Source organism: Humulus lupulus, chromosome 2, assembly GCF_963169125.1.
Source record: "Humulus lupulus chromosome 2, drHumLupu1.1, whole genome shotgun sequence".
NCBI lineage: Eukaryota > Viridiplantae > Streptophyta > Magnoliopsida > Rosales > Cannabaceae > Humulus > Humulus lupulus.
The window spans coordinates 289312991-289457169 of record NC_084794.1 but is presented as its reverse complement, the minus strand read 5'-3'; the positions used below and the strand labels follow the sequence as shown (position 1 = coordinate 289457169).

The 144179-nt window shown below is 35.4% G+C and overlaps 10 protein-coding genes across 22 annotated transcripts; 3 read left to right on the top strand and 7 right to left on the bottom strand.

The window, feature by feature from the left end:
• The first annotated feature begins 36194 nt into the window (after positions 1-36194).
• LOC133819740 (S-protein homolog 5-like) lies at positions 36195-36980 on the top strand. Its single transcript, XM_062253064.1, has one exon. The coding sequence runs from the start codon at positions 36245-36247 to the stop codon at positions 36590-36592; it is 348 nt and encodes a 115-aa protein (XP_062109048.1). The 5' UTR covers positions 36195-36244; the 3' UTR covers positions 36593-36980.
• A 1155-nt stretch (positions 36981-38135) lies between these two features.
• Positions 38136-43614, bottom strand: LOC133819739 (probable leucine-rich repeat receptor-like protein kinase At2g33170). Of its 2 annotated transcripts, XM_062253063.1 has the most exons (4): positions 43227-43614; positions 42821-43089; positions 39387-42378; positions 38136-38832 (listed from the first exon to the last, which is right to left on the bottom strand). In XM_062253063.1, the coding sequence occupies exons 3-4, from the start codon at positions 42325-42327 to the stop codon at positions 38435-38437; spliced, it is 3339 nt and encodes a 1112-aa protein (XP_062109047.1). In that variant the 5' UTR covers positions 42328-42378; positions 42821-43089; positions 43227-43614; the 3' UTR covers positions 38136-38434. The 2 variants fall into 2 exon arrangements, with proteins under 2 accessions (XP_062109047.1, XP_062109046.1); XM_062253062.1 differs by having other exon boundaries at positions 42821-43614.
• A 17502-nt stretch (positions 43615-61116) lies between these two features.
• LOC133819738 (GATA transcription factor 1) lies at positions 61117-62878 on the bottom strand. 2 transcript variants are annotated; one of them, XM_062253060.1, is made up of 2 exons: positions 62589-62878; positions 61117-61993 (listed from the first exon to the last, which is right to left on the bottom strand). In XM_062253060.1, exons 1-2 carry the CDS (start codon positions 62730-62732, stop codon positions 61274-61276), a joined length of 864 nt encoding a protein of 287 aa, XP_062109044.1. In that variant the 5' UTR covers positions 62733-62878; the 3' UTR covers positions 61117-61273. The 2 variants fall into 2 exon arrangements, with proteins under 2 accessions (XP_062109044.1, XP_062109045.1); XM_062253061.1 differs by having other exon boundaries at positions 62609-62873.
• Positions 62879-71911: 9033 nt separating this feature from the next.
• On the top strand, positions 71912-74912 carry LOC133819735 (beta-glucuronosyltransferase GlcAT14A). Its single transcript, XM_062253058.1, has 4 exons — positions 71912-72694; positions 72817-72892; positions 72991-73106; positions 74091-74912. The coding sequence occupies exons 1-4, from the start codon at positions 72091-72093 to the stop codon at positions 74603-74605; spliced, it is 1311 nt and encodes a 436-aa protein (XP_062109042.1). The 5' UTR covers positions 71912-72090; the 3' UTR covers positions 74606-74912.
• A 675-nt stretch (positions 74913-75587) lies between these two features.
• Positions 75588-79668, bottom strand: LOC133819736 (protein PAM71-homolog, chloroplastic). Its single transcript, XM_062253059.1, has 10 exons — positions 79325-79668; positions 78557-78710; positions 78073-78256; positions 77916-77963; positions 77415-77511; positions 76752-76915; positions 76601-76666; positions 76258-76308; positions 76017-76121; positions 75588-75928 (listed from the first exon to the last, which is right to left on the bottom strand). The coding sequence occupies exons 1-10, from the start codon at positions 79440-79442 to the stop codon at positions 75863-75865; spliced, it is 1053 nt and encodes a 350-aa protein (XP_062109043.1). The 5' UTR covers positions 79443-79668; the 3' UTR covers positions 75588-75862.
• Positions 79669-85390: 5722 nt separating this feature from the next.
• Positions 85391-86647, top strand: LOC133819733 (hydroxyethylthiazole kinase). The gene is made up of 2 exons (XM_062253056.1): positions 85391-85946; positions 86058-86647. The coding sequence occupies exons 1-2, from the start codon at positions 85458-85460 to the stop codon at positions 86451-86453; spliced, it is 885 nt and encodes a 294-aa protein (XP_062109040.1). The 5' UTR covers positions 85391-85457; the 3' UTR covers positions 86454-86647.
• Positions 86648-87437: 790 nt separating this feature from the next.
• Positions 87438-88308, bottom strand: LOC133819734 (dirigent protein 16-like). Its single transcript, XM_062253057.1, has one exon. The coding sequence runs from the start codon at positions 88231-88233 to the stop codon at positions 87484-87486; it is 750 nt and encodes a 249-aa protein (XP_062109041.1). The 5' UTR covers positions 88234-88308; the 3' UTR covers positions 87438-87483.
• A 13636-nt stretch (positions 88309-101944) lies between these two features.
• Positions 101945-102665, bottom strand: LOC133816778 (dirigent protein 16-like). Its single transcript, XM_062249097.1, has one exon. The coding sequence runs from the start codon at positions 102663-102665 to the stop codon at positions 101985-101987; it is 681 nt and encodes a 226-aa protein (XP_062105081.1). The 3' UTR covers positions 101945-101984.
• A 905-nt stretch (positions 102666-103570) lies between these two features.
• On the bottom strand, positions 103571-109304 carry LOC133819731 (uncharacterized). Of its 10 annotated transcripts, none has more exons than XM_062253054.1 (15): positions 109052-109304; positions 108549-108611; positions 108201-108255; positions 107985-108061; positions 107653-107849; positions 107073-107438; positions 106759-106973; positions 106356-106664; positions 106039-106213; positions 105626-105718; positions 105421-105512; positions 104746-104863; positions 104519-104604; positions 104299-104350; positions 103571-104193 (listed from the first exon to the last, which is right to left on the bottom strand). In XM_062253054.1, exons 5-15 carry the CDS (start codon positions 107659-107661, stop codon positions 103681-103683), a joined length of 2028 nt encoding a protein of 675 aa, XP_062109038.1. In that variant the 5' UTR covers positions 107662-107849; positions 107985-108061; positions 108201-108255; positions 108549-108611; positions 109052-109304; the 3' UTR covers positions 103571-103680. The 10 variants fall into 10 exon arrangements, with proteins under 10 accessions (XP_062109038.1, XP_062109035.1, XP_062109030.1 ...); XM_062253051.1 differs by having other exon boundaries at positions 107653-107844; XM_062253046.1 differs by having other exon boundaries at positions 107989-108061.
• A 21863-nt stretch (positions 109305-131167) lies between these two features.
• On the bottom strand, positions 131168-135985 carry LOC133816777 (uncharacterized). 2 transcript variants are annotated; one of them, XM_062249095.1, is made up of 12 exons: positions 135627-135985; positions 135454-135530; positions 135163-135322; positions 135001-135025; positions 134713-134802; positions 134382-134553; positions 133148-133221; positions 132937-133006; positions 132754-132825; positions 132530-132663; positions 132183-132256; positions 131168-131492 (listed from the first exon to the last, which is right to left on the bottom strand). In XM_062249095.1, exons 1-12 carry the CDS (start codon positions 135868-135870, stop codon positions 131392-131394), a joined length of 1293 nt encoding a protein of 430 aa, XP_062105079.1. In that variant the 5' UTR covers positions 135871-135985; the 3' UTR covers positions 131168-131391. The 2 variants fall into 2 exon arrangements, with proteins under 2 accessions (XP_062105079.1, XP_062105080.1); XM_062249096.1 differs by having other exon boundaries at positions 132620-132663.
• Between the last annotated feature and the right edge of the window lie 8194 nt (positions 135986-144179).

Below are 144179 nucleotides of genomic sequence, written 5' to 3'. Positions count from 1 at the left end.
TTGTAAGAAAAAGTAAAAAAAAAATAGTTATTTGTTGATAATTAAAATTTTATTTATTAAGGATTTAATTATTATTTTTAAGAATTTTTTTTTTTTTTTATAAAAATGGTATAATTTGGTAGAGGCCAAAGTTCGTGGGGCAAAATTGATAATTGTTCAACACATGGCATGCCACATCAACAAACAAAATGCTACGTCATTAATCCGTTAGCCACATCGGACGAAATCTAACAGAAGTTCCATATTTTAGTAACGTGCATAGTTCGGGAGGAATTTTTAACATTGTGAATCATTCAGGGGGCACAATCATACAGTGGTCATAGTTCGGGGGGGGGGGGGGGGGGGGGGGGGGCAAAAATGTTATCTATTCTAATGAAAATATAATATTGAGTGTTAATTTTTTAGTTTGAGATAATTAATTTGAGTGTTAATTATTTAGTTTGGGATAATTAATTTGAGTGTTACATTAGTATAGAGATTGGGTTAATAAATTTAGATTAATAGATTGAGTTGATAAAGTTATATTATTAGATTGGTTTTTTTTATTTTGTTAAAATTGGTATTTGTTTTTGTTAATTTTTTTTTAGTCTTAGTGTTGATGAATATTGATACTTTGTTTTTGTTTTTGGTGTTGTTGTTTTTTAGTGAAATTACGATATTTTGTCATAATTAATAAAATTAAGACTAATAGTTGTATGTGTATGTTCTCGGTCTAGATATTTTTTATTTGTTATTTGCAGGATTTTAAATTTTGGGATAGATGAAAATATAGTCGTTATGCTGCCGAATTTTTTATAGAATTTTAAAATTTAGAGATATTGTGTATATTAGTAGAAGTACTCAATAAAATTTCTAATTTAATAAATAGTGAATTGATAAGTAAAATAATATATTTTTTAATTATGATTAAATAAAATTAACAATAAACCAGATTTTAATAAAAATAAACATTAATCTTGAATATTAATTAAATAATGTAAGTAATAAATCCTAAATTAATTAAATAATTTTTAACCTAATCTTAGAAATTTTGTGTAAATTAATAAAACTATTCAATAAAGCATAAGTAAAATATATAATTTAATAAATAGTGAATTAATATGTAAAATAATATATTTGTTAGTTCTCATTAAATAAAATTAACAAATATATTATTAGAAAACCAATTTTAAACATAATCTTAATAATTATGAAAACTAATTTAATTGTAAAATATTAACCATTAATTGTAATTAAAATTAAAATTAATATTTGAAGTTAGAAAAAAAAATATGTCAAATTTAAATAATTTTAATAATATTTACACTCAAATATATTACAGTTAGATATCATAAAACAACATAATTAACTTCAAAGAGCATAAGACATTATAAAAACAATATTTAATAAAATTTGTTTTCTTTGGTAATAGGAAATTATTACCAAAAATATGATAGTGTGTTATTATCACCTAGTGATAGTTTTTTATTTTATTAGTGTTCATCATAAGAAGTCTTAGGCCTGTTCGGAGGGGGTGAGTCATTAAAGACTCTTAAATTTCTCTCTCTCTGAATTAGGACATACACACAAATTGATTGTAAGTTTGATGATAAGTGTTCCGTGCAGGGTTACACTCATACAGTGTCGATCGACAAGAGCTGGATTAATTTGACAAATTGATTATCTGATGAGTAAGCTGGTGTGATGGGTTTTCTTCAGAGAGCTAGGCAGTGCGTTGACTCAAGGGGATTGGTGAAATACCCGTGTAGGAGGTGTGTCAACGTTGAATTTCAGACGATTGATGTATTAGAAAAATCATCTCTTTGTAAATGGTTTTCTTCGGAAATATACCAATTGGCATTGGCATAGAGAGGATGAAATAATACCAATGAGAAAAGTGATAGATCAAAATGATGAAGATGAAATATGGATGTTCTCAATGATGTTATGCAAAATGACAATGATGAATATGAAGAGATGATAACTCTACAAAATAGAGTTATTTTACCACTTTTTATATGCTAATTGTTGCTTAGTTCTTGAGTTTTTAATTAACTTATTAAGATTTTATGTAATTTTTAATTTATTAATCTTATTGTAGTTTTATAGATTTTTATATGTTTTTATAGATATTTTATTATAATATGTGTAATTTAATTATATGAAATTTGTATTGTTAAGTTAGAAGTTAAAAGTGTAATTCTTTTGAACTTAAATGCTATATTAAATTAAATTATAATCAATATTTTCAATTAATTAATATGATTTATTTATAATTGAAGAGATTTGATTATTATTTAATTTAATTTAATTTTTTTTTATGGTGTAGGAATTGTTGTATCTTTGTTGTGTTTTGAAAATAAAGAAATAAATAATGGCATTTTCAAGGAAAGGAAGGAGCAAAATGGCATAGAAGCCCAGTCGGCCCAGCCATTCGGCCCAATTCCTCCTGCCCAGGCCCAGCCCGCCTGTCCCTGGCCCAGTCCGCCTGCCATCTTCAGCTCTCCACATTGCCTTCAGCTTCTCCACACAGTTGCCTTCACGCCTGCCAACCGTACGGCCCAGAAGTTTTCCTTCAAGGCCCAGCTGCTTCATTGAAGCTCTTGCCTCCAACGCCTGGCAAGCCTCCCACGGTCAGCCTTGCGCCAGCTGTCCATTGCATCCAAGCCTCTGCCCTCTTCAGCCAAAGCAACCCCACGCCCAACTAGCCTCCCTGCAGCAGCCACTTGCCAGCCCAAACCTATGCCACCAACATTTTGAGCCCATAAAAATGTCAATTTGTACTCTTGTCCCCTATATTCAAAAATGCCACTTTTTTACCCATTTTCTATACACTTTTTACCCCAAAATCATCATCACTCCTACAATTTACCCCTATTTACCACATTATTATTAATTTAATCAATTTACTTAATTTAAATTGATTATTTTAATAATCTCATTTTGGCTATAAATAAGGGTTTTGAAGACCATTTTGGGTGCTTAATTTTTGTTACCATCTTTTTCTCTCATTTTCTCTCTACCATTCTATCTTCCATTTGGGTTTTTCAAGAGCATTTTGCAAGTATGTATGTCTTTTATTTTGTAATTTCTACTCTAGTTATGTGCTTCTAATCTTTTTCATAAGATTATTAAGATCATGATGAAGCAACTTGTAACTAGGTAATATTTATGTTGTATGTTGATTTCCCTTGTAATACAACAAAGTTTATGGATTTTTCTTCTACATATATTTCTTTCATCTTAAATATCTTGTATTTTAGATTGTTAGAACATATTTACACTTTGTTCTTCATTAGTGCATAAACATAATATTCTTTGTGTAAGATGTGTCATTAAATTGTACACATCCATGCTTAGAACAAAAATATTATGTTTTGCCTTATAAATAATGTTCATTGATTTATTTGTTATTTCATTAGATTGATTTACACTAAATGCTTTGAAATTATAATTTTGAAAAGTGAAGAAAAATCCTAACTTTTTATAAGAAATTTGTGTTTAAAATTATAAATATTTTGGAAAAGGATAGTTTAAATTATTTTAACTATCACTAAAACTTGGGAATCAATATACTAATAAATATTATTAAACTTACATTTTGTGGATTCTAGTATCTTAATAATCTTTTCTTTTAACACTTATTTTCAACTCATTATTGGTTTATTTTCATTATCTTAAATAGCTTTATTTTTCAATCTTTTATTTTATGTTCATAATATTAAAACTTATCAATCTTTGGAACTAGGTTAGAATTTATTACTTTTGATTTAAAATAGTTTCATTTTCGATTTTAGACAACTCCTTTGGGTTCGACATCCTTGCTTACGATCACTATTCTATATGGACGATTCGTGCGCTTGCGATATATAAATTTTTAAACATACCCGTTTTGGGTCCATCAAGAGAATAAGCATAATCAAGAGATACCTACAACAGACTACAGGGGTGGGCAACATTATAACGATTTGTTTCCTGAGATCAAGGCTCCATTATTCCCTGGGTGTCAAAATTATACATCAATGAATTTCCTAGTGAAATCGATGCATTTCAAAGTGTTGGGCAAAATTCCCAACAAAATATTTGATGGAATGCTGGAGTTGTTACGTGATGCATTTCCAGCCCCAAATAAGCTTCCAAAATCGCATGTACTTGAAAGGAGTTGAAACAAAGTTTAATCATCTAGATCGAAATGTAGATGTTGGTCCATCACTTAAAAATATGTCGGTCTTTCGATCTCAAGGTCATCAAATTGGTAAGAAATCCTTGACAACTTTGGATGATGAAGTGAAGAAAACAACGGAATGGTATATTCTAAATAACTGCAATGAGATCTTTCCATATCTTCAGTAAGTAATTAAAGTAGTTCATCCTTCCATTGCATGTTTATTATAATACTTATTAATAACTCTTAAATTGATTGTTTGTGTTCGTTGTAGAGAGCATATGGAAATTCTTCAGACTCGAAGTGTTGAAAACCTAGACCAATTACATAGAAAGGAATTTTCTAATTGATTTTATAATAAGATTTATCATCTTTGGCAAACGGGTTCCTCAGAAGTACATGAAGAATTAATCTCTTAAGCAAACAGTTCTTCAACTCGCGTTGCTTCATACCTGGGTGTGTTGTAAATAGAGTTAGATTTTTGTGTCATGGCAGGGACAAGAATCGCAAAACTCAAAATAGTGGATGTAATGCCCTAAATTTCCTAATAAGGTTTAGGACCTTGATTAGGAGGCCGGGAGGGCCATAATTGATTTAATATGCTATTAAACGATAATATGCATGTGAACCCATTTCTGATTGATTGGGTGATTTTCATATTCTGGCCATTTCAGGCATATTTGGCATATATGTGATATGTGTATGGTGCTTGATTAATGTTTGGTTATGCTAGGGTTACCCAGCACGAGACAATCCTAGGAGGTAAGCTAGTGGGAAAGTCACAACAGGAATTATTCTTGACTCGGAGTGAGTCAAGGGGTATTTAGCACATTACCGGGTTATTGGGTAATGAGAATCAATATTTGGTGATAAATTGGGAGTTAGTAAGATTAGGAAGAAATTCTGGAGGTTTTGACTATTTTATCCCCAGGGTGTTTTCGGGACTCCGAGTACTAGGATTTTTTTGAGGCTACTTAAGCTTGAAGAAACCTTTTAAGAAATAAAAAGAACGTTCAGTAAGTTCTCTCTCTCTCTAAGTTCCATTTTCGTCTCCCAATCACATTTTCGAAGGAAACTTGAGTTCTAGGACTCGAATTCAAGGAAAGATCGAGGCATAGCAATCCTAGGGAAGATTAGAAGCTTATTATCTGGAGGATTTAGTTGGAGCAACTCAATTGAAGGTAATTCAAGTTTTAAGTTCTAAGTTTTTAAAGTTTTTAAGCTTGAATCACTACAACAGAAATGAGTATTAGAGGCGAAGGCTTCCGCCGGTAATAATAGGTCATTCTGTCGGTAATACATATTACCGGCGGGGGTCCGCCGGTAATAATCCGCCGATAATACTCGGTCGGTGATTAGGGGTATTACTGGCGGACTGACACCCCACTGGTATTCTATTAATACCGGCAGATTAATAGGGGCGGGACTCTGCCGGTATAAAAGATTTGACTTATTTAATACCAGCAGTCCTGCCCCTAGTTATCTGCCGCTAATAAATAAACATAATTTAAGGAACAAAAAAATAAAATAATAACACCATTAAAATAGGAAACAACTTATAAAAACACAAACAAAATTGAAAAAAATATGAAATCCAAAACAAATCCCATTAAAATAATTTATTAAACAACACAATAAACTTAAGAACATCATAAATCTGAAATATGTGAAATCTGAAACATATACAATAAAAAAATATCATAAAACAACATAATAAACTTAAGAACATCAAAAATCTGAAAACTGTCATGAAATCCATGTCGTGTTTGTAACGCCCCAAACTCCAAGGACCGTTACGGTGTGCCTTGTAAACAGTGCTAAACTCGCTAATCGAGTCATTTGGCCAAAATCGTGAACTAAGTATGATTAGCGGTTTAGGGATTAAAACTTTGGTTAGGATATAACGTTTATTATACACATTGGGATCTCTAAAATAAAGTTTCAGAGTCTATGACAGAAAATATTTACAACAGGCCGTTCTAAGCGGCAAAACAGGGTTCAACCCTAGTTCCACTTTAAACCTCGGCCGTGGTGGACGAGCAGTTGCATATGTATACATCATCACCTAAGCTCTTCAACTCAAGGATGGTCCGACTTCCTCTTGCCTTTACCTGCACCACGTAGCACCCGTGAGCCAAAGCCCAGCAAGAAAACACAACAAAACATGATATAATATCAACAACGATCATAATAACCGTTCAGGACTATCAGTCCAAGCAAATAGGTGACAATAGCCAAAAGTCATAGTAATGAGCATAGCTCCCCTCTAGCCATGTGACGATAGGGTCACCAGGGCTTAACTGATAGGTGATTCTTTCATAGGTTTGATCAGGACAGGTGCATGGTGAATGGTCACCAACATAACCTTCCTCCCGACTCTAGAGTCGTGCTATGGACAGCGTCCCCTAGCCATGTGACAAACAGTCACCGGGGTCATATACCTTGGCTATAAACATCTGGTCATAGACCAGGCAAGCGCTTATAAGTTCTTCGACCTTAGGGTCGGTCTCGCACTAATGCCATGGAGCTATTCAATGCGTGATCATCGACCTTAGGGTCGGTCTGGCATTAGTGCCTTAGAGCCACTCAATGCACGATTCTCGACTTTAGAGTCGGTCCAGAATTAATGCCATGGAGCTATTCAATGTGTGATCATCGACCTTAGGGTCGGTCTGGCATTAGTGCCTTAGAGCCACTCAATGCACGATTCTCGACTTTAGAGTCGGTCCAGCATTAATGCCATGGAGCCATTCAATGCATGATTCATCGACCTTAGGGTCGGTCTAGCATTAATGCCATAGAGCCATTCAATGCATGATTCTCAACTTTAGAGTCGGTCCCTGACTAATCAGTGTCATACACAAGTAAGTCATTCCGCCAATCATATATCACATGTTCCATATCCATAGACAAGGTATTCAGCATGCTTACTAACAGGTATTAGTACAATTAGGACCATGCACAACCACAGAGGCACAAGCTCTGAATAATATCATACTCAATATACGAAGCATGTCCTAATCACAAGTTTCTCATGCATCATATGCAATATATCCAGCAATCCAACATGCACCAATAACATCCATGCATGTCACGTTTAATCGTCAACCAACATGCATCAAGAATAGCCATGCATGTCATACATAATAATCAACCGGCATGCATCAATAATAACCATGCATGTCATACTCAATAATCAACCAACATGCCTCGATAATAACCATGCATGTCACATATACACAGGGTGCAGTTTTCTTACCTCAGATTCGAGCTAGAACCAATATAAGAACGACCCTTGAGAACGATCAACCTTTAAGCCCTTAGCGGTCACCTAATCATAACCAAATATGGAACACCATCAATAACATGATAATCAAAGGTTTCCACACCAATATCTAGCCTCCAAGAGACCAATCCAAACTAATCCAAGTAGTAGGGACACTCCCAAGGCCCATAGCTAAGTTCCCGGGGTCAAAACGAGCAAACGGGGTGAAAATAGGGCAAGGGCTGCGGCCCTAGCACCTTGGGCCGCGGCCCCCAGGGTTCTCTGAGGCAAGGGCCGCGGCGCCCTCCATCAAGGGCCGCGGCGCCCAGCAAGGCCAATTTCCTGACACCTGCTTCATCGAACTAGGGCCGCGACGCTCAAGAACAAGGTCGCGGCCCCCAACCCTGGGCCATTCCCAAACGTGTTTTAAGCACTCCAAATCCTCCAAAAACATACCCAAACATTCCCCAATCATCAAATCAAAGTTCCTAAGCTTCCCAATACTCCAAAACCCTCAAAACCCAAGGCTCAAACCGACCAAAAACTCAACAATTAACAAAGTCCAATTCTAAGCTTAGAAACTTTAAAAACTTAAAACTTCAAACTTAGATTACCTCTGATTGGGTTGTTTTCCGTCAAATCCTTCGGTTAAGAAGCTCCTAATCTTTCCTAGGATCGCTATGCCTCGACCCTCGCTTGATTCCGACTCCTAGAACTCAAGATTTCCTCAAAAATGCTCAAACAGTATAACGGACCGTCAGAGAAAAAAACGAAAGGTTTTCTAACGTACATTCTTATCTGACAAGCTACTTCAAGCTTAAGTAACCTCAAATAAAACCTAGTGCTCGGGGTCCCGAAAACACCCCCGGGGACACTATAGTCAAAACTTCTAGAATTTCACCTTGATCTCAAATATTCCCAATCCATCACCAAATAAACATTTCTATTACCCCAAAATTGACCCCGTTATGACCGTCTCATGCCGAATAGCTTGAATATATCTCCATAATAATGAAATCTCATTCACAAATTACAGTATGCACCCAATTTACAAATATGCCCTCGACAGGCCAAATTACCAAAATGCCCTTATAAGTATAAATACACCCATATGCATGCATTCACCATCATATAATAATATAATTCACGTAAACATGCATATAATCATTAAATATCATAATAAATCAATTATGGCCCTCCCGACCTCCTAATCAAGGTTCTAAACCTTATAAGGAAATTTGGGGCATTACAACTATCCCCTCCTAACAGGAATTTCGTCCTCGAAATTTACTGAACAGCTCGGAACAAGAATTCCACACGATTGACACAAATTCCTTAGGTCACTTCCTTGACCTCACTATTTCTATAGCCTTACCTTAATCCAAGGTACATTCTGTTCAATAGAACCTCATTACTTATGTCACAATCTGAACTGGCTATTCCTTACCGGAATACTTAACCTAACCTTCAAATTCTCATAATTCAATTTTATAAGTTCTTTAACCCATGTCCACTGCATGGAAGTACACAACTCACTGTACACAACTACCAGTGCCAAAAGTAAAGCTGATCCAGAGTCACCCTATTCAGACCCAGTCAGGATCCAACTGTTGAAACAAACTAGGGCTTAACTTGTCTTAATTTCTCACCCCTTTCCCCATAGTGATACTTTAGAGAAAATACATTCTCCTACCTGGAATTCCACATTCCTACCGTCCAATTCAATAATACTTCCCATTTATTCCAAGAAGTAATCATCCAAGATTCAAGCTCCAGCAGTCTCATAACTCCCCTGAACCGCCTCAGGATTCAGACATATACATATGTTTCCTCACTCATCTTATAAGATGCTCCTCCAATAATAATTGGATAACCCTCTCTCTCTCTGATTTACCACCAGTCTGAGAGTGATAATCTGTATTGAGTTCCATCCGTCTAATCATCACCTTCTAACCCTTCTGAAACATGGAAGTCACAATAAAGTCTTTATCTAATAAGATAGACCTTGAGTTCACGAAGGCTCTCTATCCTTCTCACAAGGAGACTCAATATAGATCAGCTGTACTATTCACCTATCCTTACTGATATAATAAACTCACTTGGACTACCAGTCCACAATGACTTAATACCCATTTCATACCGATCCATAAATCTGGGAATCCCACCGCGAAACTCATCGCGATGCTCTCTTATTCCCACTGTGAAATACCGAAAGGCTGTAATGGCCTTGCTGTTTCCTGATATTCCGTCTTGACCTGCTAACAGGTTAAGAACTTTATACATGCCTCAACATATGCCTCTTCATCTCAGGCCATCACTATAAAATTTCCATATCATGTTACCCTTTCATGATGCCTGAATGAAACAAATAAAAAAAATAGCATGAGATTCATCCAGAATCTCTCTGTTAATCACAATGTCCATCAGATCCCAAGTCCGGTCTCTATATTACCACAAATTCATGTCTGTCACTATACAACCTTTAGCTAATCCAGCTAAAGCTTTCCATTCAATCTTGCCCGTCTGTGGCTCACTTAACCATCTTTCCTTTTATCTTTCTTGAGATATAATCTCAAGCAATAAACTGGCCACCTGGCCCACCAGAAACTCTACTCCAATCTTGGACAAATCCTTCAATCAACATATAGCTTAAGCAATTACCTTTCTCTGTCACTGAGATGTCATAACAACCCACTAACTGGTTCTGATCTATACAAAATCCATAACACTTTCCCAAGGCACCTGAAATATCTTTGCCATCCATGGACACTCCTGTCCCCAAGGCACTCCTCACCCTTGGCAATTCTCCGCAGAGAAAACACCACTATACCATCGTCCAAGACGACCATAAATCTCATTCAAATAAACCTTTGAATGCTCTATTCATCTGATACACAAACACTTGGCGTTAAACCAATTCTGAAGATATATTCAGCACTCACAGTGCTCTAATCTGATACCAACACAATCCTTTACATAATTTTCTCTCTCTGATCTCTAACTGGTCTTAACCAGATCCAAGATCAACCTTAAAGAATTCCGTCTTACTCAACAACTAAACCCTTTAATTCTTATAACTCCATTGAGTCACAGTGTTACATCCAATTCCATCTCTGTTACTAAGCCAATCACCATTCTAATTTCCTGTTATAACAAGAAGTCCTGGCAAACCACCTGGGAACACATTCAGAACCCACAGACTAATCCAGTCTGTCCTGATCTCACTGACACAACCTAAGTGGTATCCACCATGCTAGCGAAGAGTTCCATGCATCTCCCTGCACAAAACTCTAGCTCTCACTACAGGTATTATAAGTGTATAAAACCATGCACCATGCCAACTATCACAAGGCTTCCCACTCTCAAACCCAAGAGTTACTATATTTTTCCTTATCATTCAAGATTGTTCTTTAATTACTTAACCAATCCATATCTGGATCAAACCAAAGCTAGTCAGTCATAACTAACTCATGAAAACCACTGATAAGTCCTTTCCATAATCCAACTCGTCCCTTGGATTACCAATACTGTATTACATTTCTCATCACATCATAACCATGTGATCTGCTTAGCAACTCTATGCCTCTCTATATACAACAAACAAGGGAAAAGCATGGCACCAAAACCAACCAGCATAGCTTAGAAATCAGAACCAGAATGCTAACCTGCCATCCCTGAGGAACTAGTCTCAGTCTCAGACTCTGACTGTCCTAGAATAAACACTCGAGTTGGAATCGAGCTGTCTATCCCCTTTTGCTCAAGTTCTCTTAGCCTTGGGCAATCCTTCTTGAAATGCCCAACCATGCCACAAGCAAAACATGACCTTGCTCGGCATTCCCCCAAATGTCGCCTCTTGCACCGCGTGCATACTGGACGAGTCTGCCAGCTTTTCTTCGTACTTGCTCCAATAAGTGGAGGTACCACTATCTGGGCTCCATGCTCTTCAGCACTCTGCCGCCCAACTACTATACTCTCAACAGCAAGAGCCTTCTCTACCACCTGAGCATAGGTAGAGACTTCATGCACTGGGGCAACTTTAATGCCCTGAGCTATTCTAGGATTCAACCCCTGAATACCCTTTCGTTTCCCGGGCATTGTATTAGCAGCAGACTACCCGCCGCTAATAAAAAAAATACTTTTTTTTATTAATTTCCACATTATTAGCGGCGGACCCAGTAGTCCGCCGCTAATAACCCGTATATTACCGGCGGACTAAGTCCGCCTCTAATTGTTCCGCCTCTAATTTTAGACTTTCTTGTAGTGAATTGGACTTTGTGTTTTGATGAGTTTTTTATTGATTTGAGACTTGGGTTTTGTTGGTTTTGGATCATGGGGATGTTTGGGAACTTTGATTTTTGAGTTTGGAGATGTTTGGATAGGTTTTTGGGGGATTTTAAAAGGTTAAAATTGGGGGAAAATGGCTGGTTCGAGGTTGGGCTGCGGCCCTGTTCTTGGGCGCCGCAGCCCAGGCTCAAAGAAGCAGGTGGAGTGTTTTCAAGGGGTTGGGGGCCGCGGCGCTTGGTGCTGTTTTTGACCAAATTGATGTTTTGGTTAGGGGAACTCAAACCTTAGGCCTCAGGATCGTTCCTACTACCCAGTTTAGTGGAATTAGATGTCTCGGAGGCTAGGTTTTGGTTCCGGGTTTGGTTTTAGAACCTGAACTCATTGGATCACCATTTGTGGTTGTGACTAGGTTATCACTAAAGGCTTCGATTAAGGATCGTGTGTGTGGCTCGTTTATTGGTAACCTATGCTTGGACCAAAGGTAAGAAAAATGCACCTCATATGTGACATGCATGGTTATTCTTGATGCATGTTGGATGACTAAATGTGAATATTGATAGCATATTGAATGCTAGCAATCATGCTCTCTTGTATATGGTTATTATTGAGGCATGTTGGATGTTTAAATGTGATGCATGTGATGCACGAGAAACATGTGATTAAGGCATGCCATGAATATTGAATATGAGACTGTTCGGAGCTTGAGTCTCTGTGTTTATGCATGATTCCAATTATACTAGCAATTGTTAAGTAAGCGTGTTGAATGCCCTGTATTTGGATATTTGACATATGATATATGTTTGATAGCATTTCTTAGTTGTGTATGGCACTGAATGAATAGTCAGAATTAGCAAAGGTATCAGTATCAACTGTGAAGTTGTGACTCATTAGTCAAGTTTGGCAGTGGTACTAGGCACTGGTCACACAGTGCTGACTCATAAGTCAGGAACGGCCTTAGTGTGTTCAACGCAAGCCAACAAAGATTAGATCTAATCGAAATCTGCATTAAATGACTCAGAAAAGCGTTAATGCCGGACCGACCTCAAGTTCGATGAATACTATAAGCGCTTGTCTAGCCAAAGGCTAGTCATTTAGAGCCAGGGTCAGCAAGCCCAGTGACTGTTTAGTCATATGGCTATGGGTGTTGAGCCCCATAGTGACAGAACTGTCACACAGCTATGGGTGTTGAGCCCCATAGTGACTTGTTTGTCAGTCACTCATTATGGTTTAATAGAACCTCAAAGTGATATTCACTCATTTGTTCAGGGCTATAAGCTTTGTATGATCATTCTGATCATCATTTGCATGGCTTTGGGTGCTGAGCCCCGTGGTGACTTGCTTGTCAGTCACTCCAAATGGTTTACCAGAACCTCAAGTGTTAAATCACTCATCTTATTAGGATTGACTTGATAGTCATCCAATCAGGAGGGCAAGATTTCTTATCCTAGATTCCCCAGCATTGTCTGAATTTATTTGCATGCTTGAATAGAGCTATGTTTGCTAGGCATGCCAGATATGATTTGATGTCATGAGATGACTGTTCATGAGCATATTGAGTTTTCTTGCTGGCTTCGGCTCATGGGTGCTATGTGGTGCAAGTAAAGGCAAAATAAAGTTGGACCATCCTTGAGTTGGAGAGCTTAGGTGACGATGTGTACATATGCGGCTACTCGACCACCACAGCCGAGGGTTGAAAGAGGAACTAAGGTTAAACCTTGTTTTGTCGCGTGGATCGGCTGGTTGTAAATATCTTCTTGTAATAGACCTATAAATTATATTTTTGGGATCCCAATGTATACAGTAAACATTCTAGTGAAACGTTATATCTTAACCATAATTTTTAATCCCTAAACTACTAATCATACTTAGTTACACAATTTTGGCCAAATGACTCGATTAGCGAGTTTAGTACTGTTTATAAGGCACACCGTAACGGTCCCTGGAGTTTAGGGCGTTACAGTGGAGTCTCTATAGCGGGAGTTGAAACTAATACTTATTACGGCCAGTTGGAAGAAGTTTTACTGTTGTCATATCTTTCTGGTTGTTTTGTTGTATTATTTAAGTGCAAATGTTTTGACACTAATCGATCTTCAGGATTAAAGCATGAGCAAAACATAACGAGTATTAAAACTAGTTTGGAGGCATTCAAAGATGATAAATTTATCTTAGCAACTCAGGCTAACCAAGTTTTCTACATTGATGACCTTAAAAATAAATCTCATTGGAAATTCATCCAAGTAGTGCATCACAGAAATGTGTGGGACATCTAACTAGTTGAAGAACAACTGGAGGATGTAGAAGTAGATGTTATGCACGACACTAGTTCCTCTGATTTCCAATTATTCGTTGATCTTGGTCCGTTGCCACAAATCAGCTTTGGACATACGAGGCTACATTATAATTTTTTGAGATAGTTAATGTTGCAATTAAGGAGGAAATGGAGGAGGAAGAGGAGGAGGAGGAGGAAGGGGGAGAGGAAGCTGGATTCATAGAAGAAGATGAACACATAGAAACCGATGGTGATAGTGAAGATTATTATAGTGATGATTGAGTGGTAATTTTATAATATGTTGAAGTGATTATGTTTACAATAATTTATTATTATAGTTATTATGTTTAGTATAAATATAATTTTAATATCGATTAAGTTGACAGATATTGCTAATGTTATTGCTCAATCTCACGGGAGTGATGATGGAGGATGTGATCCTCCACGTGGACCGTCAAATATCCCAGCTGGTAATGAACGAGGTAATACATTACACATTGATACACTATTTAAATTTTAACAGTTAATACATATTAATTTTAAAATACTAAATTTGCATACAATAGCGCCTCCAAACAAGCATGGACGCCACAAAGGATTGAACACGCGAGAAATAAGGGAAGAGTTTGATGTGCGAGGGAGAACATATAAAGAGATCGGAGATTACAGCTCAAATTTCTCAAGAGAGCTGGGATTACTTGTTCGACAGTACACAGATCCAAACTGTCCTTAATGGTCAAAAGTACCAAATGCCCTGAAACAAAGAATACTTGCACATCTAGAGGTAAGTAATTTCTATATTTATGTTAATTCTATTTAATTATATATAATATTTACTAATAAATGTTTGTAATTTAGGATGATTTGTTTGATATCGGGCGTACCAGATATGGACAATGGCACATACCTGGGTGTTGACGCGGTTCTTCGCCAACAGGTAATTAAGAAGATAAGAGAAAGGGATTAGTGCTTATGTTGAACCGAAATAGATGAATGATCTTTTAAGAATGGGCTGGTGACACAAATACGTTTTTAGGTGGTTCAAAGGTTAAAATCATTCTACTCCACCAATCAATATTATTGCTATCTACTTGGTATTCTTTTACAGGGTATTTCTTACATAATCGAATCCAACCCTTTGTAACTCCCAGGGTCTCCGTATTTATAGGAGAGGGCACCTGGTAGTTGGTAAGAAGTTCATCCCGTGACCTTCTTACCTATCATGTCAACTCTGTGATATTCATGATTAATTCCTAAAACCTGACACATAAGTGTGATCTAATCAATAGGTAAGGGGATAATGGGCCGCACGGCCCAACCCAGTCGTGGGTGTCTGAATACGCACGTTCATGCTGCGTGTCCGAGAAGTCAGGGATATATCAGACACGTGATGTCTGATATATGCATGTTTACCTTGCATGGTTGCCTTTATAAAGGGTCATAGCCTCCAACTCTAGCTCGTACCACGAGCTGGATGCTTCCCTCGACTTGTGGCCTTCAGAGTCCAAACTCAGTCTATTCTTGGCGAACCCTTAGGTTACCCTCGAGCTGAGGAGGTAGGACCTTTCTATGGCAGCTCCGGTCTTGGGGATGTCCACGTGGTAGACATGATTAGGCTGAATCTCATGATTAGGCCGTGTCTCAGCTTGCTAACAGCCCGTGGGAAAACCAGGGCGTACACTTGCCCCCCAAGTCCCTGCTCGTGGTACACGAAGTCGCATAGGGCCACAGCAGGGGTTTTTTAGGCTTCCCCATGAACTCTTCATATTCCACATTCTACGTAGGCGCCGAATACGTGGAACATCGTGGTTGGTGACGGTACGTCTTCCGAGAACCGCATTTAATGGCCTAGCCTATACTCAGCCGTCATTTTGTCTTTCGAGTGGAGGGCCTTGGATCCCACATCAGGGCAATCCAACGGTCCTCCTCACGTAGCCCTTCATGTATATAAAAGGGGTGGCCACCTTACGCATGGACCACCCGTTCATTTGAAATTTTCCAGAATTTTATCTTCTTCTTGCTCTCAAAAATCCCCCTTTTTTTCCTTCCGGTTACCATCTTCGGCGTCCCAGAAATTCAAGTGTAAGGGCTCATTCGAGGCTTTGGAATCAACTACCCCGACGAAGCCCCAACCCAGGCGATCCCTTCATCCTCTTCTCAATCAGAACATTCAGTAAGTCTCCTGACCGTGCATGTTTTGAAATTATTTTTCACTGTAGCTTAGGTAAATATTTACAGTAGCCACATGCAGGGTTTTGTTGGTTTTTGTGGGCATGAAGGGGAGAAGCCTCTTAGGTTAGGGTATCGTTTGTGGTAGGAAACCTTTTAGAAGCATGGTTTATAAGGTGCGTTTTCTGGGGAAATTTTCTGGGTAGGATTTTTGGTAGGCTTGTTCAAAATATCCAGTATTTTGGGTGCAAAACTGAGTAACTTAGGGGACACGCTTCACAGGCGGTTTTGCCTCTTTCGCCTACTGGAAATTTCCCTCCAAGGAAAAATTCTATCCTGACCCTCCTGACACACGAATTCTGAGTAATCAGGGATTTGTTGGGAGCATAGGCGCGTGTTCATAGAACCGCGTGGTCTCACTCTCCACGGGCTTGGCTTATCCCAGCTCGTGTCAAGGAAACACACTCAGATTTTCCTCCACTTTAGGTCGCCTTTTTCTGAAATTTCTTCTTTTTGTTCGCTAGGCGACCAGATGGGACCCAAGAAGAATGCTCCCAAGAAGCCTGTAGGCAGCTCGTCCTCCAGCCAACTTCGGGCCAGCAGTGGAACAGGAGCTCGAGGTGGCTCCCGACGCGTTCTTTGAGGCGGAGAGGATCGTTTCAAAGATTACTGACCAGGCAAGGGTAAACAGAATATTCCTCTCCCACAACATCGAGCTGGGGAGAGGATCCGTGATTGCCTGACCTCCCGCAGAAGGCAAGCGAAGCTGCGCACCGCTTGATGAGGCGTTCTCGGCCTGGAGCGACGAACATTTCAAGGCGAGGGCCTTCCTCCCGTTGGACCAGTACTTCGTTGATTTCCTCAATTACGTGAGGTTGGCCCCATTCCAGCTCCCCCCCAACTCTTATTGTTTGTTGGCGGGGTTAAGATACTTGTTCTTGAAACAGGAGTGGGAGGTCCCCACTCTTGCAGACATTCTGTATTTCTTCTGCCTCAAGGCCAGCCCGGAGCAGCGGGGGCGAGGTGACGGGTTTTACTACTTAACCCGGTTCCCCAACACGGCTGCGGTCATCGAGCTGCCCATCCACCCCAATGACTTCAAAGATCAATTCTTTATGTCGACGGGGTTCCGAAACTGCGAGCTACACTACTTCAACCGTCCTCGTAAGTGCCTTTCAACCTTAGATCGTAAGTTAAGTACCAGTTAGCTCCTCCTATATCCATTTCTGACTTAGATTAATTATGCAGCTATCTTTGCGAAGACAAAGAAGTCTGTGATCCTCGGGAGCCAGTACGAGACACTGGCGGGCTTGCCCCCCAGTGAAAAGGACTATCGCCAGCTCGTGACAAACGAGAAGATGTTGGCCTGTAAGCTGATCTCCCCAGGCCAGACTCTGAACCTGAGGAGATCCCGAGTGCTTCCCCCAGCCTGCGATACGAGGCCTATCATCGTGGAGGAGGCCGCGGGTGATGAAGATGAAGAGGACAAGGAGGACGAGGTGCCTCTCGTGAGGACAAAGAAGCGGGCGTTGGAGGTCGCCCAAAGAACGGACGAGAAGAGGATCCGGTCCGGAGCAGCTGCAGGTCCCTCCGGCCAAGGTAACCCTTATACGTTTAGGAACTTAGATAGGGCCACTGCAGACCCCCGGCTAGCTAGGTTCAATCTCAGACAGATCGTCCAACGCCATCGAAGTGACCCAGACTTAGATGAAACCCTGCTCCACTGCATCGACCAGCTCGTGCTGGACTACGAAAGTAACCGCCCTAGGGGGACCATAGTTGTAGACAACACCCTAGCCTTTAGGTCGGTCCTATTCGAGGAGTATGGGACTAACCTTCGGTCATGACCATCACTCCGAGAGGGTACCGTAGCTCCAGGACTTAGGCAATACGTCTAGTTCTGAGCCGGCCTCGGATCCAGAACCCGCGCCAACTCGAGAAGTGATTGTCTTAGATTCCCCCAAAGAAGCTCCGGGGCTGATGGTCGTAACCGTAGACTCTTCTTCTAGCTCGGGGGGTAGGATTCCCTTTAGTACATATATATACTTGAATTTCACATTTTTTTTCCCTTTGTTTTTGCTTTTGCATGACTGCTAATTTGTGTACTAACCATATATTTGTTTTGCCAGAGGAGATGTCTCAGTCCGGGGGAAAGAATCTGTTGGCTGTGTTCACCAGGGGGAACTCCCCAGCTGGGGCCTCTGGGCCCAAGATGAAGAAGCTCTGGATGGCGAAGAAAGCTGTCGGGACCCCAACCAAGTCTCCTGCAAAGGAGAAAGAGCAGCCCCCAGCCACCCAGGTCGAGAAAATCGTACCTCCTGCTGCATGAGGGAGCATGCCCCCACCCCCTCCGCGAGCTCCGACCTTCGTCCGGAGCACAGGGGCGGAGCCCGGGACTTCGGCGATTGTGCCTTCCAAGGTATGCATCCCAGTGGACCCCCAGGATCTGGAGAAGATCCCAGATGTCTTTAGGGGGACGGTGTACGAGACGGCAAACTATGCCGTCAGCCACTTCTACCACTTCAAAGAGACGGAGCTACGGACCATCGAAACGATGAGCCCGGTGGGCGTGCTGGAATCCTCATTGGGCATGGCCTTTACGGTAAGCTGACCTTATCCTTTTGTGATCTTTGATTTGCATGCCTTGCCCTGTTTTTTCCTTTCTCCCTTCTCTATTTCTTAAGGCAGTTGCTTCTCCGTTTGTGCAGAGCGCCTTGGCCCTTCACAGGAGCATAGCCCGGACCAAGGCCCAACTCGAGGATATGAGGGCCGAGCACTAGGCGGTTGTGGCCACCCACCAGACTTCTTTGCGTGAGGCTAAGGATGCCCTGGCGGCCGTGCAGGTCAAGCTGGCAGAAGCTCGTCCCAAGCTTCAAGAGGTCGAGGCAACCAAAGCCGCCCTTGCCGCTGCTCGGGCAGAGCTAGACACTGTGAAGGCCAGGGCCAAGGAGGCCAAGGCCGCCCTGGAAGCCGAGAAGGCAGCCTCCAGCACCGCCATGGAGGACATGCTCTACCACAGCTGGGTCTACAACCCGGACGGTGACTTCTCCTTCTTGGGAGCGGATGTCTGGGAACCCTTGCTGGAGGGGTTTAAAGCTCGCCTCAAGAAAGAAGCACCTTCAGAGACCGGGGAAGTCTCCGGCGTAGCTGAGCAGGAGGGCGAGACGGCGACCTCCACGGGGTAGCCTAGCAGAGCTTAGGGCCTTCCTCTTTTGCACTCTTTCCTTTAATATTCTCAATTTTTTTTGTTGTAACTTTTGCATGAGGTGTTTCCATCTCGAGACAATCTAACTTATCAATTTTATCTTTAATTGATTTATCTCCTTGTCTTTACGCATTTTAGTTACTATTTGGAAAAACTTAGTTCGCGTTAATTTTTATCAATATCTCGTGCTCTTTAAGAATAAACAACGATCAATCAATTTAAATTAACTTCTAAGTTTTATGACTTGGTTATATCCAGGAACTTAATTTGAAAACTTAGTTCGTGTTAACTTTTATCAATATCTCGTGCTCTTTAAGAAAAACAACGATCAATCGATTTAAGTTAACTTCTAAGTTTTATGACCCGGTTATTTCCAGGAACTTAATTTGAAAACTTAGTTCGTGTTAACTTTTATCAATATCTCGTGCTCTTTAAGAAAAACAACGATCAATCGATTTAAGTTAACTTCTAAGTTTTATGACCTGGTTATTTCCAGGAACTTAATTTGAAAACTTAGTTCGTGTTAACTTTTATCAATATCTCGTGCTCTTTAAGAAAAACAACGATCAATCGATTTAAGTTAACTTCTAAGTTTTATGACCTGGTTATTTCCAGGAACTTAATTTGAAAACTTAGTTCGTGTTAACTTTTATCAATATCTCGTTCCCTTTCAGAAAAACAATGATCAATCGATTTAAATTAACTTCTAAGTTTTATGGCCTGATTATATCCAGGGTACAGCTTAGTTCGTGTTAATTTTTATCAATATCTCGTGCTCTTTAAGAAGAACAACGATCAATCGATTTGAATTAACTTCTAAGCCTTTTAAGGCGACCTGGTTATATCCAGGTACCATATGCCCCCCAAGTAACTGGGAAAGGGTCTTTCGTGGTTACTTTAGATTACACTTGTAAACATGTACAATCGTAAATGAAAAATTAATTCCCATTGCTTAATACATAATAAATGGCCTTTTAGGCCTTACAAGGGAATCATTGATAATATCTCTTCAAATGGGTGGCGTTCCAAGTTCGTGAGACTGCCCCTCCATCAAGCCGAGCTAGTGTATAAGTTCCCTCTTTAATGACCTCGACGACCTGATATGGTCCTTCCCAATTCGGTCCCAATACTCCATCTTTGGGATCTTTACCGGCTAAGAAAACTCTTCTAAGGACCAGGTCGCCAACGCTGAAGGCGCACTTTTTTACTTTGGAGTTGAAATAACGAGTGATTTTTTGCTGATAATGTGCGAGCTGGAGCTGTGAATCTTCTCGTCTTTCATCAACCAAGTCTAGGGAAGTGCAAAGTAGCTCGTGGTTGCGATCCTGGTCGTATGCCTGGACCCTATGCGAAAGTACCTTAATCTCCACGGGGAGGACCGCCTCACTCCCAAAAGTCAGAGAGAAAGGAGTATGACCCCTAGGAGTCCGGTGCGAGGTCAGGTATGCCCAGAGAACCTGGGGGAGCTGTTCTAGCCAGACTCCCTTTTCTTCTTCTAGTCTCTTCTTGAGGCTCGCCTTTAACGTCTTGTTGACGGCCTCGACCTGGCCATTCACCTGAGGATAGGCCACGGAGGAGAAACTTTTCACAATTCCGTACTTTTCACAAAATTCGGTGAAGAGGTCGTTGTCGAACTGAGTCCCATTGTCGGAAACGATTTTCTTGGGCAGTCCGAATCGGCAGATAATGCTCTTAACCACGAAGTCGAGGAATTTTTTGGAAGTTATCGTTGCCAAAGGTTCTGCCTCAGCCCACTTTGTAAAGTAGTCGATGGCTACAACGACGTAGCGGACCCCGCCTTTTCCAGTGGGGAGGGCGCCAACTAAGTCGATCCCCCAAACTGCAAATGGCCATGGGGAAGAGATCATCTTCAGCTCGACTGGGGGAGCTCAGGCAACTGAGGCGAACCGCTAGCACTTGTCGCATTTTTTGACATACGAGATCGAATCCTTGGACAGAGTGGGCCAGTAATATCCTTGCCTTAAGACCTTTAGGGCCAAGCTTTGCCTCCCAGTGTGATCTCCGCAAAAACCCTCATGTACTTCCTGCAGGATGGCCTTTGCTTCACCTGGAAGAACACATCGTAGGAGAGGTAGGGAGTGCCCACATCGGTATAGCACCCCGTCCACCATCGTGTACCTGGGAGCTTGATACAGTACTCGCCGCGCATCATTACGCCCTTCAGGTAGCTTCCCCTTGGTGAGATACTCAAGGATGAGGGTCATCCAGGTCGGCCTAGTGTCGATCATCTCGACCTCCGCCTTGGCTTCTTCTATACTTGGTTTTTCCAAGAACTCTACCGAAACTAACCCCAGAGCTTCCATCTCTCCGGAAGTGGCGAGCTTGGCAAGAGCGTATGCGTTAACATTCTGCTCCCGAGGTATCTGCTCGATTGAGCCTCGCCCAAATGCGGACAGTTCAACTTTTACCTTCGCTAGGTAGGCAGCCATCTTGGGTCCTCGTGCCTGATATTCACCCAAAACCTGGTTTACCACGAGCTGGGAGTCACTGAAGCACTGGACGGAGCACACCTTCAGCTCCTGGGCTATTCTCAGCCCGGCCAGCAAAGCTTCGTATTCAGCCTCGTTGTTGGAGGCCTTGAATCCGAATCTCAACGCTGAATGGAATCTATGTCCCTCGGGGGATATTAAAATGATTCCAGCCCCGGAGCCGTTCTCATTGGATGAACCATCCACGAAGATCTCCCATGGCGCCTGGGTCGAGGTGACCTGGGGTGAGTCTTCTGTAGGATCCTCCCGGAATCCTGCGCACTCTGCTACAAAATCGGCCAGGGCCTGGCTTTTTATGGCAGTTCGTGGGGTGTACAAAATCTCGAACTGACTGAGTTTGATAGCCCACTTTAACAGACGTCCCGATGCTTTAGGTTTTTGCAAAACCTACCTTAAAGGTTGATCAGTCATGACGTGTATTGAATGGGACTGGAAGTACGGCCTGAGCTTTCGAGAGGTCGTGATAAGGCAGAACGCCAATTTCTCCATCAACGGGTACCGGGATTCAGCTCTGAGAAGTCTTTTGCTGATGTAATAGATAGGTCTCTGAACTCGGTCTTCTTCTCGGACCAATACGACACTAGCTGCATCCTTTGTGACAGCTAGGTAGAGAAAAAAAGGCTCTCCTGCTTTTGGTTTGGATAATAGGGGTGGCTCAGTCAGATGTGCCTTCAGGTCGAGGAAAGCGCTTTCGCACTCTTCTGTCCATTCGAACTTCTTATTTACTCGAAACAGGTTGTAGAATGGCAAGCACTTATCGGTGGATTTTGAAATAAACCGATTGAGGGCTGCCACCCTTCCTGTCAGGCCTTGGACATCTTTGCGCGACCTGGGTGAGGGAAGCTCGAGCAATGATCTGATCTTGTCGGGGTTTGCCTCGATTGCTCGGGTATTGACGATGAAACCCAGGAATTTTCCCGACGCGACTCCAAAAGTGCACTTCTGCGGATTAAGCCTCATGCCATACTCCCGTAGTATCTTGAAGCATTCTCCCAGGTCGGAAACATGGTTATCGGCAGTCTTTGACTTGACTAGCATGTCATCAACGTACACTTCCATGTTCTTCCCGATCTAGTTTGCGAACATTCTATTTACTAACCTTTGGTACGTAGCACTGGCGTTCTTCAACCCGAATGGCATGACCTTGTAACAATAAACGTTAGTCGGGGTCATGAAGCTAGTGTGCTCCTGGTCCGCCAGATTCATAGCGATCTGATTGTAGCCTGAGTACGCGTCCATAAAGGACATGAGCTCGTGCCCCGTCGTGGCATCCACCAATTGGTCAATCCTCGGTAATGGAAAACAATCTTTGGGGCAGGCTTTATTCAGGTCGGAGAAGTTGATGCAGGTCTGCCACTTCCCGTTGGGCTTCGGGACCAGCACAGGGTTGGCGACCCAAATCGGAAACTTGGCTTCATGGATAAAGCCGCACTTCTTGAGCCGGGCTACTTCTTCCTCTAAGGATTCAGCCCGAGTTGTTCCAAGGCGCCTTTGCTTCTGGGACTTTGCAGGAACGCTTTTATCCAGATGAAGGGTGTGCATAATGACACTCGGGCTAATTCCCACCATGTCCTCATGTGACCACGCAAACACATCCAGGTTGTCCTGCAGAAATTTAGTCAGCTCCGCCTTCCTCTTGCTACAAAGGTTTTTCCCGAACTTGACCATCCGTGAAGGGTTCTGCGAATCGATGTTTATTTCCTCGAGCTCCTCAATATCCTGGAGCTCGGACCTGTCCTCGCCTATTCAGGGGTCAATATCCTCACTTAAGACGATATTTTCCCCTTTGGCGCTCTAAGGTTTTTCAATCTCAGGATCAGCTAAGGGTTCCTGAGATTCCTCTCCACCACCTTGGATGGCCATTGCTAGCTGCCCGGGTTTCGATTTTCCCTTCATGGAAATGATGTAGCATTCCCTGGCAGCGAGCTAATCACCATGGATAGTGCATATTCCCGTGGAAGTAGGGAATTTCATCGCGAGGTGGCGAATGGAAGTGACGGCCTCAAAGGCTATGAGCGTGGGTCGTCCCAGAATTGCGTTGTATGCAGCGGAGCAGTCGATGACCATGAACTCAAGGAGTTTGGAGACTGTCCAAGGTCCTTCTCCTAGGGTGATCACCAGCTCGATTGTCCCTATAGCCGCTAATCCTTCTCCCGAAAAACCATACAGCATCATGGAGGTCGCCTTCAGCTCGGCGACAATCAAACCCATCTTCTCCAGCGTGGACCAGAATAGAAGGTTGACCGAGCTCCCATTGTCGATCAGCACCCTCCGGTTAGCGAGCTGAACTGCTACGACCAGAGGGTCATTATGAGGGAACTGGACATGGCCCGTATCTTCTTCTGTAAAAATGATCGGTTGCCTCTCCAATCGTTGCTGCTTTGGCAGGCGCTACTCCGAGACGAACTCTATTCCATTATCTGCCTTGAGTTCGTTTACGTACCTCTTCTGGGCACCCCTGCTCGTGCCAGCCATATGCAGACCTCCAGATATCGTGGATATCTCTCCTCCTATCACGGGGGGAGGGACGTCTTGATCTACCCGAGACTCGGGCTGACTGATTGGGACTTCTGGAGCAGGTCGACTTGCTGGAACCCTATTCCGCGCGTACTGGGCCAAGGGGCCGGCTTGGATGAGAGTCTCGATCTCATCTTTCAAGTGCCTACAATCATCGGTACTGTGGCCAACATCGTTGTGAAAACGGCAAACTTGGAGGTGTCTCTCTTTCCCTTCTAGTGCTTCAACAGCTCCGGCCTCTTCCAGGGGAGACGAGTAGAATTAGCTAGGAAGATGTTCTCCCTAGAGTGGGTGAGTTCCGCATAAGTCGCGTAGACGGGCTTAAACTTGTCTACAGGTTTATTCTTCTTTGGGCCGTGCTGGTTGCCCTCGCCGTTCCCCTTTCTTTTGCCTCCACCAAGCTGGTTGTTCTGTGTTTCATTTTGGGTCGCTGTCGCGACCTCCGTCCCCACTCCAGCGGGCTGCTCAGGGACCTGGTTGGTTCCTGCAGCTGAGGCTTCGGCCTCCTCCAAGTTGATCCATTCCTGGGCCCTATTAAGGAATTCGTTCACTGAGCTAACTCCTTTCCTTTGTATATCTTTCTAGAGTTCCCCTCCGACGAGGATTCCAGTTCTCAAGGCCATGAACTTGGAGATGTCATCCGCGTCTCTGGCCCGAGCAGCGACGTTCGTGAACCTGCTCAGGTAAGCCTTTAAAGTTTCGTCGGGCTGCTGCCGTACGTTAGCCAGAGAATCGGCCTTGACGCGGGCAGCCTGGGAGGCTCGGAATGCCCTTTTGAAGTCAGCTGAGAAAGCCTTCCAGGAGCTGATTGATTATCTTTTGCTTTGCTTGAATCACTGCCTGGCTGGTCCAGTCAGTGTGGAGGGAAATATCAGACACCTCAGCTCGGGGCCGATGTTGTGGGCCATCATCAGGGTGTTGAACATCCCCAGATGATCCGACGGATCTCCGTCTCCATTGAACTTAGACAAGTGCGACATACGGAAACTAGGTGGGTAAGTCGTTGCCACTATGCTAGGGGCGAAGAGCTCCATCTCATCCCCTTAATCATATTCATCTTTTTCTTTCTCCAACAGGAGCTTCCTCATCAGCTCCTCCATCTGAGCCAGGCACTGGAGGGTTTTATCATGATTTCCTTGGTTATTCCGGGACTGTTCAACAGCTCCGGATCCATTGTACATATTTGGTGGGTTATTGCCCCTCCTATCTTGAGATAGGTTATTTGGGGCATTCCCACCGTTACGTACTTCGGACAGGTCTCCCCCTGAGCGAGCATGGCTACCACCTCCTACTGGCTCTCCTCTATGAGAGTTTAGGCGATCTCGCAGGTCGCCTCCCTGGGTGGCTTGAGGACTTTGTGCCGAGCTTAAATGCTGGCACAGGTCTCCGCCAGAAAGGTTGCTCCGACGACTGCCGGTCCAGTAGCTCCCGTTAGAAAAGCTCGGAGTTCGCCTTTGGTGGTGAGGATCTGTGCTTTCTCTCGGCGCCCTACTACGTCGGGAAGGCCCTGCGGATGGCGGGTTTCTCCTGCTACTTCCGTAGGCTGGAATATCTCGGATGGGCCAAGGAGGAGATGGATATCTTATTGGTGAGGGAGGATGCCTGACTGGAGAAGCGATCCTGGTTCCATCAGGGCGGATCAAGTTAGGTGGGGGCCTCGCATCCCTGCCAACCTGCGGGTCCTGCGCCTGGCGATCTGGACGAGGCGCAGGACGGCTGGTGGGGACGGGCTGATGTTGTGAGCCCTCCCCGGATCTCCTTCTGGAACTTCCTCGAGCTCTCCTGGGCGAGCTCGAGGCTGGTTGGGAGCTGGGAGTTGAAGTTCAGACCGAATGGCTGTACTACTGTCGTTCGGCTCTAGGCATTTCTTCGAAGTTTGCCTCTCGACAGTGTGATGAAGGAATGGAGTTGGCTGTCGGAGGCCTGTCCGAGTGGCTATGCCTGGACCGATTACCCCGGCGAGACTTACGAGTCTCGCCTTGCCTCTTTCCGACGTTAGCGTCGGTTGTAAAAGGGGGTAGTCGGGCCAACACATCCTTGATCTGCTGATTAACTGTTGCTAGCTGGCTCCTCAGCTGAGCACTCTCCATCTCCACCGCCGTGTAATAACCTGGGTTTGGATTAGGTGGCCGGGGCGCCGAACTTCCAGTGTCATCTTGGCCCACCGGCTGCTTGCCCGGCCGCTGTTGGACCTCAGGAATTTGTTCGTCGAGGATGGCAATATGATGAGCCTCCTGCCCATCATGTTGTTTCGTCTCGTTACCGTGTCTGGATCGAGTGGTCACCATAGTGGATGTTTGCGACAGCACCAATCTAACTTGCTCTCAATGAAAGCACTAAACTGTTGACGCGGTTCTTCGCCAACAGGTAATTAAGAAGATAAGAGAAAGGGATTAGTGCTTATGTTGAACTAAAATGGATGAATGATCTTTTAAGAATGGGCTGGTGACACAAATACGTTTTTAGGTGGTTCAAAGGTTAAAATCCTTCTACTCCACCAGTCAATATTATTGCTATCTGCTTGGTATTCTTTTACAGGGTATTTCTTACATAATCGAATCCAACCCTTTGTAACTCTCAGTGTAATGCCCCAAATTTCCTAATAAGGTTTAGGACCGTGACTAGGAGGTCGGGAGGGCCATAATTGATTTATTATAGTGTTTCATGAATATATGCATATTTACGTGGATTATATTATTATATGACAGTGAGTGCATGCGTATGGGAGAATTTATTATTGTGAGGGTATTTTGGTAATTTGGCCACTGTGGGCGTAATTGTATATTTTGGGTGCATGATTGTGATTAATTAATATAGCCACATTATAAGGTGGATTGGTTCGAGCTATCGACATGAGACGATCATGAGATGTAAGTGTTCGGTCTAGTCATAACGGGTTTAAGTCAGGGGCTCGGGGTGAGTCTCGGGGTGAATTTAATGGTTAGAGCATTACCGGGAAGTAAAGGGTAATGGGATATGGCTTATTGGTGTTTGAGAATATTGGGAATAGCGGGAATTGGAGGGTGTTAATTGTGATTAATGAAATAGGTGTGAAAGGACGGTTTTGCCCTTGGTGGCTGCTAAGGTTTCATTTTAGACCTAAGGGTATTTAGGTCTTTTTACCCCAAGAGATATATATCAGCCATTAAGGCTGTAAAAGAGTAATAAAAACAGAGTCTTTCCTCCTTCTCTCCCGATAGATTTTCTTCCTCTTTTCTCTTTGGATTTTCGAGCTCAGTTTGAGGAATCGAGCTAAGGAACCAAGCTTAGCCAAGCTAGGGTTATGCTCCACCATTGAAGAGGGTGTGTTGCCAAGATTAAGGTGAGTTTCTAGCTGTTAGAGAATATTATTTTATTGCTCAATGGAAAAGTGGAAAAACCAAAATTACAACTCTATGCAAAAAATACAATGGACAAGATAATATTGATTAAATAACCATTACAACTCAATTGCTCAAAATACAAGTAAATAGAAATATGTAGAAGAAGAAGATTACAAACTCAATACTATAACAATACAAGTAAATAAGAAGAACACAAGAATGAAAAACACAAACAAACTCTCACACAACCAAAGTGTAGAGTAGTGGGGATCACCAACTTGAACAAGGTTCAAGACCTTTGTCCAAAAGCTTATTTCCCCCTATTCTCTAAGCACTAAGGGATCTCTCTAGGAAATAGCTCTCTGGAATTATCAAGCCTTTTGGTGTATTTTTCAGCCAAGTGCTTTGTGGATGAAAAAATGGTGTGTCTTACAAGTGAGCATTAGGCTCCTATTTATAGAGTTTAGAGACACCCTTTGAATTTCAAATTCCACCAACCCCATGGCTGTTACCAATGATTAATTGGGTGTTTTATGGAATTAAAATAGAGATTTGGGAGTTACTTGGCTGTTGGAATCGTTCAAAATTGGATAAAAACCGAAATTATATGAAGCTGTCAGCCATTAGGGCCGCGGCTCTTGTTCTAGGCGCCGCGGCGCTCAGTCAAGTTCAGCCACTAGGGCCGCGGCGCTTGTTCCAGGTGCCGCGGCGCTCAGTTAATTTCAGCAACAAATTTTTTCAGTTTTTTCCAAAACGTTCCAATTTATTCCCACTTGATTTTGTAACTTCCATACACAATATGGGAGTTAAAATCATATCTCTATCAGCCATTTCTCATATGGCTTTATGAAATCCAATCTCAAATGTGTAACATATAATATACACATTATTGGGTAATATTTGGGAGTTACAAATTTGTAACTGATTTTGTAACTCCAAAATATGTCACATTTGGACACACACATGTGTCCAATTTTGTGACTCTCAATAATATGTTACAAGGTGTGACAAATCACATTTGTGTGACAAATCACATTTTGTCACATTATTTAATCTAATATTATATTATATGAAATAATATAACACTAGCCACTAGAACTCTTGGTTTTTGCTCTGTTTTCTTAGTTAAGTTTCTGCTGGTTTTTTAGTTGGAAACTTGGGAATTGGTTGGAGTTTTGGCTAGGGTTCTTGGGTTTGTAGTCCCTAGGACATGTGGGGATGGTTTTTGGGTTCATTTGGCACCAAAAATGGGATTTGGAAGCATTGGAATCGAGTTAGAATTGAGGAAGTCGGAGAAGGAAGTTTCAGGGGTGGTGCTGTCTGGGGGTAGCGCTACAGCGCCCATCAAAGGGCGCTATAGCGCTACACAGGGCTCAGTTGGGCAGTTTATGATTCTGTCTTGAGCGCTGGGGCGCTAGAAGGGCAGCGCTGTAGCGCTACCCTGCTCCTTCAGAACCCTGTTTTGGGTGTTTTTAAGGGCTTTTAGCTTGGGGTTTCAATCCTTAAGGGCCGGGGTCGAATCTACTCACTATGTGGGCATGTTTCGAGGTCCCGAGAGTGGGGTTTGGGTTAAGACCCTGTCTTTGGTAATTTTCATTAATTGGAGATCGTTTTGGTTATGGCTAGGTGACCGTCAAAGGATTAAGGATCGATCGTTCTCAAAGGTCGTTCTTGTTTTAACTTCTACTCGAACCGAAGGTAAGAAAACTGCACCCTGTGTGTATGTGACATGCATGGCTATTATGATGCATGTTGGTTGATTACTGAGTATGACATGCGTGGTTATTATTGATGCATGTCGGTTGATTATTATGTATGACATGCATGGCTATTCTTGATGCATGTTGGTTGACTATTAAATGTGACATGCATGGTTGTTATTGGTGCATGTTGGATTGCTGGATATACTGCATATGATGCACGAGAAACATGTGATTAGGACATGCTTTATATACTGAGTATGATATTGTTCAGAGCTTGAGCCTCTGTGGTTGCGCATGGTCCTAATTGTACTAATATCTGTTAAGTAAGCATGCTGAATACCTTGTTTATGGATCTTGGACATGTGATATATGTTTGGTGGCATGGCTTACCTGTGTATGGCGCTGACTTATTAGTCAGAATCGACAATGGTGTCAGATCCGTCTGTGAAGCTGTGACTTATTAGTTAAGTTCACCACGGGCTAAGCACTGGTCGTGTTTTACCGACCCAAGGGTCAGAGGTGGCAGTGCGTTGTGAACGCCGGGCCAAGTAAAGATTAGATCTAATCGAGTTCGGCATCGAATGACTCATATGGGGTATTAATGCTGGACCGACCGGAAGGTCAATAAGAACTATAAGCGCTTGCCTGGTCTATGACCAGATGTTTATGGCCAAGGTGTATGACCCCGGTGATTGTTTGTCACATGGCCAAGGGACGCTGTCCATAGCACGACTCTAGGGTCGGAGGAAGGTTATGTTGGTGACCATTCACCATGCACCTGTCCTAATCAAACTTACGAAATGATCACTTGTCAGTTAAGCCCTGGTGACCCTATCGTCACATGGCTAGAAGGAGCGATGCTCATTATTGTGACTTTTGGCTATTGTCACCTATTTGCTTGGACCAACAGTCCTGAATGGTTATTATGATCGTTGTTGAGACTATGTCACGCTTTATTGTGTTTTCTTGCTGGGTTTCGGCTCACGGGTGCTACGTGGTGCAGGTAAAGGCAAGAGGAAGCTGGACCATCCTTGAGTTGGAGAGCTTAGGTGATGATGTGTACATATGCAGCTGCTCGTCCGCCACGGCCGAGGTTTAAAGTGGAACTAGGGTTGAACCCTGTTTTGCCGCTTAGATCGGCATGTTGTAAATATTTTCTGTAATAAACTATGAGACTTTATTTTCGGGATCCCAATGTATAAACTAAACGTTCTAGTGAAACGTTACATCTTAACCAAAGTTTTTAATCCCTAAACCGCTAATCCTACTTAGTTCACAATTTTGGCCAAATGACTCGGTTAGCGAGTTTAGCACTGTTTACAAGGCACACCGTAACGGTCCCTGGGGTTTGGGGTGTTACGCCCAGGGTCTCCGTATTTATAGGAAAGGGCATCTGGTAGTTGGTAAGAAGGTCATCCCGTGACCTTCTTACCTATCATGTCAACTCTGTGAAATTCATAATTAATTCCTAAAACCTGACACATAAGTGTGGTCTAATCAATAGGTAAGGGGATAATGGGCCGCACGGCCCAACCCAGTCGTGGGTGTCTGAATACGCACGTTCATGCTGCGTGTCCAAGAAGTCAGGGATATATCAGACACGTGATGTCTGATATATGCACGTTTACCTTGCGTGGTTGCCTTTATAAAGGGTCACAGCCTCCAACTCTAGCTCGTACCACGAGCTGGATGCTTCCCTCGATCTGTGGCCTTCAGAGTCCAAACTCAGTCTATTCTTGGCGAACCCTTAGGTTACCCTCGAGCTGAGGAGGTAGGACCTTTCTATGGCAGCTCCGGTCTTGGGGATGTCCACGTGGTAGACATGATTAGGCCGAATCTCATGATTAGGTCGTGTCTCAGCTTGCTAACAGCCCGTGGGAAAACCAGGGCGTACACTGGGATCTTGAGAGGCATTGATACATCATGTGCCAAAAAGTATTCTGATTCGAAGTATGTTATTAAGAAACATTTAATGATTAATGGGCCAAAAAATTGTTATGATGGTTACACAGATACGCAGTGGCAAAAAGTCATTAAATTTTTTCCGACGCCCAGAAATTATGATATTAATTTCTTGCTAAACTTAACTCTCTTAATTAAATATATTACTAATAGAAAATTTTTACAGAAACGTTGTGGAGTCAACAAGGAAAATAGGAAGAAACCAAAAGAGCTCAGCTACGGAGGTTCTTAGTCAATCTCAGTGCTGCGCTATAAAAAAGTTAGTTAATTAATTTTTTTTAAGTTTGTTTTTCTTATTTACGATTAATTATTTTATTTTTTTAAATATGTATGTGACAGCACAATTTAGAGACTGGGCAACTTGAGCTGATCCCAGATAGCTGGATGGATACTCACCATAAATCAGGCACAGGGTGGGTGACAGAAACAGCCAAAAAAACCTGGGTACGTTAAGTTTTTTTAAACATTTTTCAAATTTTTAATTGTTTGCTTACAATACATAATTACATTATATATTGTATCATAGGATGAATTGTGTGCATATCACGACACACAGCAGACACAAACAACTGATACTAAGAGTTCAACACCAGTTTCGAGTGCGCCTGAAGATGACGACTTGTCTTTTGGTACAAAATGTCTTCGGAAAACAACGTGACCACCAGAAAGGATATGGGCGTATCTTTAACATAAGGGACCGAACTTCATTTGCTATTGATCATCCACAAACTAGAGATGACTGAGATGAGAAAGCGTGTTCGAAAATTAGAGGAGCACATCCGGACTCATTGTATCACCCCAGGATCTCAATGTGCCCCACCACCACTTGATGATCCCGATGTTGGAGCACCGAGTCAGTAGGACTTATGTATGAGTTTTATTACTATGGACTATTATATTTTCATGTTTAGGACAACTCTTTATTTTGATTGAACAAACGTACGCTTATGTTTTTATTTATATGTTTAATATAAGTGTTTTAATTTTAATATATTGTTTTATATTTAATTCAAATTTTTTATCCAAAAAACAAGCACGAATGACGTGGCAAGTGATTCCCGGACACGTGGCTGACACTTGGCGGAACTCTGCTAGGGTATCGACCAGAAGACAAATTACAAGCAGTAGGCAGCCGAAACTTACCTGCGACCAGTATGGTCGCAGGTTCCACATGCCTCATGATATTTTTATAAAGATCTTTATCAACCTCGAAATTGACTCCCACGATTTCCTGAGTATCCGATTATTTAGGAAAGAATATCTGTAATAAATTCATGTAATCCCCCTTGAGCCTATAAATAGAGAAAGATAGCTCAAGGAAGGGACTTTTGGCTTTCGAATTATTAGAGACTAGAGTAATTCTTTTTTATATATTGTTTTGTTCTTCAGAGGTTGGTGAAACTCATTGAACCCTAGTTCTTTGATCACTCCTTTGAGTCTTATATCAATAACAATCCAAGTGGACGTAGGTTATTACCAGATTCTGGGGCCGAACCACTATAAACTCTTGTGTTCTTTATCATTTCGTCATCACATTCTTTCCAACGTGTTTTTCCACATCAAGCAAATTTGACTCCGTGTCAGTTGGCCAAAATCAGGGTCAACAAAATTAAATCAATAAATAAATATATAAATGAATAAATATTGCACATATTAAAAAAATATTGGTTCAGTCTATACTGAGGACAGTGTCCTCGGTATAGCCCATCCAGATAACAAAATTGGACAGGCTTCACCGACGATATTGTCAACCCTATACCGAGAACAATTATCCTCGGTACAACTTATACCGAGAACATATTCAATGTCCTTAGTAGAATTTTTCCTCTACCGACGAGGATGTATCGAGAACCTTATACCGAGAACTTGTTCTCAGTAGAAGTTGTACCGAGAACATTCGAGTTCTACCGAAGACTTTTGTTCTTGGTATAGGCCCTGTTTTTTGTAGTGTATTTATAGAATTATAGTTAAACCATATTTAATTTAGTGGAAATTAGGTTTGAAAATTAGTGAAGTAGGTCCTGGGAAATTTGTGTGATGCGGTAGTATAAGGATAAAATTCTGGATGTTGATTATTGTATTTGTTTGTATTGAATTAATAGGTACTTATGAAATTTGGATATGTTATAGAAATAGAGGAAACTCTATCCAATTTTGTTTAGGATTTATAAAATTGATAAGGACGAAATTATGCATGTTGATTGTTGTGTTTGTTTGTATTGAATTAATAGGTACTTATAAAATTGATATACGTTATAGAAATAGAGGAAACTCTGCCCAATTATTTTTAGGATTTATTAATTGAACATGTTTTTTAATATGTAATATTTGTTTTCAAAACTTAATAGGAATTTTTTTTTATTATTATTATTATTATTATTATTGTGGATAAATCGTGGATGCATGAGAGGAGAGAAACACCACAATTTCAAGATGGATTCAACAAATTTTTAGAGTTTTGCTTAAAGAATTGTAGTGATCCTGAAAGAATTCATTGTCCATGTGTATATTGTGGTAATGGATCAAAAGGGAATATTACCATGATAAAAGATCATGTATTTTGTCAGGGATTCAATAGAAGTTATAGTACGTGGTACTGGCATGGAGAATTATCAAATGATGACCCATATCCGTTAGGGAGGCGAGGGGTAGATGATTTTGATGATCATCCTATGGAATTGTTTGATGAAGTTCAAGAAGAGTTTGTTGTTGATCAAGAAAATTTTGATAATTTGGTTAGAAATGCAGATAAATCGTTGTGTTAGCTTTGTATTTACTTAACTGAAATGATTAACTTGGTTGATTATTTTGTAGGTTTAGTGCAAAAATTTCTGCATTATTTGGAAGAGAAAAAAAAGGAAAGTGTTAGATGTTGTTTCTCATAAAGAAAATGAGATTGCTAGCCTCACAAAAGAAATTGAAGAGCTGAAGGAAACAGCTAGACAATCAAAGGATAATGAGAACACTGAAGAAAAATACAATAATGAAGAGAACATTGAAAAGCAATTATACAATGAAGAGGAGACTGAGGACACTGAAGTAGAATACAATAATGAAGAGAACATTGAAGAACAATTTCAACCGGTTATGTATCAGTTCTCTCCAGAACATAACAACGTTGTGACACTGTGTTCATATAATATTCACAACATAGTGGTTGAGGGTGTCATCATTGATTCAGAGGCCCTGTCACAATTCATACAGTTCAACTGGATGATTCGGTCGTGCGAGTTTTGGTCACCAATTTTATACAAGAGGATGTCGAAATCCCGACTACAGTTGGTGAAGTACGATATAATCGCGATACAACCGATACATTCCTTCATTGGCCCAAGCATTTAATTATGACTCATCAGGTATAAAATAATTCATCACTTAATTCATTTAAATAATAGTATTAATGATATAAATAATATTATGTGGGGTCCCCTACAAATGAACCCTGCAATGTCAAGAAGTGTGTCCAAGGTAAAATGCAAATCCATGCTTAGCCCACATTTGTCATTGGCTGGATCTCTAGTCAATGTAGGAAAAGCTAAAATAGAACCCCAACAATTCAATGCTCATATAATGAATCACATCCACATTAGTCTTAGATTTATTATGAATGAATAATGTTCGATTAAAGGAACAAGAGAAGTCGTAGTAATTCTCGTTGACCAATCATTTATGAGTCGCGAGTCCATCTTCATCACTTCAGAAGATATAGAGAAAGTAGTAACTTTGGATAATGTTGGAGGCTCAACCATGCTTTTTGGCATGAGGTATCACTTCAACTTCAACTTAATCTTTAATTTAAGATAAACTTGACATGATGCTACTTATTTGCTCTGTGAATTGTGGAATATTTTAGTTGTAAATTGAATGTTAACAGGTTTAGGTAGTTCTATTTATAGGGGAATCTCTGCCGAAATTTTAAAAAATATTTAATACTTGAGAAATTTTTACAGATGCATTTGGGAGAGACTTTACGAAAATACACGTGTCTATTTCAAGTTTTCTTATACTAAGCCTCTTAGTACTAACAATGCACAAGTTGTGGAGTGCACAACTTCAATTATGGTCAATTGGTTGATGACAATGGATAGACCATGACAAATGTACTTTATTCCTTGGAATGTGAGGTAAGAACTACCTAAAACTATACTTTAACCACTATTTTCATATAATCATTTAATTAATTTAACTTAATTATTATTTTAGTAAACATTAGATGCTAGTGATCGCTACGCCACAAAGAAAGGTCGTATTTCTAGACCCATTAAAAGTACATGAACAACCTCCACAAATTTATGCATTGATAATGAGGAAAATTTTATTTTTAAAATTATGTTTCTTAAACTTTAAAATTTAAATTTCCGCTTGGTGCATATAAATTCAAATTTCCCATTTAAAATTGTAATGTAACGAGAAAATGATCCAGAAAGGCTCCACACATTTGCATGAAATCCATATTTTTATTTTTATTTTCTTAAACCCATATAAAAAGAAAAACTTTTATTAATCATACATGTCATAAAAACGTATACTCTTACTTTAAAAAAAATATATTGAAAGATATTTTTGTTAATATGATATCCTAAAAATCAATTTCCTTACCTATTCTTATTATCACTAATTGTAAAGTTTACCAACAACAATAGGTAAGTTTTAGCATTAAAACCATATATCCTTTTACATAAATATATTATTTCCATAAATATTATTTATTGATAACCCCATTAATTTTCCATATATATCTTGATGTATATATACACCATTATTATATACGTTATAACAACATCCTTGTATTTTCATTATATAGATACATACATGAGCAATATGAGTGTGCAAACAATGATGATGCTTCTTGTTGGTGTGTTGATACTAATCCTCAATGGTAATGGTAATAGCATGGTAGAGGGGAACACACATGTAAGGATTATGAATGAACTGGAGCCGGTGTACTTGAATCTGACGGCTCATTGCAAATCAAAAGACGATGACATAGGGACCAAAGTGGTGGGCTATGGAGAGTGGTTCGAGTTCGATTTCAAGCCAAACATATGGGGCACTACTCTCTTCTTCTGTTCCATGAGCTGGGACCAAGCCACCCCTCCTCGCTATTTTGACATCTACCGAAGCAGTAGAGACAAGGATAGAGGCAGCCTTTGCTGGTGGATGATCAAAGTTGATGGTCCTTGTATGCTCAATTGGAAAACTAGGGATTTTGATATTTGTTATCCATGGAAGAACACCTAGTCTCTTCATTAATATTCATACCATAATAATAATAATAATAATAGTCTTTTTTGTTTTCTTTTTTCTTTATTAGTTCATGTTTGTGTCACCCAAATATATATTTCTTCTCGAATAAAAATCTTTTGTTTTCTAACTACACGTCTCTTGTACATTTCATTTCTCTCTAGCTTAATTATGCTAATTGTTTTTTCATTAAAATGACCAAATTTCAATTATTAGAATCGTGAAGTACGTTGGTTATAATATAAGGTGGACTTTCTTTTAACCAAATAGCTTCGCTTTTTATAGGGTTTATACTTTATTTTGTTCTATTTTAACTATTTTATATGTAGTGCATATCTAGATAAACCATGTTTAACCTCGTTTTCTATCTGTAGTTCATTGGTCATAGTTTTTTTTTTTTTTTTTGTAAACTCTTCTCAAGCCTAAAAATCACTTTGAGAGTATTTTGATGAAATTGTATGCAATTTATGTGTTTCGAAGTTCTTTATGAGGAAGTGTCCAGAAACTTATTCAAAAGGACTTTTTGAAAAAATAACACGTGGGTTTTTAAATTTTAATCAAATTTTATTCATTTTCTAAGAATAAGTTTCTTCATTATTTATCATTATTCCAATCAAAAGGGGGAAAAATACATTAAATCTTTTTTTAAATTAAAAGTTCTTTTTAATAGATTATCCAAATAGTAACTTACAAAAGATTTATTTTATTTTTTATTTTTCTATTATTTAAAAAATAAAAGCTATAGTTATCTCAAAGCCAAATAGTATCCATGTTAGCTTTTAAAGTTGTGTTCATGGCAGTGCTTTTTTCTTCTCAAAAGGGGGCCAAGATATTGGAATTTGAAGCAACAACAAACATGTGATGTGTATTGCTTTACCATTTTCTAGCTGATCAACATCATTTCATTTTCCAATTGTTTGAAGTTGATATAAAAATGTTTTTGTTTTCTTTTAATTTATAGAATATATTAACTGATTTACTTGAGATCAATCAATAAATATACTCCAACACAAAATAAAAGTTATTTCACAAGTGTCCCTAACTTAATTATTGATACAGCAAGAGGGTTCATACCATTATCCATTTGCACACAAAATCATGAAAAATGAAAAGACTTTGGTTTCTACCCTTATCATCCACAGAACACATAGTATTTATTTACAAAAATATTCATTTTATAACCTTTCTATTCTGCTTCTCCTTTGTAAAGAAAATTTTCCATTTTGTAGCAAGAACAGATTGTTAGTCTAGAAAATTAGAGTGCTTTATAGCACCATTATTACTGGCTGTGATCCAATGACTTTGTCCCAATAATAGCATACAAAATGTAGAGATCCTGCTAGGAATATGGAGGTACACAAATCTTGGGAATATACTAATCACCATTAAGAAGCATTGAAGATTATTATCAAAGGGTTTCAGATAACTCAATCTAAGCCAGAACTTCAAAGTTTTTTTTTTCTTTGCCTATGTCCAGAGACAAACAAATATGAACATAATCTTACATAATTAATGCATTAATACATGGTAGAGAATAGAGTTTGAGTTCAAGAAAATTGAATTAATATTAGGAGCCAGTAATTTGCATGTAAAAAAATATTTCTTTGAACTGTACATTCTTTTTTTCTTGTTTTTACTTGCTGTGTGAATAGCAGAAGGCAATACATAATTTGAAAAGAAACCAAAACTAATTAGCCCTGTTAACTATATAGAACAGATATTTCCCTATTGTTATTCTAATGAAAATATACAAGACATTGTCATTTTCCTTCTGCAAATAACATGAGGAAATCAAAAAATCATCTCAGTTATTGAAAGCTTAGAAAGAATCACATACTTTCATGGGAGATTATCTTTCAATTGGAGATCATCTTTCAATGGAGGGTCAAGAGTTGGTGAAGACAGAACAAAATTTGCATGCGCATTGGACTCGATTAGCATCAGGACAACTTCTCTCATAGAAGGCCGATCAAAAGGGGACAGATTTGTGCACAACAAAGCAATTCTTAGCACTGTAAGCATATGATCAATCATAGCTTTGTCTTCAAGATTCAACCGTTTGTCGAGTATCCCAGATGTCAATGAATGGTTTCGAATATATTGCCTCACCCAACTTACAAGATCACCTCCTTGTTCTAGTGGTTGCACAGGAGCCTTTCCAGTTACCAACTCCAACAACACCACCCCATAGCTATAGACATCACATTTTTCAGTAACCTTCATGGTGTATGCATATTCTGCAACAACAAAAATAGGCATGTTACGAATCAGGTACAACAAATCTGCTAAACAAATCAGCATTGCACCCCAAATAATACAAACATGAGACTCACATGAGAATTTAAACCTATTTATATTAGTATGTGGAGTTGGACACCAATGCAATGGTGCCTTTTAAGATTTTCTAAAACGAGAATGAACGCAAGGAGATACGCAAACTAAAATGTAAAACATTAGTCACTAGCCAATCAAACTACTTTAATGTGAGTAAATCAACTTGTATACAACACCATATGGATATAATTACAAATATTTGTCTTCCTTCAAGAAAGAAGGCAAAAATTTAAATGAAACTTCACCTCAACTCTGAAAAAAAGAAAAAAAGAGTTTCTGCAATTTTTCCTATATTTCTTTACCTGCTAAAGATGTATATCAAATCACATGCATAACTAGTTAATATGAACAAGATAAAGATAAATTGTAGGCAAGATAAATTGTTATTCACTTTTATCAAGATAAACCAAATTTATAAGCATTCAACATAAGCAAATGCTAGAGATGGTGAGCTTACCAGGAGCAATGTACCCATATGAACCAGCAACTGCTGACATTGATTTAGAATGAGGCATATCAATTACTTTTGCCAAACCAAAATCACCAACATGGGCTTCAAACTTCTCATCAAGCAGAATGTTAGTGGACTTTATATCACGGTGAATAATCCTCGGTTTGCAATCATGATGTAAATATGAAAGACCTTCAGCAGCTCCAAGAGCAATTATGTAACGAGTTGGCCATTCTAAATTATAAGAAGAGCCATGAAGCAGTTCACCCAAGCTACCATTTTCCATGTACTCGTAAAGAAGCAAATTAGAACCTTGGTGATAGCAAAATCCATATAACTTCACAATGTTGCGATGCCTGATATTCCCAAGAGTTAAAATCTCAGCACGAAAACTGTTCTCAACGCTATTCCCCTCCCTATGAGATGCTAGCTTCTTAACAGCAATGATCCTTCCACAGCGCATTACTGCCTTGTAAACTGTTCCACAAGCTCCCCTTCCAACAGCAAAGCTGTCATTAAAGTTGTTAGTCGCCTCAACCAGATCTTGGAACGTGACCCCATCCTTTGCAGGAAAGTATATATCTGAATCAGCAGATGAAAATGAAACTTCTTCTTGCAAGGAAGCAACAGTCTCGGAAGGAAATCTCATATAATACAAGATGATAGCAATCAGAATGAGAGAAACACCACCTACAGCAGCTGCAACTGCAGTGATAATTTTTCCCCGATGAGTTTCAGCCCCACCCGAATGTGAAGCAGGATTAGAAAAAGGATTTCCACTACAGTCACTTAGAGGCCTACCACAAAGTCCTTTGTTCCCAACAAAGCTGCTAAAAGCCATGTTCTGAAATAGTGGTATGGGAGGTAAAGGTCCAGTAAGGTCGTTGTATGAGAAGTTGCACCCCAACAAGCTTGACAGATTCTCTAATGTGCTTGGAATTTCACCAGTCAAATGATTGTTATTGAGCAAAAGAAATTCAAGTAAATTAAGATTTCCAAGTTGAGATGGTATAGCACCAGTGAGATTATTGTAACTAAGATTCATTGCAATCTGCAAACCTGAAAGAGAACCCAACTCTGGAGGTATCTCATTAGAAAACCTGTTGCCACCCATTTGTAATTCTGTCAAACGAGAAAGGTTTCCCAATGCCGATGGTATATTTCCAGTGAACTTATTTTCTGAAAGCCGGAGAATCTCCAACTGCAGAAGAGTTCCAAGCTCATTAGGTAAAGACCCTTCAAACTGATTACTACTGAGATCAAGTCTCTGCAGCTTCTTGCAGTTAACTATTTCAGGAGGAATTTGACCGGTGAGCAAATTAGATGATATGTTGAAAGTCACCAACTGAGAAAGATTTCCTATTTCCTTGGGAAATGCAGAGGTGAAGTAGTTGTCAGAAATATGAAGCCTTTGCAACTTTTTGCAGTTCCCTATTGCTGGAGGAATTGGGCCATTGAACCTATTCTGATCCAATGCAATGGCAGAAAGGTTCACCAAATTGCACAGCTCTGAAGGAAAGCTCCCAGTAAGACTGTTTCCAATAAGCCGGAGCTGCACCAATGATTTGCAGTTCAAAATTCCAGTTGGGATATTTCCATACAGTTTATTAGTCTCAAGATTTAACAAAATCAGGTTAGAGTTTCGACATAGATGAGGAGGTATTCTACCTGTCAGGTAGTTATCTGAAAAATCAACCACCCAAAGCTGACTGTAGAGACCAAACCCCTGAGGAATGCTACCATTCAGAGAGTTATCAAACAGTTGTAACTGGATCATTTTACTCAAATACTGAAATCCAGATGGAATGGAACCTTGAAGAAAATTAATTGAAAGGTCAAGCTTTGTCAAGTTCTTCAAGTTACTAAGCTCACTTGGTATTACACCTGAAAACCGGTTCTGGAAGAGGTATAGTAATCGTAAACCTGTTATCTTACTGAACTCTCTGGGGATCTCACCGCTCAAATAGTTCTCTGAGAAATCAATTTCCCCAGCCTGACTGAGATTTCCAATTTCCCTGGGGATAGTTCCATTTAACGAATTCCTGTAAATATACAACCTTTTCAAGGACTTAAGATTCCCAATTGACTTTGGTAGGGGTCCATTTATACCATTTTCATACAAAGCAATAGTCTCAAGGCTTGTACAGTTGCCAAGTTCCTCTGGAATAGGCCCAGATAGCTGGTTGTCCCACAGAATCAAGTCTGTCAAGCGTCCAAGCATCCCAAGTTCTTTTGGCAACTCCCCTCCTAACTGATTCTGAGCAAGTCCAAGCAGCTCCAACCTCTGACATCCACTTATTTCACCTGGTATGCTACCAGAAATAGCATTCTGGCCAGCTCTGAATGTTCTCAGACTCTTCAAATTCCCTATAGAATGCGGCAATGGACCGGTAAGATTGTTGGTGTATGCCACAAACTCAATCAGCAAAGACAACTTCCCAAGCTCCTCTGGTAAAGAACCAGATAATTTGTTGTTGCATACATTCAAACGAGTTAAGTTAGATAAATTGCCCAACTGGGGAGGAATGTTCCCCACAAATCTATTGTTGTTCAAATAAAGTCTTTCCAACCTTGAACAATGTCCAATCTCCTTGGGTATGGTCCCACTGAATGCATTGTAAGAAAGATCAAGATGAGTCAGGTGGACTAAACCACCAATGCTGGGGCTCACTGTTCCTGACAGATTCATGAATCTCAAATCAAGAGACCAAACAGCTCGATCATAATCAGAAGTACAATTGACTCCAGACCATCCACATGGTGTTTCATCAGCAGGATTCCAGTTTCTCAAATCATGATTATTGTCAAGAAGACTTTTCTTCAACTCCAGAAGAGAAAGACCCTCAGAATTCAACCCCTCTGAAGTGAAAACTAGTAGAGAGAAGATAAGCAAAAACCCTGCAAATCCCACCTCCAAAACTCTCCGCCGTTTGAAATTTCCGAACATTTTAGCAACTTTCGGATAATCACAACCAACATATAGATCAATAATTAACACCTGCGAGTACGCAAGTCCTCGTATTACAATGTTGTCAAGCCAAATAAATTTACTTGCCAGGATGATAAACAGAATTGATAATAGTAAAACAGTATGAAGAACCTATTCCCTAGAAGAAAATCTCATGAAAAAAATTCTTAAGTGCAGAGAAACATTGGGGATGGAAGAACTGATCCAAATAAGAAAAAGGAGTTAGAAACACTAAAGAAGCTTTATTTAGTAATCTTTCAATGAACCCAACATAAAAGAAACCGACCCCATAACTCATAATTGATAACTTTCACCAAAAAAAACACTATTTTCAAATAGGAATTCATGAACTTTATCCTTGAAATTAACTCGTATGAAGATAAAATAAAACAAAAGATAAAAACAAACTAGCCTCCACTCCACGGTTTTAAAATAAAATTGAAAAACATTAACCAGGAGATTATCAACATACCTCTCGAAAGCCCAATGAACACTCATCTCAGCAATAAAAAAGAGAGATAATAGAAACAGCAAAGTCGAACCACATTTCGCATTGACTGCTCTGAAATGACAAACTGAAAAACCATGAAAGTCATGAATCAGAAAGCCAAAACTGAAGCAAACCCACTTCGTCTCTCCTCAAAATGGTGGGGATCTGCGATCTACAGGCCAAGATTTGTTGCTTAATAATCTCAAACACCACCTTCTCCCTTTCCTTTTCTCAAGCCTTTTCACCAAGAACTGAAAGTGCCCAAAAAGAAGAAAAGAATCCGTTTCAAGGATCTTCCTACTTTGCTTTAAACTATATATAATTTAATAAACAAAACAAAACAAAAAAAGACAACACGTCAAACAGTGAAACTGAAGCAACACAGAACCAAATCGAAACGTCGAAAAAGCCCGAGTCTTTGTGGTGCAGTTTTGAGCTGGGTGGCTCGAGAGGAATGATATAGGTAATGCGTGAAATGGTTGAGATTGAGATGGAAGAGAACCGGGCCAAAGCTGAGCTCTTTGTTGAAGCTCTAATGGCCGACAAGCATGCTTTCATATCATCGCTCTCATTCTCTGTATACTGAAACAAAGTTTGTTTCTTTTTTTTTCTTTTTTTCTTTTTAGATTTTTTTTTTTTTTTTTTTTTTGTCTTAGTTTTCCTAGATAGATTGGAGAGACTCGTGGGGACAAGTGTGTTTTTTTTTTATTTATTTATTTTTCTTTTTAATAAAATTGTGAACTTTTTAGGCAGCTTCTATAGAAAAGGCTACCACCAAGACCAACAAACCAATGATAATTTTCTCGGGAAAATATTTTTGAGCAATTTTGTTGATTGGAAAATTTGTGTCTGATTGCTTGCTAGGTTGGTAGGTACTGAATTCTATGAACTAATTTTCATGATTTTTTATTTATTTTTAGAAAGAAAAAAAAAAGGTAAATAAATCATTTTTTAGATGATAATAATGTCTCATCGTGGTTTTGCCACGTCATTATGTGTTCTTCATTATAATCACTTTCATTCTTTTGCAAAAATTACATTATTTTCATGAATTAAAATTATTATAATATAAAATATAATTTTATGTTTCCTCAAAAAAAAATATATATATAATTTTATGTTCCATATGTTTTGTGAAAATAATATACGTGGGGACCTCAATTCATAAAGTTTTTTTTTTATACCTTTTGTTATATTAAATTATAACTTCCTACATTTTGAAATATGCACATATTTCCCATAAGAGTAAGAGATCCAAAGTTTATAAAACAATAAATAAAGCAATTTATATGCATTGATTGCATAAATAAAAATATGCAAACCTCAAAGATAATTCATTTAAAAATAAATAAATAGTCCTATTTTAGGAAATATTCTTTTCCCATCAATTATATAGATTTTTTTCTTTTTTTTAAATAGCGACTTAAATGAAAAAAATTTAAAAAAGAAAGAGATAGATTATTTCCATTCAAAAATTTATGATCGTCTTGTCAAAGGTCATGCCAATTAATTAATTGGCCGCTTTACAATAAAAGCAACCAACAAAAGTAAGAAAATTATCCCGAAATTTTTAGCAAAGAGAAATAACACCCGAACAGAAAAGACGAATGCTCGAGCTCAAAAAAGTCTCACCAATAAAGCATGAAGTTTGGAAGTAAAGGCCTATTCCAATCTAATGATAATAATAAAGTAAACACCTAAACCGATCTAACCCTAGGAAATACCCTTTGATTTTTACATGAAAAAAAAAATGGGAAGAAGGGTTAATGAATTTTAATTTTTATTAATTAAATTTTTTGAGGTTGGGATGGAAGTGGGTCCCCGGATCACCCACTTGGTCCACCAATCTTAACCAGTTGGACCATGAAATTGGGTGAGATAGCTACTTCATCCTTGTGCTCTTTGCTTTGCCCTAACTTTATGTCTAAATCGAACGGTCCACATTTTTTGTGGGTTATGAATATGACAACTCTAATAATAATAATAATTTATAGAGGGCTAAGGCCTAAATTAGAGGGTCCACCACAAAAAGTCTAGATAAAATAAATACATTGTAAAAAAAATACTAATTAAATAACAATGAAGATCAATAGAGAAGAAAAATGAGGAGTGCACTAAAAATTACATGTACTGATAATATTTTTAAAATAATGGGTCCCGCTTAAAATAATTTTTGATTAATTAAATAAAATTATCGTGTCAATTGATAGTGTAATGTTTTGTACATAATTTTGGTGCAAAACTCATTACTCAAGAAAGAGCATGTATATTGATAACTGTTGGAGCACATGCGATGCCATGCGATGAGACTCTCCAATAAACTAAAAATAATTTTTTTATCTCTTTTTATGAACAAGAGTTAGGAAAAGTGTGACTCTTGTGTGTTTGTGAGAGTGAGTTGGTTCATTTCCACTAAATAAATACACACAACACTACTTGTATCATTTGCCCACCAATCACTTTTTCTTCTTACTTACCATTATTAATTATTATGGAAAAATAATACACATGCTTAGTTACTTTTCATTATTATTATTATTATTTTTCTTTTGGGTTTGCTTGTTTTGCTTTCTTTCTTAGTATACTTTCAAAAACCCATCATTCAAAAAAATAGTACAAGTTCAATTTTGACTCTTTTTCCTTATGAGTTTGGATTTTGTTTCATTAAGAAATCCCATAAATTGTAGGATCAATAATTTAATTAATTAGATGGTTATTAATTATTAAAAGTATAAATACATCAAACTAAAATTTGAATACATTAAATTTTAATCTTAATCCAAATATAGTAAAAACTCTATAAATTAATAACATCCATAGCGAATGAAAGCATAATTTAATTAAAGTTATTAATTAATTACTCAAGTTGAGACCAAACAATAGTATAATTTAATCGAATTATTTATTAATACTCTTGTTTTTACAAAAACTAGGAAAAAATCCAAAGATATATTGGATATATTGAGTTTGATTGATATCTTACATTCACATTTGGATCATATAATCATTTGGTCTAACTTATTATTGGCAATTAATTTAAGCAAAGAAAGTTTAATATATTAATGTTAGTCATGAATTGTGCTTTTAGTAATGTTAAAAGATTTTTCAATTGTAAAGTTTGTATACTATTTGGTAATTTCTTATATACAAGTTCAATGTGGTAAGATGCTTAGAAGAAGGCTCACTATTTTTTACCCTTTTAAAATGAGAATCTTCAAGTGGGTAAGTATTTTTTTTTATTATTATTGTTTTATTAAGAGTAGATATTTCTTTTTACTTTTTGATAAAATAAGGGTACGTAGAATCCACTATCTTAGACTAGGTTGGATCACTTCAACATGCTCTTAAAGTTAGTAAGAGTTATCTTATATCTTGCATCTTTTATATATATATATATATATATATATATATATAGATATAGATATACATTTATATACATATGTATATACACGTGTCAAATCTCTATCACAACACATTTTTAAAATTTATAGAAAATAAAGTTGTAAAGTCATAGATATGAGAACAAGATTCATGATTTTTCTGCTCATAGGATATCAATTTGGAAAGACTTGAACCCAAAGTATAGTTTCCACAAAACTTAAAAAATAATTTTTGTTAAAATAAAAAAAAAAAAAACCATATTCACATAATATCTCTTCTATATAATAAGTGTGTAGATAATAGAAATTCTTGATTTTAACGGTTTTTTTATTTTTTAATGTTAACTTTAACGGAATATTTTTATATTTAACAAAATATTTTTATATTTAACTGTAGTTTGTAAACACTTAAACTTAAATAAAATTAATTAATTAATTAAAAAATTAAAATATGATATTTTTGAGATATTTTACAATAATAATTATTTAAAACTAATAAATAATTAAACAAATTTAAATAAAATATTTTACAATAATAATTATTTAAAAATAATAAAATCATACGTTTTATAAATTAAATAAAATTTAATTAAACTTAAACTTAAACTCACTTATTAGAATAATATCGTATTAAACATATAATATAATTTATTGTCAATTAGTAACAAATTGTTTTTTTTTTTAAACTAGGAAGATACTTAAATTTAAAATCGACATATGATGTTTAATATTATATTAAACATATAATATATAATCTCTTGTTGGTATTCACAAATTCAAAAACTATAAAAAAACATAAACTTAAACAAAAATAAATAAATTATTTAATTAAAATAAAATATTTATTTAAAATTTATATGATATTAATATAAATTTAATAAAAATAATTAATAAATTCTATAAATAAAACTAAACAAACTTACCATGTTACTTTTATGTAGTAATAAAGAAATATGGCCACAATAATTTTCTACTTGACATATAATAATATAAAAAAAAAAACAATAACCAAAACTTAAGCGTTACATTATTGATATGTATAATAAATTGAGAATTACATCATCTGCTTTTTTTAAAAATAACAAACAAAAAAAATCACGTAACAAACTTACTTTAAACACAAATACCTTTTTGCTAATATCACAAAAGACACAAAATTTTACATTTAATTTAAAATTTTAATTTTTAAAAAAATTATTTGGTTATGTTTATTTGACTTAAATAGTAGATATAATCATAAATTTGATTGTGAAATCGTACCAATAATTCATAATCAAATCGAATAGACACAATATTTAATTATTTAATAATCACATCAAGTATATTCTATATATTAAATGAGATACATATGTGTCATAATATATTACACAATTATTACTCTTTTCATTTTAAATTTTTTAACATATTTATTAATAAGAAATACAAAAGTGTGTCTTTCAAGCAAACAAAAAAAAAATATCTATCTCCATGGATTAAGATCTCAGAAAAAGATAAGGTGATGAAATAGGAAGAATACTATAAAAAAAATATTTATTTTTTCACATTAACAACAAATTATACAATGAAATTTATCATAAAAATAAAATGAAACATTGACATTATTAGCCACAAGATTGAATCTATCTTCTTCTTCTTCTTTTTTTCTTTATTCAATTTATTTTCTGCTGCCCTAACTCTAAAAGGGTCTAATTTTTTATTCTTGTTTTTAAACCCTTTAAAACCAATACATGAAGAAAAAAAAATGTATTTTTCTAAAAGGTTACTAGAAAGTTGAGTCTTTTCAAGGAGCCTAATCTAATCATATATATTTTTTATTCTTGTTATTATGATTTTTTTGGTTCTCTTTTTGGGTTGGGAGCACATGATTAAGTTCCAAGTTTTAATTAATATATATATATATATTAAGGCCATGAGGGGCCAAATAAATAAGACCTTCCTTTTATGAATTTTTAGTCTTCATACAAACATTTCATAAGTATATTTTAAACCTATAATAATCTTGTATAATTTACCCTTAAAATTTTGATGAGGTAAGACTCTTACAAAAAGACCCCCCAAAAAGAAACTTTTTCTTACATGGGTTTCAGTGCAATGACTAACTTTTGGTCAAGAAGAGAAAGATAAACACCTCTTTCGAAGCGTTGCTTTGATTAGTGATAATATTATTAAACAAATTATCTTAGGCAGAATGCAAAGTATGCATATATATATATATATAGTACATTCCCTCTGGTCAACCTAAGTTTTGTTGACCTCGTTTGGTGAATTTCAAGCCTATATTTATTATATAATTGTGTTGATTAAATTATCACATAATAAATTAAATAAACACTCAAGCCTTTTGTTTTTTTATTCCAAAGTAAAGCCAAACTGATTTTGAATAATTAAAAAAGCCACCGACTTTTACAACGAAAGTGCCTACCTCATGGATATTGGAAGCAAAATTTCTAATATTTTGTGATTATTATAATTAGGGCTGCTATATACGGACTGCAAAATAATAAATATAGTGTTAAAAAGACACAAAATCAAATTCGACTCAATTTCATTTATTTCACCATTATGCTGTCAAACTACAGTACCCCACCAAATATAGTAAGGGTATTATAGCAACAGCAAAAATAAAAGACACGTACTATTTTGTTTTTTAAATTAGTATTTAATAATAAATATATATATGTATATTTTTTTAATTTATAAGATAAAATAATAAAGAATTTTTTTTTTTTTTGTAATTTTTAGTGTTGGGATTAAAATGTAAGAAAAATATGATGCTAAGATTTCTTAGTTTTTGTGTTGGTGCGACACTATATATGATGTTATGTGTTGGAAATAGTCTTAAGCCCCATTTTTACTCATTTTTATTCTATTCTTTTGTTTATTTATAAACTAAAGCATTTGAATGATTTTTTCTACCATTTCAAAAGAATGATTATTATTTTCAAAATTGGAATAAAATAGCATTTTAATACATGATAAAAAAATATATTTTTTATTAACTTTAAATTTTGTTCAATTTCATTTGCATTCTCATTCGCATTTTCATTCTCCTATTTTTATTACACCCAACCAAACTGACTATTATTGTCTCAATTAAATTTTTTGCATTACAAGTTTTTTTTTCGTTTATAATACTGTTAAATGTTGACTTAGCAAATATAGATTGGTATTTCAAATTTAGGTATTAGATTTATTGGATTTGGTTTTTTTTATTTAGGTGGATTTGGATTTGTTAAGTGATTTTGGAAAAAATTTAGTTGGGTATTGAATAATTTTTTTAGGTTTGCTTTGTAATTATTCATTTCTATGAATTTGAGTGTAGTTTTTGAATTATTTACGGGTTAATTTTACTATTCTTTATACGTGTTTCTCGGTTTAGTCTTTTAATTTTTCTTGTAGTGTTTTTTTGGATTTGAATGTCTTGTTGAAATATAACTTTTTTGGTTAATTTTTTTATTTTGATCTCATTTTGATGATAATGTAGGGGTTTTTTATATATATATAGCAAAATTGTCTTTTTTATGAAAAATTATTATTGTTATGTTATATCATAACTCTGGTACGATCATAAATTATATTTATATTTAATTATATATTAAAAAAATATATAAATTAAAGATTTTATATTATTATTTTAGGAAATGAGTATAACTCATCTTTTTTTTTGCAATACCGGTACATCTTTTTCTATTTTTGGCACCTGGATAGATATAATCTCAAAAAAATTTATATGACGGTGTACATTGTAGGTATTTAGAATATCCTACAAATTTTCAATAAATTATGAATAATTTACGAAGCCAAAAACAGGTTTCAAACTGTCAAATTTTACACTCGTACACAAAAAAACAAGCACGCGTACAACATACAGTTTAGACCGTGTTTTTTGTAATATAATTTATCCGGAATTTCTTGAAAATTTGTATGATGTTTTAGATAGCTATAATGTATACCGTCATATAAAAAATTTAAGATTATATCTATCAAGGTGCCGAAAATAGAAAAATGATGCACCGATGTTATAAAAAAAAAATCCATTATAGTCGCTCTCTGTTATTTTAATATGATTATATTCATTAATAATATTCATGCCGTAGAAGTTATCCTTTAAAAGTAGGTAATTTAGGTATATGGACCAATGCAAGACCAACACATTCATAGAAAAAATATATATTTTCACATAAACAATCATAATAACAAGATTAGGCCAACACCAAGTTTGACCATCTAAAAAAAGTTTGACTATTCCATTTTTATATTTACTTCACTTGAAGAACAAAATTATATAATTTTGAAACCCAGAGTTTTCTAATATATATCTTATTGTATTATTATTATTAGTGATTTAAAACTTACTCATTCTTTAGCTAGTTGTAAGTAAACATTGTTTTTAGGGTTTCAAAGATAATATATACATGCATCAATTTGGCGTTATCCTTAAGAAACTGCTCCCCAATTTTCTCAAGTTTTTTTTAAATATTGTTCTTGGCTTCTTCTCAGAAAACGCGTTTAGGGTTTTGTTTGTTTCATATATATGAACAAAATAAAAACAAACTTAATGTTATTTAATTCTTTTGGATAGTCATTCATTCAAAGGTCAGTTACTAAGAGCACTCATATTGGGGTGATCTACTCCATCATTTAAAATATCTCATCAAAACACACATTTTTTTATTTTACATTTAAATTTTGTATTATACCATACATCAGCTTCTATATATCATTTAAATATTATATCTTTAAACATATTTTATTACTTAAAGTAAAATAAAATAATTGAAAAATAAAAAAGAAATAATAAATATATACTAAATGGGGATAGAAAGCTTATAAAGAAAAATAATAATATTAAAATATTATATAAATGATATGTAAATGTAGAGATGGTTTAATTGGAGTTTGTGCATAGCTATTATAAATATATGTATAAAAGAGCTGATGGAAGATGATTTTATGAGTTTTAGCTAAATATTATAAAGAAAGTGTATTATAAAATATATCACAAAAATATATATTTTTATAATTTACCTCAAAACTTTTACATTATACTATATATCTGCTTCTTTACATTATTTATATATTATATTTTTAAAAATATTTTATTCATTTTAAGAAATAAAATAATTAAACATAATAGTATCACACTCATATATATATATACAAAAGTTTATAAAAAAATAATAAAATATTTATAGCTTGATGAATAGTATTTCACTACATATAAAGAAATACTATTCATTTAGGTAAAAAAATATAATTTTACATCATCCAATGGAAGGCTACTTAACTATTTTTTCTCTATATTATAAATAATAACAAATTTTAGCTTATCCAATGTAAGTGCTCTAAGATGTGTTTAGCTACTTAACTAAAAAAAACTATTTTTTGTTTTTAAAATTTAAAAATTATTTTCTGAAAAAATAGGAGTGTTTAGCAATATTTTTAGAAAATAATTCTTAAAAATAAAATTACAAATAACATAAAATTTTGATAATAACAAAAAGTTTTTTTAGTTGTTCTCAATTTTTTTCTCACATAATATTTTTAATTATTATTATCTCACATCATTTTCTTTCTTATTAATTTATCTCGCATATCTCATTATTTTCTTTCTCGTCATTTATTATCTCCTCATTTTTTTATCTCGCTATTTTCTCTCTTATTTTTTTTATGCATCAATTTCTCTCTTTGCTTTCTCTCTTCTTATTTTTCATCATTTTTTCTTTCACATTATTTTATATTATTATTTATTACAAACTTTTAAAAGATTTTTATCGTTGTAAAGTATATTTATTAATTTTTTTTATTTAAGCTTTTTTTTTTAAAAAAAACTAAAAAATTAATTTTAGAAAACATTAACCAAATACATGTTGTTTTTTTAAAACTACAAAAACTGTTTTTTATTCTCATTTTTTAAAGCACAATTTTGAAAATAAAAAATAAAAAACAATGACAAACAGACCCTAAGTTGTTAATATTAATCAATTAAGTATCTATATTCAAGACAATAAGAGCAAGAAATTTAAAGAAAACAAAAAAAATAATATAAATTAGTGATTCCAATCTTTGATCAACATGTCTCAATCCAAAATGATCGACTAAAAAATGGCACAAAATAGTTGAAAAATAAAAAATGAAAAAACAGAGTTATCATCATGACAAGTTAGCAAGTCTAAAAAGAATAAGTGCAAAGAAAAGAAAATTATTGAAAGGTCATAATGATACTGAAATTAGGCCAAAAAAAAGGAAGACCATCCAAAAAAAAAATTGGCTGATAGTCATTCCAATGGATGAAGTTATATTTGACTTCATTCACTGAAACTGTGATCAATATATCAAAATCATCTAGATTGTGTTCTTGATTTCTTTATCCAAGTTGAGTTGTTGGAATTGAGATGTCAAATTCTATCATATTAATAGATTACTTTTGCATAGATTTCAAAATTTTGGGCTGTGATCAGTACATGGACAAAAGGAATTTTAAGTTTTGGAAATGGGTCCATTTTGGGGGAATATGAGTGTGAATTTTGGATCATCAATGTAAACCCATTAAACCCAAATACAAATTCAACCAAGAAAAAAACTTTAATTGTTGAAAAAAAAAAAGTTTGAATAAAACTTCAAGGCTATGTGTATATTACCAAATTATCCTTAATAATGGAAACTTTTACAAAAAGAAAATTTGAGTTTTTGGTATATATCTAACAAAAGGAATAATAGAGGTAAGAGGTTTTTTGTTTTTCTCTTTTTTCCATCTTATAAAATCTACTTGGCTATAATTTAAATGTTTATTCTCATAAGGTAGCTTAATTACTACTTGATCACATCTCATGGGAGAAGTTAATAAATTAATTGGGATTCACATATTGTGTATATGTGTGCCTAAGTGCTCTACAAGCAACACTAATTAAACAAAACCATTTAGTAATTAATGTGTCATAATTATCCACATTTAATATTAATAATTATGAGGTAATGATTTTTTATTTTATTTTTGTACTGAAAATATTGTGTAAATGTTGTAAACCTAAAGAAAAGATTTTGAAACAAGAGCAATATAGAGAGCTTTTTTTATTTTTTATTTTTTTTATGATGATATTATTTCTTTCATTCATTTTTTGGTACCATTCTTATTGGGGGTCCAATAAAAGGGACCACATACATGGTGTAGATCACATTCCTTATTTCTTTTGGCTTTTTAAGCAATCCTAGATACTACCAATTTAAGGGTCTGAACTGAATCCCTTCACACGTTGAATTATGAGTTTCTATCCATAAAAAACTGGACCATCAAAAAAAGCCCGGAACTAGCTAGGGCATAAACCCACCTAAAATAGAAACTTGGCGGGATTAACTCGAACCCCTGACCCAAAATGGACAAGATGCTTTTTCTATTACTACACCACCGAATTGGTGTTTCATTGATAGAAGATTAAGACGGTGGTTCATTGATAGAAGATTAAGATGTATCTGTTATAACACTACTAAATTAAATAATAATTTATAACGGTAACATAATAGTATATTATTAAGGTAATGGTTGGTTAATGTTTTTTTTAGAAGAATATTATCACTAATGATAACCGAAATACTTTACTTCTACTAGGGTAAGGGTAGTAGCATATAGCAAAAGTATCATGTTAAATGGCTACCCAACATAGATAGCAAGCATCAAAATACTATATTTGTTTTTTTTTTAACTATAAAACTAATCTTCAATTCTGATCAGCTTGTAGGGCAACTTTTTATATTTTAACAAGAGTAAAAGAAAGCGGAACATATAATAATGACTTTTTCACATACTGAAAATTCTTTTTCTCCAAAAGGAGCCAGCTTTAATTAGTAATTCATTTGGGTCTATATAGACAAAATAACATGACTCACCTAGCATCTTTTTTTTGAAGGAAAAAAAAAAGCCTATAAATAAGGTAAAGAATGCTATTTTTAATGGCTTAGAATTCAGATTCCCCATATAGCAAAGGTAATAGGATAAGGTTTGGCTAATGAGTTTATAAGTACTACTGCAACACTTGCTTTTTTAGTAATGGATAAAAATAGAATATTTTATAATGTCATTTTTATAAAGTAAATTTTTTTAATATTTTTTTGCCCAATGATCTCTGTGTCAAATCCAAAATAATGGTGGTTGAGAATTTTCGATGCAATGTCTAAAAAAATTTATATAGTATCAAGAGTGCTTGAAAGTTATTTTGCAAAAAATCATGAGTACAAGACTATGAACAAAATAATTATAAAAAGAATGATATTAAAAAATAAAAAATAAAAAAACTTTTTTTCTTCTTTTCCTCTTTCATAACTTTCATGTTTTTCTATAAAGTTTTTTTTAATTACTTTAGTGTGAGGAGTTATATCATCATAGGAAGATTATATAGTAGGAGTGTCAGTTTAGTCTTTGTCGGTAAAAGTGTTTCTGTTTCTGGCATGTAGAGAAACAATAGCCTAATTTTTTTATATGACATTATATATTGTAGTTATAGCAATCATCCGACTATAATAAGATATCTTCTATAACTGCAATATACATTTTCATATAAAAAATTTAAATTATAATTTTTTTAATAGTCGAAAACAGAATGGCCTTGGGACTAAAGTGACAAATTTCCCTATCATTATATGACGTATAATAAGGAAAGAAAGAAGATAAAAGAGACTGACATTGCCCTAGTCAGCTTTTTATATATTTATTATTGGGAAAGTGTGTGGTAGTATGATATTTTTTATTCAAGATAGGATATGATTTGGAGAGATATAGAACCGTACAATGTGATGAAAGGTTAGAATAATGACTATTGACTACAATCGTTCTATTAGTGTATATGTATCACCAAACTTGCATTTGAGGTCATATTTTATTTAAAACATTTCACAGCCTTGAATTAAGTATAAAACATAATACAATTACCTTATACACTCATCTCATGTGTATGAAAAGTTTTTGGTTATCAAACATTACAGAGATAATGGCCCAAAAATTGTTTAAATTTCCTATCCCTGCACATACACGATTGTGTTGCATTCGTTTTTTTTTTAAATACCGGTACAATCATTTTTTGTTTTCGACACGTGAATAATTATATTATATTTTTTTATATGATAATGTATATTGTAATTATTTAGAAAATTCCATAAGTTTTCAATAAATTTTGAATAATTTACGGTGCTGAAAATAATGTTCAAACAGATTGTTGCACGCTTGCTTATTTTTGTACGCGTATGAAATTCGACGGTTTAAATCTTATTTTCAACACTATAAATTATTCAGAATTTCTTGAAAATTTGTGTAATGTTCTAAATAATACATTGTATACTGTCATATTACAAAATTGAGATTATAATTATTCACGTATCAAAAACAAAAAATAGTTGTACGACAAAAAAGTGGTTGCACTACAATCATACCTTTTATATATATATATATATGAAAAGTTTCTGGTTATCATGAATTGTTTACAGAAGTCTTGATAGAAAGAATAAAAAAAAAGTTATGCAAAGAGGACAGAAAATAAACAAACACATAAGATTTTTATAAGAAAAAGATGGTAATGTTGCAAATTAATTGAGAAATATGATAGCATATAATGTGACAAATATTATATCAACTTTGTGTGACAACACAACAGCCTACGACATGATCTGATCTCTTTAAAATAGTTTCACATCTTCTCTAGATACTTAAGAATTGCTTACCTTTTATAGTACAAGAATGATGGAATTTCAAATTTCATACTAATCTTCATTAATTATATTATAAGAATATGTCACAAAATTTATTACGTTTGTAACCTCCAATTTAATGGAATTGTAATAAAAAATGATGTGACAACTTCTGTAATAAAAATTTCAATTGTATGTTACAATTTCATTTTTATATCGAACAATTTTTAATCTTGAATACACCACACAATTTTTATCTATAGTCGCAACAAAATTTAATTTGTGACTGAAAATTTTTGTGATTAAAAAAACATAATTATGTTATGTTATTATTAAAAAGTCCTGACTAAAAGTATTAGCTATAAAAAGAAATACAATTTTTAGTCACTAAAATATGTTTTTAGTCCCAATACATTTTATCATCACATATACACTAGTGACTAAATATTACTTTCTAGTCAAGAGTAATTTTTTGTTACGATTAAAAGTAACATTTAGTGTAAAAAAATTATGCTGGGACTAATAGGTTGGGATATCTTTTTTTGTAATGATAGTAAACTTCGTCCATAGCTAAATCATTTCAGCTGTAATTTATGCAGATTAAAAGTTTTGAACTTTCTGAGGTTCTTTACCAAATGTAATTTGTTTGATCAAATCTCATATTTTGTGCAATAGATACTAGGGTTGTTCAATTTTTTGGAAACCCGTGTACAATCCTACCAAATAAATCATTCAAAATCGCAACTCAAATAATTTAACGAAATTTCAAACCACCCAATCTAATAATTAGACAGATTGAAAAATATTTCAACTAATCCAAATAACTCAAATAAACTAAATAAGAGTTTATATATATAAATATATATTATATAATAATACATAAAAAAAATTAAAAGAGTAAAACTCTATATTTTTAACAATAAATTTATAATATAATATTTTTAAGCATGAAAAATATATACTATACTTTTAGTTTATTGAATTTGATTATTTGAAAACTCAAAAAAATAAAAAATAAAACAATGAAGATCGGTTTAAACAGGTTAACCCAACAAAACCGCCAAAATTATTGGACGGGTTAAACTTTTTTTCTTCTTATTTGGGTTACTTATATTGGGTTACTTAAAAAACAATATAACCAAGTTAAACCAACCCTAAATATGGTATGATTGGGAAAAAATCTCATTTCTTAGAGATATGTTAAGCATTTGAATATTAAATAATAGATCCCTTTGATTTAAATCTATATTTAAATGTAGATATTTTTTTATGATGATTTATATGAAATATGATAGCAATTTATATGTGGTTGGAGAGTTGGCTAGCTTGTAGTCTGATCACTACTACATGTAAAGTCAAAACTTTTTTGGTGGATTATTATTAGGCTATATATTCTATCATCTTCCATACATAATTGAGATAAGGGCCAATGGTTGGCATGCACCTTGCTCAATCAATACTTAGAATATTTTGATCGATCGTCGATGAGTTTATCTACAAACTTAGTGTCTCTACTCTCTACCATTTCGTTCCTATTAAAACATAACATGTCATCTTAATTCAAGTTATCAAAAGATGAGACACAAAATTTCGACAAATGGGATTTAAATTTCTTGGCATAAACTCGATTGCGAGTATGACTTACGTAGTCCTTTTACTTAAAAAAATTTATGTGAATATATAGGCAACTTGTTTGGTTAGAATATATATTGGATCTCAAACTGATATCATAGCAAATGGATAAATATAGGAAAGAATTAATACTGCATAGTACATTCAACATTTGGGTTAATCATAAACTTCACCGCTAAATCTGATTTTCACTCAAAAAAATATATATTTTGAAGGGTTAAGAACATTAACAATACCAGCTCACATTTGAGTTCCATGTTCCACAAGGTTCTTATATACTCAAATACATATAAACTTATGGTTAGTTCTTGGTGCACTCCCGAAAAGGGACACACTGGTGCACCCCTTTTTAGTTTTTAGCTTGGAAAATATTTTCAGTGCAATTTTTTTTTATAACTATATATATTGTAGTTATTTAGAGTATTTTGTAAATTTTCGAGAAATTTTAATAATTTATAGTAGGGGTACTCATTCGATCAGATCTAACATTTTTACTCCTAACCAACTAATCCAATTAAAGGTTAGATGTTGGAAACCATCATCCAATCCAATCTGAATCAGCCAAAAAATTCAATCAAATCGAATCCAATTGTAATTGGATTGGATCGATTATATTATCTTTGAAACTAAATTTTAATATTAAATAAATTAACAAGTAAACGAATATACAAAAAACTAGATATTATGTAGTAGTAGTAATAATACTAAATTAAGTATTTACAATTACCATATTAAGTTCTTAAAATATTAAGTTTACAATATTAAATTCAATAAACTTTATTACTAATGTGTCAAAACTAATAACTAAAGTGTTATACATAACATGAAAACAATAACAATATCATCTTCAAAGTGCTAAACATTAAGAAGAAAAAATAAGAAAATTAAATATATTTATAATTAATATGATATATTTATATATATAAAAAGAATATAATTTTTTAATTGTAATTGCATTGGATCAGTTCCTAATTAGATTTTCATAGTCTCATCTATTTTCCGTTCCAATCTAATTAATATCCAACTTTACAAATTCAATCTAATCCAATTGTAATTGGATTGGTTCAGAATAATTAGATTGGATTGGATCCTGAAAACCCCTAATTTACAGTGTAGAAAACAAAGTTCAAATAGTTTGTTACATGCGTGACTATTTTTTATGCCTATGGAAAATAACATGTTTGAACCTTATTTTCTGCATTATAAATTATTTAAAATTTTCTAAAAAATTTACAAAATGCTCTAAATAACTACAATATACACATTCATTAAAAATAAAATTACCCGAAATACTTCCGGAACTAAAAAAAACCAAGAGTGTGCACCAAAAAAATCCTCCTCAAATTACTTCTTACAATTTGTGTTTGCTATTATATAACTTACTTTCGTACTTTATTATCAAAAAGACCTACTTGAGCAATTTATATATTTATATATATTTTTTTTAGAATGGAACAAAAGTCCATATGTATCATCAATTTCATAACTTTCATTACAGACATATGTCAATTCAAGAACAGTGTATTAAAAAAAAATCAACTACACAATTATTTTTGATTTGATATGGTTCTTATTATGTACATGACCAAATTCCTAGAATCTACATATATATATATATATACTTGCAATCCGGTGCTGCTCCACACTCGATTCCATACCCACACCCAGACAACGTACCAGTCTCATTAATGTTCAATCACTTTTACATAACTAAACAAACTTTTTATAACAAACACCCATTTTTTTCCCTTGAAAAAAAGTCTCATGCTTATGATTTAAGGTTATAATGATAATGATTCTATGCCAATGATTTTATTATGATCAAATAATGATAATAAAGAAAATAAATTACATTTAAAAGAAAAAATTAGACTCCCATCTAAAATTATAATATTTGGAGACCTTAAAACTATAGCAATTACTATGTAAGTATAAGATAATCAAATCTCGGACTTTGTGGTAGCAAATCATAAATCGGATCATTTGATATACTCTTTATATTTGTATTACGTGTAATGATATGTGCACTCAAAATATGTACTCAAATATTACACACAGTGGCGTATAATATTCAGTGCCAAAAAATAATAACAATTGTTATGTAGGTACGAGAGAATCAAATCTCGGACTTTGTGGTAGCAAATCCCAAATCGGATCATTTGATATACTCTTCATATTTGCATTATGAGTAATGATATGTGCACTCAAAATATGCACTCAAATATTACACACAATGACGTATTACTGCTTTTTAAAATAATGAGTCTTATTTTTAATAAATATGATTAGCTAGGCTAAATGTCACATCACTTTGTGTAATGTTTTTGTGTAATATTTTAGGATATATTTTGATTGAACACATTATTCTTTACATTTCTAGAAGAAGCCATTAATTGTGATATTTCCTTTTAACTTACTCAATGAAATGACTATAATATAACTCATGTTGCAAAACATATAGAACCACCCATGTGACCAAAACCAAAGACCATACTCCCCCAATCAACATCCGTAACAGCATGATAGCTTGTCATTTCCATAAGCAAAGAAGTCATAGTCTACCAAACATAATAAAAAGAAAAACACAAAATGAAAAAAAAATAAATACATATTCAACCTCACAATCATTTTTCCCTAAACAAAAAAAAAACTTCACAATCATTTTACTTCATTCATACTACCAACTTTTGACTGCAGGCCATTTCACAGTGATGAATTATTGGTTTTTTGTCCCCTCACTTTCATGATCATGGCATTCTGTCCCCACTGCCAAGAAATAAAAAAAAAAAAAAAAACTACAATTCCTTGCCAATGGTTTATTTTGAAGAAATGGTGTAAAAAGAAAGCAAGTGAATGGGAATGGAAACTTTTGCAATGAGAAAATCAGACTTGTCTAAAAGAGTTTTTGGCCCACTTATATTACGAGGGTCTAGATTCTGAACCAGCTTTTTCAAGATTTAGTTAAAGGGTTACTACTTTCTTAATTGTTGGAAACATAGACCAAAGTAGCTCCAATTCCATACCATCCTTACTCAGAAACAGGTCATTTTTTGGCAGTTTCAGTAGTACTATGTGCGATTGTTTCTGATATTTGCCAAAAGAAGATAAAAATTAAGTTACTTAAAATACCACAAAGCATCCAATTTATCAGATAATCCAACAAACAAACAAAAAAGCCATACTTTACAAAATCAAATGGAAGCTTCATACATCCTTATGCTAGCTCAAACAAGCTCACAATAACAAAAACGTAATTATAAACATAACAAACTTATAACCAAATGAAATGTATTATATATCAAACTTTGCGATATAAATTTATTTATATATTTATATATATATAAAAGCCACTACACAGCTAAGTCATATCAAACCTAACAAAAACCACATTCTTCCCAAATCTATAATCACCAAATTCAGTTAATAAAATAGTCCCCAAAAAAAACTATCTTCTTTTTTCGTAAGTCTACAAAGCATGATCATATCAAACACACTATTACTACAACATGTCAACCCACCCCCACCAAGCCTAATAATACAATTTCTTCTTTTTTTATAAGTAGTCTACAAGCACGATCATCATCAAAGAAAGAAGAAAAAACAAAGAACTGAACTAAAAATAATCTAATCCAATACAAAAGAACACACTAATCCTAACTAGAACTTTGACCAATAAAATAAGAAGAAGAAGAAGAAGAAAAAACTGCCAGTGCTAACCAATATTACACTACTATATTACTAGTACACGTTATCCAGACTCGGCAGGATTATTCAGTACCATCCCCACCATGTTTTTCACTTTCCTCATCTCTATTATCTTCCTGTGCGAATTCGAATGCAACTCGCTCGAAAAACTCGGGCTGCTCGCCGGCCTGTACTCCGGCACCAGCCTCCCCGATTTGTAACGAACCCCACATGCATTACAGAGCGTTTTAGGTCCGTACGGCCCTGCCCGCCACTGTGGGGTCTTCTCAGCCCCACAATGCTGGCACTTTCTCCCTGTTATTGTCGTCGTCATCATCTTCGCCGTCGTCATCATCATCATCGTCGACGATTTCATTGTTTTTTTCTTAGTAGCTGCTGCTTTCTCCTTCGCCTTCTCGGCTTTGACAGTGTCAATATACCTATCACCGCAGTGTTTGATGCTCAGACACTGCTGCTTGCCCGTCAGATCAAAGTAACTCCCCCGGCGACGCCTGCACCGGCGCTTGCTGCGGGCTCTGCGCGGCGGTTTCAGGCCGCCGAAGCAGCTGGTTAGTGTCGTTGCGCTGGTGTTGGTGTTATTGCTGTCATTGCTGCTGCTGCTTCCGCTGCCTTCTCCTTCCAACACCGACACCGGGCTGTGCAGCTTCAGGGATGCGACGCCGCTGCCCGGGTGGTCGGAGAGAATGTCTGCTAACGATTCCACCGCCGGGAACGAATCTTTGTTTGATATCCATTCTAGTTCTTCCTCTTCCTTCCCTATGTCCTGTTGAAAAAAAATATATAATTTGAGAAAAAAAAAAATAGGGAAATACCTAATTTACACGGGGGTATTATGGTCTTTTCGTTAAGACGGGAGATTTAAATATTATTTATTTTTTATTGGTGGATATTAATTGAAAATGGTTGAATAACAGCTCACATGTGCAAGTGGCAACAATAATTTTGATAAATACTATTATTAAATAAGCATCGTATATATGATTATGACACTTTTGTCCTCTTGCTTTCTCTGAATATTTATATAGCATGGCAACGTTTTCAGGGGCAAAAATGTCATTTAGCCAAAAAGATAAAATAAAACCGGAAAAATATTGCCCCATGTTATCGCAATCAATCAAAGGCGTGCACCACCCAATCCTCATTTAATATCGTGTTCGTGTCATTGGCGAACTCGCCCGAGTCGACTCGGCCAAACTTTTCTAAACCTAACCGAGTCAGCGCGCTTTCAAGCAGGGAACTCAGTGAACACTACAGACTCGGCCGAGTCATCACCGGAATCGGTCCTTTTTTCTTTCTCTCTTCTTTTTTTCTCTCTAACCTCGCTAAAGGAAAGACAGTACAGACGAACAAAAACTTACATCAAAATGAAAAGGCCGACCTGAACCGAACGAGTTCGAAAGCTCATTACTCCTTAGCGATATGTCTCTGCTAATTTTATCTCCTTCGTCGTCGGAAAAGTTCAAAAGTCCGTCGAAATAGGCCTCCGGGTCGAGGGACTCCATTTTTGGTCAAAGAAAGAAAGAAAAAAAGGTGTTCTCTGAGCTTAGAGAAACTGAGGTTTTGGAGAGAGAGAGAGAAGAAGAAGAAGTTGGCTATAATATCCCTTAATATTTTGACGAGGGTTTTCTGGGTGTGAAAGAAAAGAAGGACCGTAGAATTTTTTTTCTTTTCTGCTTTTATATTTAATAATTAAATTACTGTTCCCTCAAAAAAAAAAGTATGTAGTAATACACAACGTACAGAGGAAAGAAAAGTTACTCTGTGCTTCGGTACACAATACTTTCCCCTACACCTCACATCAAACATTGTGTAGTACAGTCCAATCAACTTGTCATGGCCCTCTGACGTGGCTGGGACCTGTTTGTACTTTATGTGATGCTTTACTATGAATCAAATGCCTTCCATTTTTATTTTATTTTTTAAAAAAAAATCGAATCAAATCAAATATCGTTACTTAATTAGAAAAAAATAATAATAATTATTTTCCAAATTCGAAGGGTATAATGGTAAATAGAGAAGAAAATCACGTTTCACGGGAAGGAACGGGCGGCTCACGCAAACGGACGGCCCGCCCCATCCCCATCTGGGACGATCGAAACGATGCTCTCTTACTCTAACTGAGGAGGCTCCAGCCGTACGCGTCATCGCACCAATTAAATTCTGACACGTGTAACACGTAAATTCGGTATTTAATTTTAATATAATTATGCATTTTTTTTTAATTTAATTTAAATTGAAATAATTTGACCATGCCCCGACAGCGCACGTGTCGGCGATGATACTGTGAATACTTGGCTAATTGTCTTGTAGTTGGAAAAGCGCGGGGCCCATTGGACGGCCCATTTGCATGTGAGGTGGTGGGGCCCACTTCCAGTCCCACGTTCCACTTCCCAATTTGGTGAGTAGTTGCAGTAGGTGAGGTTAGATACGCAAATATTTTTGCTTTGCTACTTTAACACGTGATGCTCACGTGCTATTTGCCTTAATTATGTAATTATCTTTTTTATTTGATTTTGTTTTTTTGTCTTTTTTATGTAATAAATATAATAACTTAATATTTTGAGTTAGGATATTGTTTTGACGTTGAATAGTGTCTTGATTCACTTCCAAAATTTGATTCAGTCTTGGATTCCATATTAGTAAGCTAACATGCTTCTAGATTATTATTATTATTTCATAGATATTTATTTATTTGATTTATTACTACATTATCCAATCATTATAAGGAAGCAATCAAAGAAATTAATAGTGAATATCCTTAATATCTTTTTAGATATTTTTCCATTTCGACATATTTATAAAAAATAAAAATATATATATTTATCACCTTATCTAACTATGGATATTATCTTTTTTGTAATAAATTGTTATTTTAAAGAAAACTACTAGAATCTGACGTAAATAAATATACAAGTTTTTCTTAAAAAAAAAATACAAGATTAATTACGGCAAAAAACTATAATTATATTAATATAAGTTTAAATTCAAATATTATAAAATAACATTATTATAATAATATATTATACAAAACTAAATATTAGTAATTATATTAATATAAATTCAAATATTATAATTTTAATTTTTATAAAATTTCATTGGAATAAATACTTATATTAATATGAATTTAAATATAATTATTATAATAATATTTAATACAAAACTAAATATTTAATAATTATATTCATATAAATATTATAAAATATCATTATAATAATATATAATACATAATTTTTATTTTTATTAAAAAATTTATAAAGAAAAAATGTTATTTTTTTCATTTGATCTAACTTTTATATATATATATATTTATTCATATTGAATAACAATAAACATTATAAATATATTATATATAGATGCCGTGTGTACAACTACTATAATTGTGTAACTACATAAGAAATTAGAATAATATTTATTTTCTATCAATAATAAACAAGATCATTCTCCAATCATTAAGGTGTAATTTGAATAATATCATAAATATTTTATCCCTTAAATTGGACAGTTTTTAATCTAAAATGCTATCATATTATATATATATATATATATTTTTAAAAATTCATAAATAATGTTTTGGTTTAATTTTATTTTGATATGTTTACGTCATTCTTGAATATATAATATTTTTTATTTATTCATAAAATTTTAATAAGAATAATTAATCAATTTTCTAAATAAAAATCAGCAAATGTGCATTGCACGTTGCTTGCATCTAGTATAATGACAATTTAGACCCCACGTTTTGTAAAAATGAACAAAATAATACACTAGACTCAATTTTGGTCAAACAATTTTTCAATATAACTAAAATACCCTCAAGTTTTATTATATATTAAATTAATTTTAATATTAAAAAAAATTTAAATGTAATATTTACTTTAAAAAGTAAATTAAAAATTAGAACAAAATTAAATGTTTAATCTAATACTAAACTTAATTATATAACTTAAAATCTTAAACAAAACTTAACTAAAACTAAATTGAATATCCCAAACCCAAATTATAAAAAATAAAAAATAAAAACTAAATGTTCAACATCTAAAACCCATATTCATCTAAAATGAATACATGAGTTATTGAATTCATCTAAAACTCAAATTCAAAGAAAACCCATATTATTGGACCATTGGTCGACCTCGCATCACTTCAATAACTTTTGAAAAACATAATATCCAAAATAATATTTACTTTAAATATATTTTAACATTGAGATATGGAACTTTGAACTTGAGAGTGAGACATCCTCCTTGTGAGGAGATGTATATTACTATTAGGCTATGCCTATGATATGTTATATTTTTCTTAGTATAGAATGTAATCTGTTAAGATAAAAATATATATTTAAAAAAATGAGAATAATAATAATTATTATTAAGTGTCAAAAAAGAGTATTCATGTTATAAAATTAAAATAAATTCTTATTTATAATCTATAAAGTATAAATTTCGGAGTTGATGGCATGACTCATTGTCGACATATAGTTGTCCTTCTTATCACCAATGCAATTTAAGAGATTCTTAATTATAATGATGAACCCTCTTTAATTTTATCAACCAAAATATTGATCCCACTTAAATGAGACTTTTTTTTTTATGTGATTTTTTATAATAATTTTATATTGATATAGATGTGCAGTATATTTCAAAAATCATTTTACAAAATATTATCAAGTACAAATTAACTATTTAATAAAATATTATTTTACCGAACACCACATCATACTTATTCTTAAAATCACAACTCTCCAAACTATGAGTCACTTCAACTTAATAAAATAAACCTATGCAGGTCTCTTCTACAATATGGGTTCTAAGAGCATCCCAACGCAGGAGTCACTCTTGTTGCTTGATTGAGTTTTGTCAGTCTTATTGCCATGTCTCATCGTACACTAGTTTAGCAGATAATTTTGGCGGGCAATGGTATTTGGCAGTGGCAACGTTGCTAAGCTTCTTTTTATTTTATTTTTTTAATTTTTGAAAATGTTATGTGGATGAGCACATAGTTGAGCCACTCTTCTTTTTATTTTTTTGACTCAAATTTTTTTTGCCTTTGTAATGTGCTTGTTGCTGTTGAGCCGCAGCACTCAATCTAAGATATGAGTAAAATATTTGACAAGGTTGAATGGCTAATTACTAAACAAGTTATGCTCACAATGGGATGCATTTGTTGGTACTTAAAGGACAATGTTGTTCCACAGTGAGAACTTCCTCAAGGTGACCCATCATAGTTATATTTATTTCTCACTTGTGTAAATTTCAAAATGAAGTACAAAATGGAGCAAATTTCATGACAAACACCACACTTTTTTTTTTTTTTTTTTATGTGTGTGTGTGCAGGTGATAGCTTTTTATTGTTCTATCGATGTAATGCTCATTATTGAGGTGCAATTAAGAGAGATTGGCGTTTGGGTGAAGTGATGAAGCTATTGCAGCCAGCTTTTGATATGCCCATCTAACCATATGTCATCAATGAAACTTGGGTTTACCTTCATATAAACATTTTGGTGACATCAAAGAAAGAGTATATGGACACTTCTTAACTCTTGGCAAGAAAAACTCTTTTCAATTGGGATTTTGGAAAATATATATAATAGAATGAATAATAATTTTATACTATATATAAATATTTATATCAATAATTTTTATATATATGACATTTAAACACAACGTTGACATAAATATATATATATATATATTTATATTTACATAGTTATATGACATATATATATAAAATACAATAATATTTAAAATGAAATTAATAATAGAAAAAATCATAGTGTAGACAGTAGTATACATGCATCAATTATTTTTAGTTTCTAATGTATCTTACAATGTCCTTTAGTGAATTTGAGGAAGAAAAAGAACTTCAATCACTCGATAAAAACAAACTATCACATAAATTTATATGATAAAAAAAATGATGTATGCATTTATTATTTTTAAATAAATATGATTTAATTATTTAAATTATCATAAAATATCTTAAAAATATCATTTTTCAATTAATTAATTAATTAATTTTTGTTTAAGTATATATTTATTATAGTTTTTGAATTTGGCAATGACAACAAAATATTATATATTATATGTTTAATATAATATTAAGTCTAAGTTTAATTAAATTTTATTTAAGTTATAAAATATATAGTTTTATTGTTTTTAAATAATTATCATTATAAAATATCTCAAAAATATCCTATTTTAATTTGTTTAATTATTTATTTATATAATTTTAAGTCAAGTTTACAATTTATAGTTAAATATAAGAATATTCTGTTAAAATTAATAGAAAAAAAAATAAAAAACCGTTAAACCAATAACTTTAGTTGTCTACACATTTATTAAATAGAAGAGATCTTACCATTGATAATGATATGGTATCACTTGTATCTCTATGAGTTTATATGCCCATGAAGATCATTTATTTGGTTTGGCACCAAAATTTGTTGGGTTTCTATTTTGTCAAATTTAGTTATCATCGATACATCTTCATTCTTTTGTCCTCTATGCAAACACATTCTATTTCTAGGGCTTTTTGCATTGACAATCAGACCATATAGGCCCAATTAGTGCCATACATGAGATTTTTTCAAACTTTTGCATAAATATAATAATTAAAACTTTGTTCATTTTTTTTAATGAGATTAGGAGTTTTTAATTAAAAAATATGAGAGATTTATTAGAAACTAAGAAAATTTGTAACTGGTTTCTCTGACATATTTTTCAAAATATTAATAACTACTTACCAATGTATCTTGAAACTAAGAAGAGTGGTAACTAATTACCTTACCACTTTATCAAATTTATTTTTTATTTAAAAATGATAAATCAATTTCGAATTTGAATTTTTTAACAAGTAACGAGCTAAACTAATGGGAAAATAGGTAACAAGTTAATGTAACATCTTTTCTAGATATTCTTGTATAGAAATATGGGATTTTATTCATGTATGTTGGACAAAAAAATTTATATATTGCGTTTTTTTTTTACCAGATTACCAAATTTTGATGGAAAAATTATTTTTCATGTATATAAGTATGTAAACAACATCAAAAAAAGGAAATCCATAAATAAAAAAATACTCATTTTTGCTAAAAAAAAAATTTCTTTCAATTTTACGGTTTTAAAGAAATTTTTACATTTTTATCTGTTTTTATTTTTTGTATTGTTTTCATGTTGTTTTCACGTTGTTTTTGGGTTGATGTCTTGTTGCTATGGTATATTTTGTTTAAAGAAATATATAGTGAGTTGTTTTTAAGATGTTTTTAATTATTTTTTCTAAAAATCGTATTTTTTTAATTATGAAATTTAAAAATCGTAATTTTAAAAACTTGATTGATTGTATATTTTTGGAAAAAAAAAAGTAGGAACCGTTTAAAAGTAAAAAAAACAAAAAAAAAGTGTATTTAAGAAAATCTCTAAAAAGCATTATTAACCTGGGCTCCATCACAATGGGCTTCTTTAAAAGATCGGAAGAGCTGGCCCAGATATAGTAATGTAATGTATGTACTACACAAATTTTGCTTAGCAATAAAGAAACAAAGCTGAACATGATTTTTTTCTATTTTTTTTTTTAAAAAAAGAAAAAAACAAAACAAAAACATAACAAAATCCGATGAAGATTATGGTAACCGAAAAATTAATTTTACTTTTTCAATAAATAAAACACTAATTAATTTTTCTTTAGCTATTTGCTACTTTAGTTAGCCATTCTTGTAAATTTTCATATCAATATTTTTTATTCAAGATTCCAAAGTAATTTCATTTATTTACTGGATTTTACTTTTTGTGCTTTCATTTCAATTGATTTTATTGAAGATTACAAACTATATTCGTTTATTTACTTTCCACTTTAGTTAACTGTTTTTTTTAAGTTTCCATTTCAATTTCTTTTATTAAAGATTCGAAATTAATTTCCTTTATTTAGTGCCATTTTAGTCAACGAATTTTTTTAGCTTTCATTTCAATTGATTTTATTGAAGATTACAAATTATATTCCTTTATTTACTTTCCATTTTAGTTAACAATTTTTTTTTTTGTTTTTTGTTTTAGTTTTTATTTCCATTTCATTTATTTAAGATTCTAAATTAATTTCCCTTATTTACTCCCTATTTTAGTAACGAATTGGAAAAAAATAGTTACCTAGTTAATTAAATATTTATCCAAGATTTCAGTTATTCTAATAATTTTCTATTTAATTAAATATTTATCCAATATTTCTACTAATCTGCGGTTTAGGGTTTAATCAAATTAATTTTATTGAAAAATATATTATCATATTTTTCAGAGTTCACAATTTTATATTTTGTTTGGTTTCGTTTCTCATTTAAAGATACTTAAAACAATTACATATAAATGATGTATATTAATTATATATTTTTGAATATATAAACTTTTTCTAAAATATATTTTACAATTCACTAATTCTATTCATGAGCGAACTAAAAAACGAGCTGCATTTGATACCATTTAATATACACACTTTAATTACTTTTATAATTGAATTTATTTACTTTTAAAATATTAAAGGCTATTAAATGAATTTTTTTCTCAATATTATTTGTGTATCTAATAATAATAACATTATCATTATCATTAATTGATACCAATTTTAACGGAAGGTTCCTTAGTTCAGTTTAGACGTGTTATTATTACATAATATTTTCAAAATATTATATTTTTATACTTAATTTTCTTTTCTTATGAAAAAAATAAACAAAGTTACTAAAATAATTTTTTTTATTTTCTATTTTAAATTTTTTTTAGCTATGTGATGTTTTACCTGTTGATGTGTTTAAATGCTGCATTTTAAAAACTTTAAGTATTTTTCCAATTAAAAAAATGATTTGGGTGTTTAAATGCTACATTTTAGTATTTTTACCATAAAAAAATTAATATAAAAATATAACATTTTGAAAATATTAAATATTTTAGCTGCCATTTAATTTTATTATTATTTGTAATTTATCAATATCTTTCGATATTTCCGGTGGTTCAATGCCTTTTCAAGTTAATCTATTATGGAGTTGAGTAATAATGTGTGCACCCAAAATATGCACATAGTGATGTGGCAATTTTTTCAACAAATCACATTTATAATAAAATTGAGATTCATTGTTTTAAAAAACAGTGGCACATTATATCATTACTTTATGGAGTTTTATCAATCTTTGAAGTTGAAGCTTTCGGTTTTAATATTAAAGTTTTATTGTCTAATATTCTGAAGACATCTCTCTTATGTTGGTTGGTTGCAATTTTATATTGTGGTTCATGGATTGACTGAGCATGCTATTTGACTAGATAATGAGTTTTGTTTGATGAAAGAAATCACTCTTCTAATTTGTATTTTGTTCCAATTTTAATAGTGATAAAGTTTATTCCTAAATATATACCTGTTTGCTGGAATGCCAAAAACCTAGTAGGGCATAATAGGGGTCAGAAAATACTCGCATTGGTAGTGGTAGGATCCAATGTTGGACAACGCATAGCATACGTATTCTTCTTTACCATGTCAAGCCAAGTAAAAATATACCTAACCACTTATGCTTGTGGTAGATTTCAAAATTATACAAGTAATTAATCTCTATTAGGGGTGTTCATTGGTCGGTTTGAGCGAGTTGAGTGGATTTTGACAAACTCAAATTTATAATTTGGTTGATATTTTTCAATCCATAACCTACCCAATTAAAAAAAATTGAAGTTAAACCCGACCATCGGTTTGGGCAGGTTAACTGACAAAACTTTTTTTTTTTTCTAAAAAAATCATTTTCACTATTTTTTTTTATTATTTTATCTATTTTTAGTTTGTATTTGTAACTAAAATAATTGTTACTTCAAAATATAGAGTTTTTTTATATAAAGAAATTAATTTGAATTTAGTTTTATATATGTATAAGTATTAATTAAATAAATCTAAAATTAAAAAAAATAGACAAATCTTTAATTGGATGGGTCGGGTTATATTAGGCTTGGGTGAGTTGTCAAAAATTTCATCCCGCCCAATATAATAATTGGAAAGTTTTAAATAAAGATCGGATTTTTCAAATTGCATTTTATGTCAATTTTTTTGGATTGACTTGGGCGGGTTGCAAATTTTTTTGCATAACCCTAATCTCTTCGGAGCTTTGAGTACCCCTACCAATTTTTTGATATAAGATTTTAAGTGCCACTCTCATATTGTATCTATTAGGGATGAGTTGATACAAAGCTGCCCCAAAACAATCACAAACATCTTTGAATTATAAGTTTAGAGGAAGAATAGCCTTGTTCATTTTTCTTAATTACATCAACTATTTAATATTTTTATACATGAGACCTCATATTTCAATTTTTTTTGTTGTTTTTTTTATAGTGTGCCATCCAAATAATTGGAGTAAGTTTAATTGTTATTATTTATAAGAGAAATTGATGAAAATAACCTCACTTTTTTAATTAGTTTTGTATTCTGATTTATTTTTAATAATTTTTTACAAAATAACATCTGTCTAAATTTGATTAATTGTCTAAATTTTTTTATTAGTTACTTAAAATTTTTGACGAACTGTTTAAATTTTTCAACTACTTACCTAACTAAATTATAAAAAATCATTTTGTAAAGAATTATTAAAATTGAACTCCACTACGAAATAACTTATTTTATCGAGAGGCACTATTTATAATAAGAAAAAAATAAATAAAAAACTAGAAAGAAATGTTGAGCGAACCCGAGTGTTGAGAGGAGGAATATGATAGAAAAGCAAAAGAATCGAGAGAAAGAGGAGAAGAGATCACTTGAAGAGAAAGCAAACACCAACAACGAAACAATCGAATCATTGTTTTGTCCAAATCAGAATTCTCCCCCAAACACCGCCCCGGAAAACCCGAAATGCAAACCCCACACCAAACGACGCCGCATCTGCCGTCGTCGTCGTCGTTCAAGCTCTCCACGGCCACTCTCAAAGACCCGAAAACCACACTCTCCGTAGTCTTAGCTACTTCTCTCTTCTCCCTCCTCTTCTTCCTCGCTCTCTTCTCTTCGCCGCTCACTTCTCCTTCTCCTCCTCCCAGACCCAAACCCGACCCCTTTCTCTTCCCTACCAGCCAGACCCACTTCGACGCCAACAACCCTTCGGATCCTCCTCGTCCCCCTTCGATCGCTTACCTCATTTCCGGGTCGAGCGGCGATTCTGCTCGGATCATCCGTTTGCTCTCCGCTACGTACCACCCCAGGAACCGTTATCTTCTTCACCTGGACCGATTTGCTTCCCGAGCTGAGAGGGACCGTCTCGCCATTAATGTTCAGTCGGTTCCCATTTTTAAAGCTGCCCAGAACGTCGATGTGATTGGAAAGGCCGATTTTGTGTACCCGAAAGGGTCTTCGTCTCTCTCGTTCACGCTTCATGGAGCTTCTATGCTTCTCAGGTTGGCCCCCAGTTGGGATTGGTTTATCAGTCTCAATGCCGGTGATTACCCACTCGTCACGCAGGATGGTACGGCTGTCGTTCAATTCTAGGTTGATTTTTATTTTTTATATGAAAACTGGTTTGGTTTGTTTCCAAATTTTGGTTTCCTTCTCTTGGATTCTGATGTGGGTTTTTCTGGGTCTGTTCAGATCTTCTTCACATTTTGTCATACTTGCCCAAAAGTCTCAACTTTGTGAGTCATTCGAGCTACATTGGCTGGAGAGAGTATGCTCAATTTTCTTTTCATATTCATTGATTTTGATTTTGCTGTGATGGAAGTTGATGAGTGATGAAGTTTTGGACTGTGTTTGATGCTGCTGCAGGTCCAAGAAGTTAAAACCCATAATTGTAGATCCAGGGCTTTATTTATCAGAAAGATCATCGATGTTTTATGCTTCACAGAAGCGGGAACTGCCTAATGCGTATCGACTATTCACAGGTACTGCTTCTTCCTCTTTTTCCATCAGTGTGTGATTCAACGATAAAATCTATCTATATGCTGCTTTTGGTGGTAACTCTAATTTTTCTGTGAGTTATTTTGATCTGCAGTTCAGTTGCCTTTAGTACTTTTTGAATTTGCAGAGATTAGTTAGGAAGTTAATGATGGTAAAAAGCTTTTAGTATTAATTTAGAGTTAAAGCAATGTTTCTACTGGTTGATATGAAGTTTTGCAAGAACCTAGAGCAGCATTGCAAATGTAGGTTAACTAACTGCTGGTCCAAATTCTTTGTTGCTAATGATTTTGAGGTTTAGCTTTCTGGTTTTACATTTTTGTTTAGAGGTGAACTAAGTATGATGAAAACGAGTTATCTATTTTTGAAGCTCAAAATTAGGTAGTGGTTCCTATTAGTTACTGCTTGTTGCTTCTCAATGCTGAATTGCTAATAAGAATATCTATGGCGAATGGAGTTGTATGGAACCTAGAGTTGAGCGAACAGTGATTTTGTTCAATTTGGTGTTCAAAGCTGCCAATTTCTCTGGCCGAATCTTTCCTGTGCTCAGAGTTCCATCCAGATCAGTACCATTGTGTTGAACGATCCAGTATGAAAAACTGTTGGGACTATGATCTTCATGTATGACCTTTTTTGTTTGTCACGTGAACGACGACATATATTTAGAAGTTAGGTGCAAGCAAAGTGTGCTGTTGTTTACAGGTTATGGACACTAGCTATTAGTAAAAAGAAGAAAGCAAAGTTGCAAATCGCATATGACTAAATGTGATTTTATTGACGTTAGATCCTTGAATTTGTAGCTTCTTTCGTAGGCTAGACTTGCAATTTATCATTTCTAAACTCGAACTAATTTGGGATGTTTCATGTTTTCCTTGCTCACCAACCTTCTTGTTTATTTCTGCATACGTTACATAGTTATGGCGAACCTCAACTCCCAAAAATGTCTGATTCTGATGCCAATTTTTGTGCAGGTTCATCTTTCTCCATTTACAGCCGTAATTTTATTGAATTCTGCATTCTGGGTACGGATAACCTCCCTAGGACTCTGTTGATGTATTTTTCCAACACACCTTCAGCACTTTCCAGCTACTTCCCCACCATTTTATGCAATTCTCGACAGTTCAACAAAACCATTGTAAACCACAACCTACAATATGCCAACTTCGACATACCCCCAAAGGAGGAGCCCCGTCGGGTCATTTCTGATGACTTTGATCCAATGATTCAAAGTGGGGCAGCCTTCGCTTCTAAATTCAAGCTGAATGATCCATTACTTGACCGTATCGACCAAGAAATTTTAAGCCGAGCCCGAGGCGACGTTGTGCCTGGTGGGTGGTGCCTAGGTGAGCCTAGAAACAGCACATGCTCTGTATGGGGAGATGCTGATGTTCTGAGGCCTGGTCCAGGTGCCAAAAGACTGGAGAAACTTATTGTTGAGTTGTTCTCCAATGGTACCTCAACATCTAATAGATGCATATTTGAATGACCACCAAGAAATGAAGGGTATCGACTATCAAGCTCTGCCCTTTACACCACCTTTTGTAAATTTTTGGGGAAAAGATTAACCACTTGGTGGCAATTCTTTTAGGAACACACTAGATTGTTTATAGGCTCATTTGAGTTGAGGTGTTGTTATCATGTCACGGGCACTAGAAAATAGAAATCATTTTGCGTTATTAATCATACTATGTTGTGCTAAAGATGTATGTGATCCACATTACTGGAATTGGCATTAGTTTGTCTCCGTTTAATGTTGATTTGTATCAATTGCATAGAGTCAGGTTGTGGCTTAAGATTTAAGGAGCTCAAGCTTCCACACATTTTTTCTTTTCTTTACAAATTTATTATAATTTAATTTTTTAAAAATACATAAAATAGTGTAAAAAATTATAAAAATCATGATATTGCTTGCTACCCTAAAATGTAAGAAACATTATTTGTTCCTCCAAGAGAAAATTCTTAGCTTCCTCACCGCCTACACTGCACCATGAGTGTTTAAAACAAGTGCTGCATTGTGAGCGGTTGAATTAGTATTATATTGAAGAATTCTTATACTAACATAGTGAAATATTGTTGGAAACAAAAACAGCTTAAACAAACAGCTTAAACAATGTGATGGAATGAATAAATAAATGAATAAAAAGTTTGATCATATAAAATTTAGTTAGTTTTTTTTTTTTTTAAATATTTCTTTGTTTTGGTTTCTTTCATTAATTTTTTCCTTATTATATGAAGCATGCTTAGCTAATATGGATCTGTATTACTGCAAGTATTTTATTTTTGTTAGTGCCCTACCTAAAAAGCTCCCTATATATATATATATATATATTTCTTCTTATTTATTTTATTGTATATTGCATATTTGTAATTGTCCAAGCAAATGCATGTAATTGTCTCTAGTTGCTAAAGAAAACTACCAGAAGCAGGCAAATAACCAAAACAGCTTGAGTTGGTAAGAGAAAATCGAGTTTTGTTTATTCTAAAATGCAAATTTTATTTTCAATTAGTCAAAAAATAACTAGTCTAGAACTTTCAATAAGAGGAGCCTTTTCTCCTTGTTGAGAATTCCTGATACAAGAAAGTGACAAAACCTTGATTTGAGCCATATAAAGAGTAACAATGTGCATATGCCTCCTTCCTACTAAACAAAAAGAGCTCAGAAAGCAGAATAATTCTTCTTCATGTACATTCTCTGTGTTGTGCAGTGAGATCTCTCTCCCCTCAAATGGGCTCAAAAAATATTCTAAAAAACTCCAAAAAATGTGGCCACTGCGAAAACTAGAAACAGTACACCTCCCAAATAGCCAACCTGATTAAGGATAAGAGTTGAGTCAGATTATACTAAAAAGAAGGGAATTTCATATGTTTTCAACTGAGGAGAAGATTGTGGCTCTTACCAGTTTTTCAGAAATGTAGTTGGCAAGAAATGCCCCTCCTATGATTGCAATGACGGTAGCGAGTAAGTGTCCTGCTATGGCTCCACTGGCCACCCCCCACGGAGACTACAGGAAACGAAAACTATCATTTGGTATTGGGAAAAAGTATGGTGGAAGGGAATGTACATTATGCAAGTGAAAATCGACATTCAAACACGACGAAAGAAAATTGGAATACTCATTATTAAGAACGAAATCCAACCTGTGCGGCACCAAGAGCAATTGTTGCCAGCATTGAGCGATCTCCCCATTCCTAGAATAACCACCCATTTTAAAGTTAAAATATCTTCTTTGAGGAATAATATAAGTGCTCTCTGAGATACTAAAGTTTCATTCAATTGTTTGTTTATAAAGAGTTTTCCTTGTAGTATTTTTGGACTCTTTTCTTCATTCCTGTATAATATGATAGCTCAACTTCAACTTAGTATAGGTTAGAAGTTGGAAAAAAAAATTCAGGAATAATTTCTCTTCACTTCAAATTCGTACAAAATGAAGTACGCAAATGACAAAATCTTGCTGTATGTAAGGAAAGAAAACATGCTTACAGCAAAGAATACAAGGCTGAATGACTTCCAAATAATTTCAAGTGGATTGGAGAGCCGTTTTGACGCCTGAGACATTTGTAAAATTGAGAGGAATTCAGAACATAATCGACAGGAAAATAGATTCAAGAATGCTTCGAAGCCAGAACATCACCTTTTCTTTCACAAGCTCCTCCGCTTCAGCATATTCGTCAAGTTCAGGACTGCTGTTGTCACCGCTCTTGGCACCACTGGATGGAAGGTCCCATGCATCTTTTAATGCTTTGATGCCAAAGAACAGTAGGAGAGTTACAGCTGCATATTCTCCAATTGGCAAGGCTGCGGAATGACAGAAAATCAAGACTGGATGTCAAATAAGCTGTGAAATTGATTTAATGATGGAAACAAGAAGCAGGTTCTCAATAATCAAGTCCAGAAGCCACATTATTACTGAGCATAAGTAGAAAAGACTCCAGACCTAACAGCCTCTATAGATAACTATTCTTTTGTTTGCTTTCTTTCTACAGGCTTAAAGTTAAAAAGTTCAAAGTGGTAATAATGTGTTTTGGAGTATTTGTGCAAGAGAGCCTATCAATTTACATATTCAATTAAACATCCATTTCAAGAACTAAGCGGTACATATATTTAGAATGACACCTTTACAGTCGTGTCCTGGATAGATCTAATGTATAAATACAGATAATATATTGTTTTGTACAAGATCTTTCAAGGCTTTAATCTAATAAACATCACAACTGTAGTTGCAAAAATAATGGTACAGCTTTCAGTTTTTCCCAGAGTTCATGTTAACAAATCAGGCTAACTAACAAGAACTTACTTGTTTGAAACTGAGCTGGTACAGAATGAAATATCCGCCCAATGACAACTGAAAGAACTGTCATTAGCGAAAGAGCAGCCATTGAACCCAACAAAACCTGATCAATGTCACATAATGTGTAAGAGCATGTAGTTTCTAAAGATTAAACATTTGTGTGTCATTAAATCATTTTTCAAATGTATGCATAGTGAAATGGCATTCACACATTAAACTAAGCCAATTAAAACTTGAAGCGTGTTCTCACACATGAAACTTATTATTTTTTAGTATTCAGGATGAAATTCTTCAATAAACTAAATCAGAAGTGTTCATTATCAAGAAATTAACTTACTTGCGGAAGTTTAATATTAAGCTTCCAATGATTGATAATTCAGGGTTCTAATGGATGGAATGCGTAGGTGATGGAAAAACAACTTGATAGGGACAAACACCAAAAAACATACTAGCGAATGAAAGCACTTTTCCAAGAACAAGAAAGAGAGAGAGAGAGAGAATCCATACCAGCCCTTTCTCATATTGCATGGCCAAGAGTGCAGCAATAAAGAATGTCTACCAAAAAACAAAAACAAAAAAGTTAACAACTAATGTATGCGTACAACATAGTGAGATAAACTAATCAACTAGAGAACAAACAGTATCTCATGGTACTCTTATTTACCTTGTCCCCAATTTCAGACACAAATATCAACGAGAATGCAGCGGTGAAGCCTGACTTTGCAATTACTGCTAAAATTGATGACGGTCCTCCTTTCGCAAAGGCAATGAGTGAAAATAACAAACCACACCCAACTAGCACAAGAGCAATAGCGACAGGATAAGGAATTTGGATCTGTGGCTTCTGACTGTGAAATGATCAAAACGTTCGCATATGAGTTTCCTTAGGACGAATTTATGAACAAGTAAACGAGCTAGAATCAAAATGAAAATAATAGGCGACTCTTCAAACCTCATTTATTAGTTACAATAGTATCTTGCTGGTATAAATTTTTTTAAACCATGTAATATTTATAGGACAATAAGTAACAGAACTTAACAGACTCATACCCCTTAATTCCATATTACACATCCATATATTTATCATCACTAATCCTTAGAAAAATGTCTGGCAGATTTAGAAATTGAAATTTATAGGAGCAACTCACATGTCAGGTGTATTGTCACTAGAGGATCCTGTGGCAAATAGTTTCTTGTTCTCTTTATCCTCTCTTCCATCATATTCCCCAGATCCAACACTGACGTTAGATGCTTGAACTCGAACCGAGCCACTCAAAGATCTTGAAAGCTCTCTACATCTTACTATAATAAAAAGTTATAAGACAGTAAATTACTGCAAAGTACTATGTCAACAGAATTTTCTTCTAGAATCACCTTCATCAAATTAAAGGATTACATACAATGCAACTCAACCATAAGCTCTGTCCTAACTATTTGACACCAAACAAAAGCAGCCAACTTCTAGGTAATCATAAAAATTAATAAATGTGTGCTCCAAACTTGTATGAAATAGCTTAATGTACTGTAATTCAGCAAATTTATGCCCATTAACACTAAATTCTTTAAAACCCAGATGGGAAATTTTCAGGACATCCATATAGAGCTAACATAGAAGGTCACAAAAGTAACTAAACCAATAGATAAAGAAAAATAAAATGCATACTGTCTAATTAAGTAAACAGCTAGTTTAACTTACATTCAGCCAATATAGGTAAATTAAATTTAAATTCTTCCAAACCCAGATGGAAAAAGTCTCAAAAAAATACATCTAAATCCAACATAGAAGGTTTAGAATTATTTATTAGGGTACTCAACTCCAACTAATCCAAAACCCAAAATCCTGAAAACCCACCAAGAAAATTGCTTTCTAATGAAAATAAGTACCCAATTCAGGATGTGAGTGAAAGATAGCTTACAAGAAGTTAAAATGGCCTTTTTAGAGAGAGTGGCACAACATGGTACAGTGTCTACCACAGCTAACAAGGGAAGCTTTGTTCTTGATACAATTGGTCTATGAGGCGCCAATTTCTGCATTCTGCTTCTTCTCTTTACTCTTCTTCTTCTTCTTCTTCTTCTATGGAGTTTGGTGAAGTTTTTTTCACAAATTCTGCTCCTCCATCAAATATGTACTTTTTTTCTATTGATATTGTTATTTTAAGGAACCAGGATAGAACCACCACTTCACCTCTTCAAAAAAAAAGAGTTGAGAGTTTGGATTAGAACAGTCGTAGTTTACAGTTGAGTGTAGTAATGAATTGTTTTTCCCTGTTTTCTCGTAGTTTCTTCGATCCGAGGGTGGTGCTTTGGCAGACTGCCACGTGTCCCGTGGAGATAAAACGAGATTCGAACTCCGCAACCAACGATGAAAACGACGCCACAATGCCGTCATTAATCTAAGCTTCTCTACGACGTCGTTTTTAAAAGTGAATTTACAATTTTTTTTTTTTGCAATAATAACTTCATTGAAAATAATAAAAAAATCCTACAACCTAAAAGCTAAACATCATTAAGAAAGAAGAGGACGTCATCTAACCAAACAAGTTATTTATGCATCGAAAGAACATGCACAACTAATCCATAAGCAGCTATATTGGCCGACCGACGAACATGAATTAGGGATACTCCTGAAAATCTGGACAACAAACTTACTATATCCTCTAACAAAGACCCAAAGTCATTGAAAAATATTTCTCTTAGCATAGACAGACAAAGTTGATTTACTGATAGTCCTAATGAAAAAATCAAATCTAAAGTCACTATTAATGCCACACATTCTGCCTGTATAACTGAAAAGCCTCGTATAAAATAAGGAAAACAACAAAAAAATTAGTAAGGAGAAGGACATTAAAAAATTGAAATATATAGATAGAGAAATATAGAGGGATAATATAAAAAAAATGATATATAATACTCCTAAGAATGGACATAAGATGTAAAACCAAAATAGCGTATGCCACTATCAGTTGTAAATAGGATAGAAAGACAAACGTAAGTAGATTATATGTAAATAGGGAATTTACATATTAATACAACATTTATTAATTAAATGTAAATATATATATATAACACAAATAAAATAATTCACGTATATAATAAATTTATAAAATAATGATATAGTTTTATAACCATTTTTCTTTCGATTGTAAATAACATTAATTAATAAGCTCATTTTTATTTTCAATTCAAAAATTGAATTTAGTATTTTGTGACCGTATTTTTTTTATCATTTAGTTTGTAACCGTATATAATATGTAAGAAAATAATTGAATTCAACGAGTACCATTTTTTTTAATGATTTATTTCCTTTTTTTTTATTATATTATTTTATTTTATATAAGTGAAAAAATATCATTTTAAAATGAAAAGTATATGTGTTCTTAAACATAGCTTAATTGGTTCCAGATCTCTTTTTTTAACGAGGAGATCAAGGTTCAATTCCTCCTAGGAGGCAATAGTGTGAATCGGTGACGGTTTCAATTACCATTCTCATATGCACAGGTTAATTATATAACTTGCCACATTAATTATCAAAAGATGGTACATGTATTAACCAATAAATAATGAGGAATAACTATGATACGCATTGATAATAATAAAATGAAAAAAAGATACTTTTTGATTAAATGAAATGATCATCAATTTAATTTATATTTTTATAATTTAGATGTAAAAATAAAATAACATACTAAATAGTATCAAACTTGAAATCTAATAATCATTTCTTTTAGTAATTGAAATCTAATAATCTTCAAATATTATATATTGAAATTTTTAAGTAAAATTTAGTAAAACATAAAAAAATTCTTTTAGTTTTTATTAATATTTCTATAAGTATATTATGTATTTAATAATATATAAGTAAAATAAAATTATATAAATAAATAAACTATTATATATATCGTGGCGGGTATGGGACAGATTATGCTAATATTGTACCTGCACCATACCCGTATATATGCGGGGCGGTTATTCCCTGCCCCGATAATTTTTCCCGCTTGAATGATTTTTTCCCGCCCCATTCAGACGAATAACCATGCGTACTCGTAACGATGGGTTATATTGTCATCCCTACCTCCTCCTAACTTTTCTGTATTAAGAAATATATATATTTAATTAAGAAAGAGATTGAGATTAGAGCTTTAAGCAACCTCATCACATAGTGAGTTAGTCCCACAAAAAAATATATGAATTGGGGCCAAACATGACCTAATATGACACCTAAGCACCAATAAATTAGTAGAAAAGTGAAACACAATAAGAAGTCTGATAATTTAAAATTAAATAGCGATAATAATAAATGATAATTTAAATTAAAATGATAATAAAAATCAAATATAATTTATTAAGGAAAAATCTTATATAATTTTCAGTATATGTAGTTCTATAATTCATATAAATATAAAATTATATTAATTTATTTTAATATTTGTAAATTACAAATTGAAGTCTGTATTTATTTTTTAATAAATAATAATTCTAAATATATGGATAAATATTTTTATAAAAAGCGTCAAATTTAACCTATTTAGTTATTTATTTTATTAAGAAAAATACAAATTAACTATTTAAAATATTATAATTTCTAAATTTTAATAAATAAGATATCCAATTTTTATTTTTTGTAAAATAGTGTACAGATTTAATATTGGGAAATTGTATCACTTGCGGTTATTTTTTTTTTATATTTTTTCTTTTTTACGTTTATTTTTTTTCTAGTTCATTTTTATAAAAGTTTTTTTTTTCAAATATACAATTTATATGTTTTATTTAATTTATTTTTACGGCTTCTATTGTAATTATTTTAAATAAAGAGTATAAACTCAAAATATATATATAAACCATTTAACTTATATTTTTGACTGACCTAACACTGTATTTCCTTAGAAGGATATTTATTTGTGTTAATTTGTTGAAGAAATGTTAACATAAGCAACTATGCCTATAGATTTTATAAAGGGAAATTTGATAAATCATGCTTACATTAGCTTAATATTTAAAATTTGAACCAAAGTTAACTACCATATGAAACAAATACTCATCTTTCATTTAATACCAAAAATACCCCCATACCTTTCCTCTCTATTCTCCATCTTTCTCTCTACCTTTCATTTAATAGCTTAATAATTAAAATTTGAACAAAAGTTAACCACTATTTAGAATGCTGTTTAGATGTTGGATTTGTAGTTTGTTGGTATTTTTTTGTAGTTTTTTGGGTGAAAATCGTGTTCTGTGAAAATCTGCGTTTTTTTTGGGTTCCTTGAGTTTTTTTCGAAATGCCCGATAGTGTCCGATAGAGGCCCGATTCGGGCACGATAGTTGTTGAGTTTCAAGGTTAGGGATGAAGGTCCGATGGAAACCCGATGGTTGCTCGATAGTTTTGGTTACCCGATAGTTGCCCTATCGTGCTAATGTCGTACCATCATCGTACATTTATGGCAAAAACTACAGTATTGCACACTATCGTACCCACTATCGTCCCACTGTCGTACCATCATCGTACCATTGACAAAGTAAGTTAACATTTTGAAACTAACTATTATCGTACTACTATCGTACCTATATCGTCCCACTACAAATTCTAAAATTACGATGTTATAGTAACTACTTAACAAATTCTATCGTACACCTATCGTGCTAATATCGTACCATCATCGTACCCATTATGGAAATAACTACAGTATTGCACACTATCGTACCCACTATCGTAATACTGTCGTACCACCATCCCTAACCTTGACTATCGGGCAACCATCGGGTTGTCATCGGACCTTTATCCCTAACCTTGAAACTCAATAACTATCGTGCCCGAATCGGGCCTCTATCGGACACTATCGGGCATTTCGAAAAAAACTCAAGGAACCAAAAAAAACGCAGGTTTTTACAGAACACGATTTTCACTAAAAAAACAGCAAAAAATACCAACAAACTACAGATCCAACATCTAAACAACATTCTAAATGGTGGTTAACTTTGGTTCAAATTTTAATTATTAAGCTATTAAATGAAAGGTAGAGAGGAAGAGGGAGAATAGAGAGGAAATGTATGAGGGTATTTTTGGTATTAAATGAAAGATGAGCATTTGTATCATATGGTGGTTAACTTTGGTTCAAATTTTAAATATTAAGGTAATGTAAGCATGATTTATCAAATTTCCCTTTATAAATTAATGTTTGTTTTCTCTCATTTAAAAATAACTTGAATGATAAAATGCTCTATCACATCAGAAGACAAGTTTTTCCATCATTTGACATTATAAGTTAATGTTTGTTTTGAATAATAAAGCAACATGTTAAACAACTCTTGAAATTTCTAAGCAACAACCATTCAGCAACCCATAATTTTTACTATCACCAAATTTTTAGCAACTCTTAAAACAACTCTTAAGCAACCCACAATCCTAAAATGAACTTGATAAACAACTCATAAAACAACATGTTAACCTCCTTGAAATTTCTAAGCAACTTTATAGGGTTGCTTAAGGAGTTTTATGGGACTTATGAAATTTATGAGTTGCTTATAGTTACGTATTTACTTAGTATAAGCAACTAGATGTCGCAACCATATCAGATTATGAAGCATCCAAATTATTTTATAAATATTATTGCAACAACCTTTACGCAACCTATACTACCAAATCAACCTTTTGATATCAATTAATTTTTTTTTGTTGCAGCAATCTAATCAACTATATAAACAAATTAATTCCATCAAATCAACATAATCATTTTATAGTGTGGTTGTATTAATTAACTTTATGGATTCAATCAACATTATCAACTTTGTGGATCAAGTTACTGCATAGGGTTATTTTAGAGTTTCAAGAGTTGTTTTATGAGTTGCTATAAAGTATTAGGAGTTGCTTAATATGTTGTTATATATGACTGCTTTAGAGTTTTAATAGTTTCTTAACATGTTGATTTAGGAGTTGCTTAATAGGTTGCTTGTGAATTTCTTATCACTTGCTTTATGAATTATAATCCAAATCAAGTTTCACAATCCAAACTATTTGTTAGGTATGTTATGGTACCAAGCACTCAATCACAATTGAAGTCTAGATAATAAAAATGAGAATTTGAAATAAAATTAATAATTTTACTATAACAAAAATATTATAATAATTCTCTATAAAGTAAGGAGAGCATAAATAATAATACTCTCTCTCTTATAATAAGAGAAAAATCACTCTCTCTCTAACACAAGTGTATAGGAAAAAACTCACTTTATTTTCTCTCTCACACTCTCCCTTTTCTTCTCTTTTTTCATCAAATCTCTTTATTTCTCTTTATTTCGCATAGATGTTTTAAATAAGACACTTTAATCAAGTGCTCTAGACACTTATTGAATAACATTTGACATGGTTAATATCTTAATAAGAAGCATTTATAGCTTCTCTGACTATTCGAATAACATTGAAGCATTTATAGCTTTTAAGAATTATCTATTATCTTTGACTATTCAAAGGCAAAAAGTGACGTTACTGCCCCAACATTGATAATTTTTGTATTGTAAAATTAAATAATGCATATGCTGTTTATGCTAAATATATAATCCAATATTTTTGTGTTTTTTCTTTGTTTATTTGTTTTTAGTGTGGATAAATTTATATTCATCAACAAAAGCGAATTCACAATGTAATTAATTTGTCGCTGAATAAGTCTTTGAGGAGGAGCCTGTATTTTTGCATTAAAAAATTTACATTATATATAATTGAATTAATCATTAAATTACCGTATAAACTAATTATAACTTTTATATATATATATTAATAAAAAAATCCATTTAATATTAATAATATAAATATATGAGGTGTGGTTATAAATAAATATATATTTTTTAATTTATGAAATAAAATATATTTAATTTGAGGTGTATACATAAATATTTTTGGTATAAATATATACCTACCAATAAATACACAATTGAATTGGAAGAATTCACAAGTAAAGATTTAATATACAAAATATATAATTATAAATTAAATGGTGTAATTTATTTGTATTTATTTCCAAACCCATCTCAATTTCCTCAGAGTCAGAGAGACAACCAACAATGGAAGCCGAATCCAAAGCCGAAGCCATAGCCGAAGCCGAATCCAAAGCCGACGACCAAGTAGAGCCGTCCGATCAGTGGGCCCACAAAGCGTGGACCATGTTGACCACCGTCCGCCGCCAATCGCCGCTAATCCAGTGCATAACCAACTTCGTCTCTATGGATTTAATGGCCAACACCCTTCTCTCCGCCGGCGCATCACCCGCCATGCTACACACTCTCGAAGAAATACCCGACTTCACTCCTCAGGTCCACGCTCTCTGCCTCAACGTCGGAACACTCTCCGCCGACTGGCTACCCGCCATGAAGGCCGCCGCTGACTTTGCTTCTAAGTCCGCCAAGCCTTGGGTTCTCGACCCGGTCGCCGCTGGGGCTTCCGGTTTTCGGTTGAATGCGTGTTTGGATCTTCTTCAGCTCAAACCCACTGTTATTCGAGGAAATGGGTCAGAGATTATGGCTCTTTCCAAGGCTTCTGTTCAACCCACCAAGGTAAATGACTTTTTTTCACGATTTTAACAAAAGGGTATTGCTTTTGTTTTTCCAATTCGGTGTTTTTATCTGATTTGAGTCTTAAAGTCTTGATTTTTATTATACTCAAAGGGTGTTGACAGCTCTCACGAGTCAACAGACGCCATGGAAGCTGCTAAGTCGCTGGCTCGATCTACTGGCGCTGTAGTTGCCGTGTCTGGAGCTGTTGATATTGTTACAGATGGGGAAAGAGTTGTTGGAGCTCACAATGGAGTGGCGATGATGCAGAAGATTACAGCAACAGGTTGCTCTGTCACAGCACTTATAGCTGCTTTCGTAGCTGTGGACCCAACCAATGCCTTGGAAGCCACAGCATTGGCCTTGTCGATTTTTGGGGTGGCCGGTGAGATGGGAATGAGCTTGGCCAAAGGTCCAGCCTCTTTGCGGATGCACTTGATTGATTCACTCTATGGACTTGATGAAGCTACTTTGATTTCACGTGTGAAGATAACGAACTTCTGTGATTGATTGACCAATGAGAGAATGAATCTAAAGAGGAGCTTTGTTTGTGGATAGATATGTTGTTTTTGCTACATAGACTTATATATATATAGACAGAGTCATATTGGATTGTCAGTACTGCTTCTGTGTGGAGCAACTTACATGAATAATAGATGGTTTGAAACTTCGAGTTTTGCTACAGAAATCATTTGAATAATTTACCCTTTTGTATATAAGTTACACAATCATTTTCTCTTTTTGCTTCGTTGTATTGCTAAGATTCAATGATTTTCTTTGCTTGTTGTCTCTAGATTTTGTACATTATTGAAATGCATAAAAAATTTATCGCGATTCTGCAAAAAAAAAAAGATGACCTTCTTGGAAGCTGCCAGTTTCCAGCTGTCAATTTCTGAACCACTTTACCTCAACTGCTCTATCTGATTTGACTCTATCTCGTGATTATATTATATTATAGGATTAGGATCTCACCACACATGTGCCTTTGTAAACAGACCTTTAAAAACCATGATTTGCAATATGTTTTGGAAACTTTTCACTTCATTGGAAATTGATATTGTGATGGAACTCTTTCTTTTCTGCATATAAGTTTAATGGTTGAGTTGATGATGCATAATAATACTTAAACATCATCTTGGTGGACTAGTTTGATGATTCTTTCTTTCTTCAGGCAAAACTCTTAGATGTGAAAAAAAAAAATACTTTCATGCCTGTGATATTTTATATGACTGAACTTCTTTGTCTTACGAGGGGACATGCTTGGTGTTTGATTTGAATCTGGGGATAGTTCTGTTCAAACTATCTGGCTTTTTATGATACGATTTTTTACTGTTCTTATTTCTTGAATTTTTCATATAAAAATTATAATCATCATTAAATTTGAATTACAGAAAACACTTCAAATACTTAAGATAGGAATACAGGACTGAGAGAGCACACTGACTGGACCCTCTAACAATACAATCGAGTACAGAACACACTGATCAACCTTTCCCATTCACATCTACACAAATAAACACAGCAAGCAACTTCAAAGTTGTCAGTACTTAAGATGGACTGTAATTCTCAGCAAAGTTTCTGCCCCATCTGTGGAGATTTGGCCGGGAGGTATGAGAGGTCTGAGCTCAGCAATCCCATAAGCATTCTTAAACTTACCAGTCCCACCAGTTACAGACAACTGTGACAAAGCAGTCCCAATAGTGTAAACTCCAAAAAAGTTGAGGTTGTCATTGAACTCTCCTCCTTCCATCATGGCAGTAAAAGCCATAAGCTGTTTTGACCCATCTGCAGAGCTGGCAACATAGACTCCCTGAGCCTTTCCAAGAGCCTGGGATCCCAACTCTGGAGTTGTAGTCAGTATATCATCAATGACAGTGATTGTCCCAAAGCCAAGTCCCAAACCATCAGCAGCCAATTGGGTCTGGATGTTGTTGGTGTTCTGGTTGTTAACATTCCCTGCGAAAGCCGTTCCAGCCAACCCAGTTCCCAGAGGGAGGCCAGTGACACCATTGACAGTAGGAATGGCACCATTGGCATTGGGGACAGCCACTGCATTGTCCGGGGTCTTAAACCCAATTGGCTTTGCAAAGGGGACTTGGCTGCTGTAGATGTTGCCTAGCAGCCCGGTGACTGGCCTTGCTGTGGGGTTAGTCCCCCCAAGAATGTCATGCATATACATTTCAAGAACTGGTTCTGCACCAGCAGCAACTGCAGACACAAGAATTGGATTGTAAACACTACTGGCAATTAGTGCCAAGAGAAGGATAGTGAAAGATTGTGATTTCAACATCTTGCCTTTTTGATTGGACGGTTTTGTTATCTTGCTTTTAAGTTTGGTTTGTAAAACACTTGAAGGCTCTGAGTTTGTCTTGGTGATGGGTTATGGATTTCTCTCTGTCTCTTTTATAGTAAGAGATTTTGGTACACATGGGAATATATGGGAGTGGTTGACTAGACCCAAAAAATGATGAAGTTGTTGAAGTTATGTTGGTAATGGAGAAGTTCAAGAGTTTGTATTTATATATTTTCAGCAACTGATGATGGGTTTGTTATATGATTGGATGACTCCATTCTTCTCTTATCAGTTATTATCTGTAATCAAGTTGATTTCACCAGCACCAATACAATGAGACTAGTTTCCAGGCAGGTGATTCAATATATATATTTTTATATTTTTTGGTATAATATTACATAATCCTAACATGTATTTAATATGGTTTTTGTAGATTTAAAAGCCATTGATGACTTCATTGTCAGCTGAGACTACAACTTTTTTGACTTCAAAAAGTTTTGCTCATTCCACTTGCCTGTTGAAAAACACTATCATAAACAAATTAGAGTCTTATTATATATAGTTGAACATCAGCCTTGACTTTGTTTATTTATTGATTATTTTTATTTTCCATTGTAGAAATAAGTGGAACATGGATAAGCAAATTAGAGAGAAAAGTACAAACCGTGTAAAGATTTGAGGATATAAAATACTCTTATTGGCATACCTGTCGATCATATGGTTTTTACTTTACATTTTGAAAAACTACAAGTCGTTTATGTGAAAACGACATGCTTTCTTGCAATAGAATTATTGAAACGACAAGAAATTCTTCCCCATAAAATGTGTCGTTTAAATTCTTTGTAGCACTTTGAGAAGATTTTAGACTATTATGAACCACAGAGAATGTTAGTAACAAAAACCATAATTCAATAAATCAGGGGCTAAACAACACCAGGTCGTTTCATAACTTCGAAGGTAGTAGCACACTTGGAAAAGTCAATTGATTTTTTTCTCTTCTAAATTATACATAAAATTCATAACGATAACTATTATATTTAGTCTGGCTGGCCTAAATATTCCCGGAAATAATCTAAAATTAGGGATTGTCAAAAACCATCAATTAACAATATATTAGTTTTAAAAAAATAACAATATATTACTTTAGTTAATACCAGAAAATTAAATTAATGTTAAATTGATGCATGTTATGGACAACCATGTGTAGGGTTGCACACGGATTGGGTTTTCGAGTTTCAGGTGCATCGGGTTCTATGGGTTTCGGGTGGAGGAAATTGGTACTGAATCCGATCCGAATTTTTTGGGTTTTTGGGTGATTTTTGGTTTGATCGGGTTTCAGGTGGGATTGGTCCAAAAATGGGCTTTGGGCCTTGGTAAAAAAATTTCAAAAATACCATTTTTTTATATGTTTTTTTTTAACTTTGTTGTTAGTTTGGTAATGTTGATTTTTTACAAATTAGGTCTTGGTAACTTTTTTTTTAAAAAAAAGCATTAATTTTTTCAAAAATTAATATTTTTTTAATTATGTCCGGGTTCGAGTTACACCCGAACCCATGTGGCCTTAATTTTAAAATTCGAACCTGACCCGAACCATGTCGAGTTTGGATCGAATTTCACTCGAATTTGGCAAGTTTTGCAAAAATTCGGGTTGGTCGGATCGGGTTTGCGGATTTTTCGAGTCAAATGTTCACCCCTAACCATGTGTTTATATATGTAGTATTTAGGCATTCGCATGACATTAGGTGCTGAGTTTGAGTAGAAGAGCAAAGAGGGAGAATATCTTGTTTGATTTGATTGGTTTAGTATTTGAAAATAATTTTACAAAACTTAAAAACATTAAAGGTTTAGAACTTAATTTTTTTTTTACATTGAGGAGATGAAATTAAGACTTGTGACCTTTTTTTACGAGGAGAAGTTAGTATCATTAGACTATGCTTATGATCATATTCCCAATTTCTGCATATTAATTACAACAGTTTTTTTTTCTTAATTTTATCCCCAAAAAAATTAAACAATGAAAGTTTTCAAAACACATCAACATTTTTCAAGTCATAAAATTTCAAACTATTATTTTTAAAATAAGAATATCAGCCTACACTACTAGAAAAGTAGACTTTAACTTTGGTTTTGTCGCTTGTTATATTTTGGATCTCGCGGAAATATAAAACGAAATTAATCTGAACAAAGTTAAAAATATTTAAAAACCGAAGTTAAAAACGGAAGCCTTTAACTTCGGTTTCTACATGAAAATCAAAGTTAAAGGCCTTTGAAACATGCACAAGTGGTGCTGACAGAACACTTTAACTTCGGTTATGACATAATAACCAAAGTTACATGTATTTTTTCCTAAAAAAATATTTATTTTATTTGGATTATTATTTTTGGTTTTTTATAAAATATTTTAATAATTAATTTGTAATTATTTTAATATTAATAAAATTATTTATACATTCCAATAAACTTAAAATTAAATAAAATTCACAAACTATAAACTTAATGTACATATATATACACATTCATACATAAATAAAAGCCAAGTACCACATAAGGATCTAAAATGTACATACAACTAAATTTGTAAAGTGTTCATATACACATTCACTTAAGTAATTATTTAAAATATTAAAATTTCTCAAGTATTAAATATTTTTTAAAAAAATTAGCAGAATTTTCCCTATGAATGAGTTACCCAAACCTGTTGATATTCAATTTACAACTAAAATTTTCAACAGTTTACTGAGCAAATAAGCATATAATCATGTCAAGATTACAAAAAATTGAAGACTGAGTTGAAATTGAAGGGACCTCATACCATAAAGCAAAGCTTAATCTTTGTTGTCCCCATTTCCTGCCTTGGGCCAGGGACGATGATCCAGGCCCACAGTCTGGGCAATTGGAATTGGGCCCAACCCAGGCCCGCTTAGCAAGAGAATGACTGGGAATGACGGGCCAAGTGTGGGTCCAGACTCGAATGGTATCCAGGAAAGATGATCCAGGACGATCGTCTGGAAGATGTATAGCCAGTTGGGGTTACAGTCGAGGTGTACGCGAAACGGTCCCGGAGCCTGGTAAACGATCCGGGCCTGTGGTAAACGAAGAGGGACAAAGGTAAACGAACCCGGGTCACGTCCTCCAGGTTGGCAAGAAAAGGCATCCGTGACCTTGAAGCCGCCCCGTGACGCGTGGGGGTTGTCCCCACTTTTCACCTGCGGAAAAAGCCACCTCGGGATTGCACGCCGCTGGTTCAGACCTGCGCTGCCAGTACACTGACTAATTTTGTCCCATGAATCTGCCTCGTAACTCGGGATGTAATATCCAACATTTTCATTATACATTTTTATTATAAATCAGAGTTTTAATACATAAAATGTACAAGTTTACAAATTTAAGAAATGATAATGGAAAAATAGTGTTTAAAATATCATTTTATGTTTTTAATGAGATTAAAGAGAGAGAAACTTGAGTAGTCAAGTATTGGACCCAAATGTCATATCATTTTAATTGGGGATTTTTATAAAATTAAGAAAGTTTTGCTAAAGGGCTTATTTGAAAAGAATTTTAGTATTTTGGGTCCAAGTGTAATTTAAAAAAAAAAGCTTCAGCCTTTCTTTTTACCCGAGCCCCTCTCTCTCTCTCTCTCCTCAGAAACTCTCTCTCTCTCTCTCTCTCTCTCCCTCTCTCTCTCTCTCTCTCTTTCTCTCTCTCTCTGCGTGTTACTGTTGCCGACGACGCAGGAGTACTTTCCGCCCACCACTTTTAGCCACACGCCGGACCGTTGGATTTAGAGGCCTCCGAACTATCGACCCACGCAGGAATCTAGAGCTCACTCGCCGATTAAACGCCTCAACCACTCGATTTAAGTTCGGCCACCCCGCGACTTCAAAGTTGCGATTCGGCCACCTCGAGCATCCGTTTGCCGATCCGTCACCACCATCGTGCTCCTCGTGTTGTGGGCTTCAAAACCCAATAACTTGTTCCTACATCTATCATAGTTGGGTGGTGGGCCCACCACGAGCCACCGCAATCCACCGTAGACCGACGGTCGAAACTTAGTGTTCGAGGTTTTGAAGTATGTTTTGAGTCTCAGAAAATCATCGTTTGACTTGTTGTGGAACCCGATCACTTTGGTATAATTTCTTTGACCTATATATTGTGATTTAATTGTGATTGATTAGAGTAATTGTTATTATGTGTATTTATAGTATATAATTATATATTATTGATATATGGAATATTTTCTGTAATTTACTGGCTGTCTGGGATTATATATATTTTTTATACAGGTTTTGATCTTGGAATTGTCCACTTTATAGCCGTTGTGCTGTCCAATTTTCTAGAAAATATTAGATATTAAATAAAGTATAAAAATACATATTTAATTGATTTTATATTAATATGGAAAGTATTATGATTAAGTAATTTTAATTATTATTGTTATTATTTTGTTAAGTAAATCAAGAATACAGATTCATATATATATATATATATGAAAAGTGTGATTTATAGTAAACCTATTATTTAACAATTATTCTTATATATTAATATTTTGTTAATATTTGAATATTAAAATAATATCAAATATTAGTTTCTTACAGTTATTGATATTTGTAAGACCAGTGAATTTTGGAGAAAGTATATTTATTATATCACTGGAATTGATATTATGACTAATTAATAATAATATAAATATTTATATTTATATTATTATCATTATATTGATTATTACAACTTTATGTTAAAAATATGATTTCTTTTATAAAATGACTATTTGAATATATACATCCATATACGTATTGCTATTGAAGTATTTTGTTATTAATATCGAAATAAGTTTAATTATAGACGATAATTATTATTTTTGTTGGGATTATTATTATTATTATCATAAGAGTACATTATCTTATGAGCAAGGTTTAAAGCATGGTTTTATATGAAGAGTTATTTGCATTACGTTGATAATAATTATTATTATCATTTATATAGTTTCTGGTATTATTAATATACACTATCAATAGTGTATATTTATGATTTTGATAGAATTTAATAAATGATGTGTCTTGAATAGGATTTGTATGGATTTGATTGATTGACTCTTGGTGAGGAATTTTAAAATAAGCTAAGGACCTAAGGTAAGTAAATCTCACCTTTTGTGCTTAAATGTAAGATGCATGACTACATTGATTGTGTACATCTGATGAGTTAAGTATGGTATGATGATGAGGCATATGATAAGTATGTGAAGAATGGTTATATGAATATCATGATAGTGTTGTGTGATATGAAATTGATGAATTTCGTGATATGTGAAAGATGTCTTACTTGGTTAAGATTGATATGAATTATGTGCAAGTATGTGTTCTTATGTTGATGAATATGTGGATTATTGTTATGTTCATGATTTTGTTATATGTTATGATATATGAAGCGTTTAAGTTTTTAGGCTGGAAACCTTAGACCTGAGCCATAGCTCTACGTTAAGGTATAACAACGCCACCAACCCAAAGCTTCATGTATTATGACTAAAGATGTTTTGAGTTATATGAGATGTGATACAATGCCTTGATTGAATACCATCAACACGAATTATGAACATGAACATTGGCATTTCAGCATCAGCATGTATGCATGGCATGTACAGTTATGTGATACATTATTATGTGATATAAGACCATGCATATGAATATGAGAAAAGTAATATGAGAAAAGTTATGAAATGCCTTGAAAAGTCTTATGTAAAGTTAAACATTTTAATGACACAAGGCTTAAGCAAAGTGATAATAAGATGTTAAAAAGGGTGCCACTGTTTTGATGAAGCAATCAAGTAAGTTCAGTAAAGAAGACGGAAGTCTATAAGACTTATAGTGGCTGCCCACTAGTGTGGGCTAGGTCAGAGTTTACCATTCAGATATGTTTGCCATGTTTCCGTCTTTCTCCTCCATATGTGTAATAAGTATAGCAGCTATGGCAACGATGAAATGAGTGTTATGATAAGCCTAGCTGTGATGATGGCTAGCCGGAGGAGAACCCATGGGATTCTATATGATATGTGTAACAAGCCCTGCAGGCATTGGCTGAATCAAACAGTGTGCACAAGTGATATTGGGCCCATAAAAATGTGAAACTAAAAAAAAGAGCATAAAAGTAAAGTTTGAAAGTGCTTGAGCAATAAATGAAATGCATAAGTATATAAGTCAGCATATTAGTATATGTGCACTACAAACTCACGACATTCATGTGTATGTGTATGCATGAGATTTGCTTACTGAGCGTTAGCTCATTATGTTATTTTCCAACATTTTTCCAGGTGTGGCTTTAGCTGTTGAGCAACTTGTGGAGCACGGACTCAGTAGCAATGCAATAATGGTTTAGAGTTTTCATATGGCTGCCTTAAATTTAAAGTATTCATACGTGTAATAATTTCTACTAATAAGTTTATATAAAAGTTTTAAATTTTCTGTATTTCTTCGTATCATTTTATTTAATCCTTTTAGTCAAGTGCCTTACATACTCGTAAACCCTAGAATTACGAGTATGTGGCAGACGTACCCTACCTTAGGGACGTTACACGGGATGCCCAGACCAAAAACCCCATTTTTTCGGGCGAAATATAGGCTTTGGGCTGCCCTAGTGGGCTTCAGTCATTCTCAGTCTTTTGTATTTTTATCCTTTGTATTGGGCTTCCGACAGAGAAGCCAAGGGTATCTATATCCTTGATGGGCCCGGGTTATGCCCGGCCCAAGCCCAGTGTTCCTGTGAGCCTATAAATACAGGTGACAGAGCCCTGAAAAAAGGACCCCTCTCTTCGACTTGTATACAATTACTCTGTTAAAACATAGAAAGAAACTCCATTGTAAAAGACTTTCCAAGCTCTAATACAACTGTCTCGTGGACTAAGGCTCATTAACGCCTCAACTACGTAAAAATCTTGTTTATATCTTTTAAATTCCATATCATTAATCTCGCTTACTTTTCGTTAATATAGTTTCCGAAATTCTCGGTAAACAGTCTCAAATTATAGTAGAACTCGTGTTAATCCATTTTCCATATTGAATGATGACCTTGAATTTTGATGGTATCCATAAACCCCCTAGTTCAAAGTAACCTTATCCAGTCAAGAAGAATGATAAGGTTACTTCAAACTTGGGGTTTATGGTTATCACCACAAACACACAGATTCTGATATATTATTCAAAACCTACTACCAAACCTAAAAAGTTTAAACTATAACTCTATAAATAAATGTGTCAATAATAATAAATAAAATAAAATTCATAATCACCTCCAAAATCAATCTTCAATATAGTCACCACCAATTAAAAACCTACCACTAAACATAAAAAGTTTAAACAACCATAAAATATTATAATTATTGACTTTATAATAACTAATAACAAACATTACAAAATTACAATTTATTCATAAAAAAATAGATAAAAAAAAATCTAAATAGAGATTCTAAATGTATACATTATCATATTTTAACATGTTCAATCAAAACATAAAATAATAAAAATTCAGATTTAAAAAAATTAACAACTAAATTTTAAAGATTTTACCTCCTTCAATTCCGAAATCCAACTCCAAATATAGATTAAAAAAACCTAAACATAATAAAAATTTAACATATTCATAAAATAAAAATCGGATTTATGAAAAAAAAAAAAAACTTTAAAGATTTTACCTAGTTCAATGCCCAACTCCAACTCCAAACCAAGATTAAAAACTTATAAATTGTCAAACAATAACATTTTTAATGAGAAATTTGAATAAATCTGAAGAAAAAAAATATACAAACAAATATTTAGAGATTCATACCTTGTTTAGACCACACTATCACTCTTGGAAGCTCAAAAATGACTTTCAAAGCTCAAAATGTGGCCAAAAACCAGTGAGAAACACCAATATTCTGACCACACATAATCACAACTGTAACGCCCTACTTCCTTTGAGTCGTTACTAAGTGAGTTTAAATCATGCAATTAACTCGCTAATCGAGGTTTTAGGTTAAAAGTGGAGCTAAACTGTAATAAAAGTCATATAATTTGAAAATGTAATCATTCACTGAATATTATAAAGCGTTAAACATTTGGGATCCCAAAATACTGTTTAGAAATATTTACAACTCAAAAATATGATTAAGGTCGACCAAACGACAAAATTCGGACTAATACTGAACATCTCCCAAAAACATCCCTGGCCGTGACAGCCAGGCAGGCCGAACATGTACATGTCGCTTCACGCTCTCCGTACTCATGGTTGGTCGACCTTCCCCTTGCCCTTACCTGCACCATAGAGCACTCATGAGCTGAAGCCCAGCAAGAAAACTCCACACAAGCAATCAACATATGCATATCTATTAATCAACATATAATAAAATCGCCAACAGGCTAAACACATAATAGTTATGCCGTCCCAGGCGCTTTACTAAGCCCTGGGTTCGCGGTCTACACCGTGAGGATATCCCAAGTATCCAATAGGGGTCTCACCCTGGCAACTCACACTCCGCATGCTCAACGCTGCTCTCGGCCCCTTGCCGTACTCGGCCTTGTTGTTCTCGGCCTTTGCCGTTCCCGGCCCTCGCCGTTCTCAGCCTTCGTCGTTCCCGGTCCTCGCCTACATTTACAGATATGCAGCACATAGCATAAACTTAACAAACACTTAAACAAATACAAGCATACACAATAGGGCTACGCCGTGCATCATAATCACAAAGGGTCGTGCCCTGCAATACAAACTATATGGCCACGCCCTGCTCTATGGGTACAACAGTTTTCTTACCTGTGTCCTGAGATTTTCGAGCACCGATATCCCGAGCACAGTCCCCTAGTCCGAGCCTCACTGAAAACCTAGTCACAACACATCAACAACATCCATCCATCAAGTTCTAATCCATTAAATAACTTTGGGATATAATTCTAGTCTCTAGGACTTTGAATTCTATCAATATGGGTGATAAAATCCATCCCAAGCCTTAACTTTTGGATTCCTGAGCCTAAAACCTTCTTGGGGTCCAAAAACCCACTAAGCGCCGCTACCCCAAGGCCTTGTGCCGCGGCCCGCCTCAACCAGAAACCCAACCCCCAAAATCAGCCTATACACGCCACGACCCAATCTATGGTGTGCCGCGGCCCGCCCTTCTTCCTAGCCTCCCAATTTTTCTAGAGGGCCACGACTCAACAAGAACAATGCCGTGTTAGACCCTTCGAACCCAGAAAAATCATCCATTTTCACCACCAAGACCAAGCCAATCTACCCCAAAATCAATCTAACAATCCAATTCAATCACCACAGATGTTCTACTATAGTCTCAGCAACAAAACCTAACAAAAACTAACCCTAAAACTCATCTAGAAACTCAAGAGTGATCCACCACCTAGCTCACATGCATAACCTTGAAACACCAACAAAACTCAGCATAAACCCAGATAATTAAGTGTTAGGATCCTTACCTCAACTGATAAGTTTGCCCTTGAGCTAATCCTTAACCACAACCAGCTTCAATTCCTTAAGAACTAAGCTTGCCAATTCTTTAACTCATCAAAATCTTCAAACACAAGAGGGAGAAGGGAGAGAACTGAAGGAGAGAGAGAAAGGTGTTTTGGGTCGGTTTACCAAGTTCTGAGGGTTTCCCTAGTTTTTTCTTACTTAACTTAAGTCTCTTAAGTTACCTCCAAGGCGCGGGGTACCAAAACGTCCCCGATGGAAAAATGGTAAATTTCCCCGATATTCTCTCCTAAACGTTCTAACTTCAAATATATCTCAAAATATTTATTTTCATAACCCGATAACCCAATAACATGCTTAATGCTCGAAATACCCCTCGACTCGCCCCGAGTCGGGTATTCAACCCCGTTGTGACTTTCTAGCTAAATCGCTCCTTAGAACTATCTCGAATCGTGCAACACAAATATATCACAATATTCGCAAATATTACATTTATGCCCTCAACAGGCTAAAATTACAAACATGCCCCTACTAACCAAACGGGACACACATGCATAATTAATTCACCTAATCATGCATCTCTAATCACATACTCATAAAATTCACATATTAACATAATAAACCACTTATTGCCCTCCAGGCATGCTAATTAAGGCCCAAAGTCTTATTAGCAAATTTGGGACGCTACAACAGCCAAAGATGCCACTTTTAACACTCAAACTAAAATAAAAACCTAATTTCAATGATTTATTTCAGTTTTTAGTGAAAATAGAGGAATATTGTGAAGAAAAAATAAATAAAATGCTAAAAATAGTCGAAACCTTATGCTAGTCATATATGGTTAAGGGGTTTTCAGGTCTGTTCGTGAGAAGAAAGAAGGAGAGAATGAGGGGATTAGGCGTGTTTTAGGTCATTAAAAGACCTTTAACTTCGATTCCTTTTATGTCACGTTTACTAAATTGTAATCGTAATCAAAATAAATTAATGGAGATATGAATAAGAATAAAATATTGAAGAATTATAATCATTATTTTATTATGTTGTTTACTAAACTGACCAAAAAAAGAAATCAGAAATATTTTATTTTGTTCACATAATGAGGAAAGGCAATCCGAATGCTTTAATTTGACTAAATTGTTCTTTTATAAAAAATGTATATTTTTTAAAGAGAAGATTTTTTACAGTAAATTTGTCTTTAAATTTTAATAATAAAAAATAAAATAAAATAAATAAAAATTGATTACTAATAATGACATTACTTAAGAAAATGGGAGGGAAAGTATTCTCATTGGTTTCTCCCAAATTCATGTGGGCCCATAAACTTTTCCTATTACTAAAGAGGAAATTACAACAAGTATGAATTTTTTTTAAACTTGAAAAAAGATGGCAGTTTTTTTTTTAAAGTTTTTTATAGTATATTTTTTTATTTACATTTTTATGGCAGTTTTTTCCATATATTTGTAACATTTTATTTGTGTACCATATTTGATTTTTTTATACATTTTTAGTAGCTAATTTTAATATGTTTTGATAGTATTTTTATAATTTTAATATATTTGTATTATTTTTTATATTATTTTTTGAAGAAAAAAAACAGAGACCTTCATCACCATGTTTTTTTTCTTTTCATTTCTTGTTATTTTCTTCCATTTTTTATCTTTTTCAATCAACATTTTATCCGCAGTAACCAATTACCACTATCAAAACAATTTTTTTTTTTTTTGTGGTAGTAATTGTATGTCACTGTCAAATTTTTTTAGTGATATGTGGTAACTCGTTACAACTATAAAAATCAGTTTTACTTTTTAAGTGGTGTTATAATAACTGGTTACAACTATAAAAATAATTTTGATTTATTTAGTAATGTACATGTTATCCCCGTTTCCTCCCCGCACACGTGGCCCCGTGCACTAAGTCCATGTGCTATCATGAAGGCACCCGAGGCCTAGACCAAGCCCAATAGACGGGGAAGGAGTACATCCTGGTGGTCCAAATATCAGTAAGCCCAATATTATCGCGGAATATAAGTCGGGGCCATGAAGTTGGCATGTTTTGTCTTCCCGGACCCAGGGTAAGATGTCTCGGGATGACGATATGGATGACGTTTCCAAGTCTAAAATGAATCGGGACGATAAGGGATGAACCCGGGCTCTGGTAAATGAACCAGGGTCCTGGTAAATGGATCGGGATGTTGGTAAACGACAACGGATCAGGTGATCAAGTTAGGCGTGATAAACTGTCCCCGACACTGACATCACCCCAAGAAACACGGAGTTTTGTCTCCTCAACTAACCTGCAGAAGAGGTTACATACGGAATGTACGTCGTTATTCAGAATAGTACTGCCACTACTCTAACGGATCCTGTCCCCCGGATCTCCTTAGGAGGCCACACGAACCAGACTGAAGTTGTGTACTATTGTCAGTCTTACAACGTGGTTATGCTCAAGCCAGCCCAATGGGCCCTGATTAATGTATTTTATTTAATAAAATCCTTTGTATTAAGTCTCCATTAGTGAGAAAATAGTCTTTATACCCTTATTGGGTCCGAATTAGTCCAGCCTAAGCCCAGATCACTCACCTGCCTATAAATATGAACAGTTGTGCACTATGGAAAGGATCCGATTTTTCTCTTGTAAGCATACATTCTGCTCAAACTCAGAGAAAACTCCATTACTAAAGCTCCTTAAGCTATAATACAATAGACTCATGAACTAAGGCTCTTTAACGCCCCAACCACGTAAAATCTCTAGTGTGATTATCTTTAACTCTTTTCTCTTAGCTCTCTAAATCTTTCATAATTCTAGTTTCCGAAAAACTCGGAAAAACTTGGTAAACAATATCATTATCAAAATATCAACTGAATTGTAACTGGTTACTTAGTGAGATTTGGAAAAAAAATCTGATATGAAAAAATAAACTAAATTGATCATGAAGGTAACTGGTTACAGCTAGTTTTGAAAAAAAATGGAAAAAAAAAACAGAACCAGTTGCGATGGTAACCGATTACGTAGCCAAACCTGAATAAAAATAAGATCCAAACAAAAAATATAAATTGATCATAATTGTAACTGGTTACAGCTAGGTTTGAAAAAATAGATATAAAAAAAGAACTAGTTGCCTGGTACTTAGTTACTTAGTCAGGTGCGAAAACAAAATCAAATCTAAAGAAAATAATATAAATTAATCGTTATCGTAAGTGATTACAGCTAGGTAAAAAAAACAAATTAAATATGAATAAAAAGAATCAAATGTCATGGTACCTGATTACTTAAACATAATTGGAAAAAAAAACAGAAAAATCAAATATGAAGTGCAAAATCAGATTTGAAATGGCAAAATCAGTTATGAAAAAGAAGAAGAACAACAATAAGAAGAAGAATAAAACCAAATTTGAAGAAAGAATAAGAAGAACCAGAGGGGCGAAGGTACGTCGCTAATGGAGACAGGGGCGGAGGTGGTATCGCTGACAGAAGTCTGAGATGAGGGAACCGAATGGGGGAGGAGAGAGGCCGAAAGGAGAAAATAGAGAGAGATATCGTGAGGGAGAGGGGAGAGAGTGAGAGAGAATTTTGTGTAATTATGTTTATAGTAACCTATTTTTTATATTTTAAAGAATTACCATATTTTAATTTATTTTTTCCAAAACTTATCATATTTTGTATAATTATTTTTTTACAATAAATATAGAAACTATAATTATTATTTTTATATTTACGTGAACTTTTCATTAATTACTAAATAAAAGTAAACAAATGAATAAGAATGATTATAACACATTAAGTTTTAATATAAAATATATATTAAGGTATCCAATATGGGATAACACTTAATATGTAATTAAATTAAAAATCAATCTCACAAATTTTAATTTAATAAGTTAAGGTATCACGAACAATAGATTTCATCAATTTAATCGGTCAATTTTAATAAATATTTATTAAAAGTGTAATATTGTGCTAAATTAGTACTATACCGAGATTATTATCGCCCATCTTTTTAACTAATTAATTACATTTTAGATCAATATATACTCGTTAAAACAGCTCAGTACTGTTATATATGAGTGCCCTAATAATTTATACATATTTGAGTAGTGATTTAAAATTTTGATATTACATAAGAAAAAAAAACAGAAACACTACTAAATTCTAATGCGTATGTGTGTTTTTTTCTTAAAAAAAAAAAAATTGTTGCTCAAACAAAAAAGATCACTTCCCAAAACTTAGGTCAAAAAAAATTAATAATCATAATAATAAGTGCTTAAAATCACAGTCTCACTTTGTTTGAATCATTATTCGTTAACTTAGATGAACAATAATCCTGAGCAACGTTCCCCACCATTGACGCCACGTGGACCAGTCGGAACAAGCGACCGGACCTCCGCAAACCCAGCGGCGTTCTTGTACTTCCCAGTCCCGCCGACCACCGCCAACCGTGACGACGTGGCACTTCCGATATTATTATTATTATTATTATTATTGCTATATACTCCAAAAAAGTTGAGACTATCCCCATACTCCCCTCCTTCCATCACAGCCGTACACGTCATCATGACACTGCTCCCATCTCCAGAGCTGGCCACGTACACCCCTCGAGCTCTTCCCACCGTCTGGGACCCCAGCTCCGGCCCACTCGTGAGCACATCGTCGATCACGGTTATAGTCCCGAACCCGAGGCTGAGTCCGTCGGAACCCATTACGGTTGGAACGGCGCCGTTTGGATTGGGGATGAGGACCCCACCAGCACGGCCCGGGGGATGGGACCCGATTGGCTTAGCGAATGGCACGTGGCGGGTGTAGATGCTGCCTAATAAGCCGGTGACTGGTCTCGCCGTGGGACTAGTGCCCCCGACAGTGTCGTGCATGTAAAGCTCTAATGGATTATTATAACTAGTACTGCAACTGGTTTTTGTTACTACTAATAATAATAATGCTACTAGAATGAATAATAGTAAGTTGGAATTTAGTGATGATTTCGTGAACATTTCTTTTGGGAGATATGAATTGGTTTGAACTTTGAAGGTAGTACTTGATATATTCTTTTTTATATGGATGTTGTAGCTATAGTGTTCTTATTATATTATTAGAGTAGTGAATATTATTACAAGATATTGTGGAGTTGTTGTAGTGTATGTATATAAACACATATATATTACTATATATATTTATAGGAGTCAAAAGAAAGGTGGAGAGGTTGTTGAAATTTGGATAAGACGTTTTCGTACGTAACATATTTTCATGCTATGTTGCATGTTTTGTTTGTCAGGTTGCATGAGTGGGACGTGATACGAGGAGTACTTTGACTGAAGAATAAAGAAGAAATGCAAAATGAATTGCTAAGGGCACCACTGCACAACAAAATAACAAAATAAAGAGTTAATGTATCAGTATCAGTGCAAACTAATATCGAATCTCATTTATTTGAATTTAATAAATATTATAGAATTATCGCTAAATAATTATAAGGTGCCACTTTATGTAGTACCAAATAATAACACTCATGCATAAATATGACGACTTTTGGCTTTAGTGTTCAAATAAAAAATAAAAAAGAAATTAAATTAGGGTAACTATTTGCCACCAAACAGTAGTTAGAAATAATTCGAAATATACAAAATAAATAAGAAAATAATATACATATAGGCTTTGAATTTTGTCAATTTTTGTAAAAAAACAGAATACAAATGAATCAAGAAAGAGTTTTTTTTTTTTTTTTTTGAATAGGAAAGAGTGAAAATTGTTCAGAAACAATTTTTAACAGTAATGAAAATTACCCTTTTAAATTATAATTTCTTCATTAGTATGATAGCAAGCAGGGAAGAATATACAGAAACATGTCCGGATTATCCAGTACAAATTGGCATAAAAGGGAAAAATTTGGCCTCTTAAGTATTGTCAAGAACACTATGTATAGCATTCAACAACATTTAAATAATATATACAGAAACATGTCCATGTTATCCAGGTCAAATTGGCAAAAGAGGGAAAAAAATTGGCCTCTCAAGTATTGTCAATAACACTATATATAGCCTCTGAAATCCGGCGAGCTAAATCTTCATCAGCAGCTGTAACAACAGTAATGGTTACTCCGATTTTTATGCAAGCTCTATTAGGTTCGCCGACATGTATCACTGAAACATTTTCACACTCCAAATCTACAGCGCCGCCTTCCACTGTTCCACTTATGCCCCTTTCCGACAATGCTGCCAGAAGAGTTTCTATACTAGGAGAACCCCAGCATAGAACGGGCCTGCATTTCTTCTGGTCTGCCTGGTTGGTCTCAGAGACCAACTGATGTTTGCCATTGCTAACAAGGAGCTCTCCCTTTAGCCTTGTCACATTAATGTGTTCTTGTTTCAACTTCTTGAAACGGAATTGTGTAGCCAACTCCATTGACAGTTCAAATTCTGAGCTCTTCAAACTTGGTATAACTAGTGTTTCGTTCTCAGAGTAGTGCGAGATAGAGAAGGGCGTCGATTCTTGAAAACTAATCTGCCTCAAATCCTCAGGAAACTATATTGAAGAGGAAACAGAAAACTTAAAGAGGTAAAAGGAAATATATTATTTCAAAATAGATTTCTCATTCAGCATCAAAGAATTAAAAAGAATGATATGTACCAAAACAGCTTTCGGTTGCAAAATCTCCAACAAAGGTTGAACTTTACTCAAACTGCAAAGTTTAATAAAAGTTCATGTGTTACTAGAGGAATTGAGGATGAGACCATTTCAATATGTTGAGGAAGAGAGGTAATAGATATGCAACAATATTATCAACATAAATTGGTCTTCCCAGATAAAAAAAAATAGGGGAAAGAGTTATAGGTTCACGGTACACTACCTTATTCCAGAGAGAAATGAGCACTGAAGAACCTTCATTTCCATGGGCTTATAAGGTGAAAGAGCCAGCTGAGCATCAATTCCATTCTGCAATAAGACAATTTCTAACATATGAGGCAGTTTCAACTTTCAAAAAACATATTACTGAAATTTTTTGTAAAGTAATGTACATAATTGATAACAACACGAAAGTTAGTGAAATTAAAAGAAAATCATTAGAATCTGAACCTCAAGAACAAGTAAAGAATTTTGATCACTGCACCAACGCTGAAGCAAATGAACAACGGGACCAAGTCGTAAACTCCAATTAGGACAAAATACTATGCATGGTTCCTGCCAATTTATTCTATGTACAAGACGTTAATTTCAAGGGAATGAAAATAAATAATAGTTAAAAAAAATTATAGCAAACACCAAAGTGACCTTGAAAAAGTTCCTAGACGCACCCAAGTTTAACTAGTACGTGTTATATCTTGCTAAATAGTCTCGCATTGTTATCCCTTGAAAGTGCAAAATGATATGCGTGCTTCCTTATCTTTCCCAAGTACTCGTGAAAAACATTTTAGGCAAGTGAGCAACAAAGTTTGATCTTAATGAAAAGTTGGTAAATCATACATAACACATGTCTATGGTACCACTGCCAACACATCATTCAATCCTCTGATCAAGTTGCATGGATAAGAGCAACACATTTCACATTGAGCATGTGTCATAAATCTTGTCAAGTTCGATTAAATATTAATTTTCATATATATAACATATACATTATGAATTTATGCCAACAAGGAAAAAGAAAAATCCTATAGGTTAAAATGACATATGTAAGAGTACAACATAACTGAAGAATATCCAGACAGAAAAAAAAAGAAGAGAAAAGATAAAAATGAGAATAGCATAGCTTACAATAATTCAGGTGAATAAATGGCTGGAAACACATGAAGCTTTTTCTGCTTTATGAGCTCGGCATGGGCAAACGATGGCTCACCAGAAAACAGCTGAATAATCAAATTCAGAATACGTTCAGAGTTTAGTTTATAAGTTCACATCCTATCAGTTATGTTTAAAGCCATGATAAAAATTGTGTCCAGTTAGCCAGAAGAATATGTACCTTTTCTTGCCTCTCTCTGCACAGCCACTCAGGTATGACATTTGTGAAAGCTAATAATTCTTTTGCTACAGAAGAAATGAAGTATATGGGAACCTAAAACATGATGGATACATTATAGATTAAGAAACATGGCTTTGCGGTGTTGTTCCAACTTTTTTTTTTCTTGCTGTCCAAAATCATGTTCAGAAATGGCAATGGGCAAACACAAAGAAACCAAAATAGTATTTACAAGTGATAACACACCAGGTACACCCCATGTATCCAATTACTAAGGCATCAATTACAGTTGGACATAAATCCATCAGTCTCACATTGATTCTTCACAATCATTGAGCATGAAATAGAAATGATCACCTCATTGTTTGAATAGGGTTTACTTAATCCAGGTATCCTCTTTTATTCACATAATATACCTTCATGTTTGAAGAATCTATAGCAGCCGATATTTCTTCCAATAGCTGCAGAACAATTCCAAGCCGATCAATGGGAATAAGAACAGAGCCGCCACTTTTAACAGAATCAATCGCACAAGAGCATACAAAAGCTAGTTTGTCCCTTTCCTCTGAAATATCAGCAGAAGCTAAAGATCTGGCCAATTAATCAAGTTAAAAAACAAAAGAAACACCAAAGATCCAGTTACTCTATTTGATAATATCTACAAAAATCAGAAAGGATCAAACCAAAATGAAGTTACCCTGATAAAAAATTGAACTATCAGAACAAAAGATACCTGATAGAATCAGTTATTGGAGCAAAGTGGAATCCACTATCTAGGTCATCCATGAAAGAGAAATCTGAATATAAAATCAAATCTTTCCCTTCAAGAGCATGGTAATCAAAATCCATTGCATGCCCAGAAAGAAAGATGGAACTGGTAATAAATGCAATATCCCCTTTTGGACTATTTATTGCCCAATTACAAGCACCAATTTCTACCCCTGAGCTGACTGCCTTTATGATCAATGTGCCGTTATAGCAGGTTTCCTCCAAATATTTAAGTGTTTGAACCTTTTGCAAGCAATCATTCACATCAACTGCACTGTGAAGTTCCTTTTGTTATATTCTCCAATACAAAAGCTAGCTATTCATCAATTTTAAATCATAAACGTAAATAAGATATGATTGTAAATCACCTGTATAGGGGCATCCAACCACCCAAATTTTCCCCATCTTTGCCTAAAGCAATCTCCTTCAATGTGGGTGGAAGTTGATCAAGCTCTTCGAACTTCATCCCTTGAGGGAAAACAGACTCTTTGACTCCATAATACTGTTTGTATTCCATATGATTTGACACAAGGTCCTCCATCATAAGTTTCGCAAGTCTAGAAGTGGCTTCAGTTACATATATCTGCCCCATTTAGGAATTAACAATGCAAAATAAAAATCCAAAATTAGTTTATAGATTCGGCTAAAAAGTTAAAACAAGACCAAGCACATTATATCATACCTTAGCAGAAAAACCCTTCATTCGAGTAAGATATGGTAATCCAAGCATGCCCATTGGGCTCGAGATAAGTACAACATCAATGAAAGAGGCATTCCACAAGTGTAGATTTGTAACAGTTTTATAACAAGGCTCTGCATACACTAGATTTCTTGTGTTGAGGGTGGTTTTTTCTGGTCTCCTATGTATGTCAGACTCTGGGCAACAAAGATTTTCTTCATCTAATGAAGTATCAAAATCATTTGGGATAGGAGAGAAGATTGTAAGAGCTGAGAGGTCCAACGGGACGTTGAACAAAATCCTAAAGCCACAAATATTGAGTATGTGACATGATGGAAAATGGAAACCACCACCTTTGCTCAAACACGTCTGTTAATAAGTTAATAATTAGAAACTTTAATGGATACATGCCAAATGCAAAAACACCCAATTGCACAAACAGATCCATATATAATGAAGGTTATTTGAATTCTTATAACTACAATAAGTATATGTCCAAAGTAAAAGCACCCACCTGCACAAACAGTTATAAAACTTTAACGTAAGTAATTTGAATTGTTGTAACTGGTGGAATAGAACTCACAAACTTCATAGAAGTAAAAGGTCAGGCCAAAAGCTTCAAAGCAAAGACTGGAGACTTGAACAGCTTTATAAGCTGGCTAGCTACAGACCCAAAGTGTGATCCCTTCAGAAGCTTTATCGTGTAAACCCTAATATTGAAAATATGACCCTTTACAGGACCTCAAGGCCGAAAGTGCTGTATCTGCAATAGAAACTGATCTAGACGATTAAAAAGACATAGTTAGTAAAGAGAACATCATATTAAGAGAAAATGCATTGACATTTCATCAAAACCCAAATAACATTCCTTGTTTGTTTTCTTATACTAATTAAAAGGGGGTACAGATTGCTTACTTACTTCACCAATCTTAGGGTAGTGACAAGGGAGACAGAAACACAACGCAGTAGTGGTGGCAAGAGAGACAATATGGCTGATGAGTGAGAACAAGAGCCGTGAGTGAGACTGAAAGATGATCTTTATTTATTTACCTTTTTTTAAAAGGAAAAAAAAAAATTGAGGAAGAGTTCATTTTGCGAAGTCCTTTAGGATTGTGCTTCATAGAAAATGACCTTAAAACTACTACCATACACTGATGAGCATTGAGCAGAACTCCCCTCGTGATCACTGCTCACATTTAGAAAATAGAAAGGAAAAAAAAATCACTTGGTTATGGATCGGAAATTATAGCACAATTATATTCTGAATCTATAAACATTTTCATTTAATAAAATTTTTGTAACAAATTTTAATTTACTCTTGGAAAATTTAGAATTAATAAAAAATTAAATTCATAACATTGGAAAATGCTCAAGAAATAAGATGCTTTTGACATTAAGAAATTTTTTTTTTAAATGATGAGCCTGTAGTCTAGGTCTACAAACAAAATGACAATGTAGATATAGGCATATCTAGCTTACAATTCAACTAGATAAACGAAGCTCAAAGGCGGCACGAGATGGAATCACCCTAGCTTAGAATACCTAAAAATGGAGGAAAACAGAATTAAGATAAGGAAGATATCTAAATAAGCACATTAATGCTTTCTTATTTGTTCAAAGCAAGAGGCATGGCCTTAAGGAGCTATCATCCTCATTCCTCAGAATAAGAGGTGCCCAAGGCAACCAAAATGAATGTAAAAGATTTTTAAGATAAAATGTGCATCAATTATATCAAATAAATTTATATATATATATATATATTGCCTTCCAGCTGCCAATACAACCAAGTCTCCCAAAATATAATGATATGCAAATATGATCATTTTTTTTTCGCAATAACTACTCTAAAAGGTCATTCAGTAATTGTATCAAACATTTTAAGAGCATGATGGCAACGGCAGTTCACTTAGCGAGAAACAAAAAATGATGATGATGATGATGAATAAACAAATCAACCATCTTACCGATACAAAAATATATACCTCGCTCAGGCTCAGGCTCAGGCTCAGGCTCAGGCTCAGGCTCAGGCTCAGCTCCCGGAAATGAAGCTCATGCTGTCCTGATAATTACAATAATTGACGGCGGCACTCGGAGTCGGCGGGTATGACGGCAGAAAGGATTATCGACCGGACAGGGATGATGGCGGAGTGAGGATGTGAGTGTGAGTGGGAAGAACGTTGTTGTCTCCTATTATTACCATATGCAGATGAGTATCTCTTTAATTATTTCTTTTTTATTTTCATGTTTTATTCTTCACCCTTTCAAAAAAAAAAGTTTTATTTTCAAGGTTAAAAATATATAAAACTTGGTTGGTTAAGCAAGATAGAATAGAATTGAAAATAAATAATCCCTTGTGGGTGTGACCCGTCGGTACGCATGGCAAAATGGGATGGTGAGGCGGGGCGGGGCGGGCGGGGCCCCGACCTGACGAGGCATCTTTGCCCTGATTAAAACGGGGCCGAATTCGGGGCGGGGCCCGTTAGGAATTCAAGCTAGGAATTTAAGCGGGGTGGGGCCGCCCCGCTTCAATTTTTTTTTTTCTATACTGTAACTCAATTCTCTTATGCTATTTATATACATAGTATGTAAAATTGACATTTTATATGTGGTTTAGAATATTTTTAATTGTATATAGATTAGAAAGAATTATAAATATTCAAAAATATGTTTTATATGATTCATCTTTATTCTTATATTTATTTTGTAAATTTTAAAATAAAAAAATATATAATATAATATAATATTTGATGATGTAGTTGATACCAAGTGTAAAATATAAAGATTACAATAAAAAATAATATTTAGGTTTAGGGAAAATTCTAAAATTATAATTTAATGTTTATAAAAAAAAATAGTTAAATTAGGCAAATAGGGCAGGGCACACCTGCCCGATTAAGTCGGGGAGGGGCAAAATGTTTGCGGGGCGGGGCAAACCCGCCCCATTTACATGCCTACCCGTCGAGAATGGTATTGATCAATATTCTTTAGCAAGATTGGAGCTCTCATGGTATTGGCCTGAGAGGTAGCTACACCGGTAGCCCCTCCTCCCTTTTTCGTTTATAGAAAAATAAATTAGTTATTTATTTAGTATTAATATTTTTTGAGGAAATAAGTTAGATAAAAATATATATAATTTTGTATATTTATTTATCCTAGGTACAAGCAACGTACAATGCATCTTAGTTTAGTTTTACTTAGAAAATTTATTAATTATTTTTATTAAGTTTTTATGATAGCCATAATATAAATTTTAAATAAATAAATAATATTATACATAAAATAATGACATAAACATATTAAAAGAAAAATTAAACCAAAATATTTTTTATGGTTTTCTTTTTTAAAAAATAATACGATAACATTTTAGATCACAAACTACCATATTTAAAGTACAAAACATTCATGATAATATTATTCAAATCACACATCAATGATTGGAGAATAAACTTATCTATTCTTTATAGAAAATAAATGTTATTCTAATTTCTTATTTAGTTACACAATCATACTTTTGGGCCCAAGATATTCGGCCTAAAGTTCTTTCCTCATTTGCCGAATATTCAAAACGAATCATTTTGATTTGCAGAAGCTCTGAAGACAGAAGCTATAGGTCAGAAGCGATCTGCACCTCTGACTTCCGAGTATTTAATTTAAAATCAACACATTTTGGAGGGAAATTCAGTTATGTTTCCCCCGCCAATCAAGGGTTCGGTTGAACCAACTAAACACTTCACATTTTTGTTCTATAAATATGGGATTCTTATTCAAACAATGGGATCGAAGAAATTTCTGACTTAGGCATCGGAGTGTCTTTCTTGTAGGTATCCTCGACGGATCAAAGGCGTTCTTCACCACCGGAGCAGGATCGGAGCACCATCTATTGTCGGCTCATACCTCCAATTATGGAAAGACACATTTGTTGCATCAACAATTGGCTCCGTTTGTGGGAACAATGTTTCTATCTTAGCCACATCATTGAATCAAGAAATCAAAGAACTTTTCTTTCGCAACTAAGACACTCTCGAACCTTGGAGCCATGCCACCAAAGGGCAACGGAGTGTCGAGTCCCGTCACCCAGGTCGTCCCACCAGCGGACGTAAGCGACCAAGTCGACAGAATGTGTCGCCTACTGGAGACCAGCTAGCAGAGATTTGACGAAGCCATTAAAGCACTAACCGAAGCTCAGGCTAGGCTCGAAGCTGAGAACGCTAAGTTGTGCAAATCCATCGAAGCTACGCGCAACACCCAAGGCAACGACAATCTCGACCTTGGTAGACCCGAAGTTCCAGTCGACCGCATCAATTCCCCTCAAAGAAAAACACGCCTCGGCAGAGAGGATCCCATGGTCCCCCACCGCCCTCCCCAACCCATCTTCATCAAGGGGTCGAAGAAAGACGAGCGACACACTGTGACACACATGTGCGAACCGAAGCAGAGCCCATCAGGTCGACTCAGCCAGCCGTTGAGATCGGGCCCCAACAGACCACACAACAGGCCACGCATGACTCACCAGCTGAGGACCGTACCCCCTCCATCCGATTCTTAGACAATTGGAAAGAAGAGATGATGCAGAAGTTCTCAGACGGGAGGTCCGTTCACGCAACCGAGCACATGGATCGGGTATCAAGAACCATTGAGAAGTCTCCCTTCTCAGAGTGGATTCAGAATGAGCCCAAACCGCGAGACTTCGTAATCCCTTCTCTACCTGCGTTTAATGGAAAGGGAGACCCGTTAAACCACCTGTTTCAATTCCAGCAGAAGATGGCCCTAGAAGCCAACAACGAAGCCATACAATGCAAGGTCTTTTCCACGACTTTCTCTGGGCTGGCTCTGCTGTGGTTTAGGAAATTGAAGCCTGGTTCCGTCAACAGTTTTGGAGACCTTCGACGAGCTTTTCTCCAACAGTACAGTGCAAACCGTGAGGCACCAAGAACAATGGCAGACTTCTATCGGATCGAGCAAGGGGAAAATGAACATCCAAAGTCGTATCTACAGTGTTTCATTGACCTCGTGCATCAGATCCGCGACGTCGACCCAGTTACCGCGGCCAATCTCTGCATCAAAAGCTTGCAGGTGGGATCTCTCTTGCACGAAAATCTCACCATGACACCGCCTTATGACATGGCTAAGATCCAGATCCGTGCCGAGGGCGTCTTTAGAGTCCTAGAATTTTGAGAGCGTGCGCAGAAGAAATCCGCACTTATTTCTGCTCCACTAGCGAATAATCCTCCTCTCCCGCCTGTGAGGAATGACAAGCGGAAGAGGCAACAAACGGACCACGCAAAGGAAGGGAAGAGGCCAAGAAAAAATCGAGAGTCACCACGACACCCCTCCTTTGAATACACCGTCCCACAGGAAGTCATTTATGAAGAGAATAAAGACAGACCCATCTGGCGTGAGTCGTACAAGATTACCACTCCTCCTGACAGAAGAGATAAAAACAGATACTGCCTCTTCCACAAAGATCACGGCCATACAGTTGCTGAATGCCACAACCTCCACAATCAGATCCAGGCCCTCATGAGAAGTGGACGGCTAACCCAGTACATTAAAGAGGCAGGCAGACCCGGCACCTCACAGCCTAACCCTGCTTCGAATCCAGTACACACTAACTGGTTTGGCAATCCAAGGTTGGGAGGAACTTTTCCCGCAGTCGCACCCACATCCTGTACAACGGGTGCCTCTGTCGGAGTACGAGCCTACCCAAGCAAGCCTTCACACATAATCCTCGGTATGGGTGCACTAGAAAGACGTCTGCCTCATGGCTCTACCTTCCTCGGCTCTGCCTCGATGCCCAACCCCGCATGTTGTCTTCAGCGTCTGGGCTAAACCGCCTCGCCCCCTCTGGCAAATGGTAAAGCATCAGCCATGCTTTTTCATACACCCGAGGGGCCGATCCTGTTCCAATAAGACACCAACACGACTCTCTAGACATAAGAAAGTTTAACATGAAACAATAACGTGGGCTTCACAAAGTACAATACTCTCAGTGATACAATCCGGTTCGACAGATGTTAAGCACGGGCATACCTATATACTCGACTCTTTTAATGATCAACACACGAAAATGATGTAAAATTTGTAGTTCAGGCAATCAGAAGACCACAGATAATCAAAAATGGCAATTGATCAAAAGCTGTTATTTATAAATTATATTACATTAATAACGATTTTAGTTACATATAACATATTGTTTTATCTACTATATACAAGTATTCTCTTGGTAATATCTAATCTCATTCAATACGACGCATGTACTCTGCCATCGCACTCTCTAGCTTCGGATGGCCCAATCCATAGCGCTCACACGATATGTAATACGGAATACCACTTCTTATTAATTCCCCCAGCGCCCACGTTGAGTATAACCACTGTGGGTTATCGAAGATTCGCCTAAAAAAAGGCACCTTCATCCAATCACGATGCTCACCTGCAACAACAATATCATCAACACCAACCAAACACCACAACACTAAGCTAAATTGCTCACACAACACTTAACTAGACATTCTCTCCCACCATCTGTACAGGTTTTTACTATATCTCACACGCAATGGCCTAAAGGGTCTATGAAGCCTCTTATCCGAATACACCATCTGACTCTCACCTGCTGCAATACCTTCAATTAAGTACATAACAGAGAAAAACACATCCACTAACACACCAAACAACCAACGTGAACAAAACTCAACTTGTATTGATAATTTGTACCATTACATCTACAATTGTCTACATATTAACGGCCAAAAAGACCAAAGAATGCATATACAAGCATCAATACAAAATAGAAAATAACAAAACCAAAAAGAAGAGATAATGTGTCGTTCATTCTATGGCACCTCTTTCGCCATCTGGTTTGACTTATGCAACTGAAGCAGGTTCTGTCACCTTCTGTTTAGAAGTCTCAGCCACGTCACCTTCTTCTACTGCTTCTCCATTAGCATTCTAAATCGACCCCAGTGCGTCTCCTTTCAACTTCAGCTTCTCCAGATGATGCGCTGGGTAGGTGATCTGCAGATCCCCAAGCTCATTCAGATACTCGTCGACGTTGTAATCTCCAACTTTCACGTCGATGCTTTTACAGTACATCTCGAGCTTAGCCCATTTCTCCTCCGGGGTCTGCTTCTTATTACGCAGTGCCAGATCAAGGTATTTCGCAGTGTCCACCTCAACCATCCTCACAAACTTCCGTTCGGTGATCTCACAATCTCGGATATGCTGCCTCGTGGCTTCCACTGCCGCCTCTTCTGCCCTCTGCAAAATAAATCAATCTTGTCATCAACACATGCAACACATTACTTACCAATACACCAATGAATACAGGAAGAACACATACCTCATCCATCTCCTTCAATTGCCTCTCGGTTTTTAAAACCACCTCCTCTTTTTCCTTCAACCTCTTCTCTAACTAGAGTTCCACCTCTAGCTTCTGCTGCTTGGCGTCTGCAACGCTCATTTCCAGCATCTCTAACTTTCGTTGCAGCTCTTTCTTTTCTTTCTCCAAAATCTCTTTATCTGTTTGCAACGACACTACATCCTCTTGCAGGTCATTTATCATGTTGTCAAGCTTTTCCATCTGGGCTTCGTGATGAATGCAGACTTGGTTCTTCTCCATCCATTTATTGGTCATTGCCAACAGATCAGCTTTCAGTTTGTCTCGTTCCACCTCGACTCCAACAGTACCTACTAGCTTCTCCTCTATGGCAGCAACCTTCTCTTTAGCCTCTGCCAGTTGCGTTTCTAACTTTTTGATGGCTTCCACAAGCACATTTCGGTTTGCTTCGGCCATCTTTCTCCCTGCCCGCTCCTCTTCAAGCTTAACCGCCTACTCCGCCAGCTTAAAGCTGTTCTGCACAGCCGCTGCGTACTCCCGTCTCGCAGCAGAAGCACATACGTAGCTTTACAAAACATCAATTACACTTATCACCAATCACACTACATACATATCACATGATACTCACTCTATTTTATAATAACGAATCATGCTAGTTTTCAACCAACTTACCATCCATATATGGTCTGACACTTGTTGCAGCAAGTCCTCTTGCCCACTCAATGACCCAATATCTTCTGCAGGAAGATGAGGTCTGCTTATGCGTAGCATCTCCTCCATCACCTCTGTAGACACAGAAGGTCCATATTCGGGCACATCTCCCGTTCTGTCATTTGCTTCTCTCCCTGCTAACGCAGTAACAGAAGCAACGGGGGCAACTGGCTCCCCACCTTCTGATAACGTTGACACCATGACACTGTCAGATGTTAACGCAATTTTTCCCACTCCAGAAAGATATGGCATGGTAGGGCGTACAAGTAACCCATCTCCAACGTCTTCGCCCAAGTCACTCGGTAGATACACTGGCGTCTGCACTGCAGAGGGCGTTAGTTGCTCCAGAAAAGCACTAGGAGACTCAAAAGTATTGGTGCCCTTTGGGGATTCAACGATGACCTCTATTGGGTGGGAGTCAGAAGCCACAGTTGATGTTGTGAAAATGTCAACACTTAAAGTATGAACACCTGTGACTTCGGCAGTCCCCGATTTTTGACATATGGGGAGAGTCTCAGAAGGGACAGCCAGACCTGCCTCAACTGACTGAGAAGGATTGTTCACGAATTCAAAACCCCCTCCGAAGGCATCCTCCAAAAGTCAGTTCTTACGGGAGGCAGAAGTAGGGCGTCTCCCCTCTGATCCATGCTTACGACCAGCATCAGAACCCCCAGCTAAAGCAGAAGCAGAGGGTAACACCTCTGACGACTTCATGCAGACGCTAGGAGACTTCGCCTCGACTGGTGGACCATCTTGCACACCATCTACGGTCGCCACTTTTGACGGATTGGCCAATGTAGAAGGTACAGCCGCAGTGTGCGCCGCCCCTTCTGGACCTACCTTCAAGAAGGATCCAGCTGCATGTGAAGAAGAAGATGATGGAGGTAAAGAGCCAACGGGGGCAGACCCTTGAGGCTTCTTGCACAACGATAGAGCCTACCCGGTTGGTAACTTCCCTGGAGTAAGCTTGGGGATCGCTAGAGGAGAACCCTTAGCAGCATAAGCAGATCCCCTTGGGATCTGAAGTGTAACGCCCTGGCTACCCCAGAACAGTTACGGTGAACGGTGGACCGGAAATTTGACTCACTACCTGAGTCCTTTGGTTAAAAACGTGCTCTAAGTGTAATTAACAGGTTAAGGTATAAAACCAATAAAAAGGAAATGGAGATTTTATTACAAACTGCTCTGCAGAGCTAAACAAAACGTTTACAAGCTGTTCTCAGTACAAAATGGTCACTACTGTTGTAAAGTTACAATCCCGCCGACCTAAGCGGCAAAAATAGGGTAAACCCCCTAGTTCCTCTGAGAACACCTTGACCGTGGTGGTCAAGCGGCTGCATATGTACACACCACCACATCAGCTCTCCACTCAAGGCTAGGTGAGCTTTTCTTTCCCTTTACCTGCACCACATAGCACCCATGAGCCAAGGCCCAGCAAGAAAACATAACACTTGATATAAACATTATCAAATGATTATCATTATAATCACACTAAGCATAAAGCAATCAAACAAATGAGTAAACACCACATGAGGTCTTGATAAACCACACTGAGTGACTGACAAGCAAGTCACTAATTCAAGTGGGAGAGTGGCTGCTGAGTAAGCCACTAGCCTCCAAGCGCTTATTTCATTCATTGACCCTCGGGGTCGGTCTGGCATTAATGCTCTCTGAGCCATTCAATACTGATAATTGATTTGATCAAATCTCGTTGGCTTGCGTGACACACGCTAAGGCCGTCCTGACTAATAAGTCAGCTCAACATGATCAGTGCCCAGTACCACCGCCGAACCTGACTAATAAGTCACAGCTTCACAGTTGATACTAGCACCCTTGCCAAACCTGACTAATAAGTCAGTACCATGCACAAATGAGCAACATATGCTAAACATTCTATATTCAGTCCATGTCCATATTCTCACAATCAACATGCTTCGTGAATGTCCACGCATGTCATGTTTGGGGTGCAGTTTTCTTACCTTTGGTTCGAGCAAGAATGAATAAAAGAACAACCCTGAGAACGATCGACTTTCTGGTCCTTTAGCGGTTACCTGGTCATAACCAAATCATGGGATTCCATCAATAAAATGAATAACAAAAGGTTCCCAACCAAAACCTAACCTCCGGGACCTCAAACACTACTCAACCGGGTAGTAGGTTCAATCCCGAGGCCTTAGGCTTGCATCCTCGAGCCAAAAAGCTAATTCTGGCCAAAAATGCCTTAAGGGCCGCGGCCCTCCTTGGCCATGCCGCGGCCCGCCCCTCAAACAGAGGCGCCTAAACTCAGCACACCCCAAGGGTCGCGGCTCACCCTGACCATGCCGCGGCGCAACGCCCAGTTCAGCCAAAACCCCTGTTTTTCTTCTCCTACGATTTCTCTTGGAACCAGCCCTTCAAACCCAATTTAAATACCACCTAAACCTCTTTCAAATACCCATTTAAACCTCCAAACATCACCCTTAACTATCCCTCAACATAACCCAAGTAAAACACCTCAAGAACTCCCCTTAATTCCAACTTTCCATACCAAAATCTAAAGCTGAAAACTTTGAACGAAAACAAAGCAAAACCAGTAAAACAATGGATAAAACTCACCTCAAATTCGAAACCAAACCCTCTTCAATGGCTGAACCAAGTCTATAACTTAAGCCCCTTGATTTCCTAGCTTAGTTCCACCCCTTGAGCTCAAAATCTCCAAAGAAGAAACAAGGAAAATGAAGGTACGGGAAGGAGAAGAAGAGAACTCTATTTTGGGTTCTATTTCACAGCCATCCATACATCATATATATCCAAATACCAAAAGACCATTATACCCCTAAGCATAATAAAGCTTCTAAAACCACTCAAGGGCAATTTTGACACTTTCCACCTACACCGTTAATGATAATTAACGCTTCCCAATTCCCGCTAATCTCAATATCCTCAAACACCAATATTTTACATCCCGTTACCCTTTAATGCCCGGTAACACTCTAATCATTAAAACACCCCGAGACTCACCCCGAGCCCCGAGCTTAAGCCCGTTATGACCAAACCGATATTTTATATTCCTTGACCGTCTCATGCCAAATGGCTCGAACAAACCCACATCATAATGTGGTCTCAAATTATATCACCAACATGCAAGCAAATAATCAATTTACCCTTAACGGGCCAAATTACCATCACACCCCTGTATAAAGAAATATGGACTCACATGCATGCATTTCACATCATATCATAATATAATCAACATATACATGCATTTTATCAATTAATAACATAATTAAGCAAGTACGGCCCTCCCGGCCTACTGTTCACGCCGTTAAATACATCGGAGAATTTGGGGCATTACAACTATCCCCTCCTTACTGAAATTTCGTCCCCGAAATTTACCTGAACAGCTCGGGATACTGACTCTGCATATCTGATTCCAGCTCCCAGGTCGCCTCCTCGACCTTGCTGTTCCTCCACAATACCTTAACCAAAGGTATTGTCTTATTCCTGAGGACATTGTCCTTTCTGTCAAGTATCTGAACTGGCTGCTCCTCAAAGGAGAGATCTGGTTCAAGCTCCAGATCTTCATAACTCAGAATATGGCCCTCATCAGATACATACCTCCGAAGAGCAGATACATGGAACACATTATGCACGGCAGACAACGCCGGAGGCAAAGCCAATCTGTAAGCCACCTGACCTATCCTCTCCAGGATCTCAAATGGACCTACAAATCTGGGACTCAGTTTGCCTTTCTTCCCAAACCTTCTCACCCCTTTCCATGGCGAGACTCTGAGGAAAACATAGTCTCCTACCTGGAACTCCACGTTCCTGCGCTTGGGATCAGCATAGCTCTTCTGTCTACTCTGAGAGGCAAGCATTCTAGCTCTAATCTTCTCTATAGCCTCACTGGTCCTCTGTACCGCGTCAGGACCTAAGTACCTCCTTTCTCCTGTCTCTTCCCAATGAATGGGAGATCTGCACTTCCTACCATATAGCATCTCATAAGGTGCTACTCCAATGGTAGACTGGTAACTGTTGTTGTAGGAGAATTCTATCAATGGCAGATACTTACTCCAAGAACCACCGAAATCCAGTACACATGCTCTCAGCATGTCCTCCAAAATCTGGATTGTCCTCTCAGATTGCCCATCTGTCTGAGGATGATAAGCTGTACTGAACTTCAACTTTGTCCCCATGGCTTTCTGCAAACTCCCCCAAAACTTGGAAGTAAAAGTGGGGTCCCGATCTGACACGATCGACCTAAGTGCACCATGGAGCCGCACGATCTCTCTCACATAGAGATCTGCATACTGATCAACTGTATATGTAGTCCTCACTGGCAAGAAGTGAGCTGACTTGGTATAGCGATCCACTATCACCCAAACGGAATCATGCTGACCAGTAGTCCTGGGTAAGCCCACCATAAAATCCATTGTGATGTCTTCCCACTTCCACTCTGGAATATCCAGAGGCTGCAGTGACCCTGCCGGCCTCTGATGCTCAGCCTTGACTTGTTGACATGTCAAGCACTTAGCCACATACTCTACTACATCTCTCTTCATCCTCGGCCACCAATATAACGATCTCACATCCTGATACATCTTCGTGGTGCCTGGATGCAAAGAGTAAGGTGTAGTATGAGATTCATCTAGAATCTCTCGCCTCAATGCAGTGTCTAACGAAACACATATCCGCCCCTTGTATCTCAACAAGCCTACCTCAGACACTGTATAATCCCTGGATGCTCCAGCCAAAACATCTTCCCTGATCTTAATCAGCTGAGGATCACTCAACTGACCCTCTTTGATTCTCTCCAACAATGTAGACTGTAGCGTAATGTTAGCCAACTGGCCCACCAGCAATTCTATACCAGCTCTGGTCATATCATCTGCTAACTCTCTAGCTATCAGCCTCATACCATGAAGCTGCCCCGGACCCTTCCGGCTCAAAGCATCAGCTACCACGTTGGCTTTACCTGGGTGATACAAGATCTCACAATCATAGTCTTTCACTAACTCCAGCCAACGCCTTTGCCTCATATTCAGGTCTTTCTGGGTGAAGAAGTACTTCGGGCTCTTGTGGTCTGTATAGATCTCACATTTCTCTCCATAGAGATAGTGCCTCCATATCTTTAAAGAAAAAACCACCGCTGCCAACTCCAGATCATGAGTAGGATATCTCTTTTCATACTCCTTCAGCTGACAAGAAGCATAGGCAATAACCCTCTCTGATTGCATCAAAACACAGCCCAAACCCTGATGAGAACCATCACAGTAAATCACAAACTTCTCCTGGTCTGTCGGAAGACTCAGAATCGGAGCTGTAATCAACCTCTGCTTCAGTTCCTGGAAGCTGTTCTCACACCTATCTGACCACACAAACTTCTGGCTCTTGCGTGTCAGCTCAGTCAAAACACTTGCAATCTTCGAGAACCCTTCCACGAACCGCCTGTAATAACCTACAAATCCAAGGAAACTTCGAACCTCAGAAGCATTCTTTGGCCTTGGCCAATCTCTGACCGCTTCGATCTTTGCTGGATCTACCTTTATCCCCTCCTTACTGACGATGTGTCCAAGAAAGGATACCTGAGACAACCAGAACTCACACTTCTTGAACTTAGCAAACAACCTGTGTTCTCTCAGTCTCTGTAGAACTAACCTCAGATGCTGCTCATGCTCTAACTCAGTCTGAGAATATACCAGAATATCATCGATGAAGACGATCACAAACTGGTCTAAGTAATCCCTGAACACTCTGTTCATCATATCCATGAAAGCAGCAGGGGCATTAGTCAATCCAAATGACATAACTAGAAACTCATAATGCCCATACCTGGTACGAAAAGCAGTCTTCGGTATATCTCCCTCCTTGACCCTCAACTGATGATAACCAGAACGAAGGTCGATCTTAGAGAATACCTTCATACCTTGCAACTGATCGAACAGATCATCTATCCTCGGCAAAGGATATCGATTCTTAATTGTCAACTTATTCAGTTCCCTGTAATCTATACACATCCTCAGAGAACCATCTTTCTTCTTTACAAACAGAACTGGCGCACCCCAGGGTGAGAAACTAGGTCTAATGAAACCCATATCCAGCAGCTCTTGCAACTGCACTTTCAATTCCTTCAACTCAGCTGGGGCCATTCTGTATGGTGCTCTAGACACTGGCTCCGTCCCTGGTGCCAGTTCTATAACAAACTCAATCTCCCTGTGTGGTGGCAACCCTGGCAAATCTTCTGGAAACACATCCAGAAACTCACACACAAGTCTAGTATCCTCTGGTCTCACTGGCATGACCTGAGTGGTGTCAACCACACTGGCTAAGAATCCAATGCATCCACTCTGCAAAAGATCCCTGGCCCTTAACACAGAAATCATAGGAACACGGGGTCCATGCACAGTACCAACAAACACAAACGGATCCTCACCCTCAGGCTCAAAGGTGACCATCTTCCTTCTACAGTCTATAGTTGCCCTATACTTTGCCAACCAATCCATACCCAGTATCATATCAAAGTCAGTCATAACTAACTCTATCAAATCCACTGACAACTCGCTGCCCTCCACTGTCACTGGCAAAGATCTGTCCCATCTTCTGGATACCACTATCTCCCCAGTGGGTAACAAAGTACCAAACCCCACAGCATAGAAATCACAAGGTCTACACAACCTATCAATAATGCTACTAGCAACAAAGGAATGTGTAGCACCAGAATCAATTAACACACGATAAGGGGTTCCTGCACTAAGAAGCTGACCTGTAACGACTGAGGGGGAAGCCTCAGTTTCTGCTTGAGTCAACGTGAACACTCGAGCTGGGGCCGAGCTGTCCACCTTTCTGGCTTCTTCTTTCCCTACTCGTGGGCAATCTTTCTTAAAGTGACCCACTACTCCACACAAAAAGCAGGCCTTTGCCTTACACTCTCCCAGGTGGCGTCTCTTGCACCTAGGGAATTCAGGATGAGTCTTCCAGGCTTCATTGCCCCCAGGACGACCTATTGTAATACCACGAGGTCTCCTGCCAGGACCTGGAACTGGGAAGGTATCAGGAACCTTCCTCTTCTGATCACTGGGGCCAACACCCCTACCAGAACCAACAAATGGAGGACCTGGCCTCCTGAAATCCCTTCTGGCTGCATTGTCACGCCAGATCTTAATCTCTGCACTCTCAGCAGTGAGTGCCTTCTCCACCACCTGTGCATAAGTAGTGACTCCTGCCACAGTGGTGATGCGAACGTCACGGGCTAACCTGGGCTGTAGCCCCTGGAGGAATCTCTCTCTCCTGGTCCCATCAGTGGGCACCAGCTCTTTGGCAAACTTTGCCAAACGGTCAAACCTTAAGGCATATTCAGTAACTGATAAGCTTCCCTGAAGTAGCCTCATAAACTCATCGGCCTTCGCCGCTCTTATAACATCATTATAGTACTTCTCATTAAACAAAGTCTGAAATTCCTCCCAGCTCAGGAGATTAACATCTTTGGTCTGACCAACCACTTCCCACCATATCCGGGCATCTTCCCGAAACATATAGGCAGCACAGGCCACCCTCTCACTACCCACTACCTTCATAAAGTCAAGGATAGTGTTAAGCATGCTCATCCATTGTTCAGCTTTAATAGGATCAGCGCTGCCTTCAAAAACTGGAGGTTTCTGTTTCCTGAACCGCTCATAAAGAGGTTCCAATCTGTTTTCAACCCCAGACTGCTGCCCAATAACTGGCACTGACACAGAAGGTGCCTCTGACACATTAACCACTGCAGGCACTTGCTGCTGCCTCAGGAGACGAAGCTCCTCCCCTTGTTTCAACACTATAGCCTGCAAATCACTAAACAACTGCTGCCAGTTTGCAGGTGCTGGCTGTGGAATCTGAGAATGGTCATTCTCTTGACTCTGGCTGTTGTCATTATTCTGACCCTGACCACTCTGGCCAGCTGTAGTGTCTGTCTGTTCTGGGTTCATTCTGTCACTGATACCTTACTGAAACAATAACCAATACGGCCAGTCAGGTAGTAATAACTAAACCTCTTGCCGCCTCACGGTCCAAGAACAAGCAGACAATTATCATATTCCACAGTCATTCAATATGTTCAAACAGATACATGTTTATGGCACTCAGCACTCAGCATGTACTATATAACAGTTCATAACATTTCAGGGGCACAAGGCCAACACAGTGACTCATGCATACAGGTAAAGCATTTGCACCACATTTAGGCAGTTATGCACATAACTACATAAAGAGTTACCAAACCAAGAGTCGAGCTTGACTTCAGTGATTTGTGTACATGCCCAGCCAGTCTACAGGAACCTTAACCTTGGTACAGCTCTGATACCAAGTTGTAACGCCCTGGCTACCCCAGAACAGTTACGGTGAACGGTGGACCGGAAATTTGACTCACTACCTGAGTCCTTTGGTCAAAAACGTGCTCTAAGTGTAATTAACAGGTTAAGGTATAAAACCAATAAAAAGGAAATGGAGATTTTATTACAAACTGCTCTGCAGAGCTAAACAAAACGTTTACAAGCTGTTCTCAGTACAAAATGGTCACTACTGTTGTAAAGTTACAATCCCGCCGACCTAAGCGGCAAAAATAGGGTAAACCCCCTAGTTCCTCTGAGAACACCTTGACCGTGGTGGTCAAGCGGCTGCATATGTACACACCACCACATCAGCTCTCCACTCAAGGCTAGGTGAGCTTTTCTTTCCCTTTACCTGCACCACATAGCACCCATGAGCCAAGGCCCAGCAAGAAAACATAACACTTGATATAAACATTATCAAATGATTATCATTATAATCACACTAAGCATAAAGCAATCAAACAAATGAGTAAACACCACATGAGGTCTTGATAAACCACACTGAGTGACTGACAAGCAAGTCACTAATTCAAGTGGGAGAGTGGCTGCTGAGTAAGCCACTAGCCTCTAAGCGCTTATTTCATTCATTGACCCTCGGGGTCGGTCTGGCATTAATGCTCTCTGAGCCATTCAATACTGATAATTGATTTGATCAAATCTCGTTGGCTTGCGTGACACACGCTAAGGCCGTCCTGACTAATAAGTCAGCTCAACATGATCAGTGCCCATTACCACCGCCGAACCTGACTAATAAGTCACAGCTTCACAGTTGATACTAGCACCCTTGCCAAACCTGACTAATAAGTCAGTACCATGCACAAATGAGCAACATATGCTAAACATTCTATATTCAGTCCATGTCCATATTCTCACAATCAACATGCTTCGTGAATGTCCACGCATGTCATGTTTGGGGTGCAGTTTTCTTACCTTTGGTTCGAGCAAGAACGAATAAAAGAACAACCCTGAGAACGATCGACTTTCTGGTCCTTTAGCGGTTACCTGGTCATAACCAAATCATGGGATTCCATCAATAAAATGAATAACAAAAGGTTCCCAACCAAAACCTAACCTCCGGGACCTCAAACACTACTCAATCGGGTAGTAGGTTCAATCCCGAGGCCTTAGGCTTGCATCCCCGAGCCAAAAAGCTAATTCTGGCCAAAAATGCCTTAAGGGCCGCGGCCCTCCTTGGCCATGCCGCGGCCCGCCCCTCAAACAGAGGCGCCTAAACTCAGCACACCCCAAGGGCCGCGGCTCACCCTGACCATGCCGCGGCGCAACGCCCAGTTCAGCCAAAACCCCTATTTTTCTTCTCCTACGATTTCTCTTGGAACCAGCCCTTCAAACCCAATTTAAACACCACCTAAACCTCTTTCAAATACCCATTTAAACCTCCAAACATCACCCTTAACTATCCCTCAACATAACCCAAGTAAAACACCTCAAGAACTCCCCTTAATTCCAACTTTCCATACCAAAATCTAAAGCTGAAAACTTTGAACGAAAACAAAGCAAAACCAGTAAAACAATGGATAAAACTCACCTCAAATTCGAAACCAAACCCTCTTCAATGGCTGAACCAAGTCTATAACTTAAGCCCCTTGATTTCCTAGCTTAGTTCCACCCCTTGAGCTCAAAATCTCCAAAGAAGAAACAAGGAAAATGAAGGTACGGGAAGGAGAAGAAGAGAACTCTATTTTGGGTTCTATTTCACAGCCATCCATACATCATATATATCCAAATACCAAAAGACCATTATACCCCTAAGCATAATAAAGCTTCTAAAACCACTCAAGGGCAATTTTGACACTTTCCACCTACACCGTTAATGATAATTAACGCTTCCTAATTCCCGCTAATCTCAATATCCTCAAACACCAATATTTCACATCCTGTTACCCTTTAATACCCGGTAACACTCTAATCATTAAAACACCCTGAGACTCACCTCGAGCCCCGAGCTTAAGCCCGTTATGACCAAACCGATATTTTATATTCCTTGATCGTCTCATGCCAAATGGCTCGAACAAACCAACATCATAATGTGGTCTCAAATTATATCACCAACATGCGAGCAAATAATCAATTTACCCTTAACGGGCCAAATTACCATCACACCCCTGTATAAAGAAATATGGACTCACATGCATGCATTTCACATCATATCATAATATAATCAACATATACATGCATTTTATCAATTAATAACATAATTAAGCAAGTACGGCCCTCCCGGCCTACTGTTCACGCCGTTAAATACATCGAAGAATTTGGGGCATTACATGAAGCTTGGACGAAATACACTTCCCATCATCCGAATATTCATCAGAGGACTCCTCGCGCATCTTCCTCTTCCCTAAGGCATCCTTTGGCAGAGGCACCTGTTGAAGAGGTTGGATTTGGAGGGCATCAGAAGGCGTAGAGGATCGCCCATGTATACGAGAAGATCTGCGTGCCAAAGCAGACTTATCAGGAGACAATTCTGCAGCAGGAGCTGAGCCAGAGCCCTCTTTCTTTTTATTTTCTGGGATCCCTAGGCGCTTGGCACATGCAGCAAAGGTCTCAGAGCAAGCCCTTTCACACTCGGTCTCGATAGCGACAGAGTTGAAGAAGTAGGGGGAGACTTCTTCAAAAAAGCTCCCAGCTGCTTCGCGCATATAGCTGTAATTTTGCTTAAGGACATGTCGCCCTTCTGCGACTTGACCCGCATGGCCCCAGGATCGACTTGATCCATGAAGCAAAGTCAGGTCATAATTTGCATACAGTAGGGGTTCATCACACCTCTGATGCTAATGGTGTTTTCCTTGGACTCGTGCAGAAGCCCCTTCTCTGTCAGCAGGCTCTGTCGTTCAGGACTCATGTTAACCTAAGGCCATGAGAAATCTGGTACGAGGAAATAAAACAGTATCACGCAGAGTCAGATTAATAGACAATCATCCAAACATGATTCACCCACACTAAAAGCAAAAAGGAACAAAATAAAAACATGACTCACCTTTTATGAACACCCTGGCCAAAGGAAAATTTTCTTAAGGCAGAAATTTAGGATACCACGCTCCACCAATGGCGAAGAAGTATTTATCCCAATTTCGGTGTGTAATGACCCACTAATCTAGACTATTTGGACCATTAACGAAACTATACATAAAACTTACATTTTTACGAAAATACCATAATTTATTGAATAACTTGCAAAATAAGAGTTATTTACAAAGTAAATACCAAAACGGATATGGGATCCCATTGTCTTTAAAAAAAAACATAATTTAAAATAATAAAACATTACATAATTAATGCGGAAAATACATATAAAAGATATAAAACCGAAACTACATCCTCGAATCGATTAACGCTTGGCCCCTTGACTCCATTCATCATCGATACACATCCTCCAAGCGTCACGAATCTTACCGCCTCTAAAGCTTATTTTCCTGCACATAAAACAGAAAGGAATGAGCCTAATGCCCAGCAAGGAAAATCTAGCACATAGTCATATACATAATTTCATAAGAAACATAAAGACTTAACATAATACATATAACATACACTTATTATAATGGCCATTATTACTTGGGGTCCCATAGACTAAACAAGCATATGCCCATGGGATTAGTGAGGTCCTACTAGCTAAGTAGGTCATATGCCCATAACCCATTTGGGGTCTTGTTAGTCATATGGGTCATATGCCCAAGCCTACAAACATACACATATACATATCATAACACTTTTTAATAACATAAAACATATAGATAACATAAGCACATAACATGTTGATTCTAGCCTATTTTCCTTACCAAAGTTACCGGGATTATGGACTGAGTTGGGACTTTTGGAACACTCCTAAAACCATAAGAAAGAGTGAGTCTAAAGAAAGGAGATGAAATGAAAGAGATGGAAAGACTAAACCATAAAAACATACTTACCGACTTATATGCTTAAGAGCTTGGATTCCCTAACCAAAATAAGAATAAGGTTAGGGGACTGAGTAGAAGGTTTTGAGAAAGGAAATAACATAAAATACAGAAAGGAACAAGAGTTTTGGGTTTACCTCAAAGATTGCAAGATCAATCTAACCTCCACCGAAATACTATAGAACTCACTTCCCAAAGTGTTTGATAAGCTTATGATGTTTAAGCTTATAGTTTTTCCCCAAACCAAGTGTTTACACTCTTACACTCACTTAACACTAGCAGCTTCTGAACTTAGAGCAAATGGTGAATAAAGGCTGGGTACTAGGTCCTATTTATAGAGTTTGGGAATGAAAATATCTTGATTTTACTTGAATAAAAATAATGGCTTTTTAGGTGAAAATCATTTGAATAATCGTTCAGCAGAGGCTGAAGACTCGTTCAAAAGATGCTAGACTGTTGAAGGAGTTTGAATGGCTGAAAGGAAAAGAATTCAAAAGTATTTGAAAACATGCTGGTGGAGGCGATATATCGCCCCCTATAGGCGATATATCGCCTGGACCTTTGTTCCCGAGGCGACCGTGCATCGATTCGTGTTTTCCGTATCTACGTGCTGCGATATATCGCCCCCTATAGCTGCGATATATCGGCATACGCTGAATATTTAAACACGAATTTACACATTTTTAGCTAAGTTTGAATGGAGTAAACAGCCTTGACTAAGCCCTCAACGTACTCAAAGCTGCTGACTGACCCTATAACATTCAAACTTTACCCTTATTTAATTTAATCCTCAAAAATACTTAATCCTTAATTACCATTCAAAACATGTGCTTAAAATCCGATTGGTTGATGTCTAAACCTTATAATATAATAATATAATCCTTAATATCAGTCACATTAATCAAACCTTAGGTTATACTTAATATTCTTAAACTATAGGTTAAACTTAGAAAATCTATAAGTACTACTATGAGTGTCCAAATAACTCCCGGTCTGAACCAAAAATCCAAAGTAACAAGGATAACACTAAATATACTATAATACTACTAACAATTAGCTAAGTAAAGTTCTTGGACTCTACACGGTGGGAGCTGTCAAAATCAGCAAAGATCGTTCGATCCTTTTTAGGAGAAAGATAGAAGGTCTTCCAGGGTTTACCCTCTATTTCCTTGTTAGTCGACTTAGTGAAGCATGCGTATATGTCATCTGATTGAATGTCGACATTCCTGAGAGTTCCTATCATCTGAGCGCCAACTATGGATTGGATAGCGTTCAGAAGAAATTGAGAAATGTGAGCTCCAGAGTTTGAAATTACTTGCACCAACAGAGCAGGGAGAGGGAAACGAAGCCACTCAATGTGTCTCAGACTCATAACAATCTCAGTGGGCTTGACTACATCCTTGAATCGCCATTCCCGTAATTCAGCATCCGAAAGCATTCGGACCACTAATGTTATCAGGAATGTCGAACAATTTGCGTATGCATTCATACGCAGTTTTGTATCCATCGCGATCCATAGGTTCGGAAGATGAACGTGAAGACATGATCGAGAAGACTGAGATGATTGCTGTGAGAATAGAAGGATGGTTAACTTTAGGGTTTCTTCCCTCCGAGTTCTTCCCTGAAAAATTTAGAGTAAAGTTTGAAATGTGAATTATTAGAATTCAAACCAGTTAAATGAAAAATGAAATTCCTTAATCGAGTGCTTCACTCGGTAACTGTGTTTGCATTAAATTTCAAGCGTAAAATGTCAGGGGATTATACGATTGTGTACCTCCAAACTGCCTCGATCTACGGGGAATGACGACTTTAGGAGAAATCTTTGGCATTGAAGAGTCGGCCCAAGGTTCGAGTGAATAAGCGTGCCTCATCCGTTCGAAGCTTGGGCCAGAGGGCATCTGTTGGGCCCAAAGTTATTTCCTCATTTGCCGAATATTCAAAACAGATCGTTTTGATCTGCAGAAGCTTCGAAAACAGAAACTACGGGTCAGAAGCGATCTGCGCCTCTGACTTCCGAGTATTTAATTTAAAATCAACACATTTTGGAGGGAAATTCAGTTATGTTTCCCCCACCAATCAAGGGTTCAGTTGAACTATCTAAACACTTCACATTTTTGTTCTATAAATATGAGATTCTTATTCAAACAATGGGATCGAAGAAATTTCTGACTTTGGCATCGGAGTGTCTTTCTTGTAGGTATCCCCGACGGATCAAAGGCGTTCTTCACCACCGGAGAAGGATCGAAGCACCATCTATTGTCGGCTCATACCTCCAATTATAGAAAGACACATTTGTTGCATCAACACATACTTATATATAATGTATTTATTATGTATTATATATATTATTGTAATAACAAATGTCGAGTTTTGTAACATGTGAATTTATATTAATATAATTATTAAATATCTAGTTTTGTATTAAATATTATTATAATATTTAAATTTATATTAATATAATAACTAAATATTTATTCTAGCAAAATTTAATAAAAATTAAGATTGTATATTATTATAATATTAATAATATTTTATAACATTTGAATTTATATGGATATAATTAATAAATATTTAATCTAGTATTAATTATTATTATAATAATGATATTTTATAATATCTAAATTTATATTAATAGAATAAATCAAATTTATTTTTATTTGGTTTTAAAAGTATATTATGTATATAACTACTAAATATTTATTCTAGCAAAATTTTTATAAAATTTAAGATTATATATTATATGTTATATATTATTATTATAATAATAATATTTTATAATATTTGAATTTGTATGGATATAATTAATAAATATCTAATCTAGTATTAAATATTATTATAATAATGATATTTTATAACATTTGAGCTTATATTAATATAATTAATAAATATTTAATGATATTTTATAATATTTAAATTTATATTAATATAATAAATAAAATTTTATTTTTATTTAGTTTTAAAAATATATTCCGTTAAATATTTGAAATATTACGTTAAAGTTAACAAAATAAATTGTTAAAACTAATAATTTTTCGTATTTACATATTTTTTATACAGGAGAGACATAGATTTAAAATATTTTTATAGTGCAACTCACAAAAAGAGGTGTTGCACCTCGTGAGCAGTTTTCGGTATGAAATTTTTTTATGACTGTATATATTGTAGTTATTTAGAACATCCTGCAAATTTTCAGAAAATTCTGAATAATTTACAGTACCGAAAATAAAGTTCAAACAACTTGCTGCACTCATGACTATTTTTTTATGCGCGTGAAAAATAATATGCTTTAACATTATTTTTTATACTCTAAATTATTCGAAATATTCTGAAAATTTGCAAGATGATGCATTTAGAAAAACTAGAAGTTGCTTTTTGAAAAAGTTGTGCAATAAAAGTATTTGGTAAATAGTTAGAAAGTAGCTTATTGAATAATTTATGCAGAAGCTACAGCTAAAAGTTAAAGTTGACACAACCCAACTTTTAGCTTTTTCCAAAAACTGCTTTTTGAAAAAAATTACACTACAAATGTATTTTTTTCATCTAAATATATCAATTTATTTATTATATATTAACCCAAATTCAAATATTTAAAATAAATTAATATGATAATAACATAGACATTAGATTCCAATATGTCTTAGGTTTCGAGATGAGAATGCGTCTCTTTTCACCGTTTAAGAATACTAGATACATATGATGTATGGCCCTTTTGTTTGGGTCGATAAGCATTTGCCTTCTAATCTATAGAATTGTTTAAAAAAAAATACAGAGGTAATTAAGTGAAAGAATAGAAGATATTTGAAAAGAGAAAAAGAAATATAGCTGTCCAAAGTTTGATAAGAATGGACATTAATGTGTTGTGAAAGACAAAGGGGTTCTATGATAAGAATGGACATTACGTGTTAAATTACTCAAGTAATATATAAATCGACATTTTACGACAGTTTGTTGAATGTCGTTTTGTGATAATCAATTTAATACTCAACTCATTTATATCAAATCAATTCATCAATTGAATTTCATGGTAGAGCTGGCTGAATCCTCTCCTCCCCGCCGCCGCCTGCTTCTTCACAACTTACCAATTTGGACTGTTTCACAACCGGGGAAATCAACGTCCATACTGCATTATTATTATTATTATTTTCAACCAGATACACTAAAATTTCAACAAAAATAAAATAAATAATAATAAAAAATGATAAAATTGAGATTTTATGTTTTGTCTCGTTACCTGTATAGACTGTGTATTAATAAATTATTTTTTGAACTCTGTATTTTATAAAATAGTTCAAATAAAATTTTGAATGTGGATAAAGAAAAATTTGAATATGATGATCAGACAATTATTAAGTATAATGATTATATTTTTATTCTGAATTGTTAGTATGGTAAATTATTTATCATTTTAGTTCATAAAAACTTTAACCAAAATCAGATTTAAATGTTTCTTTGAACAATTTTACAAAATACAATGTCCAAAAACTAATTTATCAAAACACAATATCCAAACAGGTAACAATAAAAGAGGAATTCTCCAATAGGGGCTTCACTTTAAGCCCTACCAGTAGGGCTCTCAGTGTTCTCGACCCGTGAACAGTTTTCGGCGTGATTTTTTTATAACGGTGTATAATGTGACTATTTAGAGCATCTTGCAATTTTTTAGAAAATTCCTAATAGTTTACAGTACCGAAAACTAAGTTCAAACATGATGCACGCGTGACTAATTTTTTTTAAGCGTGTGGAAGAATTGTCCTAAAATAAAACACATACAAAAAGTATAACATATATTAATGTCTTATTGTTTCCTTACCATATATTGTGGCTGCAAACCACTCGTTCACAATTTTCACCCATGTACTTGCCCACCCTATGTCTATGCTCCACCTGAATTGTATAGTAACCAAACATGTCTCTAAATTCTCCAACTAAAAAAAAATTCAAATTTAAAATATATATCTAACTTATGTAAAAAAAACCCTAATTTTTTTTAGTAATGATATGGGCACAAAAATTATACATCAAAACAACATACGAACTATCGTGACAGTTTTTTTTAACCATTCACGTTTATTTCAGAATAGACCTACTATTTTTATCGATTTGTATAATGTTTTAGCGCATATAACATTATTCATCTTTTTTTTTTTGGTTGCTTACTTTGTTGGTGAATTGTTGAGATTCCAACTGATGAATAACATTGCAAAATACATGGCCCCCAAGGAGAATACTAGGTGAAAAAACTCATACTTGTAGGGAATGTCATCTTCTTCTTTTACTTCATCTTTGCGAAACTGTTATAATAAATTAATAATCAAGTATATTGGGTGTTCAAGTGTAATAAATTTGTTTGATCAAAGCTAAACAACACTTTATTGCCTCACCTGGAATGATTCTGAATCAATTCCTGTTGAAAAAGTTGCCATGACAATGGCACATATTGCAATCAAGAAGCTCTGTAGACACAAATCAGTAGTAGTAGTGTCATTAGATTGGTAGTTTGAGAGTTGCAAAGAAAAACATGATAAAGTGAAAGAAAGAAAAAGAAAAAAGAAATTAGCTCTTACTACTATGGTAGTCCAATCACCATTCTCAATGACTTCTTTGTGTTTATAACACTTCTCATTGGCAGGTTCACTGAAAAGTCATGCAATAGAACTAAAAAATATAAGGGAAACTATAACAATGTGGGTTCATTCATAAGAAAGAATTTTATTAAATTCAGTTACAAACAGAAGTTGGGATTCAAAAGATTGGATCAGATTAAAAAGTCCTCACCTTCTTAGAGCAGACCAACATAAGTAAATAACATATGCAGCCATGATTCCTGATGATAGAAGACCCCTATTGACCTGTATAATTAATATTATTACTATTAAGGGTCTCTTGGCAAAATAGTCTACTTTTTAAAGTTATTTTGCACTCTAGTCTAGTTTTAATAATTTTTTGTAAAATGACATCTAATAATTTAGGGAATTAGTAAAAAGTTTAGATAGTGGTTGAAAAATTCAATCAGTGAGTCGAAAATTTTAGACAGTTGGTCGAAAAATTTAGATAACTAGTCGAATTTACACAGAGACCATTTTGCAAAAAATTATTAAAAGTAGACCAGAGTTCAAAATCACTTAAAAAATAGTTCATTTATACTCTAAAGATAAGAAAAAGGCTTATTAAGATTCTCCCCCCCCCCCCCCCCCCCGCCGAACTATTACCAATACAAATCGTGCTCCCGAATTTTTCAACTTGTTAAAAATTCCTCTTGAATTATTCACGTTACTGAAATGTGGGACTTCCATCCAATTTCACTAACGGAATGGTGATGTGGCAGTTGGGTGGCCGATGTGGTATTGTCATGTCAATGTCTCGTTTATAATATAAATAATAAATAGGATTTTTGCTTTTGAACTATTACCATTATCAAATTGTGCCCCCGAATTTTAAAAATTAAACAATCTTTTGAATATTAAAATAAGGAAAAAAACCATTAAAATAAAAAAAAAAAATTGATGGTGACAAAAAATTGGCTTGGGTGTTGGGCATGCGCCAAAATGAGCTCAAAGTTGGTTGGGTAGCGACATTTTCGATAGACTGAGCTCATGTGGGTCCCTGATGACATTCAGCTTTGGTGTCGCCTTAAGTTTTTATTTTGTATGATTTAAATTAATTTAAATGAATTTTTAGTTTAATATTTTTTATATATTTTTTTTAATATTCAAAATATTGTTTAAATTTTAAATTTTAAATTTTAGAATTCGATGGGCATAATTTGGTAACTGTAAAAGTTTGGATGGTAAAATCCTATCTATTTTTTAAAATTATACACTTGGCAATCCACACCAGCAGTCCAGTGTCGCCATATCACCATTTTGTTAGCAAAATTGTACGGAAATCCCACATTTCAGTAATGTGAATAGTTCATGTAGAATTTTTAACAAGCCAAAAAATTCAGGATGCACGATTTGGTAAGCCTGGAAAAAAAAAAGTAATATATCTATAGACAATAAGAACATACCTTTGAATGAAGGGATATAGCCATCATGACAATAAGAAGAATTGCAGTCCATGAGATGAAAAAAATGTTGAGACTACAAGAGGTTTTTGTGCCATAAGTTGCATACATGTACACAAGTCCGCACACAGAAGCGATGTAAAATAGCGTCGACATAAACAATCCGAGGGAGCAGCTGCAACATTTGAGAAGAGGACTTCAAAAGAGTCACATTTGAAGCAAGAAAATTTGAACAATAATGTCAATAAATGAATTTTAGTAATTTAACTTTTAATAAGCTATACAAAAGAGACTAAACTTTGTGTTTTGGGGGAGAGTTTATGAGTAAGCAAACCTCTGCTTCTTTTCCTCATCAGGCATCCAGTACTTATTCCACCAATTAATGAACTGAATCACACTTATAAGTTGGAGAAGAAGAAAAATCCTGCCATGGAAAGCATTGAAACTGAGTTTGATACCAGCTTTAGAATCTAGTTTAGTATTTCATGAAGAAAATACCAGCTTTTAGCTCTGTATTTTGGCCCCATGAAAAAATCAAAATGTGTTAGGTAGACATGGTCTAAATGTTACATGTTAAATTGAAAACTATCAAGACTATTAGGATTAAAGATCTGGAAGTTACCCTGCACCGACTCGAGCAAGTTCTCCTGCAAGAACATAGAAACAAGTTCTGTCAATCAAAATATTTTCTTTTCATGTGTTTCTGTGATGAAAAGAATGAAAGAAATTGAATTGTGCTTTAACAAAATGTAGCTGCAAAAATGACAGTATTAAGAAAATGTACCATAGAGTTGAATAAAACCAGAAGGAAAAAAGATTGGAACCACCAGTGACACAATCAACATGAAATACTTTAATGTCCACCATCCAGAATGCCATGCATTGCGAGTTTCGTATAACTTTCTTGTTCTAAATGTTGTGAGAAACATCACAGAAAAATATATCTGATTCCACCATGTCAAGGACGCTAAATTTCTTAACTGGAATTTGGCTATGGATAGATACTAGTATAAATTAATCTCAAAGATTTAGCCGTTAGAACAAAAACTATGAAAATAGACTAAGAGAAAGATACAAAGCACCCGAAACTCACTCGAAGGACGCCTAGTGTATGAACACAATCTCTTCCATCAGCTCCACAAGATTTTAGATCTGCAAAAAGAAAATTGAACAAGTCAAAACATCTGAGAGATGATACACTTTTTACCAATTGTTGAAATGAGTATCTAATAAGTAGAATGTACTTACAATGGAACTGAGGTTGAGCCATTTGTCCATAATCTCTAACAATCCAAGCACAAAGATTTGGAATAAGAAAGATAATGCCATATGCATAACGCGCTCGCATTGACTTCTTCTTTTCGGCCATGAAATCCATGCTCTTCTGCGCCGAGGAGGCTGCTGCTGCTGCTACTTCATCCCGAGGAGTAACCTCGGTGTTTGTTGTTCTGACATGTATTCTTGTGGCTTCACCTGCATCAGATCCTCTCATTTTCGCAGTCTCATTCACTACAACAGAACACAATTGCTCAAAACATGTCTCATACAAAAGAAACTGAAATGTGGTTTGAATTTAAAAATAGAGCCAGAAGAAAATCATGAAGAGAAAAAAAAAAAGATAACTTGGTTATGTAACAAGTCATTGATAACAAAATGTGAGGTGTGTGAGAATGGAAAAAGTGAAGGACACACCTTTGTTTGAGACTTGAAAGCTTAGCAAGAATGAAGTGAAAGAAGCTTCTATTGTCACTGGTTTGGTAAGAACTAAGAGCTAAAAAATAAAAGCTACCATTTATGAAGACAGACAGAGAAAAGGTTCACTTGAAAGCTGGCAAAAAGTTAATTAATATTAAATCTCTAGACTAAATTTTAGCTAATAATAAACCCAAAAACCATTTGTTAATGTCTTCTTTCATGATGTCACTTATACCCTTTTCAAGTTTGTCATTTTCAATTTTTTTTCTTTAAATAATGCATGAAACATGCATTGTAATCTTTATCAGTACTCAACATTGTCCACACTTGCTTATGATCACTCCAAATAGAGAGACCCCCTTAAGCTAATTAAAGAGTGTATCACTTAATAATGATGTTTGGTAATACTTAAAAAAATAGTTTTCTATTTAATTAATTAAAAATTTGACAATCAAACATAAAAATGTGTTTGGTAACTCTATTTTTATTTATTATTTTTTTTAATTTTAATTTATTAAATTTTGAAAATATAATTTTTTCACTTTCAATTTATTTTAAACAATTTTCAACTTTTTCTTCTCTTATTTAAATCAACACATCATATTGTTAAACAAAAAATAACAATAAAAATTATCAATCACGTTTATTATTTTTTATTTTTAAAAATAAAAAACAAAAATAGTTAACAAACAAATTTTTATTTTTTAAAAATAAAAAAACAAAAATAAAATAATATTCCATTTTTGTGTTTAAAAAATTCAAAAACAAAAATTTTACCAAACATACAAATTTTTTATGTATAGATATATAAACAGAAGTTTGATTTTTAAAAATAAAAATGTTCTTTCTTGTGCAAAAAATACAAGAAACCGGTCACTACAAGACTTGAAATTTTTTAACACTTTCCTTAGTTGGTTGTACAGATACTAATGCTTCAAAGACCATAACTATTAACAATATTTATTAAAACTTATCATAACATCTTCTATGAAAGCTTATTCACTAATTTTTTTTTAAATGATGAAATGTTAGAAATATTTTCTACCCTTCATAAATTTATATTTTAGGAGAGGAAAAAAGTAAGCTTTGAAATATAATTTCGTAAAACTTTAGAAAAAAACGGTTACCCATGAAACATTATGGTACAAATTTTCTAGAATTTATTAAAAAAAATAAAATTTAAACAGTTTGGGACACAAAAATATTTGTGACTAAACTAATAATTTAATTAATTAACCGAAAGTGTTATTATTTCTATTTCATGTATTATAATAATAGTGGTTGCTTACTTGTTGGAGAGTGGTAGAGAAGACAAAGAAGGCCAAGACAAGAGAAGTTCGGCGTACTGTTTTCTAGAACATGTGGGCCCATTCTAACACTCCCACGCCTTTCTTTCTTTTATTTTAGTTTTTTGACCGTTATCATGGCCAAACTGTGAGATGGATGCACTAATGTTTCATTAATATAAGTCTTAATTTTAATTAAGAGTTCCAAATGATATAGAGCATTCATATATATGGTACCTTCAAACTAATGATGGGCCAAATGATGATTGTTATAATTTATTTTTGGATTTATATATTTTTTTAATTATGTATTTTGTCTTATTATCTGTTTATACTATGTGTTTTGACAAATTACTTTTTTTATTCTATGTTTTGTAAAATTGTTCAAATAGAACCATAAACTCGATTTTGGTCAAAGTTTTCTCAATTGAAATCACAAATAATTTACCAAACTAATATTTCATCATGCTGCTTAAAAACTGTGTTGTTATATTCAATTATTTCTTCATCAAAATTGTGTTTAGGAGTCTATTTGAATTTTTTTACAAAATATAGGATCCAAAAATAAATTTTTAAAACACAGGGTCCAAACAGGTAATTGGAAAAAATATAGGACCCAAAAAGGTATAAACCATTTATTTTTTAGTCTCATTTTATTTGAATTTAAAATAAAGAATATTTAGTATTCCCCTAAACTTTGACCATTGTAGAATTTTGTCCCTGATTTTTTTTTCTGGAAAAAAATCTCCCGAACTATAACAACTATTGCAAATGTCCCACCTTAGTTGCATTTCGTTCATTTTTCTTTTAAACAGTTTGCTGATGTAATGTTAATCTAACACAATTCAACCGTCTACACAGGAAATACATACATAGATAGTAGTCTAATGACAAATTCTGAGATTGTATATCAGCATTCTAAGAGCTAATGTTTGTATGTTTAATGTCAATAAACTCAGTTTCAGCTAGCTTAAGTTAGTTAAATAGACCATCATATTGCAACCATACCCGTAGCAAGTGGTCAGACTAGCAAACCATTTAAAAAATGAACGGAATGCAACTAAATGGGCACATTTGCAATGATTGTTATAGGTTATGGAGAATTTTGTCCAAAAAAAAGTTTTGGGGCAAAACTCTACATGAGTCATAGTTTAGGGAGAAAATTTCTATTTATTCTAAAATAAAATATGTGAAACCTAAAATTAATTGCATCAATCATCTTATGTCGCATCATATAATGTTAGGCACCATATATAGTTCCATAGCAATATTCATTAGTAAAAGTTCAATAAACCAAATAAATACATTAACTCGATTAATAATGCATATTTTTGAGCTTGCTTTTGGGCTTTTGATTATGGTTTCATGGTATAAAGTAATACTAAGGTAGTTGTTAGTTTAGCTTAGTTTCACCACTATTTCTTTTAGAATCTTGCTATTTGACACCTTAAGGTGATCAACACTACAAGATGTGACATTCTATAATTGGTTAGCGATATCCCATAATAATTACTAAATTAAAATATGGGATCCGATATTGAATTTCACTAATAGCGATATGTCACATCCTTATAGTGTTGGGCACCACTGGTGCCCCTTAGCATTTCTCTTTCATTTAGTTATAATTTTTTAAGACATTATAAACTTTTAGCATTCTTTTCCAAGTGTTACTTTTGTGTTGCATTTTTGTAACAATATTGCTCGTAGAATAGTTAAGCATGCACTTCTTAAGTAATATAAATTTACACGATTGGAAAACATTTCTTTCCTTATTTTTGACTAAAGGTGTACATTAGTCGGTTTGAGTAGGTTGGGTGAATTTTTAACCCATCCAAACCTAACCTATAATACCAACATGTAACTTACCCAATGAAATATTTTTTGAACCTCAACTTGACCATCGATTTGAGCGGGTTAATTTGCCCAAACCCGTTTTTTTTTCTTTTTTGAATTAATAATTTTTAAGTAATATTTTTGCAATTTTATTACAAAATCAAAATGTATGAAAATTATTTCTTAGAAATATTAAAGAGTAAAGCAATTGAAAAGTTTAGAGATACATTTTAAAAAATATTTTTTTTATATTAAGACAAAATATTTCTTCCCGCTGAACTATAGCACTCATAGAATTTTGCCCCCCGATTTTTTTTTTTGTCAAAATGCCCCCTGAACTATACCATTTGTGGACTTTTGCCCCTTCCGTCGAAAATAGTAACTGTTTGCTGACGTGACAGTTAAAAAATATTTTTTATTAATTGATTGATTTTCAATTATAAAAAAAAATAAAAATAATTTTAAAAATAAAAAATTAATGAAAACTAGTTTTTAAATTTATTAAATTATATAAAATCTAATAAATAAAAAATCAATAAACATAAATAGGCTTTAATCCAAATATAATTTAAAAAAAAAAAACTAAAATCAATTCTAATCTAAATTATACTTTGAACTAAACTAAAATAAAATCTTTAATTTTTTGCTTGATTGTTTTCTAAATGTGTTTGATCATGTGAAATATAGATTTGGTTGAGTTCTTAATTTATAGTTTAAAGATTTTAATTTAGTTTAGAAATATTGATTTTAGTGTTTTCAAAATTATATTTGGATTAAAAAAATTATGTTTATTAATTTTTTTATAGGATTTTATATAATTTCATAAATTTAAAAATTAGTTTTTATTAATTTTTTATTTTTTTAAATGATTTTTTTTTATAATTTAAAATCAATCAACTATTTTTTTTTAACTGACACGTCAGCAAACCGTTACTATTTTGGATAGAAGAGGTAAAAGTCTACAAGTGTTATAGTTCATGCGGTATTGTTCTCAAGCAAAAAAATTTAGGGGGCAGAAATCTATAAGTGCTATAGTTTGGGGAGAAAATAACATTTTGTCCTAAATTAATTTATGGTGCTAAAAAATCAACACACTTAATGAGTAAAAATCTTCATGGCCTTTAAAAGTGCTTCAAATATTTTTTTGGATATGAAACTAAACTGCAATCGGTCAATACTATCACAATGTTTATAGGCCTTTGAACGATATTCGAATTCATATGTTGGGTTTCGTAATTCATCCCGAGATGAAAAGTTATGAGCTTTCAAATAGGACCCACACTCGAATGCCTTCTCTGGAAAAATCCTCAGCCTTCTCGCATATCATCAAGCGATAAGGCTACTCGCGAGGCACATGTCACAAAATCTGCCTGCAAAATCTTATTTACTACGTCTCCTGGCACACTAAGTGCAAGCACACTGCCACTACTACACAATATTGAGAGTCGACCAAGATTGTAGCAACACTATATCCTTTTTTCTTATTAGCTGTGTAAAGCCCTAATAATATTTCTATAATTTGTAAAGTCTTTTCCCCTATAAATAGGAGAGGCAAGCCTCCATTAAGGGGACTGGTTTGTAAAGAGAAAAAAAATCACAGAGAATAATACAATTAAACGTAGTGGACATAGGGCTCTTCTTTTTTGCTAAATCACTATAAATCTTGCCTTCCGTTTTTATTTCATTTTATCTCTTACAATTAGTCATACACTTTAGTTGGCATTAGCAAAAATAAAAAAAAAAGTGTCAACAGTTTAGATTTATGATAAATATATACTAAAAAACATAACCACTTTTCAAACTGCTTAGATTTTTTCTTCTTTTTTCTAAAAAAGAAAATATACGTCTAGAAGATAATAGTATTATTATTTTTATATAAATATTCTCCCCTTAATAAAATATATATTTATATATAAATATATTATGTAAAAAAAATTAATATAGAATACAAATATGATAAATTAAAATTTTATAAAATACATATTGCAAAAATTAAATATATAAATAATATATTAAATATTGATATATATTTGATTAACTCACAAAAATTATAACAACTTTAGCAATATTGAGTTAATTTCGATAAATCAATATCAATGAAGGATACTTTATTTATATTTTAAATGTATAACACCTACAATAGTTTGTAAACCATGTGGGACTATATAATTTTTCTTAACGGTTAATTATTTATTTAAATAAAAAAATTAGAAAAAATAACAAATTAGAGCAAGGACTATTAGAGATTTTTGTAACTGTTAATTAATTATTTTTTAAAATAAAAAAAATTATAAATTAGAGCAAATAGAAGAAAAGTATGCCAACTCATCTCTTGTAGGGGCTTCACTTTAAGCTCTATCGGTGAGGCTCTCAGTGTTCTCGACCCGTGAACATTTTTCGGCGTGATTTTTTTTTATAACCGTGTATATTGTAGCTATTTAGAACATTCTGCAAATTTTTAGAAAATTCTGAATAGTTTACAGTATCGAAAACTAAGTTCAAACATGTTGTTGCATGCGTGACTAATTTTTTTATGCGTGTGGAAATCAACATGTTTGAACCTATATATATATATATGACAATTTTTTTATAGGGGCTTCACTTTAAGCCCTACCGGTGGGACTCTCAGTGTTTCTCGACCCGTGAACAGTTTTCGGCGCGATTTTTTTTATGACCGTGTATATTGTAGCTATTTAGAGCATCCTGCAAATTTTCAGAAAATTCCGAATAGTTTACAGTACCGAAAACTAGGTTCAAACATGTTTTCCACGCGCATAAAAAAAATTAGTCACGTGTGCAACAACATGTTTGAACTTAGTTTCCGCTACTGTAACCTATCCGGAATTTTTTGAAAATTTGCAGGATGCTCTAAATAGCTACAATATACATAGGGAAATTCTCCTATACGAGCTTTACTTTAAGTCCTACCGGTAAGACTCTGTAACGCCCTGGATAGCCAAGACCGTTACACTGTGTGTTTGTAAAATGCTGGACTTGCTAATCAAGTCATTTAATTAAAAACGTGCTATTGAAATTATAAAGGAACTAGAGTTAAAATGTTTTGGTCTCAAAAGTCACATTTTTCGTTAAGAAACGTTTCCTGTTTACACGGGATCCCAAAAACAGTAAGCTTAAAGACCGTTTACAGAAGACATAAGGTTTAATTACAATATCAAGTCATATTAAGGCAAAACAGACAGTTAGGCAATCCCTGTCCTGATCCACTCCTCGACCATGGCGATCGAACAACTGGCTATGTACATTCAACCCCGCAGCTCTCCATCTCAGGATTGGTCCAGCTTGCCTTTGCCTTTACCTGCACCACGTAGCACCCGTGAGCCAAGGCCCAACAAGAAAACACAACAACAGAGCATAAGCAATCAACAGACAAATCAATATCTCACATTGCATCACATATTCTCAACCATATAAGCATCCAGTATAATCAAGTATCCCACATACTAAACATATCAACTCATATCATATATATCAGTTCACAAATGATAACTAGGGCTAGCGCCCTCAGGCCGCTCCCTCCGTTATCCCACTAACTCCGGCCCGCTTAAACCGAGCTCAGTGAATATTAAGTTGTCATCGGCTACCAGTGGCCAAGCTGCACCCTGTGCGCAAATATTGTGTATGGCACCCTTAGGCCCCTATCACATGTCCCATGGCGTAATACCATCATTGACACAATACAAGTATCGGGAGCACTTAGTCCCATCACAATCATATAACCAGGTGCAGTTTTCTTACCTTTTGATTTGCTAGCTTTGATCACTCGACTCCTTGAGCACGATCCCTTTCGAGCCCTAGCGCTCACCTATACACAACCATAGGCCAAAGTCATCATCAAACCTCAAGTCCAAAACCTAGCCTCGGGGCTAATCCCGAGCCCCCATGAAGTCCTAGTTCCACCAAACAAGGTGGTGGAATCAAACCCCAAACCTGTAACGCCCCAACTCCAGGGACCGCTACAGTGCACATAGCAAACAGTGCTAAACTCGCTAATCGAGTCATTTGGCCATAGATGTGTAACTAAGTATGATTAGCGGTTTATGGGTTAAAAATTTTGGTTAAGATATAACGTCTCACTAGAACGTTTACTGTATACATTGGGATCCCAAAAATATAATTTCAGAGTTTATGACGAGAAAGTGTTTACAACAGGCCGTTCTAAGTGGCAAAACAGGGTTCAGCCCTAGTTCCACTTTCAAACCTCGCCCAAGTATTGGTCGAGCAGCTGCATATGTACACGTCATCACCTAAGCTCTCCAACTCAAGGACGGTCCAGCTTCCTTTTTCCTTTACCTGCACCACAAAGCACCCGTGAGCCGAAGCCCAGCAAGAAAACTCATATGCTCATAAACAGTCATATCATGATATCAAGTCATATCTGGCATGCCTAGCATTCATAGCTCTGTTCAGCATGCAAATGAAATCAAACAGATGCTGGGGTATCCAGGATAAGAAATCCTAGCCTTTTGATTGGAGGACTATCAAGTCAATCATAATCAGATGAGTGTCGTAACACCAGAGGTTCCGATAAACTATGCTGAGTGACCAACAAGCAAGTCACTGGGGCCTCAGTGCCCAAGCCATGCATATGATGATCAAAATGATCATGCAGAGTTCATAGCTCTGATCAGATGAGTGAATATCACTTGAGGTTCTGGTAAACCATACTGAGTGACTGACAACCAGGTCACTAGGGGCCTAGTGCCCATTTCCTGCAATGGCTCTACATGACTAGCCTCTGGCTAGATAAATGCTTGTTTATATTCATCGAACTTAAGGTCAGTCCTGCATTAATGCTCTTTGAGTCATTCAATGCAGAGGGTCGATTAGGTCCAATCGACATAACTTGCACTACACACTAGGGTTGTCATGACTAGTGAGTTAGCACAATGTGACCAGTGCCCAGTACCACTGCCGAACCTGACTAATGAGTCACGGCTTCACAGTTGATACTAACACCTTTGCCAAT

Excerpts from the sequence above, each read along its gene's own strand:
- LOC133819740 (XM_062253064.1), top strand. The coding sequence starts at position 36,245 with ATGGTAGAGGGGAACACACATGTAAGGATTATGAATGAACTGGAGCCG.
- LOC133819739 (XM_062253062.1), bottom strand. The coding sequence starts at position 42,327 with ATGTTCGGAAATTTCAAACGGCGGAGAGTTTTGGAGGTGGGATTTGCA. Across the intron at positions 38,833-39,386 it reads ATATGGGTACATTGCTCCTG|AATATGCATACACCATGAAG; the intron begins GTAAGCTCACCA and ends TTGTTGTTGCAG.
- LOC133819738 (XM_062253060.1), bottom strand. The coding sequence starts at position 62,732 with ATGGAGTCCCTCGACCCGGAGGCCTATTTCGACGGACTTTTGAACTTT. Across the intron at positions 61,994-62,588 it reads GTCGGCCTTTTCATTTTGAT|GACATAGGGAAGGAAGAGGA; the intron begins GTAAGTTTTTGT and ends TTTTTTCAACAG.
- LOC133819735 (XM_062253058.1), top strand. The coding sequence starts at position 72,091 with ATGCAAACCCCACACCAAACGACGCCGCATCTGCCGTCGTCGTCGTCG. Across the intron at positions 72,893-72,990 it reads AGCTACATTGGCTGGAGAGA|GTCCAAGAAGTTAAAACCCA; the intron begins GTATGCTCAATT and ends ATGCTGCTGCAG. Across the intron at positions 73,107-74,090 it reads TGCGTATCGACTATTCACAG|GTTCATCTTTCTCCATTTAC; the intron begins GTACTGCTTCTT and ends ATTTTTGTGCAG.
- LOC133819736 (XM_062253059.1), bottom strand. The coding sequence starts at position 79,442 with ATGCAGAAATTGGCGCCTCATAGACCAATTGTATCAAGAACAAAGCTT. Across the intron at positions 76,916-77,414 it reads ACCAGCTCAGTTTCAAACAA|CCTTGCCAATTGGAGAATAT; the intron begins GTAAGTTCTTGT and ends GTCATTCCGCAG. Across the intron at positions 75,929-76,016 it reads ACTACATTTCTGAAAAACTG|GTTGGCTATTTGGGAGGTGT; the intron begins GTAAGAGCCACA and ends ATCCTTAATCAG.
- LOC133819733 (XM_062253056.1), top strand. The coding sequence starts at position 85,458 with ATGGAAGCCGAATCCAAAGCCGAAGCCATAGCCGAAGCCGAATCCAAA. Across the intron at positions 85,947-86,057 it reads CTTCTGTTCAACCCACCAAG|GGTGTTGACAGCTCTCACGA; the intron begins GTAAATGACTTT and ends TTATACTCAAAG.
- LOC133819734 (XM_062253057.1), bottom strand. The coding sequence starts at position 88,233 with ATGTTGAAATCACAATCTTTCACTATCCTTCTCTTGGCACTAATTGCC.
- LOC133816778 (XM_062249097.1), bottom strand. The coding sequence starts at position 102,665 with ATGTTCACGAAATCATCACTAAATTCCAACTTACTATTATTCATTCTA.
- LOC133819731 (XM_062253048.1), bottom strand. Across the intron at positions 106,214-106,355 it reads CCAATAACTGATTCTATCAG|ATCTTTAGCTTCTGCTGATA; the intron begins GTATCTTTTGTT and ends TTAATTGGCCAG. Across the intron at positions 104,194-104,298 it reads TGCAACCGAAAGCTGTTTTG|TTTCCTGAGGATTTGAGGCA; the intron begins GTACATATCATT and ends TCTTCAATATAG.
- LOC133816777 (XM_062249095.1), bottom strand. The coding sequence starts at position 135,870 with ATGAGAGGATCTGATGCAGGTGAAGCCACAAGAATACATGTCAGAACA. Across the intron at positions 135,531-135,626 it reads GGCTCAACCTCAGTTCCATT|ATCTAAAATCTTGTGGAGCT; the intron begins GTAAGTACATTC and ends TTCTTTTTGCAG. Across the intron at positions 134,554-134,712 it reads GATGAGGAAAAGAAGCAGAG|CTGCTCCCTCGGATTGTTTA; the intron begins GTTTGCTTACTC and ends CAAATGTTGCAG.